The 144,179-nt window shown below is 46.1% G+C and overlaps 3 long non-coding RNA genes across 3 annotated transcripts; 1 reads left to right on the top strand and 2 right to left on the bottom strand.

Annotated features, from left to right (window-relative positions):
* Nucleotides 1–1,202: 1,202 nt before the first annotated feature.
* Nucleotides 1,203–56,452, top strand: LOC143833199 (uncharacterized). Its single transcript, XR_013229555.1, has 2 exons — nt 1,203–1,923; nt 54,878–56,452. It is a non-coding gene; the product is annotated as an uncharacterized LOC143833199 (long non-coding RNA).
* Nucleotides 56,453–57,073: 621 nt separating this feature from the next.
* LOC143833201 (uncharacterized) lies at nt 57,074–61,800 on the bottom strand. The gene is made up of 3 exons (XR_013229556.1): nt 61,649–61,800; nt 60,870–60,952; nt 57,074–57,643 (listed from the first exon to the last, which is right to left on the bottom strand). It is a non-coding gene; the product is annotated as an uncharacterized LOC143833201 (long non-coding RNA).
* Nucleotides 61,801–84,703: 22,903 nt separating this feature from the next.
* Nucleotides 84,704–89,458, bottom strand: LOC143831354 (uncharacterized). Its single transcript, XR_013228846.1, has 3 exons — nt 89,325–89,458; nt 88,507–88,689; nt 84,704–84,886 (listed from the first exon to the last, which is right to left on the bottom strand). It is a non-coding gene; the product is annotated as an uncharacterized LOC143831354 (long non-coding RNA).
* Between the last annotated feature and the right edge of the window lie 54,721 nt (nt 89,459–144,179).

A 144,179-nucleotide genomic window follows, 5' to 3' on the forward strand; every position in this document is an offset into this window, starting at 1 on the left:
CCCAGCCTCACGGGCAAAGCTTTCAGACGGCTGCCTTACCACTCTGCACCACAAGAGGCTCATTAGAGGAGTGGATATAACCCTTGATATTTGAAAAATCGACATGAATAAGCGTGCATCTGTCTGCTTTCCCCTAAATAACTTGTTGCTGCCTCATGGCTCCAACACTATAACAAGGCAATCTATCCCTGATTGTCTGGGTGCCAGTTCAAAGAATTCCTCGTTCCTAGTTGCAAGATTTTTTTTTTTAAGATTTAAGGTGACTGTGCTCCAGAATCCAGACTTTTTGCAGCAGAGATTTGCCTCATTCTGTGAGAGGCTGCTGCTGTCTCTGCTCGTCTTGGCTCCCCAGCCCCGCAACACACAACCTCTGGTCGCTCACCTGCCCGCCCACTTGCAGATTCAGCCCCAGTGAGGTCCAAGAGGCTGAGAGATCAGCATGGGAGGCAGGTCTCTTAATTCAGGAGGATGAAATCAGGGGTCCTGCTCCCCGCCCCCAGCCTCCTGCAGAGGGGTTTCTGTTTCAAGGCGGGGGGGGGGGCACAAAGACCCGGGTTCAAAACGATCTGAATTCAGCAGGATTGAAAGGGGGGGGGGAGCTCCTTGCAGATTCAGCCTTGTGCAAAACAGTAACATTTGTTTCTAAAGTAGTAGAAGAAGAGTTGGTTCTTATATGCCGCTTTTCTCTACCTGAAGGAGTCTCAAAGCGGCTTACATTCACCTTCCCTTTCCTCGCCCCACAACAGACACCCTGTGAGGTGGGTGAGGCTGAGAGAGCCCTGATATTACTGCTCAGTCAGAACAGTTTTTATGGTGAGCCCAAGGTCACCCAGCTGGCTCCATGTGGGGGAATGCAAAATCAAACCAGGCTCATCACATTAGAAGTCCACACTCCTAGCCACTACACCAAACTGGCTCTCTGTGCACTGAAAGTGCATTATCCAACGTTTGTGGAATGTGAACCTTGCTTTTTGAAGGGGGACCCTTTTATCGAAATGACAGCAATGGGCACCCTTAGGCACTAGAGGGCCCTCTCGCTCCTTGATTGCCGAGGGAAGGAAAAATAAGCCTGCTCCGAATGCTCAAATGGCAGCGGGGGGGGGGGGGGGATGCTGGAACCAAGACGGCGAAGTCCAGATTTTTGGCGGCGGGGCGGTGTGTGTGTGTGTGGGGGGGGGGGCAGGGCAGCACCAGGCCGTCGATCCCGTGGATTCCTCCTCGATCCGGCAATTTCCTCCGGCGCGGGGCGGGGGAGGCGTCTCCCGCGTGCGGATGGCGGCTCTGCCCTGCTCCCTGCTCTGCCAAGCGAAATTGCACCATCGGACTTGGGTGGGTGGGGACCTGGGTGCTTCCTTAAACAGGCAGGAGACGCAGCGAGCCAGCGAGCGGAGGGAAGCGAGGCAGCGCCGCGATCCTTTTGGAGCGGCTTGCTTGCTTCCTGGCTTGGGCGGCCGCCGCCTCGCCCTCCCGCAGCCCAGCGGCCGCCTTCGCTCCGGGAAGTGTCATCTCGCACGTGGGGCGCCTCGCTTTGCGCGGCGAAAACTTTCGAGGGATACTTCGCTTCCAACTTGGACACTCGGCTCGCTGACATCGGCACGGGAGGGGGAGAAGCTCCGCTCCCCGCACGGATCCCGCCGCCGCCTCCTTGCGTGGAGGGGAGGGGGCGTCTCCCCGCTGCCCTTTCTGGACGCTACTGGAATCCGCCGCCGCCCCCCCCCCCCCCGAAACTGGACCGCATCCTCACCTCCAACCTTTCCTCCCAGCGTACAGTACGTCTCCGAACGAATCGGGCTCTGTTTTTTTGAATTTTTGCTGGGGAGGCTCCATTAGATCTCCCCCCCCCCTCCGCCGCATTTTCCCTCCGGTGAGGGACCAGGAAGGCCCTGCAATTTCCCCTGGCCCAGCCGTTTCCCCTGGCGCAAGGTAAGCGGGGTGGGGGGGTGGGGGGTGGAGATCCACTACGCACGCGTGTGTCGGGGTCCTCCAACTTTCCTGGCTAAGCGGGCCCGGGCTGTGGTCAATTTCACCCTCCCGCGTGTCTATTTCACGCCGCTGAGCTGCGTCTCCCGGCCGCCCCCTGGAGACGGTCCCGGCCAGGCTAGCGATCCCGCGGGGACCCCTTCGCGGGGCCAGTCCGTGCGGGGCTACGGAGGGCCGTCGGTGTCGTGCCGGGCAAGGCAGGGCTCTCCTTGGCATGGCTGCCCCTGGCAATTTCACTTGCACCCGAGTGGCGCGGCCGTAAATCCATTCAGGACCCCCCCCCCGCCCCAAGAAAGCCCACCCGTCCTGGAAGGGTCCCACCTTCCCCGAGGTAGCGCGCCCCGTTGCGTTTTGACTGCATTTGGCAGACAGGTTTCCCAAAGCGGTGGGGTGGGGTTGAGGGACCCTGCGCTGGGCTGCCGAGCCAAGATTGGCTCTCTGGTCAATTTGATCGCTTGGCGGTGCCACAATCCCCCGCAGCCCCAGAGGGCAAACCTGGCCCGGCGCTGGTTCCCTCCGGCGACAGGGATCCCTCTTGTGCAACAAGAAAACGAACTGCTTCCAAGTCCCGGGAAGCGCCTTCTGGCCGATCGGGTGCAGGATCCGACGGGGAGTTTGGAGCTGGGTCTTTGCGGGCGAGATGAGAACTTTCTGCCTTCAACTGGCCTACAAAGTCCCAGTCCCCGGCTCCTCACTTGGCGATGCCGCGGGGCAACACCCTGGTGGAAAGCTAGGAGGAGGAGGACTCGGTTCGCTGCTGAGGCACACTTGAAAGCCTGGGGTGGGTGAGGGGTCGAACAGAGCTGCCAGCGACCAGGGGCAGAAGGAACGCATGAGCCTCAAAACCTGGGCTCCCGGTGGGTGGGGGAATGGGTGGCTTCTTCTGCAGCTGCAGTGGTGTCTTCACAGACCAGGGGCAGGGCCCGGTTGGGAGCCCTGCGGTCAAAGTGTAGCCTTTTCCTTTCAGTGGGAGGCTGCAGCACATGCTCAGCCCCTGAAAAATAACTTTGATCGCAGCTCTTCACCTGGGTGGGATCTCACCTTAATTTAAGACCTTGCCACCCTCACAGGCCCTTGTGCCATCAGAACCCTCCAGCTTGGCTGAGGTTGTACGTCTCTGTTTTTGATCCTGTAACTTTTCACTGAAATCTTAAAACGGAGGTTAGCTATCCATCCCTTGCCCTGTAAATGTCATCCAAGGCCTTCTTTCAGGCATTTAGCTCAATACTGAAGCGCTGTCGGACCGAAGGGTTCTTCTGCCGTACAACAGAGCTCTCCCTCTTTTCCTCCTGCCTGTTGGAAAAGCATTTCTCCCTTCCAAATCTGCAAGTCATGCTACCAGAAGGGAAATCTGCTGGTTCCAGGCCTTAATCAAATGTTTATGATTCCTGTGCCCTGCCTGCCTCTTTTTTAAAAAACAACCTCCTTGATCGGGGAAGAAAAATCAGGGAATTTTATTTTATCCTGACATATCATTCCTTTTACAAGATCATCGTGGAGCTGGGGATTTGTATCCCACTGCTAACAAAACTGGGCCTTCATTTAACCTATAAGCCTGTCTCCCGGGAGTAGAACAGAGCAGGAGTCCACAGAAACAATACAGGGCAATCCTAAACAGAGCAACTACCTCCTAAATCCATTGAACTCAATGGATGCAGGAGGGCGTTAACTCCGTCTAGCCTTTTACAGCATTTATTCGGGCGTCAGTTTATGTGAGCCGGAGCACACTTCATCAGATACGTGCAGCGTACGTCATTAGGCCAATGTGCTTGTGTGTTAACAGCAGAGAGGCGGAAGGTGGGGTTGACATAAATGCCCTGGTCTTTTAAATGTACAATTCGTGCCTCTGATGAAGAGCGCTTTGTCTCTTGATGCTGTCATAGATTTTGTTAGTCTTTAAGGTGTCTCTGGGCTCTTGTTTTATTGTGTTTTTACCGATGAGGGTGGCTACTGCGCTGGATTTTCCACATGGGCCTGTTCACAGGCCTGTACATTGCAGGGTGAATACAGTAGACAATTTTCTCCGTGTAATGACGCCGCGCATTTTTACAATGTTGCCGTTTTTAATATTTAGTGCTATGAAGGCAGCTTTTTGGAAAACGCCCGATTCATTATGCCTGTCATTCTTCGAGTTATATGAATTTCTGTATGTGGTCTGGAAAACCTTTTACTTGAAAGTGAAACGTAGAAATAGGAATGAGGTGGGTGGGAATGCATTGTACTCACCTAGTGCAATCCAATCCATGCTCAGAAATACGCCTGCTGGTTCAGGGAGACGGACTTCCAGGTAGTATAGCCTTGAAAAAAAAAACGTTTCTCTCTTAGAACGGTAACTTCTAAGGAAAGAGCCATTAATCAACGACATTAATTATGTCTGCTCTAACTTAAGGACTTGTACAGTGTGTTTGTTTGAGATCTCCCAACACTCAAGCACATGATGGTTTATACATTTGTTCGGATTGTTTCCAAAACAAAACCCTGTGCTTTTTGTCAAAAGTATTATTTTGTGGAAGGTTTTTTTTTTTAAAGTAGCAATCCTAAAAACATCTAAAAGTCCCACCCCCCACTCCTGGGCTTTGCTTGCAAGATATTATTCTCAGGATAGCAGTCTAGAAAACCCACCAAATTGTCATTTTCTTTCCAAGGAACCAGACCCGTAAATCCCTGATCTGTGCAGCAGTTTCTTTGAACTTTGCTTTCAGGTTACTAAGTTGGATCACAGTTGGATCCTTCTATAAGTTAGACGCAAGTGGGTACCTTCCACGTACCCCCTGCACTCTGCCCTTGATTAAGAAACCATTATTCCTCTGCTTTGAAAATGCCTGCATCATTTAACATTAATGCGTGAAAACTCTGATTTGCTACAAATATCGTGGGATAAATATCCTCGTCGTAATTAGTCCCATAAAGATCCAAGGGGATGAATTTCGATGGGGAGGTGAAAGTTTGTTTATGTGTTTACTATTTGGCAAAGGCTTTTCGTGCCAGCAAAGTATGGATGTATTTAACCTTTTAATGCTCTCTCTGCATTTTTGTCTATGGCAGAGCTTAGGCCAAGTAGGCATGCTGTCCTAATTGACATGTCGTAATTGAATTAAACAGTCTAAGTGCGTGTTTGTAGGAGAGTGAGGCATGGCAACTGGAGGGCTTTATTTCAAGCGATTCGTAAGCTTAGGATCAGGGTGTTAGTTTTGGATCCAGTGACTGGAGCGCAACATTCTTGCACCAGGTTTACACTAAGTGATTCACAAGCCAAGTCGATCGGATATATGCTGTTCTTGAAGAGTTTCATTTCCCCAGTCGTGTTCTTCAAAGAATCTTTGCTAAGAAACAGAATTGTAACTAGTGATACCCTTGTACACGCTGTGGAAATCTCAAGCTTTCCTTGGGTTGGTGGAGAACGGGTCTGTGCATAATGCTAAAATGCTGCCGGCCTGTTACTTTGTTCTATGCATTTTTACTTTGAAATCCCCATTTTGTTCTATGGGACAGGCCCCCTACTAAGAGGCATTAAATTGCAGGCAAGAAGGGCACAGAATATGTGCTCTTATGTCTGGAGTTTTAATGGGAGTTTTTATTGGGGATTTTATTCAGAGTATTGTAACCCGCCACGAGCCACTTGGGAGTGGCGGGTAATACATTGAAATAACAACAACAACAACAACAACAACAACAACAACAACACAACCCAATGATAGGTGAAGAGGGCACACTTAACTCAGTGGGAACTCTGAATAAGCGAGCATAGTCTTGGGCTGCTAATTTTATTTTACATTTATAAATTGCATTGCCGGCTTAGCTACATTATTACCTGGTTGCTTGAGGAGACAACGGCCCAGAAAACTCTTCCAAACTTCTTCCTGCCAGAAGTGAATTTTATATCCTATCCCCGATTCCTAAATATAATTAATTGCAACAGAAGCCAGATTCTGAGCTATACGTTCTTTGGCGTTTGCAACGTAATTAATCAAACTGGCTCTAAACGAAGCCCTCTAATGCAGTCGCAGCAGGACACGTTCCTACATATGCGAACTACACTTTCCGTTGACAGTCCGTTCGTCTTCTCCTTGCACAGACGCATTTCGAAGAATTGCCATTTGTGGGCTCATTTCAAAAACAAACAAACAAACCTGGGTTGCCTCTTGGGATTTCTAAAAACTTTTAAACATTTGTTTCTCTTGCGCTCTCTCTTTCTGATTAGTTGTGTTACTTCGCACATACGTGAAACAGATGTGCAAAGCAGGAAGCCAGTGAAGGGGGGGGGGAAGAGTAATTGGTGGCTCTTCTATCCAAATGTCTAAATCCCCATTTAAATCTATAAGCAGCCCTCCCTTATACTATTAGAACTCTCTTGCGTCCGTATCATAGTTATGGGTGGGGAAATGTGTCTTTGTAAGGGTGCCACCGAGTTCTTGCAGCGGGACAATCTCCAGTAGTGGTTGTGCTAGGAATTTACTCACCGGCTCTGGGCAAGCCGTTCAACTGCGAGCTCCCCTTGCCTCGTGCGGTGTTGTGGAGGTGATAGGACTCACCTACCTTGCAGGCTGGAAATGAGACAATATTTGCCAAGTGGCTTGCCTGCTCAAAAATGTGGATGAAGTATTTGTTACTGGCGCTCAGGAAGACAAGCGCTTCCCCCAGCGCCCAGTTCCTTGTGTGCATCAATCTACTGAAATCCAGTGTGCGGGTCTGTTCGGGGGCAGGCCAGCCTGTCAGTGCAGCGCGTGTGGCTCTGAGTCCCGAGACACGCATGCCTGTGCTAAATCCGGTGGAAGGAGGTGATCTGCCCACAAATGAATGCGTGTTGGGCTGGCCTTCCCTCGTTGGAGAGAAGCCACAATAAGCGTCGGGACGCCATGGTCTCTTTTCCCCTTCAACGGGACATCTAATGGAATTGCGATGTTATGAATCCCCAAATAATCAGAGGCCGGAGAGACTCTCTAAGGGCCAAGCAACGTGGATGTGTAAAAGGCACACTGAAGGTGCTCTTCTGCCCGGCACCTCCCCTTTCAAAGGGCTGTTCTGCGACTTGAAAGTTTCTCTTTCGTTTCTCTAAATCACAGCTTCTCAGACTACAAGGGGGCATGTCTCTTCTTTCGTTATGCCCATAATGCAGCATGCAGACAAGAGAACGCTTTCTGCTCCGAGCAGCCTGTTACTCTCACAGACACCATGTCTGGGCCATCCTTGTCTTTATTCGGATTCACGAAATGCACCTCCTGAACTCCTGGGGCTGTTTTTGACTCGGACCCAAAACGGTTGGACTTTGTAAAACTGCGGGAGAGCCGCACGATATCTGCTTCATTGTGAATTCCTGTGCCATTGCTTTTCCTGCCCTCTCTTGGGGAATGCTCTGGCCTTCACTCTTCTTGCTGTTTTGGGCTTCTCCATGCAACGTCTCTTTGTTCCTTGGGTTCCTTGGGAGAATGAAACATTCTTCGGTAGACTTAGCCTGCTTGCAGCCCTTAAGGAGTTCCGTGTGCAGAATGCTTTAGAAAGACGGCCGATATTATTCCAGGCTGCGGGTGTGATGGATAAATATATACCTCTATGGCCAGCAAATGTTTGGACAAACAAAAATGCTCTGTGTAGTCAGGAAAATATATGTGGGGTGAGACTGCTATGGGAATTCAGTACACACACAGCAAAGGGCGTTGTCTGTGGCCCAACCAGTGTTAAACCAGTGTCTTCTGTAGCCAACTGTGCAGTGGAGGCGTGGGAGGGGGGGAGCAGCATGACTCCAAAACGGGCACTCTCCAAAGGAGCCATGTGCGGTAGGGGAACTGATCTTTGTAACACAGAGAACAATTTTAATTCAGGGACTTCTCCAGCCTGGAGATTGTCAACCCTTGTGACCCCAGTGTTTGGAAGCAAGCATCTTCAGGTATTATTTTACAGCAATTCTTTTTTTTAATCGCATGTGATAAACATGGCAGTAAAGCAGCACCACGCTTAAGCGGTAAACAGGAATGGCATTGTGGTGCCTCTGTTTCTATGCACGGGTATTGCTGGGGTATGTTGGTCACAGCGTTTCCATATTTGTCACAAGATGCAGCCATGTGGCACCGGGACAGAAGCTTTTCTTTTAAAACAGGGAGGCCCCTAGAGACAGTGGCTTTACTGAGATCAATTCGTTTTGAGGCACGGGATGCAAGCTTTTGAATCACACAGGATTCTTCCGTGGCTGAGCACTGCTGTTTTATTTTTGTTTTTACACGTAAGCTTTTGAGACTCTTAAGATGCTTCCATAGGCAAGATATTTTTAAAATGGGGAGGGGATTTCAACAGTAGTTTGATAAAATGTGGCTTACTATGCAAGGGTAACAGTCCCATCAGCTTTGCCTCAGTTCTTCTGCACAGCAAGAGGGAGGAGCTCTCTGGACTGTGGCCGATGGGCTAAGGAGAAGCTGTGTTCTAAATCAAAAGGGTTATCCCTGATGGTCAGTGCCACTGAAAATTCTGGGATTTCCCCCCAGGGCATGACTTGGAAAGAAGCAGTCCTGGAGCTGAAGCATGCAGGAAGTTACAGCCTTTTTTGATCATATGGCATGCATGTAATGCAGCCAGAAGATTGTAGGATTGGCCGGCTGCCAGGCAAGAGGCATTGGGAGATGGTTGGCCAATGTCTGCCCCCACAGCACAACCCTGGTGCTCCTTGGAGGTTGCCCTTCCCAGTGCTAGCCAGGGCCAACCCTGCTTAACTTCTGAGATCTGAAGGGACTGGACTTGCCTAGTAGTAGTAGTAGTAGTAGTAGTAGTAGTAGTAGTAGTAGTAGTAGTAGTAGTAGTAATTTTTTTTTAAACCCTTAAATTGGGGTGAGGTAAAGGAAACTGTTTGAGGTTCAACTGTTTGATCAAAATTTGGTCTATATGGAGTAACAAAAAGTTTCATAGAACGCATAGAACGCAAAAATAGTATTGTAATATATATATTTTTAATTTCAACAGTACAATTTGCCAGGTACCCCCAGATGTCCCTCCAAAAGTGGGACAATCTGGTCACCTTACTCAAGGCAAAAGAGAGAGAGGGTCAGCACCTGCCTCCTTGTGGTGACTCCAGACTTCCTGTGTGGTCTCCCATCCAAGACCTAACCAGGGCCGACCCTGCTTAGCAGCCAAAAACAAAAAAGATAGAACCAGCCATACTGGCAACCACAAGGATGATATTTTGGCCAGCTGGTAACCCTTAGGGCAAATGCTGGCAGGGGCTTCTGGGAACTGTAGTCCACGGACATCTGGAGGGCCGCAGTTTGACTACCCCTGCCTTAGGGCATGGTCATGTCGGAAAGAGTAGGTGGTGGAATTTGCTTCTGAGGAGGGGTTGGACAAGAGGAGGCCCATGGACAGTCATTGTGCTCCACACCCAGCCTCATGTCATCCTTCTTGAGCAAGCCAAGTGGATCCAACCGGCCTCCTCCGCCATTCCCGGCCACCGCCCCGACTCGGCTGGCTCTGTTCCATCTTGTCCATTGCTCCAGACATCAAGCAGATTCCAGAGTTAAGCTGTAGTTGTTGTCCTATCTCCAGCCCGCCCCAATCTCCTGCCTCCATCAGTGGATTCCTTTGGGGGAGATAAGGCTGCATTGTGACTCACCCAGGAGTCCTTGGGATAGATCAGGAACCAGATCTCCAGGGAGAGCTGAGCTCATCGTCCAGCAATGCTCCCCATGGCAGAGGCTTAATGCCGCTCTCCCTTATCAGCCCACAGTAGCGGTCTGCTCCGGCCTTGCCTCGAGGCCCATTCACCAAAACCAGCCGCATCCGGAGGCATTCTTGAGAGTTTCTGAGTTTTATTGCTAAATTGGTCCTTGCACAACAGTAGGATGTGCCAGTCGTTCTGATTCGAACAGGTAACATTTTTTAAATTATTTTTTTAGGATAATTTGCATGCATTTTTTCATAATGCCTAGCACTGTCCCACCCCATTATTTGCCATGTGATCCAGTTTTTAAGTGATTTGTGCAAAAAATGTGTACAACGGTACACAATCAGAAAAAAAATTCAGGAAGTCAATCAATAAAATCTATTTTCCAACACCTATATTTGATAGGAAAAATGGGCAAATGAGAACAAGATGCAATTTAATAAAGATAAGTGTAAAGTTCTGCATCTGGGTCAGAAAAATGAAAAGCATTCCTACTGGATGGGGGATATGCTTCTAGGTAACACTGTGTGTGAACGAGACCTTGGGGTACTTGTGGATTGTAAACTAAACATGAGCAGGCAGTGTGATGCAGCGATAAAAAAGGCAAATGCCATTTTGGGCTGTATCAGCAGGGGCATCACATCAAAATCACAAGATGTCATAGTCCCATTGTATACGGCACTGGTCAGACCACACCTGGAGTACTGTGTGCAGTTCTGGAGGCCTCACTTCAAGAAGGACATAGATAAAATTGAAAGGGTACAGAGGAGAGCAACGAAGATGATCTGGGGCCAAGGGACCAAGCCCTATGAAGATAGGTTGAGGGACTTGGGAATGTTCAGCCTGGAAAAAAGGAGGTTGAGAGGGGACATGATAGCCCTCTTTAAGTATTTGAAAGGTTGTCACTTGGAGGAGGGCAGGATGCTGTTTCCGTTGGCTGCAGAGGAGAGGACACGCAGTAATGGGTTTAAACTGCAAGTACAATGATATAGGCTAGATATCAGGAAAAAAATGTTCACAGTCAGAGTAGTTCAGCAGTGGAATAGGCTGCCTAAGGAGGTGGTGAACTCCCCCTCACTGGCGGTCCTCAAGCAAAGGTGGGATACACACTTTTCTTGGATGCTTTAGGATGCTTTGGGCTGATCCTGCGTTGAGCAGGGGGTTGGACTAGATGACCTGTATGGTCCCTTCCAACTCTATGATTCTGTGATTCTATATATTTGATAGAGGCTCATCCGCTTCCCTTTGATCACGTTAATTTGCTTAGCAAGTGTCCCATATCACATTATCTTCTACCAGTCCTAAATTAAATTGGTTTCTTATAGTACCCTCTTAAGCAGAACAACACCCTTCTAAATCCATTGAAGTCAACGGAATTAGAAAAGTGTAACTTCATTTAGGATGACCCTGCTGGGCATATTTTAGCAGCAGCTATCGTGACCACCTGATGTGGCTGGCCCAGGCTAGTCGGATCTCATCCAATCCTGGAAACTCAGCAGGGTTAGCCGTGGTTAGTACTTAAATGGGAGACCCCCAAGAAAGCCCAGGATTGCTAAACAGAGGGCAAATCCCCTCTGCTTATCTCTTGCCTTGAAAATCCCATGGGGTTACTGACAAGTCAGCTGTGATTGGATGGCACCGTCTGCCACTCAACTGAAACCACGATTAATTCACTAAGGTTTCAGAACATGCACACACAAGAGGGCAAATGCCTGCAAGGTTCTAGCCATGCTAGCCGACTCAAGGCAATGCAGGTCTTTACAGGTGAATGATTGACGGAGAAATGCTCAAGGTGATGGGAGCCTAAGGTGTCAAAATGGTCTGATTTGGGGGAGCAACTTTCATGGCACTGTGGTTTTAGAAGAAGAAAAAGAACAAGAGTTGGTTCTTATATGTCGCTTTTCTCTACCTGAAGGAGTTTCAAAGCGGCTTACAGTCGCCTTCTCTTTCCTCTCCCCACAATAGACACCCTGTGAGGTGGGTGAGGCTGAGAGAGCCCTGATATTACTGCTCAGTCAGAACAGCTTTATCAGTGCCGTGCGGAGCCCAAGGTCACCCAGCTGGCTTTATGTGGGGGAGTGCAGAATCGAACCCAGCTCGCCAGATTAGAAGTCCGCACTCCTAACCACTACACCAAACTGGCTGTGATCCAAGTGTGTGAGTTCACAGCTGCCAGGTGTCACACTGGCATGAGATAGCGGTTAAGAGCAACAGACTACTCTGAAGAACCTGGTTTGATTCCCTACTCCTTCACAGGAAGTCTTCTGGATGACCTTGAGCCAGTTACAGTTTTTCGGTGCTTGAGCTACTGCAATTCTGAACATGTCCTGGTCCTCATTTGGGGCTTGGGGCCCACGCTGGCTTTGCCTTTGGCAGATGGGAAGGGAATGTCTTTCTCTCATCACAGCTCCTACGCCAATGACATGTTGGGAGGGTGGAGGTAATTATTCCCTGGGAGGAAGAAGAGAGGCCTCTCCAAAAGCAGGGCTGCCCACACAGAAAGAAAAGGCTCTGGTGGATTGTATGTAGGGAAGCTAACCTCCAGGTGGGAGCTGGGGATCCCTGGTATTAGAATTCATCTCCAGGAAACAGAGATCAGTTCCCCTGGAGTGTGGGGGGGATACATATCTACTGCTCAGGTCTTCTTGGAGGAAGAATGGGGTACCAAAGGTGAGGGAACGGAACAGGGATCTGTCTGGTTGCAGGATCAGGGCCTGGCCTGTTCATGCCAACAGCAAGTCATGGGATTCCTGTCCTTGTGATGTTTGGGTTGGGAGGGGGGAGCCTTTGCCTGAGGGCTCAGGGCTGCTGTCAGCAGGCCTGCCGAGAGGGTGATAATCTCCAACCTTCTCAAAGGTCTGGTAAATATTTGTCCGCTCTTGCTCACTGGATGCAGAAAAGCCAGTCGTATCTTCTCATCTGTGATAAGACTTGAAACAAAACTATCAGTGCAATAAGAGCTCAGCTGAATAGGAAGGAGGAGGGAAGAGCGATAAGCGAACGTCCATCAGTGCAAGGAGTGAACTCTTCAGAACTCTTCAGTATCGGAACAGACTGTGTCAATTTAGTCGGAATAATTTTGGTCCATTTTTTTTAATGCTTGACTATTTCAGTGTATGGATGAGAATAGGGCTCTGGGGTGGGAAATAGCTGGAGGCTTTGGGGGTGGAGCTGGGAGTGGATGAGATTTGGGGCAGGGAGGGGCCTCAGTGGAGCGTAATGCTATGGAGTCCACCCTCCAAAGCAGCCATTTTCCTCAGGGGAACTGATCTCTGTCAGTTGGAGATGAGCTATCATTCCAGGGGATCCCCAGGTGGAACTTAGGAGGGCAGGGTGGGCGGGGGCCACTTCCAGTGAACTGATCTCTGTGGTTTAGAGCAGGGGTAGCCAACCTGTGGTCCTCCAGATGTCCATGGACTACAATTCCCATGAGCCCCTGCCAGCAAACGCTGGTCCATGGACATCTGGAGGACCACAGGTTGACTACCCCTGCTCTAGAGAGCAGTTGGAATAGCAGGATGTCTCCAGCCACTCCCAGGAGATTGGCAACCCCAGTATGAGAATATGAACTGTATTAGATCTCTGACTCAGGCATCATCATTAGTCCGTTTCTCCACAAGTAACTACAGGAATGTAACTGATTGGAGGCCTGGAATTTGTAAATTCAGTTAAAATCTTGAAGACATTTGCTGGAGGTTTGTTTTGTTTTCAGTGATCAACTGGTGGTAGCTGCGCATAAGGGCGGATCCTTTTTTTGAGAGGGTGACCAAGCCTGCGTGCAGACTCCCCATAGTGGGGGTCCTCCCAAGAGGGGGCTTTATGGATGATGAGCCATAGCAGCATTCCCAGCTGGGGGCTGCCTGGCCAGCTCACATTTCCGGGTGGCCGGGGGAACCAGGAATAGGCCTACACCCATGTGGGTCTCCAAGTGCCTGCCCCCAAGTTCCAGCACACGGGAACTGGAGCAGTACTTTAAGTGAAGAGGGAATAGCCTGATGGCTCCAGGCTGGCCTGCTGGACAGGGGCTTCCTCGTGGCTGCTGGCTGTGAAATGGCAAGATCTACCCCTGCTGTATCAATGCTCCTTGCCGGGGGCATGTGTTTGCCAGTGGAGTGTAGCCAATAATTATTGCCAAAAGATTGGCGTCTGTGTCCTCCTTCAAGGCCTCGAACCATGTCCTCCTGCTATGGAGTTGCAGTTTAGGCTGTCTGGTGACATATATGGGAATGGTGGGTTGTTGTTGATGTGGAAGGGTAAGTGGCAGCTGGGCAGTTGTAGTGCAAGTGAGCATTCCCATCAGTTTAGCTTCTGAATACTCGCTGGGTAGTACTATTACTATTACTATTACTATTACTATTACTATTACTATTACTATTATTCAGTTTATTTCCCGCCATTCCCTTGCAGCTCATGGCGGGTCACAACGTCTTCAAACCCCATTAAAAGACATAAAACATTCCCAACATGGCGGAAAGGTCAATAATAACCCAACTCCCACCCCCCACTACTAGCGGGGTAGATCTCCGGCTGCATTTTAGAAAGGAATGTCTTAGAGATTGAGGGAGCCATCCTAAGCAGGTCTACTCAGGAAGATTCAGTGGGGCTTGTTCCCAGGAAAATGTTCTTAGGATTGTACCATGAACATTCCATGGGTCTGAAGACGAACCAAGCAAGAGAGTCTCCCTGAGCATATTTGGAATGCCAGGCTTCCCCGTGAAGTTTAACATTTGACCTCAGTGCATGATCTGGAAAGTTATAGGAGGATATGCCCCCTGAAGAGCACTTCGCTCAGCAAGCTTCCACTTGTTGGTGGTCTTGACCCCAAAGAAGTGTGATTGGCCTCAGCCAGAGCCAGGACTTTTCCAGCCTTGGACCCAGCCTGGTGGAATGAGCGGCCGGCAGAGATCCGGGCCCTTTTGGAGCTGTCAAAATTCCAAACGGCCTGTAAAATGCCGCTCTTCCACCAGGCGTATGGTTCAGGCCAATGCCAGCACTTGGTGACATCAGGATGCCCCCTCCCCCTCAGGACTATATCGATCCCGGGTCTCTTGGAGGTAGCAGCGGAGCATTCTTCTAATTAGGGATTTAATTGTAATTTTGAATAGGTTTAAATTTTAATGTATGCCCTTTTAAATTTTAGCTGCCCTGAGACTGTTGTCAGCGAGGGGCGGCCCAAAAATTTTTCTAATAATAAATACAAATAAAAAGGGAGATGCCAACCTTCTGTGTAGAGTCCTCTTGTAGACTTCTCTATAGACCATTTTTATTCCACTTTTCTGAAAGAGTGTACAGTAACTAACCTGGCATAATACAAAGGACACAATGAATATATTCCTGGCATAAAACACGATTCTGCACATGCTCCCTGCATCTTGGTTGAATGTTTGTTCTTTAGGGACTCCAAGGCCAGCTTTGTTTGCTTTTGCTTAAGTGCCTCCAAAGATGCTGACTCCTGCCTTGGCAAGTTCATCTCAATGTCTTATGGTTTGTTGGAAATCACAAGGGCAAGGAACCCACATCATGGGTGGGGGAAGCTCTAGCCCGGCCTGAGCCCCAGCACATGCAGCAGCAGCAGCAGCAGCAGAAGGACTTTCGGATGCCAGTTTTTCATGAGGTTGGATAGTGTTACAGCAAACCATGAGCCACAGAACTAGCCAATTAATCCCAATTCACGTTGGTTTGGCCTCACCTTCCTCTGCTTCTCAGTTATTTTATTGAATTGTTTTATTTAGAGTTTGCCTTCCTTGGTGAGACTCCCCTAGCACATGGTCCCTCCTCCCCCAGGCTACTGATCTGATCCCTCCTCCTGGTTTTAAAGAGATTAGTTCCCCTGGAGAAAATGGCTGCTTTGGAGGGTGCTCCATGCTATTATACTCCATTGAGGTTCCCTTCCCACCCCAAGTCCTGCCCACTCCCAGCTCCACCCCCATAGTCTCCAGGCATGCCCCAACTCAGAGCTGACAACTCCACTGGAGAAGGTAGAGTTTGAGGAGAGGAAGGAATTCATTGGAATGTAATGCCCTGGACTCCAACCACTTTCTCCAGTCACTGATCTCTGTCATCTGGAGATCAGATGTAAGAGGAAGAGTTTGGAGCATCTGGGGTTGGGAAGAAGAAGAAGAGTTGTTTTTTATACCCCGTTTTTCACTCTCAAAGGAGTCCCTATTCGGCTTACATTCGCCTTCCCTTCCCTTCCTCTCCCCACAACAGAGGTGAGGATGAGAGAGCTTCTGACAGGAGTACTCAGTCAGAACAGCACTATTAGGGCTATGAGGAGCCCAGGGTCACCCCTGGCTGCATGTGGAGGAACAGGGAATCAAGCCTGGCATGCCAGATTAGAAGCCGCCGCTCTTAACCTCTGCACCATGCTGGCGCTCTTTAGTCATTTTGCCTCTGGATTCCTCATATTTCCTTTCCCTTGCCTACTGGGACCTCTTTTGAGCTTTCAACCTGCTCCAGAATTACAGCTTTTCCTAGGGCCCGGAGCAGGTGTTCTCAGATTTTTTGCCATTGAGAAACCCGTGAAACATTTTTCAGGCTTTGAGAAACCACAGAAGTGACTCAATGGTGCAGAATAAGGTCGGGAAGCATAGCTATGGACATGCCCACCCAAGGCCCTTCCTCATCCCACCCCCTCCAGGCCCATCATTGGCCATTTTGGTAGGGGAATAGAAAAACAGGTTGGCATGACAATATATGGGATTTTTAATGAGAACCTGTGACCCACCACGAGCCATTGTATGGCAGTGGTGTGATATAAATCAAATAAATAATAATAAATAATAATAATAGCCATCTCAGCAAATAAATGTTTAACAAATTTTAAAAAATATATTAAAAATTAACTATCTCCTACCCATTCAGGAAACCCTTCCAGGGCCTTCACAAAACCCTGTCTAAGAAAGCCTGGCCTGGGACCTGTGTTAACAGATACTTCCAAGGGTTACTGACACTGGCCGGGAAAATTCCTGAAGATTTGGGGGCAGTCCCCCAGAAAGGGAAGGGGGGAATTTGGGGAGTTTGCCTTCTGGAACTGTCATTTTCTTCAGTGGGACCAGTCTCTGTAGTCTGGAGATCTGTTGTAATTCCAGGAGAATGCCACACCCCATCTGGAGTTTGGTCATCCTACTTCTTTCCCATGGAGAAGCTAGGCTTTAGAGTCCCGGGACAGTGTTGTCCCCACTGAAGCAGTGCAGGAAGTTTCCGTTCCAGAAGGGTAATACAATATGCTGGAAATGCTGGCCCCTGCCTCAAAAGTTTTGGCCAATCCAGAATATACCATTTGTGGTCTGGGGTGGACTACAGAATCCAAGCATGGATCTTGCAACCCACTTCAGGCTTCCAAACAGACCCTTAGATGCCCTTTCACATCTTTTGTGGAGAGAACTAACATGACCCAGGAAGACCTCCTGACACACCAGTTGTTCACTGATGTCATGACCCCTGTGATGTGCTGAAAGCCTACAGCAGAACGGTTTTGCCAATTGGTTGAGGATGTGGGAAGGGGAGGGTCCCCGGCCATAAAGAACCTTTCTGAACTTCAGTAATTCAGGCTGTTTCTGGCAGTCATTTGTCAGAAATCAACTCCCCAGCAGATATGAAATAAAACATAGGCCTCATTCTATTCTGTGACATCTTTACAGAGCCTCTGCTACTGAGATTTGACGCCAACAGGACAGTTTTCCTCATCCAAAGAATTTGGCTCCCTCCCCCCAGGAAGAACAGATAGGACCCAACAGGGTTTAGATCATATTTCTTGCTGAATTGGCTGCAGTAACTGCATCAAGTGCCCATGGAATTTGTAATCTGTATCAGGAGAAGGATCAATTTTATATCAAGCATAATGAAGAGCCACCCAAAGTAACGTCAGCTGAAGAAGACCGTCCTGTAAATCAAGAAATAAGAAATAAGAAAATCAAGAAATAAGAATTGATTCAAACATGATACAGCCTTCCGTCTTGAAATGCATCTGTGATTGTTCATTTGAAAGTACGCCTGCATCAAAAGATATTTGCACACGGAAAGCTTCTTTACTATATTGATTTCACAGGAAAAGGAGGGTCCATATAAAATGGTGATCCCCAGTGTGTGCTCTGAGCTATACAAATGGCTGGGCTGCATGACTGACCAGTCTTACAAGTTCTTAGGTTTGGCAGGATAACGTCCTCCAAGACATTTCTTCCTCCCCCCCCTTTTATCCCCTTTAGCTCTTTTGCTCTTTATGCAGCATCATGTCAGGCTACAGAAACCTCAAGGGACAAATTTGCTACTAAAAATGAGCGAATAACTCCCTGTATAGCATGCCTTTGAGAAAGTAACGGCCAGATACTTTGTGCTGAAATTTGCAGTCACTTTTCAGAACAGATTACCACTTTTAATGCTCTTGAAATATGGCTGTTCACATTTCTTGCGCTGAGCACCAGGGCTCTGGCACAGTTGTGATTTTCTTATATTTTCACATTTTCTTATATTGTCCTCTTGACACCTCAGAACTTCCAGCTGTATGATCTGATTCTTTCCACCTGGTTCTATTTATCATCCTTCTATTCTATTTATCCTTCTATTCATTTCCTCTGTGCAAACGCTTTCAGAGTTGAAGAAGGAAACAGCTTTCCTTCCAATTTCTTAAGGAACACACATGTCTAGAGCATGTGCACATTTCAGATTTGATGGGTACATGTGCTTTGATACGTATATCCCCTGCATACCCTCCATTTATCCTTGTTTACCAGGGATTTATATCAGTCCCTTAAATATCTTTGTCATTACTTTGTTTTCCGAGGTTCCTTTAAAAACATTTTTTGGTTTCACTACATGCAGAGACGCATGCGCATGCATACACGCAAGCAGACCAGTGGGAAATAAATATTGCTGAACGGGCTTGATTTGCACTGCAGTTTTTCTACAGGAAACGCAGTCCAGCCTTTGGGGATGGTGAATGTTCTATTACAGGGGTAGGCCCTCCAGATGTCCATGGACTACAATTCCCATGAATGAATGCTGGCAGGGGGCTCATGGGAATTGTAGTCCATGGACATCTGGAGCGCTGCAGTTTGACTACCCATGTTCTATTACATTGGGGGGGGGGGGAAATGCAGCAGCCTCACACAGCAGTAAGTTCTGAATTCAGTGGGATTGTCTCCCATAGGCTGCAACTTCCAGAGCACCCAAAAGGAGGGTACAAACTGAAAATCAAATCATATGTTTAAAAAATGTAATAAAAAGGAAACCGTTCCGGTCAGTTTACTACTAGGCCTGGCCGCAGAAGCCAGGACAGGGCTGGCGGTTGCCAAGTAAATGAATACAGAGTGCAGCAGACAGAGACGAGTTTCAGCCGTCGTCGGCAAGGGGGCGGGGCGCTTGGCCAGTTGCCTGTCGTGTGAGAATGGGAGTGTTCTGAAGATACAAGAATGCCTCTCTTTTCTTGTATGAAATGTTTGCGGGCACACAAAAATAAAGAGGGAGTCAGTCTCTAGGAATCCCACAGATAGTCATAACATTGAAAAGATGTGGCTGTCGAGCAACAATCAATGCCCTGTTAGGAAAACTTCAACTGAATCTGTGAACTCTCCTTCTGTGAAGTCTGGTTGACAACTCCCTTGATCAGGACAGTGGCGCTTCCCTTGACATCCTGCCGCGTAATGAAATCACAGCAGAGTTTGAAAAAGTGCCATCAAGACTCAAGAGGACCTAATGGGAAAATTGCACGGGAGGCCAAAATGTGCATGTGCTGCATTTCGACCATTTTAACTCCCTCCCCCACAGAACCCGGGACTTCCTTTGAGTCCAGAATTCAGACTCTGAAAAGGCGAGACCAGAGGCTGGCGTGATGAAATGCAATGTTAAGTATAGGGTTAAATGCAAGTATGTCAGGGCAATAATTAAAGGAATAAATTCCAGAAGCTGCTAAAGGCTCTGCATTGTTACAGAACAGTGATGGGTCTGCCTTGTGCTGGAACATCTGGAATAATATTGTATTTCCATGGAGAGGAATTTTCTTCAAAAAGGACCCTCATGGACTTAGATTCGAGGGATAAAACTCTGATGCATTGCCCTTTGGGAAAGAAGTATATCGATTTCAACAGATTAACCTGGGTATATACTCTAGACCACCTTATATATATTGTTACATTTTAAAAACATTTTAATGATTCTTCGATATGAATACTCAGGGCACTTAAATAGAAGTAAGGGGGGATATTTTACTTCCTACCTTTTCGATGCAGTGGGATTTTAAAGAGAAAAGTAGTTACTGAAGAAAAACTCAATCTAAAAACATGGATATCTCCCCCTGGGCTGGTTTTTCTTTAGCTTCTATGAGATGGTATCCAGTTAAACCCGAATACTTCAGTCCATCTGCGCCAAGCATGGGGCCCTGACTCAGTGGTAGCACATCTGCTTGGCATGCAGAGGGTCCCAGGTTCAATTTCTGGTTTCTCCAGTTAAAGGGATCTGGTGGTAGGGCAATGCAAAAGGCCTCTGAGACCATGTGAAGAGCCACTGCCAGCCTTAGCAGACTCCTGATCTTGGTAAAATAATAGTTTGGGTCAGTATTAAGCCGCTGTTGGAATATACAGCATATACGATCCATAGATGCAAACTGGAAAATCCTGGAAGGGCGAGAAAGGAGACAGTGTTAATTTAGAAAGGTTAGGGACCTCCCCTTATTTCAAATTGTTCCCATCTTGTCTCTGATTGACTTAATGTTCCTGGTTCTTCTGTGAAGAGCAGGTTCTCTTCCTATCCCCCAGCTAGCTTAAACAGATAGATTTCTATATCTGTCTGCTCTTTCCTATAAAGTTTGTTCTATTCTTTAATAAACTCATTTATTGTAAGTGAAGCAACTTGTGCTCAGCTATGCTGCATATTTAGACTCTATGATTCTAGACCAGGGGTAGTCAACCTGTGGTCCTCCAGATGTCCATGGACTACAATTCCCACGAGCCCCTGCCTGCAAACGCTGGCAGGGGCTCATGGGAACTGTAGTCCATGAACATCTGGAGGACCACAGGTTGACTACCCCTGTTTTAGACTAAAGTGACCAGAGTTGGAGGGAAGTAAGGCTGTGGCGGCGGTGGCACTCCCTCCCTTCCCCTCCCTTGCCTCCCTCCCTCCCCGGCTCACCATCGCCTTCCGAGTGAGGCGGTGGCAGCCGCGCCCCTGCCTCCCTCCCTCCCCAGCTCACCTCACCTTCTGAGCATGCCAGTGGCGGTGATGCAGTGGTGCTCCCCTCCCTCCCTCCCTCCCTTCCCTCCCAGGCTCATCTTGCCCCCCGAGCGTGGTGGACACCGTAAGACATTCTGCCAATGGCTTGGGACGTGGGACCTTTGGCGAAAAGTCGGGACTGTCCCGCTGTTTTTGTGTCACATGGTCACTATATTCTAGACTCTGCCAACAGCAGCTTTGTGGAGGTGGCTGGACAACCTTTTTGGGGGTGGCTTTTTTGGTATAAAATCTCCTCATGGAAAAAAAAAATCCAAAATGTATATTTATATGTAGCAGCAAGAAGGTGAAAAGTAATGTGACTATGTATACCTCAGTCCCAAACCTAAATTTAATTGAATTCAGTGGGGTTTGTTTAATATAATTACTGTAATCCAGAACTTCCATAGACTCATAGAATCATAGAGTTGGAAGGGCCCTGCAGGGTCATCTCTCCCAACCCCCTGCAGAATGCTGGAAATTCACAACTTCCTGCCCACTCACAGTAAAGCCAATTCCATGTCCAGATGATGGCCCCCCTCCAACCCCCCCCCCCGAAACCCTGCCCAGTCTGGTCTGGAGGAAATTCACTCTCTGACCCCAAAGTGGCGATCATCATTTCCCTGAGCGTGCAAGAAAGGACCACAAGAGCCAAGCTCAGTCCCAACCCCCTGCCCACCCATTCCCCATCTGCCTCAGTTCACAGAATCATGAAAGGGCTTCAGCAGAAATGGTGCTCCTATGTGAGCAGGAAATGCTCCATTTAATTCAGTGGTGGGAATAGCGATATGCCTGTGCATGTACACATGTCCCTGAGTGGTAAAACTTCAGTTCTCGGAGGAAAGTCTGTATGCACATTAGAAGGGCCATGGTATATGGTTGTGGATGGGTGGAGGGGACTATAGGGCATTAAGCCCAGGCTCCATCCTCAAAGTCCCTAGGAATTTCCCAATCATAGTCTCTCCATGACCCTAGCAGATGACTCATTCTCTGCAGAGAACCTGGATCATGGCAAAGAGTTGTGTGGACAGAAAGGCAGAAGGGACATGGATGGTCAACATCCTGAGCTCCTTGGAAGAAGGGGAGGGTTTTAAAAAATGTAGCACAAGATATCCCCGACTCATTAATGACTCAACAGCTCTGACTCACGTGAGAGGTTTATTTGCATCCATTGGAGCCTTGTGAGCAATGGGAACAAGCTGGCTTGTTTTAGAATCAGGGACTAGCCTTTTATTAGGGCAGGGGCATTTCATAAAAAATCACATGCAAGACACGGATTATTTAGTCATTGCTGGTTCGTTTTTTCTCTCCCCCCCCCCCCCCCCGTTCTCTTTGAGCTATTTTTTGTATCTCATGTGACCTTTGATTTCAAACTGGCTCCTTTTGCTTTCGGTTCTGCATTAGCCGCTTTCTCCAGAAACACATTCCAGGCAAAAAGGCATTCTTTAAGGCCAGTCTATATAAACATGTGATCATGTGGTAAAACTATTTCTGGAATGTATCCCTTGGTTCAGACTGCCAAGTGGGGAATTGAATGTTTAAGTGCTACCTCACTTATATCAATAATAATAATAAAAAATCATCAAGCACGCCGTACACGGCCATGTTAGGGGAAAGCCTCACTTCCTTCCCAATTTGCTAGTTTTAACTGTGTGGGAAGTTCCTGACAAGACGGTGGAGATGTTTCAAGATAAGGAGGAGGGGTTTGTGCTGGAAGTCACCGTAGGGAATTTACTCCTTTGCTTGGTATATTTTTATCTTGCCTCTCCTCTAAGGAACTCACGGCAGTTCGTTCCTCACCATTCCATTTAACCCTCAGTGCAAACCAGGGAGATGTCTAGGAAGTCTTCTGGCTCACCATTCGTTGCCATCTGCTTTGGGTCCTTAATGAAAAGTCCTCAGCAGATGTCCACTGAGACAAGCCTGCATTTCTGAACTCTGATCTAGCTAGTTAATGATTGTACTATCTCATTGAAAACAGTGTTTCATCACCAACATTGGTAGGATTGGGGCCATTGTCCATAATTCCTGAGGTTGCCAATTCCAGGTTAGGAAATTCCGGGAGATTTGGGGAGGAAAATGGCAACCTCCAGGTGGGATTACAACTGATTTCCAGGTGACAGAGATAAATTTGCCTGGAGAAAATAGCCACTTTTTGACCCTGGGGAGATGGGAGAGAAAGGTGCTTGGCAGGGAGAATGCCATAGATTCCACCTTCCAAGGCAGCCATTGTCTCCAGAGGAATTAATTACTGTTTTCTGGAGATCAGCTGTAATTCTAGGAGATCCCCTGGCCTCACCTGGAGATTGCAACAGAAAACAGAACCTATTCCGGGCTATATTAAACAATTTCACAATGAATACAAATAAACATTTCTTATCTCTTCTTTTTTATATATATATGTATATAAGTACAACCAGAACGGCCTCCAGATTGAACCGTTTTCAATTGGGTTTTCCTCAGTGGTTGTCAAGTTTTCCTTTTAAATTATATATATGTGGCCTTTGGCTCCCAGGTTTGGGGAGGTCTAGTCAAAAGGTTGCCAGGTATATAGGACAGGGCCTTTTCAGTCATGGCCCCCAGACAGCAGAATTCCCCTCCCCAAGATGTCCATCAAGTATCTTTCCATTTGGGCTTTCTGGAAATGCTTGGGAAAATGATTTGGCAGGCTTGTGATATTGTATTGCTTGTACAGCCTACGTTGTACACCTGCCTCTTCCCCCCCCCCCCACAGCGAGAAACTCACCAGGCCACGAGAGAAGTGGCCGCCAAATCGTCCGCTTTGCTTGCGGCCCGGCTAGCTTCTTGCTGTTACGGGGGGGGGGGGAGGCAGGCGCGGCTGCTGGCATGCGGGCGGACACAAAGATGCATGCGCGAAGCTGCCACACATGCACGTTAGCGCCCCTGGTGGTGAAAACGTGCATTTGTGGCGCCCGGGCCACTGGCTCTTCCCCACCCCCAGAGGTGGTCCATGACCATCAAAAGGTTGGGGACCGCTACTCTAGACAGACGAGCGCTCTATCTAAATCTACCCCACAAGGCACCCCCCCCTGGATGGCACCCCCCCTGGGGGGGGTGTGGATGGCACCCCCCCCCCCTGGCCAAGCTGTTTACCCTGCCGCGTCCCTTGTGAGAGGGTCGTTTGATGCCCAAAGGGGTTCCGACCCCCAGGTTGGGAACCATTGGATTAGCATTTTAAAAAAAGTATTCTAGCATGCTATAATTCTTTAATTGCATCTTGTGAGCCACCTTTTGAGTGTCGTTTTTGGGGAGGAGGAACACTTCTAAATAAATAAATAAATGCTGGCACATGTCCCAAGGGGCCAGGGATCGCTTGCCTTGTCTTGGCTAAAGGGGATCTCAGCTTAAAAGGTGCCTGTTGCCTGTTGCTTGCAAGGAAACCACCGTCTCAGGCCATTCATCGCACCAAGGTGGTGTCACAAGTGGAGATGTGATATGCTGACGTTGCAGTCCCTAGTCTACACCTCCTTGTTGATGCACGGCTTCTGGGATTAAGGCGTCCATTAATTTTCAGTAGTCTAGAGCTGAGCTCCTCCCACCTGCATTAACGAGCCTCCCTGCTGGGATTTCACTGCAGAGATGATCTTTTCTATTGCCTTTAAGAACTGTTAGGTCTGCTATTTCATAGAATCATAGAGTTGGAAGGGGCCATTCAGGCCACCTGGTCCAACCCCCTGCTCAACGCAGGATCAGCCTAAAGTACCTAGGATAATTATTACTAAATATATGCTTATTAAGATCTCAGCAGTCCAAACATTGCTGACATGACTTTTCAGAATGTTCTTTTTTTGGAGGGGGGTATTTGTCTTAGTATTGGGATGTGGCCTTTTCTTTTCTGCTGAGTATGTATCATTTCAGAAAGTCATCTGAACTTTATGAGGGTGTTCTGCAGCATTGTTCCTGTTTCACATAAAACAGAGGCCAAACTATGCCGCGAAACGGGAGCATCTGTGACTGTACTTGGTCGTGTGGACTTATATTGGCATCACGTCAGTCAAAGATCAGGTGTGGCTGAATGTGAAGAGGGGGCAATTTGAGGAAGCAAAGGGGGAAATGGAGAGTTACTAAACGGTCAGAAAAATCCTTCAAAGATTAGCCCCATGGATTTCAAGGTGTTGTGACTGGAGCCACTTTGCACTGGGCAGCACTGTCAAAATGGCGTGTGAATTCTGAGGGCCAAATTAGATGAGACAGAATCCTTGAGGCTGCCGTAGACCACCAACATGATTTTATGGTGATTTAGGTGGGGCTGTTCAGGACAGGGGCAAGGGCTAGCAGGGTCTCCCTCTCTCCTTCCACCCCACTAGGCCCACAGTCCCAGGCCCTCCGCCCTCTCTCCCAGCTCCCGCTTATCAGGCTGGCACTTCTTCCATATGGAAGAAGTTGGAGTGGGATGCGGCCAGGGTCAGGACATGCTTCCTGATTGGCTGTTCATTGGACAGATGGCCAATCAGGGATGGGACAGCCAGGACAACCTACCTGATTGGTGGTTAGGCGATGAGTCCCAGCTCCTCCCAGCTCTGTCTTGCCGTTTTGTTTATATGTTAAGATTCAGATTTTCAAGAAAGTTCTGTCATTAGAATCAATGTGTGTTAAAGATATCACTGGACTTGGGGCAGGGCTCGAAAGAGCAACATGTAAGAATGCTGACATTGGCAAGCAGATGGAAGCAACACTATTTGTCCTAACATCAGTAACTTGAAGTAAGCTCCTAAAAATACTTTCCAGAGAATAAACCCAATGGAGTGGAGTTGAGTAGTCCTGAGGAGTGCACCGTGAATATTTCAAAGGAATCCCTCCAAGGCAAACTGCAAAACAAGTGTGAAGTCCTGCTAAGTTTGAAATGCAGAGGAAGTCCCAGGTTCAGTGCCTGGCATCCCCAGTTCAAAGGGCCAGGTAACAGCTGATAGGAAAGACCCCAGAGCCTACAAAACTGTTGCCCCTTAGAGCAGACAAATGGGGGAAAGGGGGAGGGCAGGCCGTTGTACCAACCTGTGATGTCACTTCCAGTGAAAACTGGACTTGAAGTCATCTCACTGGGGGCAATGCTGTAGGATACAGAAACTCTGTAGCTTAAGCATAGACTTTTGGAGAATCCTCACAATCCTCAGGAGTCCAGGAGTTGTTGTGGCCCTGGAATTGCAGCTGATCTGCAGGCTTTTCCCAGAAGTGATGTCACAACATCACTGATGGCACTTGTTCAAAAAAATTGTTTTCCCGCCAGCTGCTAGATTTCTTGTGGGGAAGCCCTGCTGGGGATGGGAGTTTTCCAGCCCCTAGAAGGCATTTGGCAATCCTACTCAGCCCTCCTACTGCTCCACCAATAATTCAGGGCATCCACTAACACAGGGGTAGTCAAACTGCGGCCCTCCAGATGTCCATGGACTACAATTCCCAGGAGCCCTTGCCAGCATTCGCCAGCGAATGCTGGCAAGGGCTCGTGGGAATTGTAGTCCATGGACATCTGGAGGGCTGCAGTTTGACTACCCCTGCACTAACATATCTCCCAGCATCATCATGTCTGGCTTGACCCTTTCAGTTGTCTCCCCCGAAGGTGCATATCGTCAAGGTACAATTTCAACCATCTGGGAACGCTGAGGAATAGAACGTGCTGGAGGATCCCATTTCTGTATTATTTGCAAGTAGATGACTTGGTTTGTACATCATTTTCGTGATGTTGATAAGTGACATGCCACAGCTGACTGGCATGTTTGGCCTCCTGTATAATCACACTGATCAAAATGTTACCCTTTTAAAAAAATGGGGGGGAAGCATGAGTCAGGCCTGGTGGAATCATCATAGAATCTGTCAGAACTAAGAAAGAAAGAAAAAAAACAAGACGGCATATGAAAAGACCAACTTTTAGGTCTGTATTATTTTTATTAATAGGAAATTTAAAACTGCAAGGGAGTCGATTCTGAATCCAACATACAAAGTTTCCATTTAAATTACAGATGCAAACCCCACTTTCTGGGTCACTCGTACAAAATATTTTATTTAGGACATGCTGGGAGAACCATGGAGCCATTTTTGATTGAAACAATTCCCCCTCCCCTCAGCTATTATTGGATCTAGAGAGGGGAAAGAGAGGCTTGTGGGTGTCTGCCTTTCCTTCCATGGCTAACAAAAGACCCAAGTAAAGTTGCCAACCTCCAGGAGAGACCTGGAGAACTTCTGGAATTACAACTGCTCTCTATAGGTTATCACTGATCTGAACTGGGAGATTCATCGACCCCCTTTGACTGTAAAGAAATATTCCATTTGCAGATCTCTCTTTGTCCGGTGTAGCTTGGTACAAACTGGTGACTGGGTGAGGAAAACCTCCCTGTGACATAAAATTTGGACTCTTGTAGTTACTCCAAAGGAAGTTGACCTTAAATGTAAGAAGAGTCCCCCTCCCATTAAAATGTTATACCCTAAAATACTTTTATTATTATTTGACATAATTGTAAATTGTATACAAATTTCAGATGATTCTCCCCTTGAGGGGATGGCTCATCCCGGACAAAAAGTCTTGTGAATGAAACTGGACTGAACCACTCAAGTACAGGTAGGGGGAAGGTTGCATGTCTGAATGTCCCTCCATGACAACCCTCCCTCCTTGTGGCTGGAAAACAACACAGGCTTTACGTACATATCTGACTGCGTCAGGCTACACACCCCTGGACACACTATTGATTGTTAACATACCTTTACAATTGGCTTCAAAACACAGCCTTCTGATTGGCTGCTTGAAACATTCTAGTGAATCACAATTGAGGATTGAGGAGCTAGGCCCTGGCACAAGCTCAGATATATGAACTCTATTGCATGAACACATATCCACATACATAACGCCCTGTTGCTCAGTTGGGGCAGGAGTTGCATTTGGCTGGCAGTCACTTGAGATTACCTTTGCACTGGGATTTCCACCCCTGAAATCCAATGATAAAGCAGTTCTACAGTCCTTTTTCTCTATGTTGCTGCAAAAGAAATAGCTGGCTATCTAAATTCCCACGTTGCTTTATGCACTGAATGAGAATCCGAAAATAACATGCTTGCTTCTTAACATGGAGTCAAATTGGAGAAGAAAAGCCATACCGCCGCTTGCTCTTCATTGGAACAGCAAGAAGGAAACAATGCTGAAGTGTTTTATAAGTGACGAAGTAGGCTGCTGTGCTGATAAATGGAATTGCAGACGCACAAAGCATTGCAATACTGGCATGTTTACTCAGAAGTAAATCCCACCAAGTCTAGTAAGTATGTACGTGTTTGCAGTCTTTCTGTGTTACACAGGAACAACACCAGGAATTGGTCAATCCAACCAAAGGTCCACTTAGCAAAAGATGGTGGCCACTCCCAGCCAGATGATTCTGGGAAGCCACCAAGGAAGATACGAAGAAGGAGCCTGCCTCTTATTGTTTTTCCTTCATATCACTCAGCGTGTCTCTGCAGCCATGAAGACTAGAAACTTAGAGCAGGTTAACTCAAAATGCCAAAGCTTTTTGTTTCTGTGCCGTCAGGGGCTATATCTAAAATCAGCTGCATGGGCCGGGGAGGACAGCCAGTCCCCCGTGTCCCAGCCCCCGGGAGCAATGACTGTGCAGTCTCACCCAAGACTTTATGAGAGCTGCAGTAATGTGAACTATGCTGATAACCTAACAGGAGACATGTCGGGTGGACGGTTTTATGGTACCTATCAGCCTTGCGCAAACAACAGACCCAGGAATATGCACAACACGCTGCAGTGAGAACTCAGCCATACGGTTGTTCTGCTTTAAAGAGGCTGTTTATCATATTAGCAGTGTGGAGATGAGGAAATATGTTAGGCTTGAGTGAGCAATGCGCCTTTTTTCTTTTTCTGGCAGCATCATTTCCCCTCTTTTCTCCCTCTCTTTATTTTTCCCCCCATGAATAAATTGTGCCCTTTCATGAATTTATTGGCAACAAACAACATGTGATTTGCAGGGGAGGTTGAGCAGGGGCCTCAATCGATCAATTATTTCCGTTCACAAGGGCCGTTTGTATCAGAGGACGCTTCTCTCCAGGCCAACACAATCTTCTTCTTTAATCCTTATAATCAAATCTCCCTTTGCCGCTGCCACCACCCTCCGCATACCTGGCAGGCCTGGCCATTAAACACTGAGTCATACATGCCAGAAATTAATTGAAATCTCATGGTTTGTTGATGTTACAAGGGCCTTCCCTCCCGCTGCTTCCAGTCCAATTGGCCCAGCCGAAGGGGTCATGTGGATTTCTTGCCCAGGAGACCATCTGTTTACTTTGCAGTATTTACCAAAGCATTCGTTTCATTAGCAAAGCCGTGAGGGGCACTCAGTGGTGCTGAAGGGTGGCTTCAGACTTAAATTTGTGTACCAGCAAGTTCCTTCTGTGATGCCATGGAAAAACCACAGGCCCAGATGGGCTTTGCTCTGGCAGTCTGGTCCATTCTTCCATCATCAAGAAGGCATCTATGTTTGGTCACTTTTTAAAATGCTATGATGGGGAAATATTGCCACCTCTATGGACTGCATGCTAGGTTACTTATATGCCATCTATGGTAGTTCTTCAAGCTCCCCAAAGCCTACTTTGTATCATGTTCTAGGGTTGCCAACTTCAGGGTACTGGCCGGAGATCTAGGATTGCCACTGATATCCAGGTGACAGAGATCAATTCCCCTGGAGAAAATGGAAGGTGGGAGTTACAGCATTTTACTGTACTGAAATCCCTCCCTTGCCCAAACTCTGCCCTCCTTGGTGCCACCTCCAAAATCCAGAACAAAAAAATGCAAGGGATAAAATCAATTTTAGAAAAATATAAACAGTTTATTATAGGAGCTCAAATGTTTAAAAAACATTAAAGAATATCTATTGGGCACAAATAGAACATGTAGGTGCGGACACCAATAATGCCAAATAATGTACTGACCTTGACCTAAGGCAGGGGTAGTCAAACTGCGGCCCTCCAGATGTCCATGGACTACAATTCCCAGGAGCCCCTGCCAGCATTCACTGGCAGGGGCTCCTGGGAATTGTAGTCCATGGACATCTGGAGAGCCGCTGTTTGACTACCCCTGACCTAAGGTGTTTGGATCAAATAGATCTTAGTCAGAGGTCAATTGTATAGATGTACACAGATATAATTAACAGATTTTTACAATGTCTACAGGGGGCTGAAAAAAACCTGTGGGTCAAATGATAATAAGCACTTTTAAACTTACTAATAATTAATTAATTAATTAATTCAATTTTTAGCCCTCTACTCTCCAGGGACTTGTGGTGGGGTACAGTATAAAACTCCTCATAAAATATGATAAAAACCCCATCCCATAACAGAACAATAGAGCATAAGTTAAAAAGAAAAAATTAAAAACCTGATGGTATAGTTCCTCCCCCCATCACTACAACCATCCACCCCCCCAATACCTCTCATTTCTCAAGGGTCCTTCTGAAAGGTAGTTATTACTATTTTGCCCATTTCTTTGTCTATACCATAAACATTTGTTGTTGGATTTTGTAGTAGCAGCAGCAGCAGCAGCAAATGTTTTACTGTTATTATTATGGATCTAAATACTGCTATTTTGGCAAAGCTATTTGTTCATTGGTTTTGATATTTGTATTCTCAGCTCCCTGTTTTTGTATAATTTGTCAGTTAAAGAAATGGGGGGGGGAGTTAAATTCCATATAAATTCCAATTGAAGAAATTATTTTTTTTAAGTCAGTCTATGGCTAACACAGGGATTTTCCTTTCAACGCTTTGTATGCCACCACCACCCCACCCCAATTGCTTGGAGTAAGGGAATAACTCTGAGCTGAGAAAATGGAAAGTTTCAAGAAGTCCCAGCCATAAATTCTCCCAATTGAAATGTGACTTGACAGAAATAAGGACAACTGACACAGGATCTATTTATTACACCCTGTCACGAGCCGGGGTCCCTCGACTAATAAGAATACTTGGCATTTTCTTCTTCGAAACTCAGATTGCTTCATAGACAACAAGGTAACAAAACTCCCTGGTGGAATTTTCCCCTACCACCTTCTAGTAACAGCTGTTGGAATAAGGAGGGAAGTTTTGTGTGGAATTTCCAAAACAGACAGGGAAAGCAAGAATAAAAGGAAGTGGGCCGTAAGCTGGACCTCATTCCCAAAATTGATTTGCTAAGAACAAGGCCCAACTTGGAGCGGGAAAGATAAACCAGTGCATTTTAACAGAGTAGAAGGAGGCTGAAAGCCTGTGACCATAACAAAAGATAGATGTTTCTTACATGAGTCATGAGACAGTATGAATGTGAGGCAATTCTGTGTATGAGTGCAGACCCACATTATAAATTTTTACTAGGCCTACAGAAGTAAAGTTTAGCCCCTGTCCCAGATCCAAAGATGTCCAATGGCATCTGCAAGATTTACAGTGGGTAAAAATGTGAGTGCAGATTAGGTCCTAGTCTTTGCCTTGATTCTTGTCTTTGGGAATGAAGTTGTCTCAGGTATTTAGGACTTGGGAAAACAATACTGCCAGCTCTTGCAGTGACAAGATGTATACAGCGTGAAAGCCGTCTTGAACACAGTTATCTACAATGGAAATCTGGTTCCTGCATTTTGCAATGTATTCACCTTTTCCATAATATCAAGTCGGATATTTTAATCTTGAGGCTTGTATTGCGCAGCTTGATGAATGGAGCTTCTTTCTGTTCAGAAGGCTGAATCATTTGCCCTTTATAGCAGGCCGACTTTTTGACAACTCATGGGAGGTGTTCTTTGCATTAATGATTGTGTATTGACTTGCATTAGCTAGCACTCCGAACGTATTAGTTTGTATTTGTTTATTCCACTTACGACCCAGACGGCCCCATTGCTAAATTTAAATAAACTGTCTAGACTTTCGGTGAATTAATCAAGCAGTAAAGTCAAGTGCCTGGCCACTTATGACAACTACCCCAAAGTTGCAAAATGTCAGAGACTTGCAGAAGCATCACTGGAAGGCTAGTTTCCCAGGGCTGCAATACCCACCGGGGAAGGCAATCATGGAACAAACCTCAGTCTCTCCAGCAGAGGCAAGGTCATGACAGTGGTAAAGTGGGGCAGATGTTGCTCTTTTCTCTATAAAAGATAGCTGGAAGATCAATGTAATAAACAGCCTGGTCTGTTGTTCCGTTGCTTTTTCCACCCACTTGGTCTGCAGAAGTTAGGAAGCCAGCCTCCAGGTGGGACCCACTGGAGATCATCTCCAGACTACAGAGACCAGTACTCCTAAGGAAAATGGATGCTTCAGGGGGTGGGTTCTGTTGCATTGTACCCAGCTGAAGTCCCTGTTGTCCCCAGGCTTCATCCCCAAATCTCCTGGAGCTTCCCAATCTTAATCTAGCAACTCTGCCTCACTTCCTCCATCAGCGGCCAGGGGGAACCTGACAACCCTATAAGCCTCTCACAACAGTTACCGCTCTTTAAACTGTTCTCCCAGATGCCTGACATTAATATGATTCCTCAAGAAACATGTATGAACCAAACAGATGGACAACGTTAAAGAGAACTTCAGTGCCAGGAGGCAACATCAAAGGAAGGCCTCAGCTTCTAAGCCCTCTTGTTGGCCCTCTCCATTAGTTGGTCAGCCACTGTGTAGGACAGGATGCTCAACTCTTGAGTTCATGGGGATCTTCTCCATGGAATTTGCACCCTATTAAAGGTAAAGGTATCCCCTGTGCAAGCACCGAGTCATGTCTGACCCTTGGGGTGACGCCCTCTAGCGTTTTCATGGTAGACTCAATACGGGGTGGTTTGCCAGTGCCTTCCCCAGTCATGACCGTTTACCCCCCAGCAGCAAGCTGGGTACTCATTTTACTGACCTCGGAAGGATGGAAGGCTGAGTCAATCTTGAGCCGGCTGCTGGGATCGAACTCCCAGCCTCATGGGCAAAGCTTTCAGGCGGCTGCCTTACCACTCTGCGCCACAAGAGGCTCTTTGCACCCTATTATCCAGCGGAAATACAGATTCTGTGGGAAAGACTCACAAACGTTGCCTACCACTATTTGTTTCTTGAAATGCATAGGGAATAAGAATATCCCACACCGCTTGGAGAACATCTAACATGATTTTTGATGTGCAAGATTCTAGGTGTCATGTTGGCCCACAGAAAAATTTCACCCAAACCTCCAAAACAAAATAGCAGTACAATATCTTTTTGTTAGAATCAGCCAGATATCAAGAACAGTGACTGAGATTTTGATTTCTCTAGTTGTAAGAACTTTTGGGGGGCCATCTTGGTTATCAATTTAGGGGTATTTTAGGGGGGGCTATTGCCTTTTTACTCACTTTGGTAAACCACGGAGAGACATTTGAGAGCAGCGGTATATAAATATAGGAATATAAATAAATAAATCTCCTGCTATTCCAACTGATCTCCAGATGACAGAGATCCCTTCCCCTGGAGAAGATGGCTGCCCTGGATGGTGTCTATGGCACAGTACCCTACTGAGATCCCTTTCTTCTCCAAACTCCAGGGTCTGCTCCAATAGTCACAGGTATTTCCCCATCCAGATCTGGCAACCTTAGACTTCTTGCAAACAGAAGCATAGTTACCTTTGCCAGCTGGGCAGTAACCAACAGCACAGTAACAAACTTTAGTTGCAGTTAAGTTGCACCAGCCAAGGTTTTTCACACTTTTCCTCTGTTCCCATGTATAATAAAAGTAACTGGGAGTGCTATGCAATGGGAGTCAGACTTCCTGTCCTTCCCTTCTTCCCTACTTCAAGCTCCCAATCTACAATTAACATCTACCACCAATGACATGAATGCCCCTCAATCCCCGGAAAAGAAAGAAGCAGCCTGTCCGAAACTTTGAGACTTGCTTTTAATGCTAATCATTTTAGGAAGGATGGTTTTATTGATTTCATGTGATTTTATGTCATTTGTAACTGTTGCGAGCCGCTCCGAGCCCTCTGGGGAAAGATGGCATGCAAGTGGATAAACAGATATTCCTATCTCCCTTCCCTGCATCTCAACACCAGAGTGATATGCACAAACTGCTTTGACACTGGGACAACTCCTGGGTAATCGGGGGAAATGTACAGGCTCCGTTTTGCAATATTTGAGTTTGGGCAAGATGAAGAATTTGAGATGTCGTGGGGAGGCATTTGTTTTCTCTTTTGCCCCCACCCCTCTCTGAAAAGCCTATACCATCCAGGATCTCTGCTGAACATTATGAAGAAAAAGACTGCGTGATGTTATGCAATACAAGGGATCTAGGATGGAAATGTGACATATCCAAATCTAAAACAGCTGCTCGCCACTTAATACTGCTCCCCTACAATGCCTATACACAGGGGTGGCCAAACTGTGGCTCTCCATATATTCATGGACTACAATTCGCATGAGCCCCTGCCAGCATGCACTGTTTGTTCCATTCTGGAGTTCATTCATGCTTAGCATTGCCATAAGTCAGAATCAGCCTGATGGCATATAATACATATGGAAGACCTGGAAAGAAGAATTTAATATAGAAGTGGCCATTGCTATTGCAAAATAAAAGAGCGAGAGAGAGTAGAAACAGAATGTGGCTGCTACGGTTGCCGAATTCCTGTCTCCAGCTTGGGAATGATTGTGCTTTTCATCTTCATAATCAGCCTTTTTCATATTGCTGCCCCCTCCCACACAGCAGACCACCCCTCTGTCACACTGACACAGAAACGCTGACAACCAACAATCTGGCCGGCCTGCGACCCAGCAATTCCCCCTTTCCCACTTGAGCTGCAGCGCTCAAAGCACCACCACTCAGTTGACAAGGGCTGGGAAATGAGAAACTTTGCCCTGCCAATTCGAAGGTGGAATTCATCTCTGCTCGGAGGGGGAAAGCTCAAGTCTTGCTTCAAATGAGCATAAGATCATACAGTGGGGAGCTCAGCTGCACAACAAAATCCCCATGTGGAAATGGCTTTAGTCAGGCTCCCTCAAACCAGGATGTGAAGCCATGGCTTGAAGATGGTTTATTAACCACAACTCGTCTTAGCTATGGTTTTCCCCAGCATACAAATGTGGACCTTCTGGCTTGTTCCCTGGTGCCACCCTCACCACAGTGCAGGCTGGGATATTAGCCAGGTGTCTGTAGAAGAGGAGGGGTGAAGCCACTGATGCCTACCAGGATTTGAATAATTGTCTGCGAGCAAATCCAGGCTTTAGAGACTAATCATTGTTGAACTAAAACATAGTTCTGTGTGACATCTAAACCAAGCCAATAAGTGACGTGTCTAGCAAGGAAAAATTGTTTCCCCTCCTGCAGTCGAGCGAGTATTCCTGTAAAATCACATGGTCTCCAAAAGCCAAAGCCTGCCATTTTGCTGAAATATGCAAGAGGGAGGATTGCAAAGAAGCAAAAGTTCTAGGTAGATCAAAGAAGCCACAAAAAGAGTAGCAGAGAGAATCAGGCTTGGGGAATTATGCCAAGACTAGTAATTAAGCCCGCTGTATGCCGAATACAGCGGGCGCTAGAAACTGACCTTGGGGACCGCCGTCAGTCTGCTGGGGACCGGCTCGGGCTGCGCCTGGGCCGCGGCCGCGGGCCGTGCCCGCGAGCCGCGCCCGCGAGCCGCGCCCGGGCCGCGCCCGCGAGCCGCGCCCGCGCGCCGCGCCCGGGCCGCGCCCGCGAGCCGCGCCCCGCGCCCGGGCCGCACCCGCGCCCCGCGCCCGGGCCGCGCCCGCGCGCCGCGCCCGGGCCGCGCCCGCGAGCCGCGCCCGCACATCGGGCCGCTTGCTGGCAGGGCCGCTGGTGGACTGTTTCTTCCTGGAACCTTGTTGGCCGGGAGCGGCTGCGAGGACGGCGGAGACCATTGTAAGTTGGGGGCGAGGGGGTGGTGCGCGGGGGCTGCGGCCTGCGTGGGTTCCCTCGGGCGTCAGGCCAGGAGCAACTGCGAGCCGCGCTGCGCGCGGCTCGCAGTTGCTGGGGCTGGGAATCAGAGGGAGCAATCGGCAGGCGCTTCGCGCCTGCCGATTGTTCCCTCCGATTGTCTGTCATGAGGAAGGGTCCAATCCGGACCCTTCCTCATCCCGGACACATCCCGCCCCAGAACGCCTTACTCTTTTATTTAGTCCGTGGCGCCCGTGGCGCCACGGGCGGTGTTCAGATAACTGAAGCACGCTCAGAACAGGCTAGGCAGCAACTTCAAACAATGATTGACACTGGAGACAGGGAAATAGGATTATTCGAGGACAAGGCAAGGCAAACTGGGGAGTCCTTCAGGAATTTCCTGCTCTTGAACACACATGAAGACAAGGAGAAGAGACAAATCAGAAACTTATTCAGTTGTGATCCCAGAGGTTCTGGGGTCCTAGGAAGAAGTCAAGAAGAACAGCTGGGTTTTTTTTGTACCCTGCTTTTTACTACCTAAAGGAAGAAGAAGAAGAAGAAGAAGAGTTGGTTCTTATATGCCGCTTTTCCCTACCCGAAGGAGGCTCAAAGCGGCTTACAGTCTCCTTCCCATTCCTCTCAAAGTGGCTTACCATCACGTACCCTCCCTCTCCCCCTCCCTCTCCCCACAACAGATACCCTGTGAGACAGGTGAAGCTGAGAGAGCTCTGAGAGAACTGAGACTGGCTCAAGGTCACCCAGCTGGCTAAGTGTGGAGGACAAGTGGGGAATCGAACCCAGTTCCACAGATCAGAGGCCACCACTCTCAATTACTACTCCATGCTGGCTCTCAAAGTTGGGATCCCTATCATTTCTTTAATCCCATTTCCCTCTGAAAAGAATAAAGTGCCTATTCCACAATGCATATCCCTTATAAAGGCATCACGGTTGCCTTTTTAACTTTATCTCCCACCATTATTTTATATCACCCCTGCACTTCTGGGCCCCTCCAGCACAAGCCCCTGAATCTACTACTATGGCACCTTCTAAAGTACTGAAAGAATGCCAATGCCATGCATAGTCAGAGGGAATCCAGGCCTTTCCTAACTTTTTTACCATTGAGAAACCCCTGAAACATTCTTCAGCCTTCAAGAAACCCCAGAAGTGGTGCAATCGTGCAGAATATGGTTGGGAAGCATAGCTGTGTACATGCCCACCTGGGGTCCTTTCCCTTCTCACCCCTTCCAGGCCCATCACTGGCCATTTTGGGAGGCGTGAGTGGGTTGACATGACCACATATGATCATATCACCCAATAAATGTTCAACAACAAGAATTAACTCCCACCCATTCAGGAAACCCTTCCACAGCCATTACAACGCCCCAGAGTTTCACGAAACCCTGGTTGAGAAAGCCTGGGCAGCAGCCTTGCAGAGGATCTGGGCAAAGTCAGCCGACGTCCACAACCCTTAAGTTGCAGGGACTTGTATCAGCCAGAGTCCAAATCAGAGAAGCCTCTCAGACTAAGCACCCTTGCCCAGTCAGCATGGTCACCTGCTTTTTGATCAAGACCTACTGATTGTCACTGATCAGTTCTTCTGATCCCCAGAAGTGGAGATTGTGAAACCCACATCTGCTGGACCAGCCGTCTCCCTATCCAGACAGAATATTCTCTACATTTAAGAATTCCAGACGGACTGAAAAGGGACAACAGCTCACCTGTTCAAGGAGAAGAATGTGTGTCGATTGCAAACTCTGCAGGAAAATAAGACCAGTCTGCTCCAAAAGCAAACAGAGGCAGAAAGATTCATGACAAGCATAGACAAAATGATAAGAGCCCAAACAGCTGAAGGAAAAATAAAACCCGAAAGCGGAAATGTACACATCATCATACAGAGCTGAACTGTGTGTTTCAATGGACTGTGCTGCAGCAGCTGTAATATTCAAGCCACACGTTTGCAACCAGTCTCCAGAATTCTCTTCTCCAACACAGGACGGTTTGGACTTCAGAGATGCTGATGGCAGCATGAAGTTAAAAACGAAGCTTCGGTGCACATGGAAAACACAGTGCCGAGGAGTCCACGATAAGACGAGGAGATCCAACCTTAGGGAAACAAAGGCAGGAAGGGAAATTCTTGAGCTGCCTTGATCATTTTGATTGAAACAGCTGCCTATAAATACTTGAGAACTACATAAACAAAACTGTGTATCCACTTTCAGTGCATGCCCAGTGGGAGTAACAGAAATTTCAAGGATTCGCGGCACAGAGCATTTAATCTCATTTTAAGTTCATTGGGGTACTGTCTGCTAAGCAAGAAGAAAAAGCAGAGGAAGAGGAAGGGAGCAGCGAGAGCAAGACAACAGGCAACAGAAAACGAATGGCTTTTGGCTGCAATGGACCTGTGCCCAACAAGATGTAGGGATGCTGATTTCATAAGGTTAGTTCAGGGATTCCCAGCCGAGAGTCCATGAACCCTCAGGGGTCTGTGGGAGCTGCGGAGGGGGTCAGCAGCATTTCCCCTCCGGTCTTAATGAGCCGCAAGCTAGGGAACAGGTTGCTTCCATTGATCCCCTCCCTCGTCCAAGCCTGAATGAGCTCCCTCGTGGTTTCTGTGTCTGGGAGGGGGTAAGCCTGCAGGCCTACTTGTAGGGGAAAGGGTTTAAGAGACAGAAGGGGTAAAAGGACGAATGTCGAGTATAATACAATATGTTGATATTATGTTGGTATTACTATCATGCTGATACTATAGTTAATTTAGTTGTATTAGAAGACATATGTTATGGAAGAAGTTATATGAATTTAACTGGTAGGAAAATAATACTGTATCTAAAATGTAATAATCCTTAACACGCCCGCGGCGCCACGGGCGCCGCGGACTAAATAATTCGTTAAGCCCTTGGGGGGAGGGCTTTGTCCGTGATGAGGAAGAGGCCTGATTGGCCCCTTCCTCCAGACAGACCATCAGCCGGGCTAATCGCGCCTGCCGATTGGCCCAGCCGATTCCCAGCCTGCTGACAAGGAAGCAACTGCGAGCTGCACAGAGCGCGGCTCGCAGTTGTTTCCTTGAAGGCGGACTGATGCGTCGGGAGGCGCAAAGCGCCTCCGACGCGTCAGGCCGCCGTCAAGGGAGCCCCCGGCAGCCGCGCTCCGCACAACTGCCAGGGGCTCCCTGGTCTAGCGCCCGCTGTATTTAGATACAGCGGGCTTGATTACTAGTAATAATATAAAAAGATAAAAAAATAAACAAACCGCCTCATGGCTCTTCTCCCCTCAGTCCTCCTCAAGCCTGCCTGTTAACGTGGAAAGGGATGTCACTTCTTGGGACATGTCACATTCAGGTTGCATGGCAGGGAGGTGTGGCCACCTGACACTACTTCTGGGGCTCCTTGAAGCCTGAAAAATTATTTCAGGGGCTCCCCCGTGGTCAAAAGGTTGAAAAAAGCCTGGGTTAGTCAGTGCAGTGTAGTAGTCGGAGTAGCAAGCAAGAATCTGGAAGAATGGGTCCAGGTTCCCCCTGTTCTGAATCTTATTAGGAAACCTCAAGCCTATCATAATTTTTCAGTCTAGCCTACCTCACAGGATTGGCTATTTATACCCCGCATTCCTCCCCAATGGGGATCCAAAGCAGCTTACAACATTCTCCTCTCCTCCATTTTATCCTCACCACAGCCCTGTGAGACAGAAGTAGGATGTATTATAAAGTTAAGTAGATTATAATTGTCGTAGGTACAAAAATTACTGAGCTTGCATCAAAGCTAGCTGGAATGACGAAACCCAATGTAACAACTGAATGTAAATTTTACAGAAGAAGAATTTATGTAAATATGGAGGGATTCCATCTTTCATAGAGATGTGTGCTAGAAGGTTTGTCAGTTTAAGAGAAGAACAAAACAACCGCATTGATCCACAGACAAATACCTGGTGGAATGAGCTCCCAGAGGAGATCAGGGCCCTGATGGAGCTTAAACAGTTCCGCAGGGCCTGCAAAAAGGAGCTCTTCCACCAGGCATTTGGCCGAGGCCAGACGTAATCAACAGCGACCAAAGGGCCCCTGCTCCCCCCCCACCCCCTCAGAATTCCAACAACAAGCCCTGGACCTGTTAGTACTACTATATTGTTATACTATTGTGCTGCTATTGGTTACAATTATTAGTTATCAATTATACATGTTCTACAGACTGTTTTATGTATTGTTCTTTGTTATGATGTAAACTGCCCTGAGCCTCCGGGGAGGGCGGTGTATAAGTATGATAAATAAATAAATAAATAAATAAATAAATTCCTAAATCATGTGATACTAGGGTTACCAGATTTTGAGACGCAACAAAGGAGACGTATTTCCCAACTGATTACTTCACACAAGTGATTCGTATGATAAAACTCATTTAAATACCTCTACTATTTAAGCTGTGACAATTGCTACTAGGAATATTCCAAACCTTCCAAGAAGAGGACATTGTTTTTTTTTAAAGGGTCTAAAAGAGGACAGACAGCAAAAAAAGAGGCCATCTGGTAGCCCTATGTAATACCTTATATCACAAAATCATACGCATCACAAAATTTCAGTGTGCATGCTCATGAATTCTCAAAAGCTTTGTATCTGGTTGAATGTTCAATAAAAACAGAATCATAAAAGGGAAGTGTGAGGAAAGACAAAATAAGTTGTTTCACTGTACGGTGGCAAAGCCCAAAGTCTGCACTACAGCAGAAACCAGAATGTACTACAGTCCAAAGCTTTTTTCAAACTTTCTGGTGCTCTAGCCATGTGTAATGCTTGCAGCTACCAGTGGGTTGAATGAATGTAGCAGCATGTGTATTTCTGGGCATTTACAGCTTCACAAATAGAACCCCAAATTTTTGAGGGAATAAACTGAAGCTGTATGTGCATGAAAAATACATTCATGTTCCATGATTAGAAAAGGGCTAACATGCATATCAGGAGGAGCAAAGCTCCTGTTACACAGAGTTGGAGCACCAAAAGTAAACATTTGGAAGGCTCTGAGATAGCCTTCCTCAACATTTTTACCATTCAGAAACCCCTGAAACATTCTTTAGGTTTCAAGAACCCCCTGAAGTGATGTGATTGTGCAGAATATGATTGGGAAGCAGAATATGATTTGGAAGCATATCTATGCACATGCCCACCTAGGGCCCTTCCCCTTCTTACCATCTCCAGACCAGTCATTGGCCATTTTGGGAAGGGGGGCACATTGACATCCTTACCTTGAGCTGCTTCTTCCTTCCTACTCCCAGGCAGCACATGCTTCACAGGAGGAGGGGAAGGGAGAAATACTCTCAAGGCCTGCCTTCTTTCTAGTCTTTTTTTTTTTTTTTAAGCGAAGGGGTGGTTTTACACTGGGATTTCTGTTTTTCAAAAACTATTATACGGAGGTATTTCATTTTTTAAAAAATGTTAAACCAGCATTGGCTGGCTGCACCCTGATTGGCCCCATTCCAACTTGGACAGCCGGACATGTTCCACCCCCCAGGATGATTCACAAATATAATCATGGATAAGGATATGGATTAAAGATGTTTCTTCTTTACACTGCCACATAGCCCATCTGTCAGCTTCCTTCAACCTCTGGATGGAATCTCCCAAGATTCCAACTCCTCTCCAGATTATAAAGGTTAGTTTTCCTGAAGAAAAAGATTGCTTTAGACTGAGGGTGAATTCTGTGGCATTATTGAAATATATATATAAATTATACCATGCAGGGGTCCCTCCTCTCCCCTGGCTCCATTCCCAAAATGTCTGGGGACTTCTAAACTCAGCTTTGGCACCCTTAATCACACACAAGAAGTGCAGTCAGGAAGAGAAAGTAGCCAGAAGTTGCAAACTTGGATATATGACTGTGTGTTTTGTTTAATAATTCTGGGTGACACCCCTCCCTATCTGAAGTCCCAAGAGGGCAGACTGGATGAGATGCTCTGAGAACCAGGCATGGATCGGCCCAGCATTTTATAAGTAAATTGCAGCCATGGAGAGCCTTCATTCGAATCAGTGTGCTGGTATGTGGAACAACATACTGTAACCCTCCACCTAAGCACTCATGGATTAAATGTCTCCTCCCAGGTAGTTACAAGCCTTGGAACAAAAAAAATATATAGCCCTTCCTTCCTCTGTGCCTGTGGCCCTTATCTAAATGGCACTCCCTTCTTCTGCACAAGCAGTAAGAACGATGAGACATATCTCATTCCAGTCAGCTCTCCCAATGTCTTCTGGATGCCTTTAGATAAGGAGCTATCTGGACAGTCTTTGACCGTTTATGCACTGGGAACTTCAATGCCCCAGCTCCTGTGCAGGAGCACAAATCGGGGGAAGATGACGTGCACCAGGCCAAATGCTCCCCAATGTGGGTGCAAGAAGAGGTGGGGCAACCTGCCACAACTAAAACTCCTGTGTTAAGCCTGTGTAAAAAAAATTTCTATGCTTAGGGAGAGGAATGGGAAGGCGACTATAAGCCGCTTTGAGCCTCCTTCGGGTAGGGAAAAGCGGCATATAAGAACCAACTCTTCTTCTTCTTCTTCTTCTTCTCCAGACCGCTCAGGTTCCAAGAGGCACTCTCAAGGATAAAAAAGATTCTAAAATGTTTTCCCCAAAAAAACAACTGGGCTTCCTAACTTTGCCACTTCCGGGCATGGGCAAATATCTTCTGCCGAGCAATTCCAATTTAAGGTTTCAATTTGTTTCAAATGATTTTGAAGGTAGCTATATTTTATTCAAAAACCCTTTGGCAAGGAAATGCAAATTCCCTTTAACATCGCCACGACATTTAAAATGCTTCTAGTTACCAGAAATTGATTCGCAGAAATTCTTTGTTAATGGTGATATTTTTTGCCATCTACATTCATTTAAAATGATGACTTAGCCCACAATCAAAATTTACAAGAGGAATTCTTTTTGAAAAGAACACTGCTAAAACATTCTGTTGATAAAACCCCCAAACCCAGCAAAAGCAAACCACAAAACAGCAGGGTTTTATTTTAAAAATTCTGAACACCTTCCCATTACACACATACTTTTTAAAGAATTCAAAGTGCTCAGTGTCTCAATTGAGAATGTTCAGCAGCATCAACAACTGTGGCATCCAAGTGGTTCACCAAGGGGGCCCGCTGTAAAATTAGATGAAACCTTTAAGCGGCCTGCTTCTTTGCCAGTCCCTCTTGCTTTTGGGATTTATATTTTTAAAGCATTTCTCGACCTCATAAAGGCCAAATCGGAGTTTTGTAAAGCCAAGCATCCCCCCTTCCTAGAGATCTTATGAACACAAAAATGGAGATAAAACCCATGACACTGCAATAATTTAACAATGATTGGATCATGGGGTCCATGTCCAGGGGTTCCGAAAGAGGGTGCCCCCATCTCTCCATTCTGTCCAATGGAGAGTCCAATGGACAGTCCGTGGTCCAATCGTGAAATTTGGAGGGGGGGGGGTCAGGGAAGAGCCTTTCAGAGCTATCTTGAAGGTTTGGAGGCTATAACTGGAACCCCCACCCTCCCAGGCCCCGGGAAAGGCGGGAACGCCAGAGTTCCCATTAAAGTCAATGGCACCATTGACTTTAATGGGCACCAAAGCCAAATCAGTCTGGATCGGGCCCCTAGTGCACACTACTTGCCTACCCACAGTGACCCCAGTTTCATGGGGTCCATCTGTGGTTCTGGACCCAATAATTACACCAGGTCTGGGCAACTTGTCAAAACCAGACATGACTCCCCAGAATTTGACTTGGCCTGTTGGGTACTTAGTAACTATCCTATTGCTGCATCTAGGGGTGTCTGGCTTGCCACACTGTTTTTAAAGAGAGCTGATAGAAAGCCGGCCGGGAGGATTAACGGCTCCAGATCCTGGTTGGAGCCTGGGGGAGTGATGGTGGTGGTGGTGGAGACAGGCAGGCGGAGTGAGAAGCTGGCAACAAGCTGGTGGGATGGGAGGGCTCCAGTCCCCAAAGCCCACTTCCTGAGGCAACCATCTCGGCTGGCCTCACGGTAGAACAGAGCTCAACCACCCGGCATTCTCATTTGGATGCCTGGATTACCATGGAAGTGTGGTTTCCAATGAAAAGTGATGCTTCGGATACTCTTAACGTTCTTGCCATCAGGCCAGACTTTGGCACTGCAACATTCTGGCAACTGGAGCTGAGGTCAAAAATCCACCGTGTCTTCCCCCTCTGTTCTACTAATCTTGCTTTACCCCCATGTGACTATGAGCTACCCTTTTTGCTGCAATGTGAAGCAAAACAATGCACTTTTGTTTTGTTTGACCAATGCTCCTGGGATGTGTCCTCCGCAGATAGGATTTGGCAGAAGCCTTCTGGGCACTGGGTTCCGATCCCCTCGCTACCTGTCTGGCCCAACTGCATTTCTCTCCAGGGGCTCCCCAAGGTGGGACTGACGGAAGCTCCAGGCAGGCCGTGAAGCTGTGCTCTGATTTAGATGGTGCTGATTTAACGTTTCCTTCGAGATGTACAATATAATTTTCAGATGATGATCAGCCCGGCCGTCTTCTTTTTTTCCAGGAACAAATCTGAAACAAGGCTCTATTCATAAAAGATAGTATGTTCTTCCAGAGGATAAATACCATAACTAATGGATTTTGGAACGCTTGCTTTTCCAGTGCCTCTTGGAATAGATGCATGAATTCTGAGCAGATCTTGCATGAAGTCTCTGTCATGCACCAAGAAAGACATGCACCGTTTTCTTTCCGCTCCAATTTACTGTGAAGTCACTCTGTGGCTGATTTGCTCTTTGGTTACTCTATATTGCATTAAAGAAGCCAGATGTTGTTGTTTGCTTGATATTTTGTAGTGTAAGTACAACCCCCCTCCCGCCAAAAAAACACCCCTAACAAGGAATCTTATAGCATCATAAAGGATTGTAGCATTTATCCTGATGGGACCCTGAAAAACCAAGACGGGTAATCTTACTTGATCCTCCTCTTTAGCACAGCTCTGTTCTGAGAAGTTTTTCTGGTTTGTAGGTTTCACCAATGCCAGCATAGCCTTCAGGGAGCTCAAAAGACACCCTTTGCATGAGCAAAAAAAGCCCGCAGGATCCAACCCTAATTATTCCATTGAAAGAAATGGGCTCTAGTTCAGGAAAGCTTAGACTGGAATACAAATATGTTTGTCTGTCAAGGACTACGAGACCTCCGTTTGTCTTTGCGGCCATAAAATCACAAGGGGCTCTACTCCTCTGGGATAAAGTACAACAAACTCCTATCGATACACCTTCGGTCAAGCCTGAATGGAAATCCTCCACATGGTTACACACTTTACGCTGCTATTTTAAAAGAACTGTTTTGGTGTATTTTGCAGAAAGTATTCTGACTTAAATGCATGCTCATGTAGCTCAGAATGGATCCAGGGGCAGTTCGCTGGCAGGGGCTCATGGGAATTGTAGTCCATGGACATCTGGAGGGCCGCAGTTTGACTACCCCTGCTTCACACCATTCTTAGGTATTAAAAAGGTCGAGTTAGAATCCAGCTTCTGCTCTGTGGCCGGGGAGTGGTTCTGTATCATGGGACCTGCCATGTGTGTGCTGGAGATACAGTGGGTTGCAGTTGGATCCGAGAAGTCTGGCCTCAGCCAGTAAAGCTCAGTGGGTGGTCCAGGGGGAGAGTCTCCCTGCGTGAGGCCAGAATCCGAACAATCTGTTTCCCAGGGCTGTTCTGAACACTGATGCTCCAGAACAGCCTACAAGCCTCAATGCAACTGCAAGGAGATGCACGGTGGTGGGGTGGGGGCCCAAAATCCTATCACAGACCTGCCGGTAGGAACTCGATTGGCCATGGCGGCCACCGGATAAGAGGAGTTAGCTGAAAACACCCACTCGAGTATAGATGCAAGTGGGGAGCTGTGTTGGTCTGAAGCGGCAGAACCAATTTAGGGTTCGGTGGCACCTTTAAGACCAACCAAGTATTATTCAAGGGCTGAGCTTCAGTGTGCACTAAATGTGCTCAAGTATGAATGTTTTTTTACAAAGGCAATTGACAATTGGAAATTATTAGAAAAGAGGGTGGAAATCAGTCAGCAGGCATTATAATTCTGTTATGTAAATAAGCGTCATGGCCACATTTAGAAGGTGAGCTAGTTTTTATACGTTGCTTTTCTCTACTACAGCGGTTCTCGACCCAGGGGTCGCGAGCCCATTTGGGGTCGCCTGGCCCCTTCGTCGAGGTCCCCTAGTTGGTTGCAGCAGCTGCAAGCGGTGGCAACGGACAACGGCGGGGCACCAGTGGCGGGCGGTGGCGGGCAGTGGGCAGCAAAGCAAAGCAATTACCATGGCTGCCTCCACGCTGCCCGACCATTATGCGCATGTGTGAGTGCATGCCTGTGCACGCATGTTTGCATGCGCACGCTGTGCATGCGCACGCCGCCGTGACCCCACTGCCGCCACGACTTCACCGCTGCCACAGTTGGGGTCCTGGAATGGAAGCAGTTGAGAACTGCCGCTCTACCAGAAAGAGTCTCAAAGCGGCTTCCAGTCACCTTCCCTTTCCTCTCCCCACAACAGACACCCTGTGGGGTGGGTGAGGCTGAGAGAGCCCTGATATTGTTCAGTCAGAACAGCTTTATCAGTGTTGTGGTGAGCCCAAGATCACCCAGCTGGCTGCATGTGGAGGAGCCGGGAATCAGACCCGGTTCCCCAGATTAGAAGCTGCCACTCTTAACCACCACACCACGCTGGCTCCCAGTGGCAAGCTGGTGTTGCATTGCAGTTCATTGGGGGAAAAGTATCTTAGAAGATACCATTTCCCACTAGTTAGTGATTTCATTTATGCCCCACTTTGGGGGACCCAAAGTGACTCACATTGATTTTCTTTCCTCCCTTTTAGCCTCACAACTGCCCTGTGAAGTGGGCTAATCTGACAGTGTGTGGTGGTCCCCCAACAGATTTCCTTGGCAGAGTGGGGATCTGAACCTGGGTCTCTCAGACTCCAGTTTGACTCTCTTAACCCCTGCTCCACACTTGCTCTCCTACGATCACTAACTGTTCACATTTCATAGTGAACACACATGCATCCTACCCATGCATGTGTGCTTCTGTTTGTAGGAGTCAACACGTGTTTACTTTACAAATGAAATATGGACTTGTGCCTGGCTAAATATGAGGTTTGTGTAACACATTCTGCCATATATGTGTTGACTGTAACCTGAGAATTATTTGGTGTACATATAAAGAACAAACAAGTGTACACTGTATGTGCCTTCATTGAAACTTGTGAATAAGGCTATAGGCTATAGATCAGGGGTAGTCAAACTGCGACCTCCAGATGTTCATGGACTACAATTCTCATGAGCTCCTGCCAGCGTTCTCTGGCAGAGTCTCATGGGAATTGTAGTCCATGGACATCTGGAGGGCCGCAGTTTGACTACCTCTGCTATAGACTGATTGTGTGGTGTCTGTTCTTGATAAATTGCTACACGTATTTTATTTATTGAATACCTTTTAATCCCCTACTTCCTCTAAATAGCCCCATTTTATCTTCACGACTGCACTGTGAGAGATGATAGGCTAAGAGATGTCTGTTGCACATATGTTGGATAATGCGCATTCAATGCACTTCAGAAGTAGATTTCGCCGTTTCTCACAGGAAAATCCAGGCCTATTCTGCACACAATTTAGAAGTAGATTTTCCTGTTCTGCACAGGAAAATCCAGCTGCCAAAGCACATTGAAAGTGCATTATCCTATGTGTGCAGAACAGCGAAGAGAGTAAATGGTCCAGGTTCACCAAGCTAACTTTGAACCTGGGTCTTCCAGATCCTAATATAATCTGACAGTTTGCTAAGCAGAATTTGTTGTTTGCCTTTGATTGATGCGTAGTTAAAGCTTTGTTAGCCACAGGTGCTAGTGCTGTCATTCTGCAGGTTTCTCTTCCGTTCCACAGAATCTCTAGTAGTTAAGTGGCTGAATATGGAATGGGTATGCTGTCTTAAGAACAAATGCGTGTGCATAACCACTAAAGTACCATATAGTGCCTGCTATTTAACATATTTCAGCTGCTGAGGTGTATTTTGAATTTTTGGTAAGCTTTTGTTAGAGAATTATGTTTTTCTGGAGTGGCTCTAAGTATAAGGTGACCAGATTGTCCCACTTTTGGAGGGACATCTGGGGGGTACCTGGAAAATTGTACTTATGTTGAAATTTAAAAATATATATTACAATACTATTTTTGCGTTCTGTGCGTTCTATGAACATTTTTGATGCTCTATATAGACCAAATTTTTAATCAAGAACCCCCCCCCCCTGTCAATGGTGTCGTGCTTTACCAATGTTAAAATCTGGTCACTTTACCTAAAAAGAATGAACACCTTTCTAAGTTGGTGGAAAATAGTCAATTATGTGTTAAATTGGGAGATATTGATGGAAAGAGCAGGTAGATTAGTGTGGACTATCGAGGATCAGTGATCACACAGGGATCAGAGAGGGATTTATCCTAATTTTACATCAGGACAAGCTCCTAAACAGCATCACCTTTAAACCACGAGTACATTTAAATGTGCATGCTTATAAAATGAATAAGCATACAAATAAGGAATTGGGTGGTTCTCTTCTTGCAGAGGGAAGCACAGAGTGGGAAGAGACCTCAAGGGATGTCTAATCCAATTGCCTGCATAGTGCAAGAAATTCACAGTTCCCCCCACGCCCATCCTCCCGGTGGGCCCTGCTCAATGCCCAGAGGAAGGCAAAAAAAAAAAAAACTCCTGGATCCCTGGTCCTATTTGGCCCAGAGGAAAATTCCTTTCCCACTGCAAAGTGGCCATTGACTGGTAATTTGGCCAACTCCATCTTCCCCAACATGGATGATCCATCAAACTGGATTGAAAATGTGCTCGTGCCCCCTTGTGAACATGCACAACGCAATCAGGTGTGCATCTGAAAACCGCCCCTTTACTTTGAGCACTGCAGCTCCCGGTGCCAGCATACTTTTTATCTGGGGTGGAGGGGGAAGGAGACGATGGGAAAACATTTTGTGCAAGGCACTGCAGTAGTAAGAAGAGAAGCTCTGGAAATTCACGCCCCAGGTACGCCTGCCATTGGGTCACCCTCCCCCATTGCAAAAGGCCTGGGCACAAACAGTAGCTAGCTTCTGTAAAGCCAGCAGTACTTAACAGGAAGCATTCCTGCCCTGCTCATAAAAAAACTCACCCCATTATTTAAACGTCTGAAAATAAACTCGGCCCATCATGTCATTCTGTCCTAAAAATCCACTTCACACTCATTAGATAGGAATTGATTCTCTCTCTCTCCCTCTCTCCCTCTCTCCCTCTCTGTCTCTCTGTCTCTGTCTCTCTCTCTCTCTCTCTCTCTCTCTCTCTCTCTCCCTCTCTCTCTTGATGAACAGAGCAGCTGTCAGGGCTGACCGCAGAAGGGATCTCCTGCTGCTCTGACTCAAACGTTGCCTTTCAAAAGGCTGGTCTCTTCAGAGCGACTTCATCCATTCGTTTTATTCTGCTCTGGGAACAGCAGAAGTCTGGCTCCAGCGCTTATTTTGCCAGGAAGGCAAGGCTCGAAATGCCAGAAAATTCCCGTTCTCTAAACACCTTCTTAAAATCATAAATCGCGTGATGGTGAATGCATCCTTCTTTTCCATCCTCTTCTAAGGAGCTCAGGGCTGCAAACCCATCTCTTCTCTGGGCTGTCTTTGCGGGGAGGCCGCCCCTAAAGCAGATCCTGCCTCCAGAGCAAGCAACAGGAGCTGCAACATTGCAGCCCAAAACGAGTGTGGGGAACATGGCTGTTGATGGTACGGGTTTTATTGGGGGGTGGGGTGAGCTTTTAGGCTTTCTCAACCAGGGTTCCGTGTAACCCTGGGGTTTCTTGAGAGCCCTGGAACGGTTTCCCGAATGGGTGGGAGTTAATTATTAGATGACCCTGCATAATGATATGACCATACGATATCATGTCGACTCCCCCTTCCTCAAATGGCCAATGATGGGCCTGGAGGGGGTGGGGAGGGGAGGAGCCCCCAAGTGGGCATGTCCACAGCTAAGTTTCCCAACCATATTCTGCACGGTTGCTCCACTTCTGGGGTTTCTCGAAGCCTGAAAAATATTCCAGGCAATTCTCAATGGTTAAAAAGTTAAGAGAGGCTGGTTTAAAATCAGATGTGCTCATGGACCATCCTATGATACTTTTTTTTTTAGCATGGCATAGAAGAAGAAGAGTTGGTTCTTATATGCCGCTTTTCTTTACCTGAAGGAGTCTCAAAGCGGCTTACATTTGCCTTCCCTTTCCTCTCCCCACAACAGACACCCTGTGGGGTGGGTAAGGCTGAGAGAGCCCTGATATCACTGCTCGGTCAGAACAGCTTTATCAGTGCTGTGACTAGCCCAAGGTCACCCATCTGGCTGCATGTGGGGGAGCGAGGAATCAAATCCAGCTCGCCTGATTAGAAGTCAGCACTCCAAACCACTACACCAAGCTGGCTCTCATAGTGGCAAGGGTGGCCAAACTGGTAGCTCTCCAGATATCCATGGGCTACAGTTACCCCTGCACATGCCAGCCAGGGGCTCCTGATAGTTATAGTCCATGGACTTCACATCTAAGCCACTCCCTGGTATATTGATTAGTGACAGCCTCAAGCCAGTGAGTTCTAAGTCCCACTGCTGCCCAAGGAGCAGTGACGTTTGCTGCTGGTGTGGGGTACCCCTTTGAATGCTGGACTAGAATATGGGAGGCCCAAGTCTGAATCCTCACTCTGCCCAGGAATCACGCTGGGGGACTTTGGGCCTGTTGTACACTCTCAGCCCAGCCTACTTCATAGGAATGTTGTGAGGATGAAATGGAGGAGAAGAGAGTGATTGCAAGTCACTTTGGGTCCCCACTGAGACTTAAGATTTGGAGGGGGGCGGAAATGAAAGAAATAAATAAGTGGCTGACTTTGGCCAGTTGGTCTTTCTCAACCTAGCCCGCTTTGCAAGGGTGATGTAAAGAAAGAATCGGGTATGGTTCTCAAAGCTTCTTGGAGAAAGGTTAGGAAAAGGGGGGGCGTCATCAATAGATGCCCCATCAGGAATGTATGCATGCTGTAAACTAACCAGATTTTCCCCCTACCCCCAAATCTCATGATGTTTAAATGTGCATTTATTCGTAGATTTAAAACATCCCTATGACCGTTTATGCACTGGGAACGTCACTGCCCCAGCTCCCGTGCATGAGCACAAATCGCGGGCGGATGAGGTGCACTGGGCCAAATGCTCCCCCGTGTGGGTGCAGGAAAAGGTGGGGCAACCTGCCACAACTAAAACTCCAGCCTGCAGCCCGGCATGAAACCTCCAGTGCATAAACGGTCTATCTGATGCCATTAATAAAACATACACCGATTGTATTAGTTGGTATGAATATAACTGCATTGAAATGAGATCTCTAAAATGTGCTGTAAGGACGAGACATTGGCTAAGCCAATAGAGCTTTTTTTGTTAAGCGAGATGGGGTTCGAGCAAGACTAGAAGGTAATCATGCGCCTGCTGTTAGGATTTGTTATGTTGCAGAGGGGGAACAAAACAGCTCCCTGGTTTGAAGTCCGTGAGTCAGCGGCATTCACTAGGCTACACGTTAGCAATTACACAGAGGAGTGGGGGGCAATTCAGACCGGTTATTAGCAAACATCTTCAACTGGCTTGCTCTTGGCCAAGAGATGCACAACCAAACCGCCTTTGAATGAAATCACAGCTCCAAACCCTTCCCAAACTGTCCTAATTCATCCCGTCAATCGCAACAGCTACGGCCATTTTTGTGCCGGCTCACCTGGAGCACTTGGGCTCTTGTCTAAGCTCTTGTTGTAAGGCAAAACTTCCCTAGCGGCATTTCTCTCCTTTCGCTCGCTCAGAGGGACACGTGGCGATGGCACATGCACCGAATGGGGTCTAGAAGGGAGGCTAAACAAAAGACAACTTGACCTCCCATTGCTGAATCCCGAAGACAGTCTGCTAAGGGGGCTGCTAACACAAAATGTACATTCTCGTCTCTTATCCTGGTAAACCTGTCCAAGGCTTTTAGCTTCTTAGGGCTACGTTGGAGAGCACCAAGAGGCAGCAAGAAAAATGAGGGACTTTCAGGGGCAGCTGTGTTTTACTAACCCAGTCATAATGCCCCTAAAAATCCTTATTGTTCTTGCAATGTTCAGCTGTGATTGCCGGCAGATGGAAGCTTTCAAAAGTGAGTATTCATTTTATGGAAAACCAAAGATTGCGCCAGGTGGCTCCCAAGAAGTCAAAGGGGCTACCATTAAAGAGGAACTGCAATCCATCCCAGGCTGCATTTTTTTTTAATTATCATTGTTGTTGGGCTTTTGTGCAAATCCATTTATTTCAGTTGTTCCTATAACATGTAAGAACTAAAGAGAGGTAACATGTAAAAACTATGGAGCATTTGGGAAATGTTCGCCATTTAGCCAATATGTTTTCTTCTCTGGTATCCAAATTTGGGGCAAAAAAAAAAATCCCAGCTTGCAAATTTACTGCACTAGTACTGATTGGCTAGCACTCGTGTCATCACCCAGACTCTACCTCCATCCAAATCCTCAGAGTGGTTTGCAAGTTGTTTTTAAATGTTCTAAATATTTTATTTCATGACAAAGAGGCAACAAATAAAGTACATGGGTGCTTTAAAACAAACAAACAAACAAAAAACCTGATCAGCCTTCCTATGCTTGGCAAAGCAATTCTAAGGGGCTTTCCGCACCCCTTCAAAATCGCACAATGGTTGCCAATTGAAAACGCTACTGATTTGCCATTATGCACAACGTCGTTGACAATCTGCCACACACCTGAAACTGATCCGCAAAAAGCACTTCGTTGTAGCGCTTTCAGGGAAATCCCCAAAAGTGGATTCACCCTCCGGAAAGCGATACACTCCTGCAACCAATCTGCAACACTAGCGGGAAAGTTCTGTGCGTTACCATTGTTGTGGTTTCTACAAAGTCCCGCCCCCTGGCTCTCTCCTCTGATCTTCCGGCGAAGCGATCGCCATTTTTTTTTCTCCGAGCGAGCGGGGATCAACGCACCGGCGAGCCTCTGTTTAGAGGCTTCCCCGGCTTCAGTCCCTCCCCAGAGCTGTTTAGTCACTAAGCACAAACAACAGAGAAGCCCATTTGCTGATGTATTTTCCCTTTATTTTCACACTGTTTTCGGCCGAAAATCGCGCCCGTGAGGGGGGGGGGGATTTTTTTTTTTCACTCGGGAGGAGCGTGGCAACGATGAAACGGCAGCTCAAACACACCTGCAAGCTGGATGGGTCTCTCCGTTGCAACGAATCAACACAGATTCGTTGCAACGGGTGTGTTTTTTTTTTTTAACTTTCTTAAAGGGAAAGGAGCTGTTTGGGAGCTTGTTAACGGCCACCCATTGGCTGCTTGACACCCAGAGGCGGGACGAGCTTGGCAATAGCGCTTCCTTTCTAGCGATTTTTGCCGAGACCGGAAGCCTGTGGGAAACGATACAAAACGCAACTGGATTCCACTACAAAGGCAGGTATGCATAATGACGAATTCCACTATTTTAAATGGCGATTTTTCGTTCAGCAAACGATTTGCTACAAGGATCCCGGTGCGGAAAGCCCCCAACAATTGACTTGGTGTTTGATTGAATAACATTTATGCCTGTCATGTTAATTGTGAAATCAACAGGGAGCTAGACTCACACTATGGGCAAAGAAACCAGAGTAATGCCTTTAAATATTGGATCTGTCTTATCCTTTGACTTCTTTTTCCAGCCACAGGTCATCGATAAGTGCTGGAATGTTCCCTCAAAGTTTGGGGAGCAAGCATCATTCGTCTAGGTACTTGTACCTCATGGGTATTTTTTTTAAGAGACCATTCATGAGTATAGTTCTGCAGATCCCACAGCATTGTTCTGCTTTGTCAATACTGGATTTTAATAGGGGTTTTCACAGATGCTTTAAGAGTATAATGTGGGTGGCCTAATGTCAGGGGTAGTCAAACTGAGGCTCTCCAGATGTCCATGGTCTACAACAGTGGTCCCCAACCTTTTTTTGGCTGGGGACCGGCAGATGACGGCCATGCCCGCGCAGCGTGCCTGTGTGAAAGTGCCGTGCATGTGTGATTTCGGCTGCACAGCGCGCATGTGCTATGCGCGGCCGGGCAGCACATGCGCTATGCGCGTCCGGGCAGCGCATGCGCTATGCGCGGCACGGCCCTGATTCCCTCTCCCCCCCCTCCCGCTTTAAGAAGCTTCCCGGGCCGCAACCTTGTGGCCCGGGAAGTTTTTTACTGTGGGGGGGTGGGGAGAGGGAACCGCGGCCCGGCGCCCTGGCCTTCGCGGCCTGGCACCGGGCCGCGGACCGCAGGTTGGGGACCACTGGTCTACAATTCCCATGAGCCCCTGCCAGCATTCGCTGGCAGGGGCTCATGGGAATTGTAGTCCATGGACATCTGGAGGGCCGCAGTTTGATTACCCCTGCCTTACGTCCTCACTTTCCCAAGTACAATGTTAAGCAACTAATATCGCTGCACATATGGGCTCTGACGCACACATGAAGCTTCGCAGGAGAGGCAGCTGCCCCATCCATACTGGAGAATGTTCCACAGGGTAGCTTTGACCAGCTTCCATGAAGCCCTGGTTGCGTTTCAGAGGCCCTTGTGTGTCACAAAGCTATTGTTGATGGGTTTGCACCTAGCTTTTATGCTCCCTAAGGGGAGGATTTGAGACTTTATAACAGGATGTTCTCCTCTGAGCGAAGTTGTGTATACTTTGCCTGAAAAGGGGGGGGGGGAGTAAGAATTCTCTGGCGAGGATATTCTGTTACTGTGCCAAAAAAGCTGCATTTATCACTTGTGCTTCTTATACAAAAGGGAAACCAATTTGCACATACACATTGATTTTGTGTAATTTTATTTGGCTAGTACTAGCCAGGGGGAAACCTAAAGAGCTATTCAGAGTCCCCATGCCCCTCTTTTGCCTGCTGGAATTCGTATCCAGCTCATCCATCCCATTTCAGTTGTTCAGATATTTTCAGCATCTCTGCAATCTTAAGGGCTACAAACTTGAGGTCATGCTGAATTTTACATCCAGTGCCATCCTCACTCATACAGTGCTGGTGATGGCACTGCGTCCAACCTTGGTTGTCAGGTCATCACATCTCCTTTCCAGATCCAGTTCTGCAAATGTGCCGGGGGGGGGGGTGTCCTTAAAAGCATGCTGCCCCTTATTGTGGGATCTAATCCCTTTTATCTTTTTGTTGGTCTGCAGGGCTCTGTTCCCGTGAGGGACTTCTTGATCAACGACCTGGGAGCTGATGCAGACTGCCCCATCTCACCTCCACCCAATGGACACTTTATTGCACAGGGTGGTCTTTTTATGTGCTGCTTCCCACTTGTTAGACTTTCGCCTCCCCACCATGGAAGAACGCCATGTTGAAGTCTTGTGCTTAGTTCCAATGAACATGTGGATCAACCGAGCACTTCCGGGTGCCTGATTTAACATACTAGCTGTGGCTGTGAGATGGATATTGCTGGGCAGAGCCTGCCTGTAGCTCAAGGAATGCAGTCCAATAAGGATGTGATTCCAGCTTTGGGGAAGAGCCGGCAATAGAGGCAGGTGGCTTCAGGGGGCCGCCAGCCTTCACTTTAATGGGAGCTACTGCTGAATAATGAGGAATATTCCAAACTACCTTCCCCCACCCGGGCACATTACCAAGTTTTCTTGCATGCTCTAGAAAGAGGACTCTGAAGACCAGGGCTCCACTGAGGCGGCATAGAAGTATTCTGAGTAAATAAATAGCCAAACAGAACGTGGACTAAGAAAAGGAATGAAGTTGTCCACTAAGCAGTGCAGAGAAAAATCCTATGAAGTCAAGGGGTTTGGGTGGGGGGAAGGCTACACCATAGGTTTCTGCAGTCTTTGCCCAGGCCTTCTGGGGTGGTGGCTCCCAACGTTTTTGCTGTGCTAACCCACGTCCAATTGTAATTAGCATGGCAGTCCCCTTCCAAAAACTGAGCGTGTGCAGGTCAATAAAACCACAGAAACCCAGACCCCATTATCCCAGATTCAGTGGCACACTCTTTGGTTAAGACCCACAGATTGGGCAACAACCAGGCTCCTTGGTGGAGAGCCTGCTTCAGAAGACCTGAAGTTCAGCTACAAAAAGGCTCTTGCCGCTGGCCTGGTCCCATGACCCATGCACAAATAGACCATCCAGAGAAGCTGCAAGGCGGTTTGATGGAGTGTGGGAATGCAAGAAGGGCTAAATGCAGCCCCTCCTCCTCTCATTGCTCAGCCAATCAGCTCTTGCTGGCTTTTTGAAAGGGCAGTACACAAGTAGCCCCTATTGCCACTGCCTCTGACTGGGCCCCGTACCAAGGATGCTTTCCCGTCTGTTTCCATCCTTCTAAGAGGACTTCCAGCTACAAGAATAATAGCAGTAAAACCACATTCACATCCTCCTTGGGAATTATAACAAAAGAGCAACATGGCAGCAAAGCTCAACCCCACAGGCCCGAGTGAATAAGAATACTTTCATTTGCTTCTGAACTGACATTAGACATGGTGCCAGGAGAGTGTCTCTGGAAAGGGCATCCCAAAGACAGAGTGCCGTTACGGAATCCCTGTCCTGAATCAGCACGACCTGCTGAACCTCTAAAGGTGAGGCATCCAGAACAGGGACTCTGAAGCTAGCTTTCAAGGAAGGAGAAGGTTTATAGGACCCCCCTAAGTGTGACAAGGAACTATCTTTGGCATTTGCCATGGGCCAAATGGTTGGCAAGGATAGTGAGTCTAAAATAACTGTATTTTCATTTTCAATAAATGTTACTGATTTATTTGGTCGCTGGATTGTCCTTTGCATTTTTATCCTGCTGTGCCCAGGCGAGCCAGACCTTGTCAGATCTCAGAAGCTAAGCAGGGTCAGCCCTAGTTGGTATTTGGATGGGAGACCACCAAGAAGGTCCGTGGTCTTGCTGCACTGGCAGGCAGTGGCCAGCCACCCCTCAATGTCTCTTGCCTTGAAAACCCCTCAGGGTTGCCAGGTCAGCTGTAACTTACCTCCACAAACAACATAGGTGTTCCCAGTTTATCCTCAGAACAACCTTGGGAGGAAGTGTAGGCTGAGAGATGGTACCTGCCCATGGTCGGCCATGTGAGCTTCACAACAGAGCACGGTTTCACATCCAGATTTCCCAGCAAGCCCAAAAGACAGAAACTACTTTGCAACTTCCAGTATCATGTAGTGATCAGGTTGCTCAACGGGAATCTGGGGAGGCCCAGGGTCAAATCACTGCTCTGCAGTGGAAGCTTGCTGGATGACCCTGGGCCACTCACCTTTTCTAAGCTTAGCCTATCTCATAGGGGCTTTGTTGTGAGAATAACATGGAGGAGGGGGAAACAATTTTATTGGCCACTTTATGTCATTGCATCATTGGAGACAAAAGTAAGGAACAAATATCAGAATTTAGAAACGGTTTGAAAGTGAGGGGAAGCTAGTATCATATTGCAATCATAGTAGGTTTCCCAAGTTTCCACTGGAGCAGGGGATCCCCCACCCCTAGTGGGCCCTTCTTGATGCTGCTGTGTGGGGCAGCAAGACAAAAATAACAGAAAGAGGGGGGTGACCAGCATATTGTCATGCTGATGTCACTTCCTGTGCAATTGGAAGTGAGGTCAGTGCATCACCAAGTATGTTCCAGCATTTAGGCAAAATTCAGTGGTTAAACCTCAAAACTTTATGGCTAAACTCTATGATCAAATCTCAAAAAGGATATTGCACACCTTGGAAAAGTTGGAGGAACAGAAGATGAAAACCAATCAAGAGGCTGGAACACTTTTCCTCAACGTTGAAACATCTTTCCTCAAGGAAAGGTTGTGGCTTGGACCCCATGACCATATTCCTTATGTGTGTTTTTTTCTGGTGGAAGTGCAGCTGTCTTCTTCTGCCACCAATATGTTCATTTCTGCAAGATCAATGGTCTTCAAAGAGCCTTGTGCAAACAGAAGTCTTCGTGCAAAGGAAGTGAGCCCATTCTGCAGTCAGAGAAAAGCACATGTGGAATGTGGTCACTGGATCCAAGCCTAAATTATTAATTTTTTAAAAGGAGGATTTATGAGAGGGAACTGGATAAGAGGTTTGTAAATTTATGAGGGCCTTGGGAAAAGGGGATAGCAGAGACTTCTCCTTTCCACAATATTAGAATTTGGGGTCATCCAGTGAAAATGATTGGCAGGAGATTCAGACCAGCCATCAGAAAACATTCTAGACAACAGAAGGTATTTCTGAACACAGTGCATAACTAGTGTTCACCATTGCCACAAAATGCAAGAGCCCCTGGTTTACATGCTTTAAAAGAAGACGGACAAATTCACAGGGGATAAATCTGTCTTTGGCTGCTATTGAGCAATTTTATTTGCTGCAATGGCAATTCCTAACAACTATTAACTGATTGCAGACTCCACATCAAGAGTCAGTATGTCTGGATGCCAGTTGCTGTTGGGAAAACAGAAGGGGAAGGCTGTTACTTTCTTACCTGGCTTGTGGACTTCTCAGTGTCCTTTGGGGTATTGGTACAGGACATATACTTGCATGCAGAAAGCATCTTCACATCAAAGTCTATGTAGTACATGAGAACCCAGAAAACTACTGCCAGTAGACAAGGCTGGCCTTGATAGACCAGTGACCTGGTGCAGTGTGAGGTGTGCTTGTGAAAGCCTTGCCACATCTTAGAGACCCAAACAAGAAGACCAACCAGCTGAGAATCCAGGCAAATGGATGCAATAGGAAACTGGCTGATATCTACATTGGAGGGGATCGTGGTCTCAGGGCGAAGGAGTAGGCTGAGACCACAATCCCCTCCAATGTAGATTATAAATTGAAGACCTGTCAGGCAAGGTGATAATATTAAATGACACAGAAACGGTAGCAGTAAAGGTTCTAAGTTATTGAACATTTATTAGCCACTGATGAAGACATACGTATCCGAAAATAAGATATACCGGATCTCTTTCTCGCATTGCGTGAAATGGAGTAAACTTTGGCCATAGCAGCCATCTTGACATCTTAGAAACCAGGTGCTGGAGTGGATGGACCACTGGTTGGGCCCAGCAGGGCTTGATTTAATTATCTGTGTTCAGAAATTCTGGTTCAGGAATGCTACATCAAGGAACTGACAGCCTAAAGTCCTATTCTGGGCAAATCAACAAGTGAATGGGAGAGAGACAGAGAGATGCAATGCTGAAAAAGGTGTAGAAGACCTCATACCTTTTAAGACTGTGGGATACAATAATGATATACATTGCACCTTCCTTTCTGCCATTTGGGATCTCTTCTGCCTTGCAAACTCTTGCTATGAGCCTGCCTTTCATCCACAGTCTTTTAGGAACGTGCCCCGGGAACTCCAAGCCTCAGGATTTGGTTCGGCCTATTTCCCAAACGTTCTCACCCAACCCTTTTCCCACCTATGGGCTGGAAACGTCTTCTCTTGGTACAGAGGTGAGAAGGAAAGGGCTGCCTGTTTGTGTTGGCACTGCGTGTGGATGTGATTAGCGTTATCTCTGTTTGGATTGTTGTATTTAACGCAGAGGAGAGAACATTACCTCACTCGTCGAGCAGGCTGAAGACCGAAAAGCTATTACACTGGAATATTTTTAGTGCTCAAAACAGGAAAGGCCTGCTGTGGCTAAAAACATTTTGTGATTTTTTCCTCTTTCTCTTCACGATGCCATTTTTATCCCCTTGTTCTAAAGCATCGTGATGCTGTCGAAGACTGTTTGTTTCAGAAGGAAAGGGCTGTTTTGTGTGTGTTTTTTTCCCTCAAACTTGGGAATGATTCTCTTCGGCTTCCTTTCGACAATAAATCATGGTTGTTAAGACTAGAAGGAATTCTTGTTATATCTTTTCTAAATCCGCTGCTTTAAACTTTGGAGTCTAGAGTTTCTCTCACAGCCTGTAACTCAGACTTTGGTATTTATTCCTCAACTGGAGATTGCCTACACTGAATGGTAAGTCTGTCACGTATCTCTCTCCTCCTCCCCCCCTGCCCCGCCCCGCCCCCATTTTGCATCTGGAAACAGAGTTTGTGGCTTGTGGCTTCGTATATGTGTTAGTCTTTTAAGGTATTGTGAGACTTTTGTCATTTTGATGGCAGCTGACTAAGTTGGCTACCCTTCTGGAGGATGACTGCAGTATGTTCTGTGTATTTTTGAGCTGCGCATTTTAATGTACATAAGCTCACGTACCACATGCCTTGTGATTCGTTTGTTCCTCCACTTTGATCACTTTGTTCCAGCTCATATGCACATACACAACCCGCCTCTGCACGTGCCTTCATCTGCACATTCATTTCCACAGAAGGTCATGAGCTCCACATGCATTCCTTTGCTCACGGAACCCGAACGGTTGCTTCATGTAAATGAACACAGTGGCTTTTTCAGGAGATGCAGCAGAGGGTATTATCAAGGCTCCTTCTCCAGTCATGGGCTCCTCAGTCACGGCGCACATCTGTATAGTCTTCTTTATTTGTCCAGATCATCAAAGGCGTAAGTGCTAGGTCATTCCAGTGGGGAGGTGTAGAGCAGGGGTAGTCAAACTGCGGCCCTCCAGATGTCCATGGACTACAATTCCCAGGAGCCCCTGCCAGCATTCGCTGGCAGGGGCTCCTGGGAATTATAGTCCATGGACATCTGGAGGGCCGCAGTTTGACTACCCCTGCTCTAGAGCAACTGTTTCCCCTGGGCTTCTGCCTTCCCATTGTGCTGAAGCATAACAAGCAGTGAGAGATTATAACAATAATGACTGCACCTACAGGGTATGCTTCTCCAATGGTATACGTAGTATGGAGCTGTCAACTGATAAGCGGAAATAAAGCTGTAGTATTGTCTGTGAAACTTTAGGCAGTTGGCATACTATATTTTGGATTGCACTGTTTCTAACTTTGCAATTCAGGTTCATTGCACTATTTGCTGTTTGTGTTATATTCTCTTTGTTTTTAATTGTGCAATGTGTTAGATCCATGGGTTCGGAGACTGGGAGTTCATTTCAGCTCTTTATTGGGACCCCAGCATGATGGTACAAGAAGCAACTGAACTAAAACTGAACTAGGGAAACCCCACACAAACCCAAACTTATATACAGTACAGTACAATAGATCTTCCTGCCAGTGCACACTATTGATCAATTTCACTTTAAACTGACTGGATCCGGCAGTTGGGATCTAGCTGCACACTGGCTGATTACAGTGCAGGATTGCGATCCTACCTCGAAACTCAAGCTCGGTCCTTGGCAGAACTGCAGACACAACACAATCCACCTTCAATTTCAGCAAAAAACAAAGGTTGAGACTAAAAAGGAAGTAAATAAATAAATCAGTCAGTCAGTCAGCATAAAGTATATATAAAACATATAGAAATAGGACAAAATTAAAATGAAATAATAAAATAGGCCACGGAGTTACATAACCGAACAGATCTTAAAATGATTAGATAGACTATAAACTATAAGAAAATAAATAAATAGTTCATCACCTGCCTTTTCATCAATCAATCAATCAATCTGTCAATTGCACTTCACACCTGATTTCCAGTATTAGGGCATTTCTGAACTATTGCAAAAATAGCACAACACATAAATCATTTGGATATCGTGCTTTCATAATCATTCATTTCTTGGATCTTCTTTATTGGATAAGAAAATCTAGGAGAATAAGAAGATCCAAAAATGTGTGCAGCCAGTTTAAATCTACATGTTCTACCAAATCTCCATGCAAAGAATAACTGCTACTGAAAGAATAATAAGGTGTTTTGTGATTTAAATGAGTTGTATTAAAGCATTTGTAGACTAGCATCCACTTCTTCAGATATAGAAGTGGACATGAGTTCATGAAATCTTATGCTGAAACGAAATATTGCTAGTCTTTAAATTGCCACGACACTCCTCTCTAGTTTTGCTGCATTCAACCAACAAGGCTATCTACCTGGATTTAAAAAAATCAATGGGGCTACCTGACAGGGCTGCAAACCACTTCTGGTTCTACCTACCCCAACATTTGCCTGCTGGCATTTTCAAGATCTCAACTTCCTTTTCACATCAATAGGTCTATCAGCACCATCCTAAAAACACTCTCTTGGGAGTAAGCCCCACTGAATTGACTTGAATAGGATTCTAAGTAGATATGCTCAGAATTGTAATGCGTGACAGGGTACTCGACAATGCAATCCTAAACAGTTGATTATGATGTCATCGTGTCCGACCTTCGGCAATTCTATAGGAAAGTTTCCGCCATGTGTCTCTGTCAATGACCGCTTCTTTTAGTTGGTTCATGGTCATCCCTGTGTTGGCTTTGATCGTGTCGAGCCAGCGAATCCTTTGGCAACCATGTTTCCTTTTGCTGCTGACCGTGCTGAGCATTAATGGTTTTTCTAAATAGTTAAAGTAAAGGTAAAGGTATCCCCTGTGCAAGGACTGGGTCATGTCTGACCCTTAGGGTGACGCCCTCTAGCAGACTCAATATGCCCTTCATGGCAGACTCAATACGGGGTGGTTTGCCAGTGCCTTGTCCAGTCATTACCGTTTACCCCCCAGCAAGCTGGGTACCCATTTTACCGACCTCGGAAGGATGGAAGGCTGAGTCAACCTTGAGCCGGCTGCTGGGATTGAACTCCCAGCCTCATAGGCAGAGCTTTCAGACTGCATGTCTGCTGCCTTACCACTCTGTGCCACAAGAGGCTCTTCTAAACAGTTATACTCTTCTAAAACCATTTGTTTCAATGGATTGAGGAAGGTGTTTAGCTTCTGCTTAGTGCTGCACAGCAAAAGGATTCGGCGGCAACGTCTAAGTTCCATACGGAATTCATTTATGTGCTCCTTGTAAGGGACATAAAGGTTCTAAGTTTAAAAACAAAAATGCCCATGGTCCTTATCCAAGTTATGTTTTGGACAATAACAATTCAGAGATGCTAAAATGGGCAGAGAAGTCTGGGAGGATTGCAGAAGTTTCTGTGGTTATGTGGAAATTATTGATTCCAGTTTGTTTGTTTGTTCTCTCTCTCTCTCTCTCTCTCTCTCTCTCTCTCTCTCTCTTTCTTCTTCTTCTTCTTCTTCTTCTTCTTCTTCTTCTTCTTCTTCTTCTTCTTCTTCTTCTTTCAATTAATTACCCGTCACTCTTGGCCAAGGTTGGTTTGCAGCTAGTTACAATTTAAAACCATAAAATATCATACAATACAGTACTACAGAACTGTAAAACCCCCTAATTTACAACAGAATACAATACAGCAGCAGAGATTTAACCATTAACAGTTCTCCTCCCCAACAGCCAACCCTGACTCAGCAAACCTCCCCATCACCTGATCCCTTGATTCGAAGCAGGTGGATGGACGATGTAGCAATGTCTGAGATGTCCTGGATGTCTAAGGAAGGGGGGAACCCAAGGATCTTCCTGTCCTAGCCTGGACCAAATGGCCTGAAGCCCTGGGCACAAAGATGGCAGCCCTGCTGAACAAGTAGGGCCATGCCCAATACGAAGGGCTGGATTCGGTCCTGAATCTGGGTGTACGTTATAACTTTTGCCCCTATTATAAAAATCACTAGACTGGAACATAAAGCATAACCAATTAATGTATCTATTATTATTATTATTATTATTATTATTATTAAAGCAGCAGTAGCAGTATCTTGGCACAATGAGTAGAATCATAGAATCATATTGGAAGGGGCCATACAGGCCATCTAGTCCAACCCCCTGCTCAACTCAGGATTAGCCCTAAGCATCCTAAAGCATCCAAGAAAAGTGTGCATCCAACCTTTGCTTGAAGACTCCGACTGAGGGGGAGCTCACCACCTCCTTAGTAAGATCACAATGAATTATGAAATAAATATGCAAGGTAAGAAACCCACAAAACGCTTAATTAAAAGCAGCTCCCTCAGAACTGAACATGTTTAAAATGTGCATGCAAAAAAGCAAACACATTTCAGCAGGTTCTTACTGGTCATATTTCAACCATTATCTTGCACAGGCCCAGTCAAAACACATTGGCGTGGCTCTTTGAGAATATTACCCTGTAATAAGCAATAATTTACAACATTGGGTTTTTCAGGTTTAAGGAGCACTTTGTATAAGCATGTCCATGGGTTACACACTCCTTTGCTCTCCAAAGTGCAAAATTAAAGATGTGGGCCTTGGCCCCAGGGCTTGGAACGTACTGTGAAATATGGATATGTATGTTTTTGTTAAGATAAGTACTGATTTAATCATTTTTGTTTAAGCAAGCATTCCCTGCTAGCCGAAGGTAAAGGTGAGTTACTTTAGGAAGGTGCCATGGCTCTGTGCTAGAGCACCTGCTTTGCGAACAGAAGGTCCCAGGTTCAATCCCAGGTACAACCTCCAGTTAAAGGAGCAAGTAACAGGAGATGTGAAATACCTCCGTCTGAGACTCTGGAAAGCCCATCTGAGTATACAATATTGACGGTCTGAGCAGACAATACAGAAGAAGAAGAGCTGGTTTTTGATTCCCTGCTTTTCACTACCCGAAGGAGTCCCAAAGCAACTCGAACAGAACTGCTCTGCAAGAACAGCTCTAAGAGAATTATGACTAGCCCAAGGTTATTCAGCTGGCTGCATGTGGAGGAGGAGCGGGGAATCAAAGCAGGCTCTATAGATTACAGGCTGCCACACTAAACATTCATGCCACACTGGCCTTTTATTATTATTATTATTATTATTATTATTATTATTATTATTATTATTATTATTATTATTATTATTATTACTTATTTCCCAGCCTATCTCCTGAGACTCAGAGTGTATTTCATCTAAGATCCAATACAAATACAAAATTACTAAATAAATACAGTTAAAATTTAAATGCCAAAATCCAATTCACAACTACCTGGCACAACTGCTCCTGGAGAAGGAGGAGAGCAGAGGTGGGTGGGTCATCCAAGATGTGACCTTGACGGGTCAATAGACTGATTCAATATTAGTCAGCTTCAGTCATTTACACATTTTAATAATTTATTACTTGGATGTTCATCATCTGAGACCATCTTACAGTGCCTCCCAAGAACAGGGGCATCTTCTAGTAAATGGTGAGGCATGAGAAGCCAGAGACCTACTCAAGCATCTCATAGAATCATAAGAGTTGGAAGGTGCCATTCAGGCCATCAAGTCCAATCCCCATGCAGGATCAGCCTTCCTCTCAAAGATGAAGGAACTTCTTATTCAGAAATGCAAGCACCTATGTGGCAAAGCACATGGGTGAATAAAAAAGGTCCCAACCAAATAATTAAATATTTTTAACAAATTCATTAATTAAAAATGAGAAAAGAAAAAGAATTTAATCCCTGCCTTTAGATGATACACACAGACTCCTAACTTTAAGAGCAGGAAGAATTAATTTCACTCCAGTTAGCATAACTCCTTTATTTATTTATTTGGGTATTTATTTATTTAATGTTTTAATTTCTGTCCCACCACTCTCAACCATAGCCATCTCGTGGCAGTTTACAAGATATCAAATCAATAAAATCACAATACAAACCCATAAAACCCCATAACAAACAATTACAATTAGATGGCAGCATAAACTTCTCTGATTCTCCCAAACCCAGCTCTGCTATTCCAGCCTTAGGACCTAGGTAAATGGTCCTAGATGATATAAACCCCAGGGATCTGATTGTAAAGTATATAGTAGGGCAGGACCTATAGTTAGGAACTCTGGTCATTTATTGTTACCAACCAATAGAAAGAAAAGGTGAAAATTGTTTGTGCAGATAGGAAATTTGGCTAAAAATGTGTGCTATAAAGCAGTGGTCTCCAACCCCCGGTCCGGAGACCGGTACCGGTTCGTAGATCAATCGGTACCGGGCCATGGCTTCTCCTCATCCTCCTACCCAGCTGCTGCCTCGGGGCTGACCGGTCACTCTGCTACCGGCTCACCTTTGGTGCTCTCCAGTGGCCACCCTGGCTGGGGCTCCTCCTCAGCATGGCACTGCGCAGCTGCTGCTGGCAGCGCCCCCCCAGTGGGCGGTGGGAAGTCAGGTGCGACGGCGGGAAAGCAAGTGGAGCAGGGGCTCAGGCAGCACTGGCGATGTCCCTCGGCAAAAGACTACCCCCTCCCCAGGCCTCAGTAAAATTGTCAAACGTTGACCAATCCCCAGTGATAAAATGATTGGGAACCACTGCTATAAAGCAAGCCCTTTGCGTGGAATATAAAGCCCAACTAACAAAGCGATGAGTTAGTGATTTGTTGTTGGCTGTTTGGTACAGGTAGGATCTCTGGGTCAGAAGGACTCCAGCACAATGGCCCACTGTCTCTGTCTGGTCTAAAAAGAAAAACTGATACTATATTGAGAGTGTAAGAATGTTAAAATTAAGTTAATAAATAAATAAACAGACAGGCTGCTGGGCAGGAAATAAAGCCTCAAAGAGCAGAACAAACTCTTTTAGGGTCCTAGTTCATCAACATCATTCATTATACAGTCCAAGACGTTCTGTCCTGAATCATGTTTCGTAAAGGAACTTAATGGCAGCTACTTGCGCAGGAATCCATGTAGCACCTATAAAAAAAGTAAAGGTATCCCCTGTGCAAGCACCGAGTCATGCCTGTCCCTTGGGGTGACGCCCTCCAGCGTTTTCATGGCAGACTCAATACAGGGTGGTTTGCCAGTGCCTTCCCCAGTCATTACCATTTACCCCCCAGCAAGCTGGGTACTCATTTTACCAACCTCGGAAGGACGGAAGGCTGAGTCAACCTTGAGCCAGCTGCTGGGATCGAACTCCCAACCTCATGGATAGACAGCTTCAGACAGCATTTCTGTCGTTTACCAGTCTGCACCAGAAGAGGCTCGTAGCGCCCATAAGGATGTACAAATCCCCAGTCTGGGGTTCCACTCTTCTAAGAGGTGTAGGCGTCTCACCCCAAAGGAAGCTGCAAAGTGTTTTCTTCTGCTACAAATGAACTCATCAGGAAGCAGTCCTGGATCCTGGAGGCCTATACAGCCCATGCATCTTCAACTTGCCTTGGTTCAATGTTTTCCTAATTACGTTTCTTTTCTTTTTTTAATGTGCAAAATCGAATCTTCAACTTGCAAAATGTGAAGGAAGACTCAGCACCTCCCAAAACCTGTTGTCCTTTAGTTAGCTTACTGGAAAGGAGTGGGTGCTGAAAAATAGTAATGTTTCCAATTACTAGTGAATCACTTAAACAAAGTAGGTGGCCGAAAGCACTTAACCAAAAAAACAAAAAACAAAAGTCTTTGGAATAGTCTATCCCCTGCTGGATTCTTTGAGCGCATAAATCCTGATGATGGTGAAACTGAAAAGCAGCTATGAAAACTCCTTTTGCGATTTGTTCAACCGGCCATCACAGCTATATCATCTCTTTTGATGATAGTTTGGCCTTATTTATTCATCAGGATGGGGGGGAAATGTTTACAATGCCGCATGATTTTAATTTATCCAATGACAGGAAGTATCCAAATTTTACAGCGGAGACTGCTGATCCTTTCAATGGGACTCTTTATACGGGTTACAGCAAGAAGTTGCATGACAGAGGAAACGGGGCTATTTAGGAGAACTTAATTTTATTAGCAATTTAAACACATTTCTTTTTACCCCCTTGGGAGATGGATGAAATCCCAGCTGGTTAACCCTCCCTTCCTCCCACTCCCTTTACTGATGCAGAGTTTCATTGCTTCATTTTAAAATCGCTTTTAAAATCAAAACAGATCTGGCTCCTCCAGAGCTCAAGTGAACTGAACTGAACAGGAACAGTCAGAACAGGAAGATGCAATCAGGCCTGAAAAGGGGAGCGGAAAGAATGAGGTGTCTCCACAAGCATATTAAGGATTTGCATTTGTTTTCTAAGGAGACTCCACACTTGATAGAATTAGGAATATGCACCACATGCTTTTCTTTCTTTCAGGGCACACCGTACGTTCTGAGGGTGTACAAGATGGCAACTGATTGGGATCTCCAGTGATCTCCAGTGCCACTCACTTCCTCTAAAGCCGCACTATTGACATGCTAGGACTGCTTTGGCATGAACAGTGGGAGCCATGCAGCCACAAGATACAGTAAATTTTGGAATTATGACCATAGTACTTTTGGACCTCTTATAAGGATGGCTCAAGCTAAATTGAGGAAGAAGTCCTAAAGCAAGGAAAATGTCATCCAGCTAGGTTGCATCCACCAAATGTCTAAATGGTTTAAGATTCCACCATAGCTTTCTATGGTTAAAGGGAGTTTCCCTGCTCTTCTGGCAAGCTGAAGTATTATCAAGATGGTAAGAAAAAAGGTAAAAATCAGCAAAAATGGGGGTTGCCAGGTCCCCCCTGGCCACCAGTGGGTGATGAGGGGTAGAGCTGCTAGATCCAGGTTGCAAAACACTTGGAGATTTGAGAATGGAGCCTGGGGAGGACAGGGACCTCAGTGGAGCACAAGACCACAGAGTCGACCCTCTAGAGCAGCAGCCCCCAACCTTTTTAAGGCTGCTAGCAGGGGTGGAAGGAAGAGGGCGGCCTGGCAGGGCAGTGCACGCACGGTAGCTCTGTACAAACGCGCATGCACAGCAATTCTGCACAAACGTGCATGCGCAAAGCAGCCGCACATGTGCATGTGCGCCTGCTGGTGGATGCAAACGCGCCTGTGTGGAGCTCTGCGCATGCGCATTTGCGCCCATCGGCATTCCAGGGGTGCAAATGCGCCTACTTGGAGCTCCACACACACACGTTTGCGCCCTCCGGCATGCCAGTGGCCGCGCCTCCCTCCACGCAGTGCAATGCTCGCTGGGCCTTGAGCGAAGGCCTGGTGAGTGCCATGCTGCGGGGCGGGGGGAGGGAGGCGGCTCCCTGTCCCCCACCACAGCCCAGTGGCGAGGACTGGGCATTGACGGTCACTGCTCTAGAGCATCCATTTTCTCAAGGAGAACTGATCTCTGTAGCCTGGAGATGAGGTATAATTCCAGGGGATTCCAGGTCCCACCTGGAGGCTGGCTTCTCTGGCATGAATTTACTTCATCTAGAGTAGGGGTGAGTCACTTTCAACCAATAATAGCAAAGTAGAATAAGCATCAGAAGTAATACACAATCTCATTTCATCCTGCTTTAGATTTGATTGTTAATTCAGCAAAGTCACTTTTCCATACTGGATTGCTCAAAAAAAAACAGTAGCTGCTGGATTTTTGCTCCACACAGTTCAGGGCACAAGAACCATACCAGGTGGGGGTGGGGGTTTAAAAAGTGAGGAAATTTGTGTTACGTTGTGGAAAGGCATCTCAGGACAACAGCAGAAAGTAGCAAATCCAGCCCAGCAAGGCATTAAAAAATGAAATTCAATCAGAAGGTGTCCTGATGTGTCTGGTTCAAACATAAACCTGTACATTACTTGGTAACACCTGAAGCTCCCTTATTATCTTATCAGGTAATTAGAATCATTGAATCATAGAATCATAGAGTTGGAAGGGGCCACACAGGCCATCTAGTCCAACCCCCTGCTCAACGCAGGTTCAGCCCAAAGCATCCTAAAGCATCCAAGAAAAGTGTGTATCCAACCTTTGCTTGAAGACTGCCAGTGAAGGGGATCTCACCACCTCCTTAAGCAGCCCATTCCACTGCTGAACTACTCTGACTGTGAAATTTTTTTTCCTGATATCTAGCCTATATCGTTGTACTTGAAGTTTAAACCCATTACTGCGTGTCCTTTCCTCTGCAGCCAATTGGTCTATCAATGTCATATTGTTGATTCATGCCAGCAGCAGCTCTCCGGGTCTCTGGCAGAGGTCTTTCACACAGCCTCCTGGCTAATCCTGTCACCTGGAAATGCCACGGATTGAACCCGGAAACTTCAAGTGGTACCGAATGCGGCTGTGAGGGTCCTCACAGGACATCTTGGAGGGCCCATATTCAGCCTGTGCTGAGACATCTGCACTGGCTACCAGTTTGCTTCTGGATTAAGTTCAAGGTTTTGTTTTTGACCTTTAAGGCCATACGCGACTGGGGTCATACCTATCTGGGGGACCACTTATATGTTTATGCCCCTGCAGGGCTCTTCGCTCTGTGGGTATGAATCTGCTGGTTGTCCCAGACCCCTGGGACATTTGCCTGGCCTCGTCCTGGCGGAATGAGCTCCTGGAAGAGCTAAGGGCCCTGACAGAGCTGTCAAGGTTCCACAGGGCCAGTAAGACGGAGCTCTTCCACCAGGCATTTGGTTGAGGCTGGGGAGGGTGTCCCGGGATTTATGAACTGGTGGTCCCACCTATTGCTAAGCATTATTGCTGGTGAGGTAGATCTTAGCTTGAGTGATATTGGCGGGTGGATGCCGTTGGAAGTGTGAAATACCTGGCTGGAATGGGGAAGGATGTTTGATTTCACCATCTCTGGCAGGGGTAGTCAAACTGCGGCCCTCCAGATGTCCATGGACTACAATTCCCAGAAGCCCCTGCCAGCGAATGCTGGCAGGGACTTCTGGGAATTGTAGTCCATGGACATCTGGAGGGCCGCAGTTTGACTACCCTTGATCTGTGGGATTGTTAATATGGCTGTGTCTATAGGGGTTTCAACTTGGAAAGGATTTTAGTGCAATTGCATTGTTACATTTTATTCTGTTTTATCTTGCTGTAAGCCGCCTCAAGTTGAGAGGCGGGATAGAAATTAAATTATAAATAAAATACATAAATAAACCTGGGAGCTTCTGCCACTGAGCCCTGATGACTCCATGCCCTTCGGCTGAATGTCCGAATTGGATTCAAGCAATTGAGGTGATAGCAGAGCAATAAGAAAATGTCAGTCTCCGGTTTTGATCTGTGATGACTCATCTACCCCTGTAAACTGCCACAGGTTTTGTTTATTAATAGCTTGGCTGATAACTGACAGGTCGCTGGGAGCAGATAATAGAGGTAGAGCTAATCCAGTGCATATAACAGCAAAGAAGAAGAAGAAGAAGAAGAAGAAGAAGAAGAAGAAGAAGAAGAAGAAGAAGAAGAAGAAGAAAGAAAAAAGAAAAAAGAAAAATGAAAAAAGAATAATGTTGTTCCCCAATTTTACATGGTGATTCCTCATTCTCATGACTTCCAACATTTCCAAAACAGAAACGGGGACATTCTTTGCAAGATTCCTTATTCTTCTGACACATGCTGTCCCCGCAAATTCATTGCAGATGACTCTTCTCAGGCTCCTCTACAGCAGTGGTCCCCAACCTGTGGGCCGTGGCCCGGTGCCGCGAAGGCCATGGCACCGGGCTGCAGCTCCCTCTCCCCGCCCCCCCCCCGCAGTAAAAAACTTCCCAGGCCGCAAGCTTGCGGCCCGGGAAGCTTCTTACTGCAGGAGGGCGGGGAGAGGGAATCAGGGCCGGGCCGCACCCGTGCGGGCCACGCCCACGCATTGCGCATGCACAATGCATGGGCGCGGCCCGATGCGTGGGTGTGGCCCGCGCGGGTGCGGGACGATGCCCTGCCGGTCCCCAGCCTCAGAAAGGTTGGGGTCCACTGCTCTACAGCACACGATATATATTTACTTTGCAATAGGCTGTCCTGCACAGGCATCAAAGTGATTTTCCCTTTGTAAAAAATCCAAGAATGTTTAGCCTTGCAAAAGATCCGGTGGTACTCAGTACAAAATAGCATCAGCTCCAATGGAAATGGAGGATAGGGGAAGGAAGCTGTGAGCAGGCATCTGTAGTTCACACACACACACACATTTACATGGCAACACTACAGAGCCGAGATGCAGCAGGTCAAGATGCAGACTTCACTTCTAAAGCTCCTGCAGCAGAGGCTCAAGGATGCCAACTCTCACAAGGCACAGTGGGTTAAATCCAGTGACTCACTTCCACTAAGATGGATTCTGTGACTCTCTTCCCCTAAGCCTTCCTTTGACAGAGACTTTGTCCAAAAGAGAATGATTTTTTTCCGTGAAGGTTTAGCTTTGCTGAAGTCTTTCTTAACTGGAACATGACTTGGCAGAAGGGAGTCAGGGGATCCAATTTAGCAGACAGGAATTATGGGATCCAGCCCAGTAACTTTTTAAAACATCACACACACATACCCCAAAACCAAATGGACAACACAAGGGCAATCAGAATCATACAATTGCAATGATTTTTTTTGACCATGTAGTCAGGGCAAGAGATCCAAAGCTAGACATCCAATCTCTGCTTGAAAACCTCCAATGAGGGAGAACTCCACTCATTCTCCTAGATCAGTCTTTCTTAAGGTTTTGACCAATGAGAACCCTCTGAAATAGCCTTCAGATTTTAAGAAAGCCTAGAAGTGGTTTCATTGTGCAGAATATGGTTGGAAAGCATAGCTGTATACACGTCCATCTGGGTCCCTTTCCCTTCCCACCCGCTCCAGGCCTATCATTGGCCATTTTGGAAGGAGGTGGTGGGTCAACATGACCATATGTGGTCATATCACCCGATAATTGTTTAACAAATTTTTAAAAATATATTACAAATTAATTAACTTAGGAAACCCTTTCATGAAACCCTGGTTAAGAAAGCCTCCGCTAGGTATTTGGCTCCATTGTTGAATTCCTCTCTTATTATTAGAAACTGTCTCCTAAAGTCCACCTGAAATAGACCCTCTTATTACTTAAGCTCATGAGATCTAATTGTGCCTTGATCTGTCCCCCACAGGAGTCAGAAAATTAAGGTTGTCCTTGGTAAGCAGAGTAAAAACAAAAACACAGGCTGTAAGGTTCTAAGACACTGATGGCATTCATTCATGTTGTAAATGATGGACACTCTCAACAATCACTGGGGCAGTAACTGGAGTAACCAAGAGTGTATGAACTGTATGAGTTATGGAGATTGTGGCCTCCAAGTATAGAAAACAGCCTCAGATGATGGGAGCAGTGGAAACAAGGCCAAAGGTCAGCTGTGGTGATCCTAGACTTGAATTAAGGACTGTTTCCACATGAAAAAATCTGCTTCTGGACAGCCTCTGGTTGCTGGTGGGTATTAGAACCCCCTTCATGTGATGTCTCCTGCATCCTGAGGTTGTTCAGGGACTGGACAGCCCCGTTTGTGTTTTCTGGAGATGGGAAATGAGCTGGGAAAGAGGGGTGGGTGGGTGGGTGATCAAGCAGCCTTTTCCTGATCGTACAAGGGTCTGAGCACTTTGTTTTTAAGCCAACCATTAAAAAAATACTTTTGTGGCTCCAGATACCATGTTCAGCATCTCAGAAATCTACCCAGACATAAATAAAGTCCAAAAGAACATGAATCCCCCCAAAAGAGGGGGAATGCTATATCGTTCTGGCATTTTTTTCTGGAAGTGTTGATTTTTATTAAAACTGCATCTGTGTTGTGGCATTACCACATAGCAACGTGGAAGTGCCTTTTTCTTTTTTAAATTAATTTTGGGGCTCAGAAGGGGGAAGAAAGTTTAAGTCCATGAGAGAATTGCTCGGCTGTGATTAGTGATTTGCTGTGATTGACAAGCCAAGGAGTTGGGGGGGGGGGGAGAAGCTTGGCTTGTTTTCCCTTGTAGCCTCATCGGGAGGCAAAAACCTGGAGCAGAGGGAAAACACGGGAGGGGTCTCCCATGAGGAGGGCTGAAAACATGAGGTTTACCATCCCACGTTGCAAGCAGGAGGCTTTGCACGTTTTACCTCTCAATGCGGAAATGGTCAAAGTCTTGCTACTTTGGCTGCTTCAGATTGTTTGTTCCTGGAATGTGACATGCAAAGTTACAAGGGGAGGATATTGTTTCCTGCTTGCTAATAATCCCTAAATATTCTTGGAGGTGCTGACAATTGATCACTGCATGGTACGTGCTCATCTGTCACCAAGCTTAACTCCTTTGTCCTGCAAATATGACATTACCAGGTCCCCCGTGCACATGTGACACAGAGACTGAAAACAGAGATTAACAGTTAAGTATACATTCATATCTACAGAAGGGCAATGGCCCAAACCTGCCCTTTCAGTTGTAATCCTGGAGACTTGTCATTACGGCTGTGATATATTATTTGGCTTTCTCCTTTTTATTGCCCAAATACCCCGTGCATGTTTTGAAACGCATTAGGTTACAATGGGGTGGGTAAAGGAACAATTTGCCATTGTTCTGTCCAACAGATGCACAGCGGTTTGCAAAAATCAAATATGAGGTTAAAAGTAGTTCTTGCTTCACGAGGGAGAATAATGACCAAATGGTACCAACATTGATGATAATGTTTATTCCAATTTCAAATGTGTTGTATTTTTTCTTCTTCTGCAATTTCAATGAGCAAGCTATTATATAAGGGTGCATCTGCAGTGTGGACTTTATCCAGTGGATCTTCACTTCCTGGCACCTGGAGACCATAATTCAAAGGGAAGAGGATATCTCCTGGTCACTAAGGGATGCTCACCAAACTACAGTTCCCAGGATTCTTTGAACAAAGCATAACATAAGTTTGAAAATCAAGGTGCTTTTATAGTCTGACTCATACACCCATGAACGATCAGAGAGGTAATCTGTTCTAAAAGACAAGGGCTTTTTGAAGAAAGGCCAATATGCAAATAAGAAATTATTATACTTGATGCATTATTATTATACTTGAGAGCCAGCTTGGTGTAGTGGTTAGGAGTGCAGACTTCTAATCTGGCATGCCGGATTTGAATCTGCACTCCCCCACATGCAGCCAGCTGGGTGACCTTGGGCTTGCCACGGCACTGATAAAACTGTTCTGACCGAGCAGTGATATCAGGGCTCTCTCAGCCTCACCCACCCCACAGGGTGTCTGTTGTGGGGAGAGGAAAGGGAAGGCGACTGTAAGCCGCTTTGAGACTCCTTCGGGTAGAGAAAAGCGGCATATAAGAACCAACTCTTCTTCTGCATATATTATACCCTGCCTCTCTTGCAATTTGGAACACTCAAGACACTATACATCTGATTGCCCAGGCCCTGACTTGAGCTAGCCCTAGTTCTCATCAGTCAAAAGTCTGTTACATGCCCTCCTACTAGGATGGAGAAATGAAATCTTTTGTTTTTACCTCGTCAGGTCTAGTCAGTGGAGCTAGACTGAGCATTTGTTTGCTAACAGACTGGAACTCCTACATATTCTGGAGCATTCACAGTGCAATCCTAACAGACATATTCCGTTCTACATCCATTGATTTCAACGATATTTAGGAGGGCCTGTTTGGGATTGTATTGTAAAAGTGCATAAGCCTTGAAAGTACAATGCTTTAAAAAGTCCTGGCCAGGAAGGCTCAGGCTAGGCCAACCTCAACATCTCTTGTAAGCTAAGGAGGGTCAGTCCTGGGCCCATTCTGCACATGTTGGATAATGAACTTCCAGTGTGCTTTTGCAGCTAGATTTTCCTGTGCAGAATTCGATAATCTACTTCTGAAGTCCAATGAAAATGCATTATCCAATGCGTGCATAATAGACCCTGGTTAGTTCAAGGGACTGCTGGGTTGCTAGGCAGATGCAGGCAATGGCAATCCACCTCTGTTCACCTCTTGCCTTGAAGGCCCTATTGGGGGTGACAAGTTCACCAAAGTCAGTCAGTCATTTCAGCTTGATTGGCCTTCAAAAGATACTACAAACCGTAAGATCTCGACAACCCAACAAAAGGCTTTCATATAATCACCAGATAAAACCAAATTTAAAGCAAGAGAATTAATGCAACATGAAGGTAGAATTCATTTATATATTATTTGGCTTTAACTGATCCAGCTTTCACCAAAAATGTTGCAACCTCAGTAGCAGTTTCAGGGCTGTAGTCATTCAGTAAATGCCATAACCTCTAGCCCGAAAACTGTGCTAGAAGTGATGCCAGCTGGCCACACCTCCCTGCCAAGCCTGAGAAGGACTTGGGGGTGAGTTCACTTGGTTCACTAAGCTGTTTCCCGAAACTTTCATCCTGCAATAGGGTGGAGAAAAGCCTCCTTCAAGAATTTTGTAATTAATAAGTCTAGAGCTGCAGAACACAACTTCTTTATTGCAACCCAACTCCAACTAACATAGGAAAATGAAAGTTAAGGAAAAAGAACAAATTCAGGAGGTAGATCTTCCTTCCACATCTAATCAGGCTTCAGTTAACTCTATACTATCCAGTTTACTACAGGGAAACTTGATGAAAAGGGCAGTCTACGACTATACGTTGAATAGACTCAGGCCTACACATTCTGCAGGACCAAAGCCTTTCATGGGAGGGGATATGATGGAATCTTCCACACTCAAGTCAATGTGCTTTCAAGAGTGTAAGAGATTTCCAACCAGGGCTCCATGAGAGCTTTCCAGGGGCTTCCCAGCCTTTCCCCTATATTGTGCCTTAATGGACTTGGTCACAAGCTATTTCCAGTACTGGTTGCTTCCATTGACCTGACGGTTGCATTCTCGTACGGAAAGGGGCAGAGCCTGGATGCCTACTCCTGCCTCAAACCACCTCCTCTCTCTCCCACCCACCCCCAAGTCCTTCTCAGGCATGGCAGGGAGGCGTGGCCAGCTGGCATCACTTCTAGCCCAGTTTTCAGGCTCCTTGAAGCCTGAAAAATATTTCAGGGGCTCCTCCATGGTCAAAAGGTTGATGCAACTCTACTTAGGATTGTACTGTAAAACTACACTATGCTTAATGGCAGAATCCTGGGGGCAAATGTTTACAATGACAGTTTAGACCAGCTTTTTTCAACCATGGAGGAGCCCCTGAAATACATTTTCAGGATTCAAGGACCGCCCAGAAGTGGTCAGTTGGTCGCCCTTCCCTGCCATGCCCGCAGAAGTGACATAAGCATCCCCACCTTTTACCCTCCTTTTACTCCCACCCCTCACCTTTACTACTACTACTACTACTACTACAACTGATCCCCCCCTTTGATTGTTATATCCACGGCCTACTCACCAAGCCCTCCAGGCAGAGGTGGCCAGTTCCCCAGTTTGTGGCCAAGTCCATTAAGGTAGGAGAGGAAAGGCTGTGGACCCCCTCTGGAGCTCCCACAGACCCCCAGTGGTCCACAGACCCCTAAGTTGGGAACCTCTGGTTTAGACTCACCAGGAGCAGAAAAGCTTAAGGTGATGCACACTTTACATGTGAAGAAGACTTCACCATCTAAAGATGCTGCTAGGAACCATCAAGATTTTAGTGGTTCTCAGCCGTAGGCCAAGAGACTGATGATGGGCAATCTGAGGTTTCTATTTCATGCAGCCCTGAGCATTTTTGCACATCTTTTAAAACAGATGAAGCACCTTTCTTGTGAAATGAAATGACCAACCAGCAGTTAAATGCATAAATATTTATGCTGTGCTTCTTTTGAGAATAGTAATTAAAATTAGTAGTAATGGGTTGGTCAGATGCATTATGGAGGCAGGGAAAAAACTAGGAACTGGAAGAAGAAGAAGAAGCCTGCATCAGTTCCTGTTGAAGATCCCATCTGTAGGCACCCAACGATGAACTTACTTTCCCCATTCTCAGATCCCTTGTCGAGAATTTCACCCCCTCTTCCAGATGTTTTTCCAGTGGAACACAACTGTTTTGATTACAAGTACTGAGGCATCTCTGGGCTAATCAGACTATTTTGACATTTGGGAGAGCTTAGCCATCTTTCAGAACAACACAGTCTGCAGATAGTGTTTCAGTGCTGAGCCTGCAAATGCTGCATTTTCTGTGCACTGTGCTGTTGTGGCTGTCATGGATTTTTTTTTTTTTAGACATCTCCTAGCAGAGCAAATAGGAATGTGTGAGAGAAGGAAAGAGTGTCTGGGGCCCTTCTAGCTGAAGCTGTGTGCAAATACTGTTTTGGCAGGAGAATTTGCAGCAAGTTCCATTTCTCAGTCAATCACCAGAAACTGAAAATGGTTTTATTGGCCATGCAATCTTTTGTTAAAAGCTGCAAAAGCTAGCAAACAGCTGATGCCCTGCTTTAGCAAGGGGGTCGAAGCATTCCTAACATTGTTGTAGGGTCCCTTCTTTATCCGACAGGCTCTCAATAGCCCACTCCTTTGCATTTGAGTTGCTACTTATGTCAACCAGCTATTTCCTCAGCCTATTTTCAAGTCTGGATTAGCCAGTGCTTTTTTTATGGGTTGGCAAAACGTGCTGCAGCGAAAGGGAAATGCCAGTGGAACAGCTTTTCAGCATCAGCCAATCCCAGCCGATTGGCTGGATGTGTTAAAGTTTCCTTTGAGACCAATGACCATGTAAGTAATGCAGCACAGAACTACTGTGACTCAGCAAGGCAAGGGGAGGATGTGAGAATTACTCACTGGGACTGGAGGATTCGTTGCGTTTAGCTATTTAAAGGCAAAGGCAGGAAGAAAGCCAATAGCATCGTGTGCCTTTCATCCACGATTGGCCAGATTCGTGAATACCACCCCAGACGTTGGGAAAGGACTTTGGGGCAGTAGAAGACAAGTAGCAGGTCCCAGGTTGGGCCCCAAGGTACAATTCCGGGTGTCGCTGCCTAGAGATGGGCACGAACTGTGTGATGAGCCAAAACTTGTGCCGAATTCTGACTGGTTCGGAACTGGGGAGGCGATATTCGGGGCATGGGCTCAAAGACATTTCCAAGCTTTTGGGCACGGCTTGGGGCAGCTCAGAAAACGAAATCCCCACAGAAAGAACTCTGTGGTGAAAATTCTAGACCAGGGGTAGTCAACCTGTGGTCCTCCAGATGTCCATGGACTACAATTCCCATGAGCCCCTGCCAGCATTTGTGGCTCATGGGGATTGTAGTCCATGGACATCTGGAGGACCACAGGTTGACTACCCCTGTTCTAGACAACAGTGGAGGTGGTGTTTTCCACCCTTGGAAATGCAAACAGGGGTCCTCCATAGCTTCTGCCTGTCAGTAATGGAGATTTCATTCGTCATCCTGGGACTCAGATCTATATGAGTGTAGGGCGCTAGCAGCTTCACTTGGTGAAGGTGGAAAAATGCCAGTTCAGCTGCCTTTGAAACCTGTGCCTCCATTGTAAGGGAGGCATCAAGTATCACACCCAGATTCCTGGCTGATTGTACAGCTGTCAGCCGCCCCCTGTCCAGACAGGGCAATCGTGCTTCCTCACCTAACCCTTTTCCATCCATCCAGAGCAGTGGTCGCCAACCTGCGGCCCGTGGCCCGGTGCAGGGCCGCAAAGGCCATGGCGCCGGGCCGCGGCTCCCTCTCCCCGCCCCCGCCCCAGGCCGGGAAGCTTCTTACTGCGGGAGGGCGGGGAGAGGGAATCAGGGCCGGGCCACGCCCGTGCGGGCCGCGCCCGCGGGTGCAGCCCGATGCACGGGCGCGGCCCGATGCACGGGCGCGGCCCAATGCACGGGCGCGGCCCGCGAGTGCGGCCCGATGCACGGGCGCGGCCCACGGGTGCGGCCCGCGGGTGCGGCCCGAAGCGCAGGCACGGCCCGCGGGCGCGGCCCGACGCGTGGGCGCAGCCCTCGGGCGCGGCCCGGTGTGTGGGCGTGGCCCGCAGGGGTGCGGTCCGCGCGGGTGCGGCCCGATGCCTTGCCGGTCCCCAGCCACAGAAAGGTTGGGGACCACTGATCTAGAGGACCTCAATCTTGGAGGGGTTGCGTTTCAGGCCACCAGTGTTCTCTGGAAGCACCTGCAAAGGGCACACCACAGTTAGTCACAGCTGGAGGAAGGGGAATTGGTCACCAGTGGGAGGTAGAAGAGGCACACTCCCAGTCATCAGGGAGAGGAGGGGAGCAGGCCAGTCAAAGAGATGCTCTGGGCTCTGTAGTTGGAACTCCAAAGCAAGGCATTTGCCTAGAGGTCATGCTCACGGGGATGCGTTTTTCCTGCCTTATGCACCATATCACTGCCTGGTACACCTTCCCTCCAGGAGGATGGTGAGCCTGCCATGTGCCACTTCATGGTGGAGCTGGTCAAGGCTGAGTTGACCAACCTATGGGATTAAAATAAAATCAGAGTCCAGTAGCACCTTTAAGACCAACAAAGATTTATTCAAGGCGTGAGCTTTCGAGTGCATAACAGTAGGAATATATAAGCAAAAGTTAATTTTGTTACATTAGTAAACTGTAAAGGTAAAGGTAAAGGTATCCCCTGTGCAAGCACCGAGTCATGTCTGACCCTTGGGGTGACGCCCTCCAGCGTTTTCATGGCAGACTCAATACGGGGTGGTTTGCCAGTGCCTTCCCCAGTCATTACCGTTTACCCCCCAGCAAGCTGGGTACTCATTTTACCGACCTCGGAAGGATGGAAGGCTGAGTCAACCTTGAGCCGGCTGCTGGGATTGAACTCCCAGCCTCATGGGCAAAGCTTTCAGACGGCTGCCTTACCACTCTGCACCACAAGAGGCTCTTTAGTAAACTGTGTAAACAAGATTAACTTTTGTTATATATTCCTACTGTTATGATGGTCAGTTCTTAGTCTGACAAAGAGTGCTTGCACTCAAAAGCTCACACCTTGAATAAATCTTTGTTGATCTTAAAGGTGCTGCTGGACTCTGATTTCATTATAATCCTATAGGTTGGTCAGTTGGGGATTCAGTTCATGAGGAGGGGTTTCTGGGGGCCCAGTAGATATTGTTGGTTTGGTCAACCTCAACCAAATGATTGGCAGAAGACCTCTATTTTGCAGTAGAGAGGGAGGCATCGAGGATCATGCCCAGGTTTCTGGCAGAGTGAGCCACTGATAGCTCTAAACCAGGGGTAGTCAAACTGCGGCCCTCCAGATGTCCATGGACTACAATTCCCAGGAGCCCCTGCCAGCTCTAAACCATTCAGGTTGGGCAATTGTGCTTCCTCGCTTGGGCCCTTCTTGCCCAGCCATAGGACCTCCATCTCTGAAGGGTTGAGCTCCAGACAACTCTGCTTGAGCCACGTCGTCACTGCTTCCAGACATCTCAGGGGTGTCTTAGATGTGAAGCAGAACGCAATGGTTATGAAGAGCAAGTTCGGATGGACTCTACTGCTGCAGGGGTTAAGGTTTTTGTTTTTTGTTTAATATGCTTCCCAACATTAATAATTCCTATAAGAAGGGAGCTAAGCTACAGTTTTTCTTCCTAGTGAACTTAATTTTTTTTTAAGCATTTTTACACGGGAGGGATGCCGGCCTCCAGGTAAGAACCTGGGAACTTCTGGAACTACAGCCCATCTCCAGACTACACAGGTCAGTTCCCCTGGAAAAAAAATGGAGGCAGAGGGTGGAATCTATGACATTAAACACTGCTGAGGTTCTTGTTCTCCCTAGGCACCCCCTCCCAATCTCCATGAGTTTCCCAACTTGGAGCTGGCAACTCTCCGGCCAAGGGGAGTTAGGGATACCAACCTCCAGGTGGGACCTGGAATTACAGCTCATTGCCAGACTAGGGAGATCGGTTCCCTTGGAGAAAATGGATAGAAAACACTTAAAATGTGACCATCCTCCCCTGCAGTCTGAAGTGGAACAGCCCGTTTCCCCACCTTACAAGCCTACCACCTCATTCTGCTGCTGTGTAGACCTTGCCTCCATTCAGAAATGCCGGGGAGTGACATTCTCTGCTTGAGGCGTAGAAGAACTGCTGCCAAGGTAGATAATATATAGACCATGGTGTGAGACAGCTTCCTATGTATGTTCACCAGGAATTCTCTAGTTCCACAAATCTGGGGAGGAGAGGGGGAGATGGAAAAGGGATTATGAGAACAAATAAGGTTAGGAAGATGAAGACCACCAGGATGTCTCCTGCATTGTTGACCCCAGACTACAAGCGCAGTATTAAGCAGAGGACACCTTTGTGTTTAATAATCACTCATTTGCTAAAGTTCTATCCTGACTATCAAAGCAGCTTACAGTTGTTAAACAAAAATTAAAGGATATAATAGCTGTGTAAGAGACAAGGGAGTTCCACTGGATTCTGCTTTCCCACCCTTCCCCCCACATGACAAGCTGAGCCTTTTGAAATACCCTCTTCTACACAATAATTAAAAGTAAAGGGAACCTTCCCCTCCCTTTGCCTCAGGTCACCCTTCTGTTGGCACAAGACAGAAGTCAAATAGCAACCATACTTTTAGTTGTAGCAGTATTTGACAGTAATCAGTACAAGAATGAGGTTTTCAAACCATCTGTCATAGCAAGTTTTTCTAGATCAAGGGGGGAAAATGTCTTCTTCCTCAGCATTAAGAAGGGCTGAACTACATGTGACAATGGAGGCAAGGTGACCACCAAAAGCATATTTCCAGTGTCAAACCTCTCCCTCCCCTATTTCCGCAGTAGCATAGGATCGTCAGCTCTGTATAGGGAAATTCCAGGAGATTTTGGGGTGGACCCTGAGGAGGGTGGGGTTTCAGGAGGTAAGGACGACTTCAGTGGGAAATGATGCCAATGAGATCGTCTTCCAAGGCAGCCATTTTCTCCAGGGGAACTGATCCTTGTTAGCTAGAGCAGGGGTAGTCAAGCTGTGGTCCTCCAGATGTCAATGTACTACAATTCCCATGAGCCCCTGCCAGAGTTTGTGGCTCATGGAAATTGTAGTCTATGGACATCTGGAGGACCACAGGTTGACTACCTCCGACTCCTACCTGGAGACTAGTATCTCCATGTAACATACACTTTTACTTACATGTGACGCTATATCATGTGTACAATCCCATGTCTCCTCAGCATGAACCATGTTGTGTATCAATGGGGAGGCATCAAATCTTAAAGAAGTGAAACAATATAATACACAGGAATGGCATGGGGCGGGGGGGGGGGAGAGAACATAACTGGTGAGACAGCTCTCAAATTCTCCAGAGCTCATCAGGATGGATATTTAAAAATGGAACAGGGGGAGAAATAACGATAAAATTAGTTATGATGATTCAGGCCTCTTGTTTGCATTCTGTGTATTATGCCAGTGATGAGTGAGTAGATGAAGTGGGGTGAGGTGGACCTGTTAGCAAAACCTTTAGCCTTCTGAAAAGAGCTTTAGCTTTTTGAGGAAGAGAAAATGACAGCTTCCAAATTCATTGGGTCAAGGTCATGTTGACTCCTCCTGGCTGCCTAAGATTACCCAAAGAAACAAGATCATGGAAAACAAGGTGTCACTCCTTCGCCCCTCAGTACGATTGGGGCCTGTCCAGACAACCAACTCACTGACCAGTTAAGAAAAAAAAACAACGAAGATGGTGGATTGTATGTGTGAACATATATTGTGTGTGTGTGTGTGTGTGAGAGAGAGAGAGAGAGAGAGAGAGAGAGGAGGAATACTTGTTCTGATTGTTTCTGAATAATCACATGAACATACTCTCCAAGTGGAAACTAGATATATCTGATTTCAAGCCAAGTGCATAGTTGAATGCTATGCTATTATTATGCTATAGCAATTATTCTCCACAAGATTTGCTTGTTCACATGAGGAAATCCAGTTGTGAATGATTACAGTGCCATAGGTGGCAGGTGAATACCAGAAGTGAAAACCCGTCTTCCAATGCAGCCGTTTTGGCAAGATTAAGAAATGATTGGGGGGTGGTAAATGGAGGGTAACAGAGGCCTCATGTTAGAAGCCACTTTCAGTTTTGCTTTTTAATTGAAAAAGTTAGTGACGCGACTCCCTCAAAGACTCCATTTTGCAAGGCTCATCTGTCAAAGCGCAGCTGGCACTGTTCATGGCCTGTGTCACTTGGAGATGATGCTGCCCTCAAATTTTATAATAGGAGAGCTCTGAATGGATATCTTGTTCACTTGCCAGTAACTGTGCCGTTACTTTATCTTAGTCTGTAGTGGACAAAATGGCTGACACCCAACCCATTGAAGAAGCTGGCAGTGTCCGCGTCATGCTTGACATATCCTCCGTATTACAAGGACGGTGATATAATTAAGAGTCCAGTTGCCAGAATTAATTCCTTCATCAAGAAATTCTTTCTCTGCTCATATGAATGGTGTACACATTTGTGAGTGTTCCAGAACTGAACTGTACTCTCAGGGGGAAAAAAAGAAAGAAAATAGTTTCTTTGACAAACTTACTGTTTTTTTTTAAAGAACCAACTCTGGAATCTGTGGAATTTTCAAAACATTTGCAGATCTTTAAAGCACCAACAACAAAGTCTTTTGGAGCTCAGTATGTCACAGAAACTGGACCAAATTGCTATGTTGCCTCTGAAAACATTTCTCAGCATATGAGTCAGTGTATGTGTTGATATAAATCCCTAGTGGTCTCAATGGAGATTTTTCCTCCTTCTCGATTTCCTCCTAATTTTCAGTTAATAAGACAAGTACTACCATTCAAAGCCAAAGCAGTTACATACTATGGGAGTCATAGCTGTGATCATGTATAGGAGTTTGAGTGTGTAACCAAAGGGAGAGCAATTGGATTGGATATACATATTTATTTATTTATTTAGTTGGTTGGTTGGTTAGTTGGTTGGTTGGTTGGTTGGTTGGTTGGTTGGTTGGTTGGTTGGTTGGTTGGTTGGTTGGTTGGTTGGTTGGTTAGTTAGTTAGTTAGTTAGTTAGTTAGTTAGTTAGTTAGTTAGTTATAGCCTGCTGCTCTCAGAACCGGCTCGTGGTGGGTTACACAAAATAATCCGCACAATAAAACACAATAAAACCCCATTTTCTACAGTGCAACAATACAAGTTCAACAGGTGGCAAAACCATAACCCCCTTAAGACAAACCCTTATGAAGGCAGCATTTGGGATATACATGTGGGATAAGTACTCAGAAGGTAATGGAGAACACATAGAGTACCAACACTGGGTTATTCCTGAAGTTTGTGGGAGGGGAAGGAGCTTAGTGGGAACATAATGCCGTAGAGCCACCTTCTAAAGCAGCCATTTCTTAATGTAGACCTGCCGAGGACCAAGCTTAGGTCTGAGGCAGGATCAAAATCTGGGACAGTTCATTGGCCAGCATGCAGTTGGACTCACTGCAACATACAGTCGGTTTAAAGTGAAACTGACCAGTAGCACACACTGGTGGGAAAGTTCTATTGTGTCGTGTGTGTATATCTGTTAGGCATTTGGTGGGTTTTTCAGTTCAGTTCTTGCTCTCTTTCTGTGCCATGCTGGGATCCAAATAAAGAGCTTAATAATTTCCAGTGTACACGTTCTTCCAAACCCAAGGATTTGACACGTCTTCATCGAGTTCCCAATAAGCAAATCCGTTGTAAACAAGAAATCTCTTTATTGAAGAAAATTTTGAAACAAGAGCAAGGATTTCCCTTGCCAGAACTGAATAGCAAAATGACAAGCACACTTTTGAGTTTCCATCACAACCCATCCGTCCAATTCTTGCTCAATAACTTGCTGGGCTCTCCCTCTTCTCAGGACAAGTTTCCCCTGGCTGAAGCACACCCAAGCTTCGAGTCACTACACACGTAGATGTCCAGCAATGTCACAGTGATAACACACCTGGAAGTAGAGGAGCTGTGAAACATCCCTGTAAATTAAAACATGGGTTAAAAAGGTCAAGGGGAACATTACCTAATCAAAGCCTAGAAGCATATAACAAGTCAAAAATCATGAAATGGTATGAGAAAGTATTACATATAAACAGGTAAACAAAAATCACATGCAAGGTCATGAAAACAGGCACACAGGATTTTGACACCTACAGGGAAACAGATCTCTGTCGTCTAGAGATCAGTTATAATTCCAGGAAAGCTTCAGCCCGACCTTGAGGTTTGTGGGCTTAAGAACACGTGAAGCCCACATGCTCAAGTGGGAGATTAATGAAGACAGGAGGGAGGGTGAAGGGCTCCATCAGCCTTGCAGGGATCTCTTCCTTCTTTCATGGAGAGTGGCTTGCGCGAGAGGAGGAACCAGGCCCATGCCTTTTCATTTTCAACACTGCATTTGATCCCAACATTTTCTCTGGTAATAAAATCACACTTGTTGATCCGTCATGTCATGAGAGGGTACCCGGGGAGCTTTGGAGATGGAGAAAGTGTTTATTGGCGGCAGCCGTCTTGTGCGCCACATCGAACTGCGCCAGGATTTGGCTGCTTTCCCACAGCATGTCAGGAAGCGGAAGGCGAAAAGAAGACCTCCTGACCAAAGTGAGCGAAGAAAAGGGTTAAGTTTGGGGGGAGGGAGAGGGAAAGCAAGCTGCATTTCCTCTCCACTTCTTTCCCAAATTGCTTGAAAATATTGCAGTGCTTGGGTGTGCAAGGGAAACGTGCCCTCCGGCCGGCTGGCCTGCCTGCCTGGCTTGCATGAACAGCCCTTTGCAGACCACCTCCTGACCTCTTGTCACCCACTCAGGAGTCACACTTTCCCAAATGAGAAATCTCAGTGTGAGTGACAAGTCTGCTGCTGCAGGAAGCACAGAGCAGCCTTGTCTCCCAGGTGTCTGTGGCTTTGCTTTTAGGCCTGTTTGTTTATTTTGTTGCTTAAGGTGTATTTCCAGACTTGCAAAAAAAAAAATAGGGGGGGGGGAAAGATACACACAACAACATCACACACCACCTGTTAAAGAGCCAGTGTTCAGTCTACGGCAGGGGTAGTCAAACTGCGGCCCTCCAGATGTCCATGGACTACAATTCCCAGGAGCCCCCTGCCAGCGAATGCTGGCAGGGGGCTCCTGGGAATTGTAGTCCATGGACATCTGGTGGGCCACAGTTTGACTACCCCTGGTCTACGGGCTGAGTGTCAATGATTTTAAAGGGACAGGCATAAGTTGCAGTTGCCTCTTCCTCCCCTACGACTGTCGCCTTCTTGCAGAAATTATGGCTTTGTTTTCTTCACAGGTTGCAGAAACCTGCCGAGGGCTAGCATCAGCAGTGTGCAACATACCCAGTACACACATTCCCATGTTGCAATTGGGCAATGCATGGATTTTTTTTGATGAGTGAGTGTCTTGTTTTCTCCTGAACCAGAACCCTAATTGTCCAACTGAACCTGCATGGAAACTCCACGTCACCCAAATAAACGTGGTAAAATCACATCACGTGATGAGGGATGGGAGATTCAGCTGAGAGCCTCATCCCTTTTTTTGAGAAAGTTACTACCTTGCTGGATCAGGAGATTGCTGTGGATATAGTTTATCTCGATTTCAGTAAAGCTTTTGATGTACAACATGATATTCTTGTTGACAAGTTGGTAAAATGTGGTATGGATCCTATTCCTGTTAGGTGGATTGAGAACTGGTTGACAGATCGCACTTAAAGGGTGCTTGTTGATGGTTTGTCATCTTCTTGGAGAGGAGGGACAAGTGGAATGCCTCAGAGATCTTTCCTGGTCCCTGTGTTTTTTTAACATACATGATTTGGATGAAGGAATAGAGGAGGTGCTTGTTACATTTGCAGATGACACTAAACTGGGAGAGGTAGCAAACACTGCAAACACAGCAGAAGACAGAATCAGGATACAAGATGATCTTGATAGGCTGGAAAACTGGGCTAAAATGAATAGATGGATTTCAATAGTGATAAATGTAAAGTTCTGCCTTTAGGTACGAAAAATCAAATATATCATTATAGGATGGGGGAGACCTGTCTTGGCAGTAGTATGTGAAAAAAGGATCTCTGGATCTTATAGATAATATACTAAACATGAGTCAGCAGTGTGACTTGGCTAAAAAGGCAAATAGGATTTTGGCCTGTATCAACAGAATTATAGTGTCCAGATCACATGAGTTGAAATTACCTAGTTGGGACACACTTAAACTAACGAACAGCACACAGTAATAATATGGCCTATACTCCTATCCCTCCACCAAGGCATCTTTATGAACCTCCCACTAAATCGCTATTAAAGCGGCAGGGTATTTTTTTAAAAGGTAAAGGTATCCCCTGTGCAAGCAGCGAGTCATGTCTGACCCTTGGGGTGACGCCCTCTAGCGTTTTCATGGCAGACTCAATACGGGGTGGTTTGCCAGTGCCTTCCCCAGTCATTACCGTTTACCCCCCAGCAAGCTCGGAAGGATGGAAGGCTGAGTCAACCTTGAGCCGGCTGCTGGGATTGAACTCCCAGCCTCATGGGCAGAGCTTTCAGCATGTTTGCTGCCTTACCACCCTGCGCCACGAGAGGCTCTTAGGGTATTTTTACTCCAGGCTTAATAGCAACCTACAAACCAACACAAAACTTAGTCATCTGTCATGTACTTACACATATTAGCAACACTATAAAACTCTGTTTTACTTCTCAAGCTGTTTTGCCAACAGCCTCAAATGCTGGCTTTTACACAATATACATAAAAATCCGCCATGAATCCTACCTCCTTGCTTCCTTAATGTTTTTCTGTTTGTGTTTTTCACTTGGTAGTCTAACCTATCAATCCTTCCGCAAACATGAGTGGTAATTTAGGGCAGAGAGAAAGAAAGAGAGCCCGCGAGCAAGCAGGGTCATTCATTCATATTTTGCTTCCTGCTTCCCCAGAAACAGACACGGGCCGCTGACACAGAGCTAGCAATTCCACTGTTAATTTACACACAAAAGAGCAAATGTAGTTATTGTCACAATCTAATGGAGAGCAGTCCATTAGTGAAAATTGCTCGTCTACAATAGACAATGCCTATTGCAAGTCTCTCTCTGCATTTTAATCATCTGTATCCCCCCCTCTCCCCCCGCCCCGCTTCTCCTTGCTGCCCATCAGAAACAACAGGCCCGGTTTTCTCCTTCTTATTCTAATGAACGAGATTCTTGTTGCAGTAGAAAAGGAGTCCAGTAGCTTCTTAAAGACGAACACAATTTGTGGCAGGGCCTGAGCTTTCGTGAGTCACTGCTCACTTCTTTGGACAGTGATTCTTCAGTTAGTTATCTGAAGTTATCTGAAGATAATGAAATCAGAGTCCAGTGGCACCTTTAAGACCAACTAAGATTTGTTCAGGACGTGAGCTTTCGAGTACAAGTACTCTTCGTCAGACCATGATCTTCATACATGACAGGGAATATACAGCAAAAATCAATTCTGTTACATCAGTTGACTGTGTCACAACCAAATACAGCCAATGATAATCCTTTGTCAAAACAGCCAATCAATCCCCTAGAATTCAGTGTACTTTACAAAAACACAGGGAGAAACCAAACTGACTTTTTTGAGTGATCAAAGGTTCTCACCTCCCCATATGTTGCTTGCTCCATCCGTCTCCATCCATCTGAAGATGTGAGCAGTGACTCTTGAAAGCTCCGACCCCTTCCAACACAGATGTTGTCGGCCTTTACAATTCTGCTGGACTCTTTTCTCCCGCTACAGACCACCACAGCTCCCCTTCTTGATCTATCTCCACAGAATTCTTCTTGCTGTTGACAGAGAGCCAAATCAAATCCCCTCTGAACACCAAGTGGGGTAAAAAGATAAAGGTAAAGGTATCCCCTGTGCAAGCACCGGGTCATGTCTGACCCTTGGGGTGACGCCCTCTAGCGTTTTCATGGCAGACTCAATACAGGGTGGTTTGCTAGTGCCTTCCCCAGTCATTACTGCTTACCCCCCAGCAAGCTGGGTACTCATTTTACCAACCTCGGAAGGATGAAAGGCTGCGTCAACCTTGGGCCGGCTGCTGGGATTGAACTCCCAGCCTCATGGGCAGAGCTTCAGAGAGCATGTCTGCTGCCTTACCACTCTGCGCCACAAGAGGCTCTACCAAGTGGGACAAAACCAGCTAAATGTGAGATACGGAGGAAAAACTGGGATTGCTGGCTTCCAAAGGGGTCCTGGGGATCTCCTGGGATTACAGCTGATCTCCAGTCAACAGAGATCCGTTCCCCTAGAAAAGGGCTGCTTTGGAGGAAGGACTGTATGGCGTTGTATCCTTCTTAGGTCCCTCCCCAGGCTTCACCACAAATCTCCAGGAATTTCCCATCTTCCCTAGAGTTGGCAACCACAGAAGGGGAACCCCATAGCAACACGTGAGAACGAAGCATAATTTTTTAAATACCTCTTTCATCTGTCTCACGGCAGGAGGAGCTTCTGTCTATTAATGACACCCATTAAACCACATTGTAAAAATCAATTCTCAATGGAAGCTCTCAGAGGCAGGGGAGCTGGTTGGCTGGAGATGAAAGTTGTTCACCTGCAAGACACAGATATCAGTACAAAGGTACTGCAGCCTTCTATGGCACACCGGCGACTTTTACCCTATTTTCCTCAGTGGACTGACTGCGCTCCTTTCCCCGTGGTGAATGCAACACTAAGTGCTGAATTTGCGGGCACTTCCGCAAAGACATTTTACTCCTTCTCCTGAGAGTAATTGCTGTGCAGTTGTCTGAAGCAATCTGTGCGGCAGAGCAAATATCAGCCCACTGGGATCACACTGCTTGGGTTTGATTGAATTTTAGTCATCTCGAAATCATCAGCGCAAGATGCCGTCTAAATAAACACCCCTTTGTTTTATATTTAGGAGTTACATTAAGTTCCTCTAACCCTGATTTTTTAAAAACTGATTTTTTCTTACTTGCTATCATCATTGTTCCCGAAAGGACAAGTCATGAGTCAGGGGTTGCACTCAGGCAAGGAGGGGATGCAAAAGCTAGAAATGTAGATAGATGACACAGAATTTTGTAGTCTGGGACAAGTTTCAGTTCCCACAAATATTCCGTTACTTATGAACATTTCTTTATAGAGCTAAAAGCACCACGAGAAAAAGAAACAGGACATGGAAAGGGGGCAGGAAAAAGAAGCGCACTGCAGAATTGGAACCGAATGCCTTGTCCCTATTTATACAGCGCCAACCTAAGGCCAGCCTTTCTTAACTTTTTTTACCCTTGAGAAACCCCTGAAACTTTCTTAAGGGTTTGAGAAACCCCAGCAGTGGAGCAATAGTGCAGAATATGGTTGGGAAGCATAGAATCATAGAATCATAGAATCACAGAATCACAGAATCATTGAGTTGGAAGGGGCCATACAGGCCATCTAGTCCAACCCCTGCTCAACGCAGGATCAGCCCTAAGTATCCTAAAGCTCTGTACATGTTCACCTGGGGCCCCTCCCCTTCCCACCCCCTCCAGGCCTGTCATTGGCCATTTTGGGTGGGGTGGGTGGGTTAACATGAGTATATATGGTCATATCACCTGATAAATGTTTAGCAAATTTAAAATATATATTTAAAATTCATTAACTCCCACCCATCCAGGAAAACCAGGGCCACCAAGAAACCCCAGGATTTCACAAAACCCTGGTTAAGAAAGTCCGATCTATGTGTCTACAAAGGTTTCACATTGGCCGGGGAGCAGCAAAAGAACTTTGCCTCACATGAGAGATGAGAGTTTTATGGCTCCCAGATGCACACGGCATCTTTCCTCTGTGTAGCCAGAGCCTGCGGGGAAAGGCGGATTTCACCGCCCCCTGTCGCCACACTGTTACGGCGTACACAAATGGATGCATGGAGCTGCTATTGTTAGCAGCATCATTTTTACAGCAGAGCCAATAGGGGCTTTGTGGAGGAGTTTGCATCCATGAAAACAGTCTGGGGCACAAAGCCCTCATTGAACAGGAGACACAAAGTCCTTGTGTTGTTCTTCAACAAACACAAAGACCTTGTAATGTCTAAGATGGAGCCTTACAAGTTCACTGAAATCAATAGGCTTAGAAGGATATGACTCTGCTTAGGATGATACCTTTAATATAATCAGTCAACGTTTTCATTAGAAGAAGAAGAGTTGGTTCTTATGTGCCGCCTTTTTTCTACCAGCAGGAGTCTCAAAGCGGCTTACAATCGTCTCCCTTTCCTCTGGAGAGCCAGTTTGGTGTAGTGGTTAGGAGTGTGGACTTCTAATCTGGCATGCCAGGTTCGATTCCGCACTCCCCCACATGCAACCAGCTGGGTGACCTTGGGCTCACCACAGCACTGATAAAAACTGTTCTGACTGAGCAGTGATATCAGGGCTCTCTCAGCCTCACCCACCCCACAGGGTGTCTGTTGTGGGGAGAGGAATGGGAAGGTGACTGTAAGCCGCTTTGAGCCTCCTTCGGGTAGGGAAAAGCGGCATATAAGAACCAACTCTTCTTCTTCTTCTTCTCTCTCCACAATATCAATTGCTGTTACTTTATCATTATTTTTAGATATGTCGTTACCTACCTTGAGCCTTTGAGGAGGGGTGGGATAGAAATAAATTGATGTGGTGGTAAAATAAAGAGATAAAAATGAACAAATCTTTATTTTTCTCACCCACCCTTCCAATATAGCTCAGAGTGGGTGACAGCAACATTAAAAACAATAATTTATGGCAAAGCATAACATCATCTAATTTTCCCCAACTAAAACATTGCAGATTAGGGGTGGGGGTTTCTAGGGTTTACGGAGCAGATCTTCTTGGTGGTTATTTTGGCCTGGTGGGACAGCTCTGTCTTGCAGGTCCTGAAGAACTTATTAAGACCTCGCAGGGCCGTGATCTCTTTAGGTGGAGCATTCCACCAAGCTGGGAGCAGGGCTGGAAAAGCCCTGAGCCTGGTCAAGATCAGTGTCACTTCCTTTGGGTCATGGATCCTGAGCAGATGCTGGCAGGGGCTCCTGCGAATTGTAGTCCATTGACATCTGGAGGACCACAGGTTGACTACCCCTGCTCTAGATATATTGGTCCCAGATTATTTAGGGTTTTAAAAGTTAACGCCAAAACCTTGTTGTCTTTAAAATAGAAGAAGAAGAAGAAGAAGAAGAAGAAGAAGAAGAAGAAGAAGAAGAAGAAGAAGAAGAAGAAGAAGAAGAAGAAGAACTGGAACCAGTAATTTCCACATAATAGAAACGTCTGCAATCCTCCCACACTTCTCTGCCCATTTTAGCATCTCTGGCTCTCTTTTACCCAAATACCCAAAGGAATGCTAAGATGGATATATGTTTGTGTGACACGTGCTCACCATCTGAAAACAAGTATGCTTTTCCCTTCAGCAGTACGGAGATGTAATCAATCAGTTATCTGATTAAAGCTTATATTGTTCAGTTGACTCAAATTGCTTTACTTTGGTGACAGCCCTAATTTTCTTTATTCATCTGATTTCTGTGGCTGTATATGAGTCTGAAAAAATAAGAACTCCAATTGACTTGCGGACAATATGAGTCACCACTACAATCAATCAAAAAGGAAGGACAATGTGTCAGCGTTAGGACACACACTTTGCCTGCCAAAGCTTCCCCCCCCCCCTCTTTCAAGCCCTGGCTCCAGGGACCTTGGGCAGCCAGTGGCAGAAAAGATTTCTGTCTGCCTGAGACCTGATCAGGAAACTGTCAGAAGCCAGCAGAGGTGAGACTCAGCATAAATCAGATTCGGTATCAAGGCAGCTTCAAATATCCATTAGAAAAGCCCAGACTGATTTCCAAGAAGGTGCATCAAGATTTTCAGTCTGAGGGTAACTGTACTGGAATGCAATACTGTAGGACATTTATAGATCAGTCGTTTTGGAAAGTCAAACTGTGAACATGGAAACATTTTATCAACTCATATGTATTGCTTACACAGTCCTTCCGTGAACAGAAAGCAGGATATTGCTCACAAACCTGTCCTTTGGAAAGTTATGTGGATCTTATATCCTGATGCGGCTTTTCCAGATGGGCTGTGGAATCCTTGCCTTGAATGCAAAGGGAATTTGAAATGAGTTGGGATTGACCCTGACAGATCCAGATCCTATGCAAGCTTTTATTTTCCAGAAGTAAATCACACCAAATTCAATAATGCTTATGTCCAAATAAATGTGCACAGGCATGCATCCTAACCATGCAATCCAATGCTTGCTTACTCACAAAAGGTCTAACTATCCATAATCAGAGGTCCCTAAACTTTTTGAGTATGACCATTTTTGACATTAAAAAACATTGCAAATCCCTTTATAGTAATTATACTATTATTATCTGTTGATTGCAAAAATGCATGACAAAAAGATCAAAATGATGGTGCAGGTGAATTAGTGGACTGTCTGTAGCCTCCTAGGGGGTCCCTGATCCCCAGTTTGGGAGCTACCTCATTACATTATCTATGCGCATTTGATTTCTATCTTAGCGTCTTTTGAGCAGATGTGCCCTGCTAGTTCTGTACTCTGAACCCAATTCCCAGGCAGGGGCGTGATTCAGATCAGGACCATGTAAGGCTTGCCATCCTCCAGATGAGGCCTGGAAATTTATCATAATCACAGTTGATCATCATACATGAGAGATCTGTTCTTCTGGAGAACATGGCTCCTTTGGAGGGTGGACTCTCTAGAATTTATCCCACTGAGATCCCTCCTTAGACTCCTCCCATGATTCTCCAAGAACCTCCCAATTTGGACTGGACAGCCCTAGGAACAAGACTGGGCATGAAATTCTACCCCCCCCCCCAAAAAAAACCCAACCTGGTAGTGTCCCAACTTGCAGCAACCCCAAGGAGCTGCTAGTTGTCCCATTTGAAAAATTTACATGGCCTGATTTTTCTACTTAGAGTTCTCCAGTAGGGCTGTTTCAGATCAGGAAAAAAGCACTAGGTCAGGACAGAGGCTTAAGGATCCACGCTGCCTGCATACCTGGAAACTGAGTTTCAAGCACAGAAAAAGTAGCCTTGAACCAGATCTATGGAATTCAGTGATTCCTATTCCCTAATGCAGCCATTCTCAACTTTTTACCATTGAGAACCCCCAGAAACATTCTTTGGACTTTGAGAAATGCCAGAAGTGGTTTGTTCATGCAAAATATGGTTGAGAAGCATTGCTGTGTACCCACCCATCTGGGGCCCTTCTCCTTCCTACCCGCTCCAGGCCCATCATTGGCCATTTGGGGGGGGGGCACCATTTAACAAATTTTTAAAATATATCAAAAATTATGAACTCTCATCCAATTGGGAAACGCCCTCAAGAAACGCCAAGGTTTCACAAAACCCTGATCGACCGTTTATGCACTGGGAACTTCACTGCCCCACTTGGGGGGGGGGATGAGGTGCACCAGGCCAAATGTCAATCTCCTCTCTCCTTCCTGCTTGATTGTGTGGGGGGGATTGACCATGTGCACTTTTGTCTACCTTCCTGGCCATCTCTGAAGCTAGAGTGCGCATAGGGAGGAGATCAAGCTGGCATTGAAGGAGCATGAAGCTGGAGAGAGCTTTATTTCTAGCCTTTTGTCCCCCAACACAGCCAGAGCATGCAGGGGGAGGTTGGAGGGGGAAGTCTCCTACAGTCTTTAAATTGATGTCCTGGCCAATCAGCAACAGACTACCATGCTAAATCAACAGTAGAGACACAGAGAAGAGGGTGGAAGATAAATAAAAAATGCAGACATCTAACTTTCAATACTAGGCTTTCAGAGTGCGTTTCTAAGATTTAGCAAATAGTATGCACTCCCAGATAGCCCAGGGAAAAGGTTGTGTCACCACAGAGTCAATAACGGACATTGCAGGTGGCAAATTTAAAGTGATCAAATAAAAATGGAAATTGGAAAAGGTGCAGATTGCTTTTTAAAATATGGGCTGATAGAGGATAAAAATCGCAGTGCAGATAAGTCCCTACTCACTTCCTGTGATTTCTGTGCAAGTTACTTCTTTGGGGCATGCTCCCTGACTGAAAGGCAACTGCTGTGACTCAAACAGAGATGCAATGGGCACCCACATCTAATATCTACCTTACAGCAGCTAGCTGTAACCCAGAAGAACAAAAACAGGAATCACAAAGGCAACATTGTGCAGTAATTTCCTTTCTGTATGTTTAATATTAGATCAAAATAAAGAGTCAACCAGAAAGGGATCCTAGGTTAAGTAACCCGCTTTTTGCCAATGTGATATGCATTATTATTAATTTTATAAGATAACGATATGTTGAAGGTATGTTTCACTGTAGCTTTGAAATATCTTAGAATTATAAAATCATAGAGTTGGAAGGGACCTCCTGGGTAATCTAATCCAACCCCCTGCACCATGCAGGACATCCACAGCCCTATCACTGACAGTGTAACCCACTCGAATCCTTACAAAATCAGCCTCTCCGTCAGATAGCTATCCAGCCTCTGTTTAAAAATTTCCAAATATGGAGATCCTACCACCTCCCCAGGAAGCATATTCCATTGAGAAACCACTCTAACTGTCAGGAACTTCTTCCGGATGTTTAGATGGAATTTCTTTTGAATTAATTTCATCCCATTGGATCTGGCCCATCCCTCCGGGGCAAGAGAGAACAACTCTGTTCCATCCTCGATATGGCAGCCTTTTAAATACTTGAAGATGGCTATCAGATCCCCTCTCAATCTTCTCCTCTCCAAGCTAAACAGACCAAGCTCCCCCAACCTTTCCTCATACATCTTGGTCTCCAAACCCCTCGTCATCTTTGTTGCACTCCTCTAGACATGCTCCAATTTGTCTACATCCCTGTTCAACTGGGATGTCCAAAACTGAACACAGTACTCCAAGTGAGGCTGAACCAGAGCAGAGTAATATGGTACTATCACTTCTCGTGATCTGGACATGATACTCCATTTGATACAGCCCAAAATCCCATTTGCCTTTTTAGCCACTGAGTCACACTGCTGACTCATGTTCAACGTGTGGTCTACTGAGACTCCTAGATCCTTTTCACACATACTACTGCCAAGACAAGTCTTCCATCCTATATTGGTGTATTTAGTTTTTCCAACCTAAATGCAGAACTGTACATTTGTCCCTATTGAATTTCATTTTATTTAATTTAGACCAGTTCTCAAGCCTATCAAGATCATCCTGTAATATACATCAAGATCATCTTGATATATTGCTCTTTGAAAATTTATGTTTGAGTATTATTTATGTATTTATTTACATTGTAGAGCAACCACTGACGAAAACAGGCAGAAAGAGGGTTATTTAACCTAGGATCCCATTCTGGTTGACTCTTTATTTTGATCTAATATTAAACATACAGTGAGGAAATTACGGCACAACATTGCCTTTGTGATTCCTGGTTTTGTTCTGAGTTTGTATTGAGGAATCTACGGTTCTGGTATCTGTTAGCTGTAACCCAGCAGACGCCTTACAACCATCCAAAGTGACTTTCTGTGCTGAACATGTCAGCCATCCCACCTGTTCTCAGTGCTGATCCAGGTGATTAAAGCTACAAAGCTGGTAAGGTGATACGTTTCATTGGCCCAACTTCTGCAGGATCTTGGAAAATGATGAAAGCACTCCAGAGACATTTTCTCAACAGCAACAATTAACAACCTAAGAATAATTCCAACCGCAAGGTTTCTCTACATGCTGGCCATAAGAACTATATCATACAAAATCCCAGTGGTGTTCGCAAGCCAAAATTAAATAATCATAAACTGTTTATAACGAGGCAGCTATTATGATCTTGCTGGAGATACAAATAGAAATAAATATATATATTGCCTCTACTGCTTTGTTTCTAGTTTTGTAATCCTGTGTGTGTGCGTGTGCACTATCTACCATTCTGCACGCATTGAATAATGGGCTTTTGCAGCTAGATTTTCCTAGGAAAATCTACTTCTAAAGTGCATTGAAAATGCATTATTCAATGTGTGAGGAATGATAGACAATACAAAATATATCCTGTCTGAATCTTTTTTGCATTGTTTCTCTTTGCTTGTGATCCCAATCCTTTTGTGTGGTTTGTTGTGTTGTTTGTTGCATGTCCCATGCACCATGGGAAGATGTCCCAAAAGAATGAGCCAGGATGTCTGCATTCAGCCGTCATGTGAAACCATCCCTAAAAAGAACTGTGGTTAATCAAACCAATTTCAAACACTGGTTTCAAATCCTGCTTCTGTAGACCCTAAATAACCATGATTTATAGAGCAGACTCCATTCTGACCATCACACTTAATTAAACCATGGTATTGCATGATGCCTGTATTCAACCTCTGACTTCCTCACAATGTCTAATAGAAATAGTATTGTGTTATCTCCATGACCATCCCCATCATTGGCTGACAAGATCAAAGAGAGCCACAGGACAATGACATCACATTTCCTTTGTGGTGGACATCATATAACAGGCAACACCATCAGTTTTGTGTCTAATGTCCGCTTTGACCCTAAGAAAAGTAGTTTTGGTTTCCAGTTATTTTAGATGAAAGAGGGGAGTGGGGTTAAGGATATCAGCAGGCTGTCCCTTGTGAACCACCACCTACTTCCCCCACAGGGCTTTACTTTCTGTGACTTCTGTGATCTTAGAACTTCTCTGCCTCAAGTGGTCCTTCATTCATTTCAATGGAAGAATGTCACCATGTGCATTGGCATTCCTTGGCATGTGCAGATTGACTCCCTCTGATGAAATGAAGCTGGAAACCCATATACTTGGAAGCCCTGTGCGCTAAAAGTAGATCATTTCTTCATTTGAAATGACTATATGTCAATCTCTCAGCTTATATGTATAGTTATTTAGAACATATGGCTATAGATATGGTATTCCCCCACCCATCAAGGCTAGTTTATCCTTGTGGTACATGTAGCATATGCTACATCACCTACGATTCCCTGCACAGTGCCTTCCATCCCATGGATCAGGGCCATAGCCTCTCTTCTTCCTCCTTTTCTCTCTCTCAGGACACTCAGAGTGACACCCCTTTCCATTGTGGGGGGCCCTCTGTGCCCAGCCTGGCTACTCCTGCCGCAACCGTACTCTTCTAGGCCCCACGAATTCTTAAACTGGCGCTATGGGCCCTACAGATCCATAAACCATCCCCCCCCCAATGAATTCTGATATCCAGAGCTTTCCTGTTCAGCTATGCTGCATAACACTTCTCATGCTGCAGGCAGAGGGAATTTTTTCTTTTGTTTCTTGTTTTTAATAATATGGCATCCAACGTGGAAACAGCCAAGAAACAGGGACAGGCTGCATGAGCCACACCCCCCACCTTTCAGCTGTAAGGATTATTACGCAGCTGAAGTTTGGCTCAGGCATCAGTGCCGCCTTCACTTCGTCCCAGAAACGAGGGAGACAAGGCGTTCAAAACAACCCAGACGCCTCCTGTTCAGGCACACCTCTATCTAGCCGGAGCCATCAGACTTGGCGATGGTTCCTGTTTTTCTCACAGGGATTGTTCCTGCCTCTGCTTGCAGCTTAGAGCCTGTGGGGCTGCTGATACGGCAGCCTGCGTGGAGGGTGGGTAAGCCCTGAATGGGACGAGCAAGCAAAGGCAGTGGAGTTTAAAGGCTTCTGCATGGGAAGCATCAGGACAGAGAATGGATGTTACGGAGGCCGGAAGAGGACTGCACACGTCCATGCCCACAAATCTGGGAGAATGTGAGACCTTTCCTCCCCTGCACACAAAAACTGCAGCTCTATCTCCCCCCCACCAGCCTTCCCAAACTGTGAAGTGAAATACTGAGCACTGTGTTTCTCCCTCCCCTGTTCCAGATCTTCGTGATTCCTTCTTTGCCAAGCTCAGGCAAGGCAGAGAGTTCAGGAGTTTGGTGGAGAGCCAAGCTGGTTCCTTCCCAGCTTGGCTCAAAACCAAATTTTCCCTGAAGTCGTTCCAAGGTAGGAGGACCCGGAGAAAGATTAGGGGGCAGTCATGAAGCTCTTTTTCTTGGGCTCCCATCTCCCCTGATCTTGGAGATTTCAAATGGGAGGAGGGGGGGGGGGGCTGATAGATCAGGTTTGTTTTCTCTCAACAAAGAACATGGCATGGATCCATTTGGAAGAGCATCTGGACTGGAGGGGATATTGCACCGTTCTCTTTCTGTAGCCAGTTGGGTTGCCAGGGGGTGGAGCCTGGGGAGGACAGGGACCTCTGTGGGGTGTAATGCTATAGATTGCCCCCTCCAAAGCTTCTGTTTTCTCCAGGGCAGCTGCCAGAGTGGAACACTGTGGAAGCTCTCATATGCCCTGTGCTCAGGCAGCTGTATTGGCTCTCAGTGGAGTCCCAGATTAGGTTCAAGGTACTGGTTTTGACCTTTAAGGCCATTCACAGTCTGGGCCTAGTATACCTGAGGGACCACCTCCCCCAAGGAGCATTACATTCTGCCACTTCCAATAGGCTGGTGGTTCCTGGCCTAAGAGAGGTTCCCTTGGGCCTTGACCAGAGCCAGGGCCTTTTTGGTCCTGGCCCCTACTCTGTGGAATGAGCTCCCAAGTAGATACGGGCCCTGCTGGAACTCACCCAGTTCCACAGGGCCTGCAAAAGGGAGCTCTTCCAGCAGGCATTCGGCTGAGATCTAGCCACCAGAACATCAAGAAACCTCTCCCTCTGTCCCATGAAACACTCTCCATTGTAATATCTGGACTAACTTAAAAGCAATGTGGTGGAAGAAGTGAAGAGTCCCAGAAGCAAAGGTCACTGATCTTGTTTTGATGGGTGAATTGATTTTGGTTTTAATTCTGTTGTTTTTACGCTATTGTACTCTGCCCAGAGACAGCTGGACCGAGAGGGGCGGTCCTATCAATCTAATTATAAATAAATTAAATAGATCTCTGTAGTCTGGCAAGGAGCTGTAATTCCAGAGGCTCCCCAAGCCCTGCCTGTAGGCTGGCACCCCTAACAGCAGGTAAGACACCTCCCCTGCCTTTTTCCATTACACAATGACAAGAGATCAGTGGTCATGCCAATGCAGTGCCACAGCAACTACAAGGACTTCTATAGGTTCCCTAGAGAGCTTTGAGAAGAAAACAGCAACACCAGGGGGTGGGGGTGGTGGGGTGGGGGTGAGGGTGGTAGAATGCTGTGTTTGCTAGGCTTTGAGCAAATGTAACCCAAAAGGAATGAGAAAATGGGGGGAAATAGACCCATTTGCTAGAGCCAAATGCAGTTATAAGTTTGAAGTCAAGGAAGTAAATTATAACTGTGCTTGCATTGCGGTAAAATGAAGCTGGGCTTCTGTATTCTCTTTACTTGTTCGTCCTTTCTTTCCTCCAAGCAGCTCAGGGTCATCGTCTCCTCCAGTTTGGTCCTACGACAGCCTTGAGAGGTAGGCTAAGTTGAGAAACAGGGTCCAACCCAAGGTTACCTAGTGAGCACCTTGAGCAATGGGACTGATCGGGGCTCTGAATTCGTATCTCCCAAGCCCAGTCTGAAGCAGCTCTTTCCAGCCACACCTCTCCTCAGTTACAGTGGCAGGCAAGTATTAGGAAGCCAAGCCCAACACAGAGCAAAACACCTTCCCTTTTCATTGGTAGCCCTTCCCGTCTCTTAGCCCACGGAAGCCCTGCCTTCTGCCGAACTGTTTTGATTTCCCATAAGGAGGCAGTGGCCTTTTTGGGTTAAGCAAAACTTAAGTGGGATACGAAGCCTCTAGTTCAGGGACGGGAGGAAAGTGTTTGGTTATGAACTTCTCCAGCCCAGTTTGTTTAGCTTGGCTCTCAGGAGGAAGTTGTTGTTATTAGAGCCAGCAGTAAAAATACATGAAATGCTAGAAATTGCCTTAGAATAACAGAGAGGGCAGCAGCAACCAATTTTTTCTCCCGAAATGCCAAAGAGTGTGCTATTACAGCCGCCACCACTGAACCTTCTCCATAGTCCAGTGGAACAGCACAGACCCAGAAAACTACGGTCATGAGAGGCGCTGAAACCTCTGCCTGAAATGAGTACATCATACCGGCCTGTGCTTTGCATGCTCAAATGTTAGCTTTTTTTTTTTTTTTTGGCACTGCCATCCTGGGCAGAGTTACACTCTTCTAAGTCGGTTGACACTGGCGAGCTTAGCCAGGTGTGACTCTTGGTGCCATCAGCCTCCCGAGCATCACTTTCCATGGAGGAAGCATCAGGTAAGGAGACTCCGGATGCTCTTGCTCTATGGCAAAGGTGAGCTGCTGGCAGACCCAGGGTCGAATCCAGCCCAGCTTTTCAAGCGTTCTCGGACAACAGAAGGGGGTGAATGAGTAGCACCTGTCAATGGGGTGACTCCAGGCTTATAGAGGGGATAGGACTGTACTAATGACTGTGAAGTTTTGGGCAGTTTATGGCTTGGTTTATGATACATAATTTGTACAATCTGGAATGTGTTGGTCTTAAGCTTGCTGTATGGCTTCATTGCACAGTTTGTTGTTTGTGTAATGTTGCCCTGAATTGCATTGCTTGTTGTCTGCATAATACTGCCTTTATTGCATTGTGTTGAATTGGTGAATCCACCTTGGACAGACTATGAATGAACGAACGAACGAATGAACGAACAAATGAACAGCCCTGGTCCAGCAGTTCCCGTTATCTTGTCAAAGCAGTTCACTGACAAATCTATTTGCTGACTATGATGTTGTTTCCTGTATTAAATGCAGCACCAACCCTACCCACAGGCTCCAAAATTTTTAGAATCGCCTTGCTGGTTCCACCAAAATTTCATTCAGATGCCTTTGGTGTCAGTGGCCAGATGCTGGGGGGTGTACAGTGACTTCATACCTTCTTTGCTTACTCCCCAGAGGAAGAGGGTTAGTAGAACCATGACACTGCATGGCACTGCTTGTAATAACCTTATTCATTTTGCATCTAACCCTAACCATCCAAATGACCCCAAGCAGTTCACATCTATGATATAATGCAACAAATGTCTTTCATTCATGGTCTTCAGCATCTGATAGTCTACGGTATGCTGCCTCTGAACATGGAGGTTCCATTTTTACTACTGTGTTAGCAGATATCCATTAACAGCACCATGGAGTCCAGCATTAAAGCCAGCCTTAGAGTCAATGCTCAAGTATTTGGACTGGGCAGAGCGTCTTTGAAAGGAAATAACAAAGAAAGCCTGAAGGCAGCCATAGCATTTTTAGAGCAGTAGAACTGGTGTAAAAGCACCCTCGCTATCACCTTCATTACAAAGGGATGTTTTTTTCTCCTGGGCTCACGTGTAGGATAATGCACTTTCAGTGTGCTTTTGCAGCAGTATTTTCCTGTACCGAACAGGAAAATTTTCTTCTAAAGTGCATTGAAAGTGCATTAACCAATGTGTGCAGAATGGGCTCTGTTCGAGGTTTGGAAAAACCAGATATGCACTCTTGCAGCAGCATCAAACGGAATGGCTGAAAGCTCTGCTACAGAACTACAGAAAATAAAGGACAGAAATGACAGAAAGTTGCTACCTTCTCCTCCCAAGTAGTCAGAGTCATTTTGTAGTAGTCTTCTAAAATGGCATGATTGCAGAGGGGGGGGGGGAAGGCAACATATGAAATAAATGCTCACATGTTTTAGTTTAGTTTAGTTTAGGTTTTTTTTTTTTAAACCAGACATCCTACATGGTAGGCCGGAGAAGCAACAACCGACTTGCGGCTCCGTTTGTCTATCGATGCAAGCTGCATTACATCAAAGCTGGGTTTGCACAACAGGCAAAGGACCTGCCTTGACTGGCCTTAAATCTTCTGCGTGTCTTCACCCAAAGCGCCCGTTTCTGTGTATAACATTTCCCCCTCCACACAAGGAGGCATGTTGAAAAATCCACTTGGAAAGTATTAAAATCTATGTCAGAATGAGGGGGGGAAAGTATTTCATTTGTGGATTTTTTTTCCCAGGGAAGATCCAGGAATGGGAGTTGGCACAAATTCAGTCTTCAAGACCTTTTTTTTTTTTTTTTGAAAAATGCATGTGGATTTTACATTCCAGCATAACCTTTTCCACATGCATTCTTCAATGGGGGCAAAATACAGTATCAAACTGGGCTCAGTTCTCCAGAATATCCTGAGTTATTTCCAGGAATACTTGGTGATACAGCCAGGGGTAGAATCCTGAACAGCAGTCCTGGGAGATGGAAGTAAGTAGGGTATCAAGGTCAGAGTGCTAAATAATGTCATCATATCCCTTGGATTTTGCATCTACTCACTTTGTTTCTCTCCCCCCCCCTTTAAGAATGCAAACACAGAGTTATTGGCAAAGACCACACACAGAGGTGTGTATTTATGAATTCATGACCTCCAACAAGCACAGCTTTTGTTTACCATTCTGCAAGAGAGCCAGAAAGAGCTATAATGTGATAATAATAGTGAAAGTCTCCTAACATATATATTTCTGGCGTGTCAGCAAAAAGTCAGCAGGAGTTCTGCAGCTGGCACTAGCATCCAAGTGAGCAGCAAAGGAAGGCTACGCACTACAGGATCTGCAGTTGTGTAGAGGCTCCAGAGAGTTGAGGGTGGGGGGAGGCTGTGGGGAATGTGACTCGAAATGAAGGAAAAAAGGGGAATGCAGAGAGGAAGTCAGTTTGAGGCATACCCACGATTAGCCAGGAATGGACTCTGAGCAATCCCAGAATGGTCTATTCAGAATCCTGCCCTGTTAGTTACTTAGACAGTTCTCTTGCAGGATCCTGGCGATGTCATAAATATTTGAAATCCGGACCAATTCCAGTTGTCTGTCTCCTGTTTTAATGCTGGGCCCATTCTATCTCCTTTGCCCACAAGTCGATAATGCAGCAACAAGCTCTTGCCTATAAGAACCTGGAATGTGTGGATGGAAATGGAGTGGTGCAAATAGCTCAAAATGATCAGTGCTGGAACAGGGCCTCTTGCAATAAAGCTGTAGAGGACAAAAAGACAATAAAGCCAATTCCATGTCAACACCATATGAATATTTCCACTAGGGATGTGCCTTCACACTCAGCCAAGCTGAATATGTATCCAAAAAATACCTTACTGGTATTTTTGTAGATAGATTCAGATCTCCAAATGGTATCTTGGGCTTTCTGGGATAGCAGTAAACGAGTCCTAGAAATCCTGGAAGTATTTAGGATTAACTGGGAATTAAAGACTCCCAAGACTCTCTATCTCTCCCCTCCCCACTTTTTGAAGTATCCGTGTCTTTCTGGGCTTGGTATTGGCTTGCCAAATTGATGTCTCTGATATTATGCCCTGTAATATTGCTTTTGTTTACTTTGCAAAGTGATGTATTTTGAGTAAGTTGCTTTGTGTCAGGTTTACTTTTTGTAGTGGGTTCTTGGCCTTGACGTTGCTGTAGATTCCCAGGTTGTACATTGGCTTGATTTTCTGGTTTTATATTTGCTAGGCTTGCAATAGCATTCCTATTAGGCTTGGCTTGGGCGGTTCTCAGGTTGTGCTGGGCATGAATACTTCAATTTGACATTGTGGTAGAGTCTTGGGTTTTACATTGACCAGATTCTCTGCTTTTAAATTTGCTTGGCTTGCAATGGCGTTCCTATTGGTTTGGCTTGTGCAGATTGTACACTGGTATGTATTCTCAGGTTTTACATCCTTTTTTACAGTCCCCCCCCCCCAAAAAAAATAGGAATCCATGGAAGATGGCTGAGGGCGCCCTGTTCAAGGGTCCACAGAACTGGACTTCTTGATCCAGTGCACTTGAATGGGCATGGTCCAGCAGCTCCACTGAAGCTTTGATGCCTGTAGCCCTAAAGCCAGCAGTAGGTCTCCATCCCCCACAAAATAAGATTCCCCACAGGGAACAATGGAGCCAAAAATACCAGATACCTTAAGGAGGGAGAAAAACCAATCCACATACCAAACTAGTATTTGCAACCTGGAAAACCAGGAATACCAATATTGTTGGCTCCCTGTTATCCAGATCTGAAGAATACAAGCTCCATTTTATTGTTTTATGTTATATTTATAAACTGTTGTGAGCCACCCGGGGCCCCCTGAGGAAGGGCGGCATGCAAGTGGAAAAATAAAGATAAGAAACACCAGTTTGCAGCTTACGTTGATAGTACCCATTTCACCACCATTGGCCCTTTCCAGCTTAATCTTTGGCAGCCATTTTAATTGCCCCTCCACATCTACAGCTGACTTCTGCAGGACTATGTACACAGCAACTGTTCTGAGTAACTATATCAATACAACTTCCTGATCCTGGGGCAACCCTCAAGGGTGGCCAAACTGTGGCTCTCTCCATGTCCATGGGCTAGAATTCCCATGAGCCCCTGCCAGCACAGGGGTTCATGGGAGTTGTAGTCCATGGACATCTGGAGAGCCGCAGCTTGGCCACCCCATTGCATAAGTGCCACAGTAGCGTCCACCAGCCTCAGTGGATAGCCCATAAATCACTGCCTTAACATCAGCCATAGATGGTGTGATGCTGTGGTTAAAATGCTGGACTAAGACCTGGGAGATCCAGGGTTGAATCCTTAAGCCAGTCCCACACTTTCACCCAGATCCAACCTCACAGGGTTGCTGTGAGGATAGAAAGGGAGGCAAGAAGAATGAAGTAAGCCACTTTAGGTCCTCACTGGGAAGACATGTGGGGTATAAAGTGAGTAAATCAATAAAAATAGTGACCGGATTAACAGGGCTCAAGGAAACAAAAACTCTGTGCAGTTACATGGTGATGTTTAAATGATTTTCCAGTAAAATTTAAAGAAAGACATAACCTCCGTTTGTATCATTCCTGCTTGCTTATCTCCAAAGTTTTCTCAAGAAATACATTGGTGACAATCAGCAGATTGTTTACAGGCTCACATCTCACTCCTCATAGAAGGACCATCCACGTCCAGCCCCCCATGAGAGTTCAGATCCGATGCCAAGTCAGCCGGGCTCATAAACATCCACATGTTTTCACCATGACCAGCCTGGACATGAGTGAGAACTGTCGCCTATGATTGATAGGGATCTAAAAATACTTGCTGGTCACAACCTGGATCACAAGTATCTCTGTTTACCAGAAACCGTGCCAGTGTCTGTCACTTGGCTGCTTCCCGTCAGTTCTATGGGTAACAACCTGCTTTAAACAACATTAACAACAACATTATTATGCTAACAGAGGTCAGCAGAGACTTGGGATATAGTTAGTCTTCTCTTTGGAAACAGTTACATGCTGCTTGGGTTGACTTTCCCCTCTCTTGCCCCTTTGCTTGGAACCTAGGAGCTATCCAACACATTCAGTGCCTACAGAAACCTGCCATTTTGCATACCCAGCCTTGGCATGGTCTACTGTTTTGCAGGTGACACAGTCACTGCAAGGAGGAAGAGAAGGAAAAGCAGGCTGCCATGTGCACCAGCCCCGAGCCATGTGATTTCGTTGTCACGCTCTAAGTGGTTTTGAAACAGTGGCTGAGATCCAAAGGACCACTGAGGTTCACGTAAGGCCAGGGGAGTCGACTTGAGCTTTCCCTCCCAAGCAGCTGACCCTCATGACAGAGCGTGCAGGAGGGAAAGTCCTCTTACTGAACAGGCAGCCCAAAGCTGGGATTGGTTCCATTGCAATGGGTGCGAAAACGCAGTAGAAATACACCCAAAGCAAACGAGCCAATAGGCAAAACGTTGTGTCTTCTTGAGATTTATTAAATGCAATCCTAAATAATTTTGCAACCAGAACGGGGTCCCAGGTATTCAATCCCGCTTTCTATTACTTCTTCAGTGTCCCCTTTACTGAAGAGCTATTGCCAATGTGATATCCTGTACCTGTAATACTGATGATGTTATACAATGTTATACTAAGACTATATTTGCAACCACTGAAAAAGTAATATAAAGTGGGATTGAATACCTGGGACCCCGTTCTGGTTGCAAAGTTATTTAGGATTGCATGTAATAAATCTCAAGGAGACACAACGTTTTGCCTATTGGTTTCATTTGCTATGGGTGTGAAAACCACAAGTAAGCTGGTTACTTTGACAAAAGTGTCTGTGGCAGCACAGAGCGTGTTCTCAGGGAAACTGGCAGTCCTGCAAAGTGGGCAATCAGAAGGCTCCAGTCAACAGTCATATGAAAGAAGAAGAGTTGGATTTTATACCCTACTTTCCCCTGCCTGAAGAAGTCTCAAAGCAACTTACAATCACCTTCCCTTCCTCTCCCCACAACAGACACCCTGTGAGGTAGGTGGGGCTGAGAGAGCTTTGACAGAACTGTTGTATGAGAACAGCACTATCAGGACAGTGACAAGCCCAAGGTCACCCAGCTGGCTGCATGTGGGGGAGTGGGGAATCAAAATTGGCTCTACAGATTAGAAGCCACTGCTCTTAACCACTACAATGCACTGGCTATACGGGAAGAGCTCCTTACCACAGATTTCTACTGCATCCCCCTGTCTGGTGAAGATGCTATTTGCCCTGCAGAGATTGAGGATACAAAGAGTCAGAGAGGGTCTGTTTATGTTGCCCAGCAGAGATGGGGGTGGGGGGAGTGTGAGGGAAAGGATACAGTTCCTTTCTCTGTATCATAGCTTCAATCCAGACGTGGCCCCCTAAAAAAACCTTGCAGGAGATAGGTTCAAAGATCTCCCAAAACATCACTTCTATGCTGTCCCCTTTTTGCATCTCTAAAGTGCTCTGAAATAATGTTGGTGACCCAACAGAAGCAATAAGCACAGAATTGCAAAAAACGGTTCATATATTTTGCTTGTTTTGATAAAAAATAAATGTATAACTACTTAAACATTGTATATTTTGATTTTAGTATGATAAGCTAAAGTTTTCAAAAATACATAGCCTGTAACTATCTTTCTCTTTCTCCAGAAGCAACCGTGCTTTTGAACGGTTCGCTGGCAGGTTTCTGGCTATATCCACCTGTCAAACAAACACTTCCCCATCTTTCTGAACTTTGCCTGGACTTCTGGAGCATCATTTTTATTTTGGTACACGTACTCGTATTTTCCCTATCTGTTCTCACATTGCACATTTATCCCTCTGAAGAAGTTCAGAATGAAAATGCATGCCCTCCACATCTGTCTATTTCATTTCACTGGCAGTCTTCAAGCAAAGGCTGGATACACACTTTTCTTGGACGCTTTAGGATGCTTAGGGCTGATCCTGCGTTGAGCAGGGGGTTGGACTAGGTGGCCTGTATGGCCCCTTCCAACTCTATGATTCATACTAGATCATCAGATCCTATATATGATAACCAGGAGTTGGTCCTTGTACACACCAGTCGATCTGCATTACAGGGCCAGCCAATTTTGGGTAACCCCACCATAACCAAAGATTTGGGTGGCAGCAACATTCACCATTAGGAGGGGGAACTGATGGAGGAGGGAGAGATGAGTTGTAGCATCAGACCGGTAAGAAACAAGGGTGTGTGTGTATAGAAACAGAGCCATTGGCAGGGAGGGGGACTTTAGCTTGGGGCATGAGTGGGAAGGGAAAAAATGGAATTTTTCCTCCCACCATCAGTCCTTGCAGGCCCTTCCCTTTGAACAACCTAACCTGGACAGAGTACCAACAGGGCCTGTAAGAGGGAGCTCTTCCCCCAGGTACTTGATTGGGGCCAAGGAATATCTGGACAGCTTGGTTAACATCATCTGGGTTCCCTCTATACAGATACCCCCTCTGAAAGCCAAGTTGTTCTGAGGTTTGCCTACGCAGTTGGCATGTTTTTATGGTGATTTTTAATTGCATGTCTTTTAGTTTTCTGTTTTATGTAACAATTAGTCTCAAAGCCCGTTCCTTAGAATGGGCCTTGAAAGGGCCCCCTCCCCTTGCCCCTAGCCAGGCAGCTTAAGGTGGCTTTGGGCCGCATCTCACATCCGGATCAAGTGGGGCGGGTGAGGGATGGCCAGCTCATTAGCAGGGCCTAGACAGAGCTTCTTAGCTTGCAGTCATCAGGCTGGGAGGCCCTCACTAGGAGGCCAGCCTAGCAGACTGGGAGGCCCACGTTAGCAAGCCCTCAATCACGACCCTTTAACCAGGGCACTTTCCCCTTACCTGCTGCTGACTCCAGGCACTGAGAGAAAAGAGGCTATAGTCAAGGGATGGAGGGCGGGAGATGCAGGGGCAGGGCCAATCAGGGTGCAACAAAAGCTTTGCTGGCTGCACCCTGATTGGCCCAATTCCAACTTGGACAGCCAGACACGTCCCACCCCCCAGGCTGTTTCACAAATATATGGAGGAACCATGGATAAGGATGTTGGAAGCTGCCTCAAGCCGGCATTGCCAGGAGAAGTGGGGTATAAATAGAAAAATGAATTTTTAAAAATATATATAAATAAATAACCTAACCATACCAGAGTACCAGGTCATAAAGGGAGTGACAAATGAAGGGGAAATCTTGTCTCTGAGGAAGGGAAGTGGGCAAGGTTGTTGTCATTGTTGGAAGGATTGTTGAAACACGTGCACACCAAACACTGAACATACACACAAGTTGTATGGATGGGCTATGATGATTAACCACAATAGTAACCCCCACACATACAGACACACGCAAAACCCCGACGGTAATACCTGCAATGAATAGGTTGTAAGTAAAATTTGGTTCTCTCCATTGTTCTACAGTTCTAAGATATTGTCTACTGTTACCATTGTATTATTATTGTCACAATTATTGAGTTATCTGTATTGTTCCTGTTTTATGTAAACCGCCCTGAGCCTTTGGGGAGAGCAGTATATACATATAAATATATAAATATAATGGTTGTATATAACTATAATGGTTGGATGAATCATAATCAGATCATAGAATCATAATCAGAGTTGGAAGGGACCTCCAGGGTCATCCAGTCCAACCCTCTGCTCAACGCAGGAGGGAGGGATCAATAGATAGATAAATGAACTAATTTATTACATCAATGGTCTTTTTTTTTAGCTGTACATAGCCTGCTCAATGATCCAAGGAAAGAAGAAATTGCAATCCCAGGTGAGGGCTGGCCATCTCCTGGAATTACAGCTAATCTCATAGAATCATAGAGTTGGAAGGGGCCATACAGGCCATCTAGTCCAACCCCCTGCTCAACGCAGGATCAGCCCAAGGCATCCTAAAGCATCTCCAGATGACAGGTCTCAGTTCCCTTTGACAAAAGGGTTCCTTTGGAGGGCGGGTCCTATGGCCTTATACCTCACTGACGTTCCTCCCCTCCCCTCCCCTTGTGCTCCTCCCGCTCCACTCCCAAATCCCCAGGAATTCCTCAACCCTGACCAGGCAGCCCTGAGTAACAATCTGTTTCTATTTGGACTCCTAGAATGCCTGTTCAGAAGTAGGGTTCTTAGCCCACATGTGCAGCCCGCCTCCCCCCCCCCCCCCATGCTGAAGTGGCACAATCCTAGGAGGGCTGTCCTATGTGATATTTATATCTGATCAAGTCCTTTGGCTCGTAGCTCAGTTAGCTGTGCTTGGAATCATGTTCCATGCTTTCCCTTCCCACCCAGCCTCGTTGCCAGAGGCCATCCTAACTGCCGGAGCGCTGCAATGTAATTTATCTAGGCCTGGTGCCCTATCAATTTTAATAGGTTTAATTATCCAACTGTCTGCTTTGATTAAACATAAAAACCTTGTAATAGAAGTCTCACCCCTCCCTCCCTCTTGACACACACATGCAAAATGAAAATATTATGCTTCACAGTTACCCCTACAGTGAAACGGCATTCCCTTTCTACTCGGTAACAATTAAGAAAATTGATTCAGCTGGAGCCCAAGCAAGAATTTGGCAACGGTGAAGTGTAGCCATCTCATTCGTTCAATTGTTTCAGAAATAAATTAACAAATTAACATCAAACTGCAAAAAGGCACACAGGCATGTTAGATCACGCCCCGAACTTCCATTGCGAAGAACAGAAGCCTTATCTCAGAAGCAGAGATGAAGCTGCCTTCTGTCAAGTGGCTCGCCCAGCTCAGTCTAGGAGACTGGCCACAGCTGTCTCCAAAAGAGAAAGGCCTTTTCAACCTGGGACCTCTTTAACTATAGAGATGCCAGGTACTGAACTGGGGGGACGGGGGACTTCTGCATGTGCTTCATTGCCTGATGAAGCAGTCTGTGCCAGCAGTTTTTGCCAGCTGTGGTTTACACTACCAGCGCCGTGCCTCTTGGCCGCTGCACCCAATTGCATGTTGCTGCAAGACTGGCTATGTAAACGTATTAAAGTCAGCACACGGCACCCAATATTTTAGGAGTTCATTGGCGTCACTGTTGCTCAACTGCAAAAGCAGCCATTATTTTTAGATAGAAGGCTGACAGATTTCACAGTCCCACAAGGCATTTGTGCAGCAGACCTACGCAGGGCCAGGTTGTACAGCTTAGGGGCAGCACAATCATGGTCATCAAACCCATCTTTGAAGTTGTTCTGTTACCGTCAAAGGCCCTGTGCCAGCTCCTAGCCATATCAATGTCCAAAGCCTCCCCATTTGACACATGATGCACTGGACAATACGGCAACCTTCTCAGGGAAATGAGTCTTCATCGCAGAAGGATGCTGGGAGAGTTGCCACCAATAAGCAGATGGCACTCAGCTCTATCCAACAGATCTCAGAGAGGCTGGAAAGTGTGAACAGGTGCCCTGGAAGTAGCACAGGAATGAATGAGGGCAAACTGACCGAAACCTAAATCCACCAGGCAGGCAAGATGGGGGGACAGAGAGATTTCTGAAGAAGAAGCAGGAAACAGGAAGTTGCCCCTAAGAGACTCAGTCCAGCCTTAAAACATCAGTGATATCAGAAAGGTGAGTAGTCAGTGTTCTGAACTATCTCACGGACTCTACAGTAAGGAATGTTCTCCTCCTGGCTGAGGCAAGTGACATTGCAGGGTTCAACTTCCTACAAAACTGGAATATCTCGTGTTCTGGATGAGATTATACTTCCCCAAAGGAACAGGTTCGTAGCCCAGAGGTGCTGCTGGATCCAGGTCTCCTGTTGGATAAAAAGTGGTGGCCAAGGATGCTGTCCACTGGTTTGGCTAATGATCTTGTCACTGCAATGCTTGCCTTGGTAACATTTAAATTAGATTACTTCAGTACATCATCTGTGGGGCTGCCTTTGAAGTCTGTGCAAAAGCTACATTTAGTACAGAATGCTGCAGCCAGAATATACACTGGGGTTTGTTGTAGGGACATATATTTCAAGTATTGTTCCATTTACACTGGCTCCCAATTTATTTCTGGGCTTAATTCAAGATGCTCATATTTACCTTGAAAGCCCTGTGCAGCTTGTAGAATCAGAGGATCATAGAATTGGAAGGGACCTCCAGGGTCATCTAGTCCAGTGGTCCCCAACCTTTTTATCACCAGGGACTGGTCAATGCCTGACAATTTTACTGAGGCCCGGGGGGGGGGGACGTCACTGCCGCCACCTGAGCCCCTGCTCCACTTGCTTTCCCACTGGCACCCCTGACTTCCTGCCGCCCACTGGGGGGTGCTGCCATCAGCAGCTGCGCAGTGCCACATCAAGGGGGAGCTCCAGCTATAGAGGCTGCTGGAGAGCACCAAAGGTGAGCCGGCAGCAGAGTGGCAAGGCAGCCCCCGAGACAGCAGCTGGGGAGGAGGATGAGGAGGAGCCGCGGCCCGGTACCAACTGATCTACGGACCAGTACCGGTCCTTGGACCGGGGGTTGGGGACCACTGATCTAGTCCACCTCCAAAGAATGTAGGAAATTCATAATTACCTGCCCACCCACAGTGACCCCAATTCCATGTCCAAATGATCCCCCCCCCCAAAAAAAAAACACCAGAATCCCTGCTCAGTCTGATCTGGAGGAAATTCACCTTCTGACCCCAAAATGGCAATCAACATTTCCCTGGGCATGCAAGAAAGGGCCACAAGAGCCAAGCTCAGACACAGTCCCTTCTGCCCATCTACTTGCAATCTGCCAAAGTTCACAGAATCAGTATTTCTGTCAGATGGCTATTTAGCCTCTGCTTAAAAACGTCCAAAGATATATTATTATATTATATTATACTAGGGGCAAAGCCCGTTGTCTCCAAGAACACAACGGGCGCTAGAGCTTGGCAGTGGGAAGAGGAAGGGGAGGAGGTGTCCAGTCTGTAAGGGCATGGGGTTGTCATGTGTGTTGTGTGGGAGGTTGTGGTGGCATGGTGGCAAATGAGGCTGTGGTGTGGAATGTTCGTTGAGTGTGGGAGAGGACTGACCTTTGGGAATTGTGGCATAGTGGTTACAGATGAGCTTTCCAGAGCCATGTCCTCAGATATGTGAAGGGAAAATCAGACTGGAGACTCTTCTTAGGGGAAGATTACATGGCAACCAATTCCCCCCAGTTCTGCGTCATTTTCCTTCTTGTGTGAATTAGGCCACATTCACCGAAATGCCCCTCTGCCCTAATACACATAGGGTAGTCACAGTACACAGGTGTCCACCCTGTTCCTTCTGTCTCCCATATTTTCACTGTTGGTAAAATGTTATGTGCCCACATGCTTCTTTCAGGGTTGCTCCTTAGAAGAACGGATTTTTGTACCCTATTGCTTACTACCCAAAGGAGTCTCAAAGCGGTTTACAAACATCTTTTCCATTTGTCTCTCCACAAGAGTCAAGCTGTGAGGTATGTAGGGTTGTAAGAGATCTGAGAGAACTGGGAATGGGCCGCAGTGACCCAGCAGGCCTCAGGTGTCTCAAAGCATTTTCCAATCGTCTTCCCCTTCTCTCCCCATAGCAGACTCCGCATGAGGGAGGTGGGGTAGCGAGCCTCACAGGGAAGCTGGCAACCCTAAGAGGAAGACTGTGTACAGCAGTCTTGACCTTAGTAGGGTTTTTAATACTGTTTTTTTATTTGCCAGGCCAAGGTTATTTGCCAGTTACTATTTCAGTTACGATGTGTCTCCAGACATTTACTTGTTCTCTATTTAGCTGTAAATATTTATTTAGATCTTCCTGCACTTTCCAGACTCACAGGACTGATGCTGGTCTGCCTGTCTGCGCCCCAGAATACAAACAGTTACTGATAAGGGCTGGCCATAGCCCATAGGCCAGGAGGGACACTCCTGCACCACTCCCTACCAACTGCAGGCAAAAATGGCTCATTTGAAGGCTGGACTCTGAGGCATTGTACGATTTTGAAGTCCCACCTCCAAACTTCCAGGAATATTTCCAACCCCAGGGGTAGCCAACCTACAGGTGTGGCCTGGAGAGCTCCTGGAATTACAGCTCACCTGCAGAGTATAAAGATCAGCTCCGCAGGCAGAAAGGGCTACTTTGGACAGGGTTGTGGTAGAGAAGAAATATTCCCACACAGGTTGTTGTTGAATTGAAAGACTTGAGGCCTACTGCACAGGGTTGTTGTGCCGATGAAACAGGAGACAAAAGAGCCAGCTTCCTCTGCAGAATAACGCTGTGCAGTGGCCTCAAATCTGCAGAGAGTTGCAAAGAAGAAAGACACATGGCTTGGCTGTGTCTAACCCCTGGCCAGAGCAGTATTTTAAGTGAGAAGGGGCTTTTCTGTGGCCTCCCTGTCAGCCAACTGTTTGGTAGAAGGGGAAAGTCCCCCCCCTCAAAAGGAAGGCCCTCAGACTCCCCTGCGTTGCTCTTGGAAACGCCTCCCTCCCCTCAGTCAGGGCCTGTCAGAGGCTCCTTCGCAGCAGGCCTGAAGGGTGGGAGGGGGAGCACTCTGCAGCCTCCTGCCAGCTCTGTCAGGATTCTGAGGCAATTTGCAGTTGGACATGGCAGTTAGGACAGCCTTGGGGCGAAAAGGGCTGGCGCAGCCTGTCCAAGCCTCTGTTCTCATCCCCCTTGGCAGCCCTACTGACCTCCTCTCCCTTTGGTGGTCAGGAGCAGACTGGCAGCCAGACTGGGCTGGGTGAATGGAATTTTGGTCTGTCCTGGTGAGGGGCCAATAGGAAAGCACTTTGCACGCCTCCCCATTGGCTGCTTGGCCCTGGATGGACACTCAGAGGGCCCAATCAGGAGCCGCTTCGCGGCTCCTGATTGGGCCCTCTGAGTTTTTATCCTGGACAGGGCCCGCCCTAACTCCTCCCCAGGTGGCCTTACTCTTTTATTTAATAGGACCATGTCCTATTTAAAGATAGTCAGGATAAAAGAAGATCCTGACTATGCGGAACCTGCATGCTTACCGTTGCCAATCTTTTGGCTGTCAATATGAACTTCTTTATGTGCCCAAGCATCTCATATGTCTGAGCACTAAATAAAAGTTTACCGTCAAAAGGAAAAAAAAACCAGGTTTAGACCTGATGCTGGGAACCACAGGGAATGATTAGCCAAGAATGATGTTGCATTACAATATAGGCTGGCATTACTTTATTGTGGCTTTTTGCCCCCTTTCCTGAAAACTAATATGTTCCAAAATGTTTTATGTCAACCGCCCACCAGCCACAAGTTTGCCAGTGGCAAATAGGAGCTGGGGGTCAGAGATATCCTGCCCCCAGCGGTCAAATGGCAAATCTATCCCTAACCTTTCTGAGCCAGCAGGCACTTTTATCATTCTGGCACAGCTATCAAATGGCTATCACAGAAGGCAAAGCCAACCAGAAAATGTCAGGCAGTGAGGTCATGCACAATCGTAACAGTACCTCTTCAACGCTTCAGGCCGAAGATCCGTTAAACAGAATGACTTTTAAAATGAACAAATTGTTTAAAAATATTTTCTTGCAAAATAACAGCTATCTACAGGCATGCAATGTAGATCCTTGGACTGTGATGGCAGCTGCTTGCTGAAGTAACTTTAAAAAATGTGTATTACCAGTCAAATCTCAGATTGCCAATCAAAAGCTCTCTGGGAAAAAGCCCCACTTGGCTCTGGCCACTTTCTAAAAACATTTTATGGGCATCAGGAAAGGATACTGTGACATCCATGGAGGCCATGTTGGGGACCCCTGCACTAATATGATACCCAATATTGCTGGACTTAAATAGGAGCCTGTGGGTTTGGGAGAGAACCACCTGAACAAGAAATTCAAGGAGGGAATTGGACGCCAATGGAACCTAGGGTAAAGATGCCATACTCCTGATGGACTGTCTGATTCCCTTTTAAAGTCATCTATGCCCGTGACCATCATTATACAAGGGGATAAATCAGATTCATGGAGGATAGGGCCAGAGGAAAAGCAGCATGGGAAAGAGGCTGAAGCCCCTTCTCCTCATAAGCCATGAGTTCAGGTTAAGCTCATACAAGCCTGGGAATTGAGTTCCCATCACAGAATTCTAGGACACATCTGGCCCAAAGTGGTGGCCATGTGTCTACCAGGAAGAGTTGGTATCATATGCATCAGCCCTCCCTGTCTAGCCTCAGGTGAACCTTGCTAAGTTCTCTCCTGAATTGCCAAGGCCATTCCGCACAACGGGCAATGTTGCTAAATGTTTGCAGTATGCAGAAACACTATATTTAATAATGGAATTTTGCCATTCCGCACACCTTCAATTCTAGTGGAATATTGAAGTCCCAGTAGCAGTCTATTCATTCCCCACAGGTTTCCAGTCTTGCCAGAATCTCGACAAAGGGGCGCTTCTTCCCGCCCCTGGCTGTCAATCAAACAGAACAGCCAATGAACTGTTAAGTTTGGGCTCCTGAAAAGCCCCTTTCCTTTTAAAAACTGTTTTTTAAAAATCCGAAAACACCAGTAGCAATGAATATTTGTTCATCCAATGTCTCAAAAAGACCTTTTTCGCTGGCGTAGGAGCTAGCGCTTAATCGTTTACACGCTCTTCAAGTAAAAAAAAATCCCCCCCCCCCGATGGGTGCGATTTCTGGCTGAAATTACAGGCAGTGTTGAACAGGGGGCTGTATTGTGCTCCGAAACTTTAAAGACAATTGCAGAAGGGAGCTTTGTTTTACTGTTAAGCACTTCTTAACAGGGACTTCAGCTGAAGAAGCCTCGCTTATTTGCTGCTTTCGCCAGTTTAAGGGGGGGGAAATTGCGATCGCGTCTCCGGAAGCTCGGGGGCGAGAGCTAGGGAGGGACATTCTTTCTACCGCTATTTTGAAAATGCACATGTCTTTCGCTGATGTGTTGCGGCTTGTGCTCAAAGTGTAGCGTTTTTTTCGGGGGGAATCCACTTTTCTGGATTTCCCCCTAGACGCTATAAAATTCCGATTGCTGCTGGAGTTTGGTGGGTGTTTTGCGGTTTGTTTACGATGTTATGAGGAACGTTAAAGTAATAGCATTTACAAAAGGTAAGACTTCAGCTACATTTAAGTTGTGCGGAATGGCCCCCATTCTGTCCCTCAACTTCATGATCCCACAGGCCTGTTGTGAAACTGAATGCAAACTTCTAAGTTTTGGTGATTAAGGGAACAGCCTCAGTTTTCAAGTGTGCTTATTTGGAACTGTCAAAGAATTTTTCTTCTGAAGAAAGTGAGATGATTCACGTGGCCAAATCAAAGCATCCAGTGGAAATTAAGGACATTGAAAAACCGGTTAAAATTGGCTATGTAGGACAGCAGTCATATGATCACCCTGGTAGAATTCCAGAGGACTGTTTTTTAATGCAGCATCACTGACAAACAGCACTCTGCAAACTAGCATGCAATAACCCAGCCTTTGCCATCTTTAGACTGAAGGGAGATGGAAAGATAGCAAGCAACATGAGTGTGCACAAAAGCAGTTCAGCTGGTAAATTTTCCCACTCCATACATGATGCATTGAAGAACCATCAGGACACCCCATAATGCAGATCTTGGCTCAATTCACTCTGTGTGACCAGATATGGAGTGCCTCAGGGATTTGCCCTGCATCATTAAACATATTCATAAATGATTTGGATGAAGGAATAGAGGGGGTGCTTATTAAATTTGCAGATGATACTAAACTGGGAGGAGTAGCAAACATACCAGAAGACAAAATAAGGATGCAGGATGATCTTGACAGGCTGGAAAACTGGGCTAAAATGAATAAAATGAATTTTATAGGTGAAAAATGTAATGTTCTGCATTTAGGTAGGAAAAATCAAATGTATCACTATAGGATGGGTGAGACTTGTCTTAGCAGTAGTATGCGTGAAAAGAATCTGGGGGTCAGTAGACCATACACTGAACATGAGTCAGCAGTGTGACTCACTAGCTAAAAAGGCAAATGGGATTTGGGGCTGTATTAAAAGAAGTACAGTGTCCAGATTACACAAGGTGATGTTACCACTTTACTCCGCTCTGCTTAGACCTCATTTGAGTACCGTGTTCAGTTTTGGGTACCACAACTGAAGAAAGATATAGAGAAACTAGAGCATGTCCAGAGGAGGGCTACGAAGATGGTTTGGAGGCCAAGTCGTATGAGGAAAGATTGCGGGAGCTTGGTCTGTTTAGCTTGGAGAGAAGACGACTAAGTGGTGACATGATAATTGAAGGCCGTCATATAGAAGATGGAGCAGAGTTGTTTTCTGTTACCCCCAAAGTGTCAGACCAGAACCAATGCGTTGAAATGAATTCAAAAGAATTTTCAGCTAAACATCTGGAAAAAGTCCCTTACAGTTAGAGTGGTTCCTCAGTGGAACAGGCTTCCTCGGGAGGTGGTGGGTTCTCCTTCTTTGGAAATTTTTAAGCAGAGGGCTAGATAGTCATCTGACAGAAATACTGATTTTATGAACAGTCAGATTGTGAGTGGGTGGGCAGGAATGGATGTGCCAGCGTTTCTCTCTTGTGGCCCTTCCTTCCGTACCCAGGAAATTGCTAATTGCTGCTATGGGATCATAGGTGAATTTCCTCCAGGCCAGGCTGGATTCTAGAGATTTTTTTGTGGGGGGATCATTAGGGCATGAAATTGGGGTCACTGTGGTTAGGCAGGTAGTTGAGAGTTCCTGCATTGTACAAGGGGCAGATTAGATGACCCTGGAGGTTCCTTCAAACTCTATGATTCTATATATCATGCAAGGTGGACACTGAAGTGGGCCTGAGCAAGCTGATTTGTGTGTCCAGTGGTGTTGCTGGTAGTGCAGGGGCTGCTCAATGCTGACTCTACCAATGGCAAAATGTCATTTGTTGAGTTGGTCAGAGCTGAGTCATGCCAAGCAGCCTCCCACCCAACCCAGTCCTATCAGCATCCCTAGGACACTGCTCAGTTTGCTCTTGGCTGGCAATAGGCCTCCAGAACAGCAAGCCACTGGAAACTTGCCCAGTGGGTTAAAGGTCCATTCTGCCCTGTACACTGGCTTTGAAAGGTCTAAAGGGGACAGACCATGTCTATCTGAGATTCGTGAAAGGAAATATTACAAGTAAACTTTTGCCAAGATCTTTTAAAATTGTTCTGCTGTTATACAAGGCATCATCTCCACAGATATGTCTGCTCCGATGTCAATAGCTCTATATTCCCTTTGAAAGGAGGGTCATAACCCCTTATTTTTAACTTCTCTGCAATTATATAAATAGCATTCTGAGTTCTCTGAGCACACAGGATGCTCAAAAGAAGGGAAGCAGCTCAATTTGAACAGCCCCCGCAGCCCCCATGCCCCCATCAGCCTGCCTAGCTGACAGATATCTTCTAAAGATGGAGAGTGTGGCCATTAAGTCCTCATGCCAAGGACTGGCCACCAACTCATCTCAGAGGGAGGACTCGGTGTTTTTCAGATTCAGGCTAAGAACATAGCATGAATTACTGGCAGATGACAACATAGAATTAGCAGGTCCTTTAGGAGCACTCAGACTCTGGTCTAAAATATCCTCGGTTCCTTATTCTACAAAGGCACTTCTCTACGTACACGTATGTTCCTTTGACAAATGAAGTGCTTTCAGGTTAATGGTATTAAAACTACCCTCCAGTTCTAAAGTGCCAAAGAAAACCAGGGGTGAATGGCTTAGCTGTGAGTAGCTTAAATAAGATGGACCCCTTCCAGCATTTTTACCCCTGAGGAAAAGCAGAATATATATCTGAGGGGATTGGGAAGGAGGACATTTCTGCTCTACTGCTTCTGTCAGTGTGAAAAAGGGGGGAAGAAGGAATATTTTTTTCTTCTACAAGAACATTCAGAGGAGAATCATTGTCAGAAATTCTCTCTCAGCCTAGCTTACCTGCCAAGAGTTGTGGGAGAGATAAAATTGGGGGGAGGAGACCCAGAGATCTCTCTGAGCTTCTTGGAGGAAGGGAAGGGTATTAATAAACTAATACATTTTAAATTACCCCTACAAACTGTTTTATTTATATTAAAAACCCGTCCAGATGAATACCCCCATCAGGATCAACTGTGAAATCTCGTGGGTTCTCAAAGCAGTGTTGCTCACAACATGTGAAACTATCAGTGGCAACATGCCTAGAATATTGGACACCTGAGGCAGGCAGGCGGGCAGAACTTGGTGATGTGAGGGCAGGCAGGGGGCTTGATGATGCAGGGGTAGGGGGCATGTCCAGGTGGGCTCTGCAACTGATGGACTGTGGGCCCAGTTGCCTCATCCCTTGTCAGGTCCAAGCAAGCTTAAGTGCAATATGACAGGGTGAGGGAAATATAATGGCAAAAATGTTCTGTGAAGAAACCCTTTATTTTAGGAGCTGGTGAATGTTGAGCTAATGAAACTAGGACAGGATACCAGTCACAAGGAAAATTATTTTTCAAGTATTGAATGTAACAGTCAAACGAAGAAGAAGAAGAAGAAGAAGAAGAAGAAGAAGAAGAAGAAGAAGAAGAAGAAGAAGAAGAAGAAGAAGAGTTCTTATATGCCGCTTTTCTCTACCCGAAGGATTCTCAAAGTGGCTTACCACAACAGACACCCTGTGAGGTAGGTGAGGCTCGGCCAGAACAGTTCTGTCAGTGCTGTGATAAGCCAAAGGTCAATGCCTGCCTTCCTAGGGCTTTGAACTCTGGGTTGAGAAATTTCTGGAAATTTGGGGGCAGAGCTTGGGAAGAGCAGAATTTGGAAGGGGGAAGCTCGGTCTGGACGTAATGCCATACTTACTCTGCACTCATTTTCTCCAGGGGAACTGATCTCTTTCTGGAGAGTAGTTATTATAGCTGGAGAACGCCAAGCCCCATGTGGAGTCTGGCAACACTACAAGCCCCCAAGCCTGCACTTCTGCAAATCTCCAGGTTTTTCCCAACCTAGAGTTGGAAACAATAGCTAGGGTTGTCAGTCAGGCAGGCAGGAAACATAGGGAATCAAGGACATGGTGGGAGGGGGGCACCATCGGTCACAGTATGATGTCACTTTCAGGAAAAACAAGGAAAAGGTATCATGCCTATCTAGGAATTGCCAGAAACTCTATGGTAAAACCCATAAGAACCAGCAATTCCAATCAGGACTTTCCCCTGGAATTGATGTTCCACTGTCTCCCAACAGTGATTTTAAGATTATTTTTCTCCTGCTGCTGAAGTGAAGGCAGGAAACAGGAGTCAGGGGAGGGGAATCCCTTCCCCCAGTAAGGGCTTGACAGGTCTAGTCACAGCTGCCTCAACATTTCAGGGGAGAAACTGATGAGATAGCCACCGATATGGATATGGATATGGATTTGATGTCTTCTTCAATCATGCTGCCAAAACAATTGGACTGTTTCTGCATATACACTCCTAGTGTCACCAGCTGTCTTCCCAGCCTCATTTGTGGTCTCCTTTTAAACAGAGATATGCCTGAGCCCAAGAATCCAAAAGTGCCTGGCTTGTTTGCTTCATGAATTAGTGACATGCTGTCTGCAAATGAGCAGCCTAAAAAGTCATGCTGAGCACCGTTTCAAGTACTGGGAGCTGAGTGCCTCACTCAGCAGCATGTGTGCCTTTAATTCATAAAGACCTAACAATGAAATTTTGTGCTGCAATGTACGCCAATGGGTATTCATGCATTTCTTTCTTTGGTACTGGGAGGCTTTTAAATCAAAAGGATAGGTAGATTCCCCTTCCCGCAAATAAATAGATAAATAACAAAGCAAAGAGTTTAGCAAATCAGTTTCAGGTGGACAAAGCCTAAAGATTAGTGATGCCAGCCCCCAGGAGGGACCTGGAGATTCCCTGGGATTATAGGTCATCTCCAAATTACAAAGATCAGTTCCCCTGGAGAAAATGGATGATTTGAAGATTCTATGGTAGCCTTTTTCAACCTTTTGACCATGGAGGAGCCCCTGAAATAATTTTTCAGGTTTCAAGGAGCCCAAGATGTGGTGTCAGCTGGCCTCTCCTCCTTGCCACACCCCCAGAAGTGACATCACCACAGTGTTAACAGGCAGGCTCAAGCAGGACTGCCCTACACTTAATTTATTGGGGGTAAGGAGGGATTTGATCGCTGAAACCTTCTCTTGATGAAGACCAGGTGGTAGCTGATGTTAAAGATCACAGCCTGAGACCCTGGAGAGTTACTGCCACTCTGAATAGACAACCCTGACCTTGGTGGATAGGGATGGGCATGAGCCAGGAAAGTGCAGTTAGGTTTGCGGTTCGTGGTGAGCCTGGTTTGAAAATTCACATCTGGTTTGTGGTGTGTAGCTTGCAAATTCACATCTCAGTTGTTGGATTGTTGGACATTAATTGGTCACAATAAAGAAAAAAATATCACAACCTGCAACCATGTTGACTGGGAACGATGGCTCCAAATGAGAAGTTTTCATCCTTCATGTGAACCCATGCATACCATTTGGCCTGGGTCAAGAAACCAGGTTCAGTCCCATGAATTAATCGTGGTCAGGAGAGGTTTAAGGATTTGCAGGCCTCTTAGCATAACACACTATTGGGCCCCCGGACGTACAGGGCCCGTAGCACATATTGCATGTACTAAATGGATAAATTGGCCCTGATCATGGTACATGGATTTGTTGACGTGGTTACCAATTGATACAGAATTAAGTGTGGTCTAGGGGGCTAGAAGTCTGGACTCGAATCTGAAAGGCCCAAGTTCAATTCCCATGGAAGCTCAACTGGTGAACTTTGGGCAATCACTTTCTTTCAGGCTTAACATACGTCATGGATAGAGGATAAATCAGTGGAAGAAGGAACAAGGTTGTAAGCTGCTTTGACATCCCCGTTGAGGAAAAACCTGGTATATATATTTTAGAAATAAAAAGGTTATAATCTGGTCATAAACACCATGGCAATTATTTGTAACTTTGCAGTATTACGGGGGGGGGGGGTGTCATTTGTAGGTATGTATAAATTTCAAATATTAGCATGAACAGGAATGGGGGAAAAAATCTGGCAGAAGTACCCAAGACACTCTGGGGATGAAATACCCAATCCTTTCATACAAGTCAATGTCTGTCAAGGTCCATCAATTCAACGAATAACAATTGAACTGAAGTGTTGCATAGATTTATGCTTAGGCCCAAAGATTTATTGTAATTAAAAGAGCTCATTTCCTCCTTCAGAGCTCCTTACTTTGGATCAGTCCCTCTTCCGTTTCCCTGGAGGTAGACCAAAATACATGAAAATTCCGTTTGGTAGGGGAAAATATCAGCTCTTCCTGTTGGACTACACAAACAAGAGGTCGGTGTGCCTATAGCAGCACATTCTGATCTCTGGATCAGGACACCTAATGGCCAAGACAGGACACGGGGGCAATGTGGCAACGGTATATGTGAATTTATACTCAAAGAAGTTTTTCAAAATAAGTACCATACATACATATGCAAACAATCTATGTTTCAATTTAATTTACATCCATTCTCAAATTATATAAGGCCTGGCCCAAATCCTGCAAAGCCCAAAGGGAGCATTTTTCACTACTTTCGGTAAATTCCAGACAGGGCCCTTACTTGAGCAAGCCAAAAACAGGAAATGCAAAGGTCAAATTGCTCTTGAAATTCATTCCGAGGGCTTGGATTCTATCAGACTTTCAGAAAAGAAATATGGCACATGAACAGAAACATTGCAACGATATGCCAATCTTCCTCATTTGGGAAGCGTAAGAAAGCACAGGCATGCAAGACTGGGGGATGAAGAAGCTGCAGAGGGTTAAGGACAGATCAGCCACAACTAGGCAAAGCATGGCGACCAATGGGAAAGGGGGGGAACAACAACAATGAGGCACTGGGAAGGTGCAACATGACGATACTTCCAGGGAAAAGAGGAACTGATATCACATCACTCTAGAAATCTCCAGGAAGTCTATGGTAAAACCATACTTTCCGGTAATTTCTATTGGGATGTGATGTCACAGCAAGGTTTTCTCCAGAAGTAATATGGTACTACATGCTTTACCAGGGTTTTTAAACTTTCCCCCATGCACAAATTAGGTGGGAACCACCACTACAGTGTGTTGTGCCCCAGAAGGGGAGCCAGAGCTGCTGCCATTGCAAGGCGATGTCCCCCACCCTGCACAGCATAGGCCAGATGCATGCATACTTTGTCATGAACACTCCTGTTGTTGTTGTTGTTAGGTGCGAAGTCGTGTCTGACCCATCGCGACCCCATGAACAATGATCCTCCAGGCCTTCCTGTCCTCTACCATTCCCCAGAGTCCATTTAAGCTTGCACCTACTGCTTCAGTGACTCCATCCAGCCACCTCATTCTCTGTCATCCCCTTCTTCTTTTGCCCTCGATCGCTCCCAGCATGAACACTCCTACTCTGCCCCAAATTTTGTTAGCCTTTAAAGTGTTTGCTTTTTTCTACTACTACAGCCGGACTAACATGGCTCCCCAATCTTGAGAAATCAGGGAGTTTCCAAATACCACCATCTGAGTTGGATTATGGTCTTACTTTTTAAAAGAAGAGGAAGCTGAAAAATCAGGCAGGAGGCCCAAAGTATCCATGGGGGGACCATGACCCCAGAGGCTCCCTTTCCCAGTGCCTATTATCCTGATGCATACACAAATTCCTAGATGGCATCACAAAGTTCCAGTAATCATCAAAGAATCTCAGCTCTATTTCTAGTAAAGAGCTTGCACAGGTACTGTCTAAAAATCTGTACTTTCCCCAACAAAGACAAACTGTAGTTTTGCTTCCCTAAAAGGCCTGATAAAACAGATCCTAAAGTGATGGATTGATCTGCCCATTAAGATCCACCCCCAGCAAGAAAGAGATGTGATGTACAACATATCAGTGGGAAAGCATATTTTCCTTGGCTGTACCTGGGTGCCCTGAGCTAATTTACACTGGAGGTGAAGGGGATATTAAATCTTCTACAAAGTAGGGTGCAGTCTTCCGACAAGGAAGTCGGTTCTGAATTTGGCAGGCTTCTAAGTCTTCACTCCAACAACTGGACTTGAAATGCAACACTAGCATTTCCGCCTTGCTGCCTAACAAATTTGGGAGAGAAAATGAACACAAATCTTCCTTTTGCCCCTCCCCTGACAATATGATTCATAGGAATTTGCAAATTGAAACTTTGGGTCCTAACACTTCCCACTGAACCAAAGTTTCAGAAACTTCGTTTAAAATGACCACGGAATATTAGAGATGGGCATTGTTCTGTTACAAAGACACTCCAGCTGCAAATTACTCCCACTTTTCAAAGTATTATGACCTGGCAACCATTGCTCTGGTACTCCTCCCTAATACAGGAGTAGTCAACCTGTGGTCCTCCAGATGTTCATGGACTACAATTCCCATGAGCCCCTGCCTGAAAATGCAGCCCTAGAAGGCTTTTATGAATGAGTGGGAGTTAATGAATTTTTTAAAATGTATTAAACATTTATTGGGTAATATGGCCATATATGGATGGAGTCTGAAGCAGTAGATGCAAAACTTAAATGGACTCCTGGGAATGGTAGAAGACAGGAAGGCCTGGAGGATCATTCTCCATGGGGTCGCGATGCGTCGGACACGACTTCGCAACTAACAACAACAACATGACCATATATGGTCATATCAACATACCCACCCCTACCAAAATGGCCAATGATGGGCCTGGAGGGGGTAGGAAGGGGAGGGGCCCCAAGCGGGCATGTACACAGCTATGCTTCCCATTCACATTTGGCATAATCACACTTCTGGGGTTTCTCAAAGCCTGAAGAAGTTTTCAGGTGTTTCTCAATGGTAAAAAAGTCGAGAAAGGCTGCTGTAGGGTTTTCAAGGGAAGAGTCTAACAAAGGTAGTTTGTGATTGCCTGGCTCTGTGTCACAACCCTGGACTGCCTTGGTGGCCTCCCATCCAAATACTTACCAGGGTTGACCCTGCTTAGCAGCCAAAATCTGTTGAGGTCAGGTCAGGGCTGTGGCCCTACTTTCACATACATATACACAGAATTGTTTGTTTTTTTGCCAAATCCTTTTGGCCCTAGGCTTGGCTCAAAAAACAACAGGCACAAAGTGGGACTATGCACTTAACTCTACATGATGTGAAGATCACCACTCAGATGTTCTTTGGGGGAAAAAACAACATGCTCTTGACTAAATCCTGCTGCCAATTGCAATCACCCTTCTCACTCTCCTTGCATTCTCTTACTCTTAACTGGGGGTGTAATCTTTTTCAAGAATGGGCCAGTTAAAATCAGACATGCTGTTAAATGAAAAGCATGGGAAATGGATCTCGAGGAGGCCTGGCTCTGAGTCAGCACATCTCTGTATAGTGTTTTTTCTGCTGAGTCAGCCTAGCTCTGGTTTCCCCCCAGTCCTGCAGGAAGTGAGTCACTTTAGCTACTTGATGCAAAGGGACTGGCTCTGTAGTAGAACTAGTAGCAGATTGTCATTCGATTGCCCAAAGGCAGAGAAAAGCAAACAAGCTGACTTCATAGGCATTAGTAATCCAAAGAGCTTTGAAAAGTGAATGACGCTTCTCACAGTGGTTGGTTGAGAGGTTCCTTGAAGGCTACTTCAGAAATTATGCAACCCCCACACTAGCAGCAGGAAAACTAATGTTGAAGTTACAACAGGAACACAAATATCTAAAAGCCACTTGCCTTAAATTAACTGCCAGTCCACATAGCTTCTGCACAAGGGGTTTCAACTGGCAACCCAAGCAGGCAAACTCTCCCTTGCCCATCACAGAAGTAGGATTAGTTCTTCCCACAGGTTGTCCCTGTGAGATGCCTCAACTGTGAACTCCAGGGATTCCCAACTAGGGTTCCAGGAAACCCCGGGGTTATGGCAGAAATGCAGATGGCTGCTGACATCACTAGACCTCACTGGAGCCCACTTCCCCTGTAATTCTACTTGCCTGGGCTCATTCCGCATGTGTAGGATAACGCACTTTTAGTGTACTTTTGCAGCTGGATTTTCCTGTGCAGAACAGGAAAATCTACTTCTAAAGAGCATTGAAAGTCCATTAACGAATGTGTGCAGAATTGGTCCTAGTCTCTTTCTCCCCAGTGAAAATGGCAAATGATGGATGGATTGATTGGCTGGCTCATACATTTTACCTTGGCACCCACTTCTCTAAAGGAGCATATTACCACTTCCTGGGGTCCTTGAAGGCTGAAAAATATTCCAGATGTTCCTCTATGGTCAAAAGGCTGGAAAAAGCTGGTGCGATCCTACATGGAGTTTAAAGAAACTTTATGTCTAAACCAACCTTCATATGTGAATTTGGAACAAAAGCCTTTTTGATCCTTCAAACAAAACTCTACTCAGGTCCGCCTCGCTCATTAACATGGTGGCCTGCACGTGAGATTTGGACGGTTTCCTCCAGAGGAGATATGTCCAGAGAGAAATGCAGAGCAGTCCTCTGAAGACTATTTTGCTGTCCATTTTCAGGACTATCATTTGCAGCTTGGGGCAAAGCTCATTAAAGAACTGGATTTGTCAAGAGCAAAAGGCTTCTCTAACAATGCAATCAATATGTGCTTGGAAGCTTAGCTATCCCTGAAGAAATTTAACTAACTGATATCTCTCTCTTGCACAGTGTTTGCTGCTACACAGATAAGTCGCAGCAGGAAGGGAAACCATCACACTGGAATTCAAGGCCCATAATTAAGGCTCACAGGAAACACTGGAGAGGTTGAACCTGCCTCCCCCCAGGCCCCCAGGGTCCTGAAAAAAATAATATATCTAAAATAATATATTAAGTCCCTGTACATTAACTTTATATTTTCAAAAATTGCTCAGAAAACAGCATCAACAATTATTAATTTAAAAACAAAGAGTGGTGATCAAGTCTGTAATCAACAGCATTGTGAACCTGGTCTTTGACCTGTTAGTAAATCAAATCGCCCCCCACATTGTCTTACAGAGTCACTTACTGATTTCTTTTGTGGTAATGTGTCTCGCAGGAGAACATCTGGTTATATCTTGGTTTAGAATTCTTCCTGAATTGAACCAAAAATTCACTGACTCCTGCTTCTAAGTGGGGTCTGGAGTTTAGACCCCACTGAGTTCCCTCCTCTTCCTAAACTCCACCCTTACAGCCCCCAAATCTCCAGGAATTTCCCAAGCCAGAGTTGGCAGCCCTACCTGACGAGTGTCTGAATATGCAGGATCTGTAATGTGCATGATTAAATAGAATATGAAGAATATCCTGCAGGGGGCATTGGAGGACATGCGTATTTAGCATAGTTTGCCAAGGAATTTCCTGGAATTTTTCAAATATGTTCCTCCACTGTCCTCACTTGTTCAGCTGCATATTTCATGTTCCTTTGAGCATCCTTCTTTCCTGTTTGCCTCTAGAATGGACAAGATGTTAGTCGGAGACAGACAGTAGGACTCTCCCTTTCTCTTTCTATCCAAATTGTTCCTCTCTTCATAGTTAAACCATTTTTTTTTTAAGCAGATCTAAACTCTGCCCACACCAAGTAGGGTGAAGTTGGGTCTACAAAGGTTCCTATTCATTTCTTTAGAATATGTTTTTGCCGCTTGCCTAAGGGCAGAGCTCAAGAGGCAGATCTTAACTGACAGGCTGGTTACTGTGGAAGGAGATGGTTATCCCAGAACTCATCAACACAAGCACTTTCATAGGGTCATAAGTACCATTTTGCACAGATATGCTGTCATCTGGAAGCGTGAAATAGGCCTATGCAAGAAGTAGCCATGTTCAACTTCCTACCTCATGCAAGCCCCTTTTTGTGTATATTTGTTTGGTCTTGTGATCCAGAAATTGCAGTGCTGTACAAGACACTATGACCATGGAATATGCAGAGATCTGGGGGGGGGGGGGGGTTGTCAGATTTGTATCAATCAGGTCAGATCATGCTGGTCTGGAATCTATTCTAAAATCTGAAGCGGAGGACCCACCAAAACGTATGAGGGAGCATCTCATTTTCCCTTCCCCACTATTTCTTCTTTCTCTTTCCTGAAAGCCCCCATAGTTTTGGCCCCTTCCCTGCATCCTCTTCTCTTTCCCACCCACCAGCTAACCAACTTTTTATCTGGAAGACTTTTGCTGATCAGAGTGACAAAATGTCAGCACAGCCCATAATTTCGAATTATTATGTGACCTAAAAGCCACCCACTATTGCTCAGTGGCTTTTGCTGTGATTTATAGACTGGAGCATTTGCCTCAACTTGGAAAACACTTTTGAAAGTTGAATTAAACTTCAATGGTGAAAAACGTAATCACTGTGCTGTTTTATTATGCATGAGTGGTAAAAGACAATGTTACTTTCAATTTACATAATATGCAACTTTTAAAAACTATTAATTAGCCCAGCATGCTGCAAATTAGAATTATTTATCCTGCTTTTCAAAATGTTTGGCATTTCCTGACAGTTTATCACCAGGGTTGCTTCCCCTAATGAGGATAGATAATTGGGGATTGATTGCACTGGTAAATAAATGTCTGGCTGCATTCAGTTTCTTTTGCAAAATCCACTAAGCACTGCTCTGTTGACTGTAATCGGGCATACGGAGGATACTTACAAATCCCTAATTTTCTTCCTGCCCTGACCTGGGCTGATTCTGCACTTACTTTGTTTATTCCGTTGTGGATCCTGCTGAATTCAGATTGATTTGAACTCAGGTCTTCCTTTATCCCCCACCTGAAACAGAAAATAGTTCTGCACGTGATTAGAGATGCTCAGAAGGGGGGGGGGAGCCAAGCACAGAAGGATCCTCTTTTTTTTCTTGAACGGGGGGGGGGGGGGGGGGTTGGAGACAGCAGAGGAGGGGGAATAAATCCAAGAGGAAAATCTCTACTGAGAGAAGTTAGGGCTTCCCCTTTAACGGAAGCTTTGCAACCTGGGAATGAGGAAGCCTTTGAACTGATGCCCTGGCCAATCAAGGATGTTCTACAGCATTGGAGGCTCAAGACAGCAAGTTAGTTCAGGAAAAGACTTTACTCATGCCAATTTTTCAAATATCGAGGGTTATATCCACTCTAAGATATTGCGCGGAAAAGTTAGGGTCACTCCAGATCAATCATGCTTGTTGCAGATGAAAATTTTAAATCACTCAAAGTCAAAATGGAAATCGCATTCAGTGGAGACGGCAGGAACTGAATTAACCTGGGATTGGAATAGAAGCTCAATGCAGATTCAGCCCTGGACAATCCAGGCGAGCCTGATAGTGGCAAATCTCAGAAGCTAAGCAGTGTCAGCTTTGGTTAGGAATACAAGGGCCATAATGCAGTGCCAGGCAAAGGCAAACCACCTCTTAACATCTCTTGCCTTGAAAACCCTGTGGGTTTGCCATAAGTGAGCGGAGATTTGATGGCGCTTTCACCACCAGCAACTTTTTTCTACCCTGACCTGGATGGCCCCATCTCATTAGCTCTTGGAAGCTAGGGGGGAGGGGGGGTAAATATTTCATGTGTATACCACCCCATCCTTTCAGCTCGGGGCAATTAACAACATTATAAAGCCATACATTGTAAAATCATGACAATAAACAACAATCTTAGGTTTAAAAATGCTTCCTAATATTAATTCCCTGGGGGAGGGTTTGGAGTTTGGAGGGGCCTCTGTCAGTGGGTGTTTCAAGTGGGGAGGCCAGCATCTCTACGGCCTCCACCCTAGGCCTGGCGGAACGGCTCCATTTTGCAGGCCGGCTAGAATTGTGTGAGAACCTGGAGGATCCCGATCCCTTGACAGCACTTCCCGCCATCAATAACTTTCTTCTCCTAGCTTCTATTACAAATATGTCGCACTTGATAATGCCCTAATTGTCCCCAAGAACAGATTCACACTGGGAATTGTGGCTGGTGCTGTCGTCCACAGATATCACAAAAGGAATAAAGATGCAAACAGTAGTGTCAAAAATGTGTCCCTGCAATAGCAAGGATCACCACTGGGGTAGAGCACTTCCTCCACTCATCACAGCCATCCTTGCACATGTATCCCCAGGGATATTCAGTGTGCTTTTTGTGCAGACCTTTCGCAGTACGCAAACCAGTCGCAGGAAGTTCCCCTCACGGACCCTCCTAAAACAAAAAGCACATCATACCTTTGATTAAGACCAATCCGCATGACATGAACCAGGGGGCAAGCTTTTGAATCCAAGAGATATTCGATCATCTGCCGGTGCTGGTATTTTCAGTGGGATGCTTCCACTTTCTTGCTTCTTCCTTCCCAAAGGCTGCGGGTGCAACCTGACACCGGCATGGTTTCCAATCTGCATTCCTGCTCAGCATCTCACACAGGATGCTTGTGAGACGAGGATTTCAGATCAGGGCCTGAAACATCTTTTTTCCTCCTCCACCCCCCCCCCCCACTTAAAGAAGAAGAAAAAAAGACAGCCAGATAAAGAGTTCTAGAGAAGAACATGAAAGGCTGTGCACACACTGCTTCATATCACGTTGATTAGTCAGGATAAAAGGCATTGCGTGGCTTTTGTTTTTGGCAATCTTTGAACCCATGTAGCCACCTGCAGTGTCTTTCTACGAGAGAAGAAAATGGATTCTCTTGATGTTTAAACTACCTGAAGAAATTTGACACATGACTTGAATGACTGAGATCCGTATTCATAGCAGTCTTTTAGTCTCCATACAAGCTACATGAAGTACTGTAGTAGTAGATTCAGATGGACAGCCGTGTTGGTCTGAAGTAGCACAATAAAATGAGAGTGCAGTAGCACCTTTAAGACCAACAAAGATTGATTCAGGGCGTGAGCTTTCGAGTGCAAGCACTCTTCCTTAGACTATGAACTACCATCATGACAGGGAATATATAGCAAAAAATAATTCCGTTACATTAGTAGACTGTGTCACACAACCCAATACAGCCAATGATAATACTTCTACTGTAGTAGTAGTAGTAGTAATAATAGCTCATTTGAGTGGTCTTAGACCAGAACAACAATAAACCACAAATATAGAAACAAATAGAACCAAACATGAGGGAGGAGGGGGGAAATCTTTTATCCACTAAAATAGGACAATCCCAATGTAATAGGTACACATTTCACAGAAAAGTCACCCTACCATGAAGTGACTAATTTTGCAGGCAGCAGTGCAAAACCTTGCACATAAAACACTGTTAACTTTGCAATCTCAATAATACATGCTGTGTTAGCCAGTTCTTGTGAAATCTGACTGACCTGCGGAAATTCTTAATCTCAGGCTACACAGTAACGTCCCACATTGTGGCTGGTTATACCTTTTAAAGAAAGTTATGATAATTTTTTAAATCTAAAAATGATGAGGGCACAGAATATAAAATACAAGGTGTTATTCTACTAAGGCACCATGTGAGAACAAGATGTGAAGCTCCTAAAATCTACAAAGAACATTACTCCAGGGCCAATCTCCAATCTTGCTTCTCCCAGCAGCTGCTTGCCTCACCTGGGATATGCATCTTGGGATCCCTTGTTACTATTCCTGATCTGTACTGTTCAGCCTCCTGCACCGACTCCTCCTAGACTGATTCTGCAGTTATGATTTGCCAGCGTGTTTTCAACACGCTGGATTCTAAATGAAGACCTTGGGTCCTTCTTCTGATATTCTCCGACAATATCTAGTTACATCTCCCTGGGTAGGTAGTTTGGCAGCTGGGGGGAGGTATTTTTAAGGGGGTTGGGAGGTTGTTTTTATGCTTGTTAATACTGTATATTTTCTTTTGTATTGTTTTAAATTGTGGTGAGCTGACACAAGCTGGCTGGGCCAAGAGCAGCGGCATATAAATATAAGGAAATATAAATATAAGGAAATAAATGTAGACTCTGAATTTGCACCTGACATTCTGCATCTGTGGTTTTCTCCTGTCACTGGTCAGTACTTCAATATCCGGTGCATGTCTTTTGCATTTTCATTGGGAAAGTGGGCGGTCCCAATCCCGTCATGCCCCCCCTTTGGGGGGCTGTCTGAGCACATGCAATAACATTGTTGTTGTTATGTGCGAAGTCGTGTCCGACCCATCGCGACCCCATGGACAATGATCCTCCAGGCCTTCCTGTCCTCTACCATTCCCCGGAGTCCATTTAAGTTTGCACCTACTGCTTCAGTGACTCCATCCATCCACCTCATTCTCTGTCGTCCCCTTCTTCTTTTGCCCTCGATCTCTCCCAGCATTAGGCTCTTCTCCAGGGAGTCCTTCCTTCTCATGAGGTGGCCAAAATATTTGAGTTTCATCTTCAGGATCTGGCCTTCTAAAGAGCAGTCAGGGCTGATCTCCTCTAGGACTGACTGGTTTGTTCGCCTTGCAGTCCAAGGGACTCGCAAGAGTCTTCTCCAGCACCAGAGTTCAAAAGCCTCAATTCTTTGACGCTCGGCCTTCCTTATGGTCCAACTTTCGCAGCCATACATTGCAACTGGGAAGACCATAGCCTTGACTAAACGCACTTTTGTTGGCAGGGTGATGTCTCTGCTTTTTAGGATGCTGTCTAGATTTGCCATAGCTTTCCTCCCCAGGAGCAAGCGTCTTTTAATTTCTTTGCTGCAGTCCCCATCTGCAGTGATCTTGGAGCCCAGGAAAATAAAATCTGTCACTATCTCCATTTCTTCCCCTTCTATTTGCCAGGAATTGAGAGGGCCGGATGCCATGATCTTTGTTTTCTTGATGTTGAGTTTCAAGCCAACTTTGGCACTCTCCTCCTTCACCCGCATCAACAGGCTCTTTAGTTCCTCTTCACTTTCTGCCATTAGAGTGGTATCATCTGCATATCTGAGGTTGTTGATATTTCTCCCTGCAATCTTGATCCCAATTTGTGACTCCTCTAATCCCGCATTTCTCATGATGTGCTCTGCATACAAGTTAAATAGGCAAGGCGACAGTATACAGCCTTGCCGAACTCCTTTCTCAATTTTGAACCAGTCAGTGATTCCATGTTCAGTTCTCACTGTTGCTTCTTGACCTGCATATAAATTTCTCAAGAGACAAATAAGATGCTCTGGTATTCCCATCTCTTGAAGAACATGCCACAATTTGTTGTGCTCCACACAATCAAAGGCTTTAGCATAGTCAATGAAGCAGAAGTAGACGTTCTTCTGGTACTCCCTAGCTTTCTCCATGATCCAGCGTATGTTGGCAATTTGATCTCTAGTTCCTCTGCCTCTAGTTCCTCTAGTTTCTCTGCAATAACATTATTATGCTGTAACACAATCAATTTTTGGAAAAAAAATCACACATACCCATCCCCTGATGCCCATGGCATCGAATCACCAAGTGGGTGAGGGTATTGTGTTGATATGCATTCAATCACCATGCATGCTGGTCACTATTACACAACTGTTTTCCTGCACAAAAAGTTATGAAGTGCCCCATTGCACCTTAAATCATGAAAATAAATTGTGTTTAGATGGTGAAGGGGGAGGTGGGGGGGGTTGACTTTTAACTTTCTGGAGTGTCCCCAGAAAGCAGGCGCTGTTGTTACTACAAATTGCATTGTAACCTGATCACATTCAATTAAAAAAAAAACAGACAGGAGGAGAGAGGGCGGGAGGAGATGCAGATGGTAGGTGGAGTTGATAAATCATTGCTTGAGGCAGGAATGGAGGAAAGAGCAGCCTCGAATCCTGAGCTTCCACATTGGATATCTGCAAATTCCTTCACAGGGGAGAGGGAGAAATTGGGTTTTCTGAGGATTCTCAAACCTTGCAGCAAACCGGGATGGCATTTGGATCTGCTCATTCAGAGACCAATTTTTGTGTAAAAGGTTTTTTATTCCATGGGACTTTAGGAATGTCTCTGCACAGGATCGTTTCATTTCCCTATAAAGCCAGCCCCCTGACTGAAATTGCGGAAGGGGGATCCCTTGGGTGAGCAGTTAAAACAATGAGAATTTTATCCCAATTGGAATTTTTCCCACTGAACCCAATGAAAACAACTGTTGGAGCGATTTCCTAATCTATCCAGTTGATATAGAAGAACCTTGACTCCGTTCGCTTTTTTTTTTTAAATGACATATGACCCCATTCCAAATCTGACCCCTACTAATAATGGATGGTACTTCAAGGAAACCACTGAAAATAGAGGGAAGCATTATTGACGGCTCTTCCTCCCATACCCATATGTCAGCATGAAGCAGGTCTCTGGTGGCAACTCAGCAGCTGTGGTGCAATGAATTACTGTGTGAAGGAACCCAAATCCCTATAGGCCCTGAAAGAGGTGATTGCGACAGCTCAGGGATCAGGCTCTTGTGTTTATAATAAGCCTCTCATCAAATCAAAGGTCACACAGCTTAAGTTTAATTCAGAAGAGATCCAGTCAATTAGCATGCTGGATGCTACATTTAAACTGGTTAAGGCAAGTGTTGTTATTATAGGGAGAGATGTGGGGATGAATTTTCCCCAGGTTTTGGAAGAAGGGGAGATCTGAATGCCTCAACTCTCCCTGTGTCACACATTCTTTAAAAGTAATGGTGGATATAACACCGGGAACCTAACACATTTCAGTTTCTTAAAGCCCCTGCTTATTTCATGTGTACCAGAGAGCACATTTTGCTTTCCAAAGGAATTCCATGCTTATTCCATCCCTATGCCCCCCGGAAGGCCTTACACTCTGTGGGTGAAAACTTACTGGTTGTTCCCGGCCACAGGGAAGTGTGCCTAGCCTCAACTAGGGCTAGGGCCTTTTTTGGTCCTGGCCCCAACCTGGTGGAATGAGCTCCCAGATGAGATGCGGGCCCTGCAGGAGCTTTGAGCATTCCACAGGGCCTGCAAAACGGAGCTCTTCTGCCAGGTCTATAGTTGAGGCTGGGGCTGACGAGGTAGATCGATGCCCCCCCCTCGGGTATGAATAGTACATTGACTTTTGACCTCCTTCGTCACCACTCTGGTAGTAGGGGATGGGTGGGGGGTTTCCGCCATGTTGGGATTTCATGTCTTTTAATGGGGGTTTTAATGAGACTTTGTAACCTGCCACGAGCCAGCTTTGGAAATGGTGGGAAATAAATTGAAATATAATGATGATGATGATGATGATGATGATGATGATGATGATGATGATGATGAAGGTGCTTTGCTGTACATTTTGCTCCGCTTCAGTGGTAAGGTTATTCTATTCCTTGCATTTTATCCTACTCGTCCTCAGCATAAATCAGGTCCCCTGCCCCCCCCCCATGATATCTTCACAATGACCCTGTGAAATAGGGGGCAGAGAAAGAGTTAGCATGCCAAAGTCATGCAGTGAGTTTCACATCTTGAGTGGGGGTGAAACTGTGCCACCCCACTGTAAGACAGGTTCTCCAACCACGCCAGCTTTATGGACCAAGACGCAAAACTAGCCTAAGCATGGACCAAGCATGGACCTAAGCATGGACCAAGACGCAAAACTAGCCTAAGCATGGCATGAATTTTGCATTGAGTGTATCAGTAAAACTTCTCCTGTTTGATTGTGCTGATTAGATGTGAGTTGATAACGGTTCAGTTCAGTAGAAAATAACTCAAATGCAAGCGGTACAGCCTTGCACAGATGGCTGCTTTTTTCCAAAATGGTGCATGCATGCGCACACACACGGGAACACACAGACACACACACAATGCTGCTAATGTCAACAAACTGGCCACCATTAATATCACCAAGGACAACTTAGAATAGACGAGCACCTAATTGCGGGAGCGTTTCACAACTCTGTTTATCTAGGATGGATTTATACGGGCTTAACGGTTAAACAGTCGCCTGCTCAGAGAATTCGGCTGGATTGTGAGAACTGGCATGCGCCAAAGGCTGATTTGCATTGCACTGAACTAGAGAGCAACCTCCCGCACACCCGTCAATGAGCTGATGAACAGATGAATGGCTGGTTTAAAAGCCAGTTCCTGGTTTGTGCCTAGTGAACAGGAAGTGAGCCGAATTAATGGGTGTTCGAGCATCTCTAGTGTTCTTAGGGATGTTCATGCCACAGCCAGTGAGCATCTGCCAACTTCTTCCTCTCAAGGTTTGCTTTGACTCCACCCACTACTCTATACAGAATGTATTTATATGCCACTCTTTCGGGAACCGCTGTAAAGTGGCCATCAGACGTTCCCAGGCCCGAAGAGAAGTTTCCAGTTACAGCAATATGTTGCAGCGTGACACTTTGGGGATCTAGTTTCTTGAAAGGGACAACCAGATTCAGTTCTTTCTGGCAAGGAGCTGAAATGTCACTGTGACAAGCTGATCCCTTACCCCACCATAACTTAATACATCCTGTGCATGCTTGGGAGGATGTTTTTGATGAACTAGCAACTTAATTTAGCAAGGAATTCCTAGCATGTGGCCACTCTCCTCATCCATGAGCTATCGGGATTCACCTTGAATTGGAGCGTGGAGGGAGCAGGAGGTGGGCCGGCCGGTCATTCCATCCTGATGACTCAACGTACATCTCCGAATTAGCGGCCGGGTGAAGGAAAAATTCCAGGAAACCAAAAGCCCTCGAACAGACAAGATGGCACCACTAGATTTCAAAATACCTTGCTCCTTTCTAAAGAGGGCTCCAGAACAGATGCAACACACTGCATATATTTCCTTGTGACCGGAATGGAGACAAGAACCTGGAGTGTAATATTAATTTATGACTGAGAGGTAAGGGAAATATGGCACTAGTGACATGCTGAAGCCATGAAAAAGGAAAGAATGAGACAAGGAAGCACAAGCGTTGTGCTGAGTGGAGAGTGGAGAAGGGCTGAAGGACGGGGTGGGCCATGGTTCAGAGGCTGAGCACTTGCTTTTCATGCAGCAGGTCACGGGTTCAATCCTTGACAGCTCCAATTAAAAGGACCAGGTAGTAGGTGGTGTGAGAGACCCTAGAGAGACGCTGCTGACCTGGGTAGACAATAATGACCTTGAGAAATCAGTAGCCATCTGTTTATGAGGAAAGGATGAGGGAGAAGGATGATAAAACACGGAGGGGAGGGGCCATGCAGACTGAGCATGTGGGAGAGTGTCCAGCAGGAGTTCATGGGCTGAGGCACAGGGAATTCAGGATATGCATCTGGGGGGGGGGGGGAATCAGTATTTCTCATATTAGGATTTTGGGAATAGATTCCTTATCCTTAAAAGTATTTTGGAGTATTCTGTCTGTTCCCCCCGCCCCTATACAATTCCAGTATCCTGATTTGTGTGTTGCTGTGCATTGTTTTAGTGTGTGTGTGTGTGGGGGGGGGGTGGAATTCCAAAAGTCTGTTATTCTCCGTGGGGGAATTCTTTCTGGAGGAATGGAGAGACTGTTTCTCAAACCAATGTCACCATCATTACATGAAGCCTAGCCCTGCCTATTCACTCAAGACAGCCCCCTCCCCACTTTTCAAGTGAATTGATTCAAGGAGTCTGAGTCTACAGGCCTATGAACGAGGTGCCCCCAGCCATACAACATGTTCCCATTGTCACCTATGGGAGGGGGAATCCATTTTGTCTTCAGGGAAAAAGCAACGGCTCCCCAAACACACAAGAACAACCACTAGCCAAGTTCCTTTAAATGCAAATAGAACGAATCAGCCCAACACAACCAACATCAAGCCAGAGGCTACAAACTGGAAACCCCCCAAAAGTCAAAGACTTCCAAAACTAAAACACAAAGCAGACAAAAGTCTAAAACAAGCCTAGAGAAATCAGCCCAACAAAACAGCACAAGCCGTTTTAAGCCCTTTTAAAAACAGGACAAAATAAAAACAAGGACATCTATTTTTAATGAACCATAAAGAAAAACTAGCCTGATCTTTGTCAGATCCCGGAAACAAAGCAGGGTTGACCCTGGCAAGTATTTGAGTGGGAGACCTCCAAGGAAGATCAGGGTCATGAGGTGGAGGCAGTGAGTTGGCAGAGGCAAGGTGCTGCAGAGGATTTTCTGGCCTTTCCTGCCATCTCATAAGCCCTCATAAGCATCTTGTAAGATGTTCTTGAAGCTTCATCATGAGTTTTCTGCCAGATTCCCTGCGGGAGCTTCCAGCGGAGCTCTTCCACTAGGTCTATGGTTGAGGCCGGTGCGACAAGAAAGATCTGTATGGCCCCCCTTCCAGGATAGAGCGATGTGAATGGCCCCTGCGGGTTCCATCTACGCCCCTCTTCCCACCCTCCTCTATGAGGTTTTTATTGGGGGAATGATAGTGTTTTGGGTTAGTTTGTTTTCCACCGTATCTCCTTTTTTGTTCTGAGGTTAGTTGGATCTGTGTTATGTCTGGGGATTTTACTGGGAATTTAATCAGACTATAGTAACCGGGCACAAGCCAGTTGGGAGTGGCGGGAAATAAATTAAAATAATAATAATAATAATAATAATAATAATAATAATAATAATAATAATAATAATAACTATCTCAGTTCCCATTTCCATTTGCGCAGCTCCAAGGCGTACCAGGGAGCTGGCTTAGGACGGGAGCAGAGAGGGTGTTGAGGAACAACCTCATTGATGATGACTCCAGCCTGGATGCTTTGCCAGACCAACGTGTTGGTGGGAGGCCTTGTATCCTGTAGAGCAGGGGTAGTCAACCTGTGGTCCTCCAGATGTTCATGGACTACAATTCCCATGAGCCCCTGATAGCATTTGCTGGCAGGGGCTCATGGGAATTGTAGTCCATGGACATCTGGAGGACCACAGGTTGACTACCCCTGCTGTAGAGCATTCTGGAAGCTAAGCAGATTTTTCAGAAAATGTGGGCACTCCCCAGGTTTATAGAAAAATCTGATTAAAAAAAAACAAGGAATTCGATCCCAGCAGTGGCACAACGTAAGAGTTGCATTGTGCCTGGCAGCAGCACTTGTACCATCCAGAAGCACAGAGGGATATGCTGCTGGCAGCTGTGGGCCCAGCTCTGGTGGAAGAGGCCAGTAGTCACTGTGGGCTGGAGGACACTGGAAGCTGCCGTGTGTTAAAGGGCAGGTGGTGACGGGGGATGTGGGATATGGGATCAGCCACAGTGATGGGGGGATATGGGGTCCCCCTCCCGTGAGCCTTGTGGGCCAACCTGTTGTATTATGTATTTTATATTCAAGACTTTTCTACTGTCATGGGTTGTCATTTTGCGTTTTTTTTTACTGAGAGGAAGAAATCTTCATGCCCTTCACCTCTCTAAGAAGATCAAAAGGGGATGTTGCTACACAGTGTGACAGATTTGCTGATTTCTGCAGCAAAACAAAATGTACTATAAAATTACTAGAGTTTATACAAATTAAAAAATCGAAAAATTATGAAAATACCCTGCATTGTGGCCTGTAAAACAGGGACTACAGAGTCTATAATGCAAGTGAGAATGCCATTACAAACATGCACAGTGAAAATACTATACAAGAGCATATACTCATAAACAGCACAGGTAATAAGCCTCTTGTGGCGCAGAGTGGTAAGGCAGCCAACATGCTGTCTGAAGCTCTGATCATGAGGCTGGGAGTTCGATCCCAGCAGCCGGTTCAAGGTTGACTCAGCCTTCCATCCTTCCGAGGTCGGTAAAATGAGGACCCAGCTTGCTGGGGGGTAAAACGGTAATGACTGGGGAAGGGAATGGCAAACCACCCTGTATTGAGTCTGCCAAGAAAATGCTAGAGGACATCACCCCAAGGATCAGACATGACTCGGTTCTTGCACAGGGGATACCTTTAATACCTTTACCTTTAATAATCATTTATGATATTGGCAGCAATCATATATGGAACCATATTCTCATAAACCACCTCTGTGAGAGAGACACCAGCAAGTCACATGGGAGCTATGCCATTCTAGCAGAATCAGCAACAGCACCTGTAGCACCAAGCCACCTACCATCCTCCCAACACCCCTCCATTCTCCTCTTTCTCCAAAATCACAATAGTGCCATTAACACCTTCCCTGTTTTTCAAGGACCAATGATGTGCAATCAAATCCATCAAGTCTGGCAAACTCTATACCAGGCCCAAGTTCAGATTCTGTTCTTGGAGACATGATCTTTGTCCAAATCCAACTAGTTCATTGGAAGCATTTCCATTTGCTTCCCTCCTTAAAAACATACCATGCACAGGCAACCATGTTCAAAGCATTAGATAAACTCCAAGGCACCCAGATGTTACAGTGATTAGCATCAAAAATACCTAAATGTGGAGAGTTTAATGATTTCCTGTGTATTTGTGAATGCTTCAAATGCCCACTGAGGGTGTGGATAGGAATGGCCTATTTATCTCCCAGCATATGACCTTGCATGGCCAATCCTGGCTCCTTCATGGCCTCAGGCAAGTCACTTGCACACTGCCTTTTCCCTGCTTCATCTTCACCCTCTTTGGGGAAGAAAGAGTTCATCTAAGGATGGAATTAACTCATTCACTTCACCTACACAAGAACTCTGCCTGCAACAGCCCTGTGAAATATGACCCAGAAGAGAAGGCTGAAGGTTTTAAATATATATGTATGGCTAGATCAGCTTTCTCAACCAGGCTTTTGATGATTCTGGAAGGGTTTCCCCAATGGCTGGGAGTTAATTTATATATATTATTATACATATATATAATTTGTGGAACATTTATCGGATTATATGACCATATATGGTCAAGTAGACCCAATCTGACCCCCCAATGGCCAATGATGGACCTGGAAGAGGTGGAAAGGGGAGGAGCCCTGGCTGGATATTTGCACCATTCTGCTTCTCCACTATATTCTGCATGATTGCACCACTTCTGGAATTTCTCAAAGCCTGGAGAATGTTTCAAGGGTTTTTCAATGGTAAGAAAGTTGAGAAAGACTGGAATGGATGGATGCATGGACAGACGGATGGACAGATGGATAGATGGATAGACAAACAGATGTACAGACAGACGGACAGGCAGGCAGAGACAGGAGGAGAAAGAAAGATGGCTTGTTACCCTCCTTATATCCTCGCTTTCAGTATTTTTGACTTAAAGCATGGACAACTTTTTCTGCATGTCACAGAAAGGCCAATTTTCAATCATAAAAGTTGGATCCTGACTTTCAAACTGCAGCATCACAGAGACAGATCCTGTCCCCTGCTAAACCAACCGTAAAATGCATGTTCCCTTCACTCACAATCCTGCTCTTTCAAGTTTCTAAGAACTGCAAGAACAACACAGAATGTGGATTGGCAGCATTAGAAGGCATAGAAGGGTTATTATAGAGGCTTTTTTATTAATGCAAGTGTAGCTAGATCATTTCTCTGGAGATACAGAGGCAGATTTATTAAAAGCAGCCTCTGGGCAATGAGCAGAGATTAAGAAAAATGCAACTAACTACCTGTTATGTCAAGTTTCATTTTTTAGATCAAAATCCACAGCATCAGCATGTTTCCTTTGTTGTTCCCTTTAAAAAAAAATACAACCAGAGACACACATAATGAAAACTTTACCTGCACTGGAAACTTCAGAAGACTGACAAGATTTATATTGTCTAATTGTTGCTACTTTCTACAAGAGAAAGAGAGACAGATTTAAGATAATGGCGAGCCAAGATATCTGAAGGCATTATTCAACAGCGGCAGCCCACGTTTGGGAGGGCTCGTGAAAAACTGATGAAAGCAAACAAAACAAATAATGGGGACAATCCAGCCATAGTCAAGCGCTTTCAAGTCCCATTGATCCCCACCAGAGAAACTTAAGCCTCTTATTAACTCTCCCTTTGAAATCGACATGATTTAAAAATATTTTAATTGGGCCAGATCATGCCCTGTAGTAAAAACCAGCTCTGATCAACTTCAAAACGACACGTCAATTTACAATAATCCTTTGGAGCAACGTATTTTGCAAGCAAAAGCTAATTGTATTGTGTGTGTTTATGTGTGCATATGAAACACTGTCCTCTCATGAGGAAAACTTGCCAGTTTGGTGTAGTGGTTAGGAGTGCGGACTTCTAATCTGGCGTGCCGAGTTCGATTCTGCACTCCCCCACATGCAGCCAGCTGGGTGACCTTGGGCTCACCACGGCACTGATCTGTTCTGACCGAGCAGTGATATCAGGCCTCTCTCAGCCTCACCCACCTCACAGGGTGTCTGTTGTGGGGAGAGGAATGGGAAGATGACTATAAGCCGCTTTGAGCCTCCTTTGGGAAGAGAAGAGTGGCGTATAAGAACCAACTCTTCTTCTTCTTCTCACCTCTTAATATCATACATGGTATGACATTAATTGCATGATTCCATATACATTTCTGTCTATGTAAGTAGCCACAAAAGGGTACTTGTGCATGGGACTTATTTGTTCCCATGCTCTTTCTAGTTTGTATGCGCTTGCTGTACTTGAGTTCTGCATGACAGTATATTACAATGTGGTGAAGTACATATTGCTGTGCATAACAGCCTGCATGGCTGGGTCTCACTTGAGTTTCCCCCCCCCCCTTCTTCAAATCAGCCCCTTAGTTAAAAGCCTGGTTAAACAGAAACATTTTAATTGGATTATTCTCCAGTTGTGTGATTTCATTACCATAACATAAAAGATACTACTGCCGAAGTGTATGGAAATCATTTATTGCTCATTCCCAGGATAAATCTTTTTTCATGGCAATCAGGTAATCTTTAATGTCTCTGAAACAGCTATTATATCCCCAAAGGAGTACCACGCATAAAGCAATCCGGTCCTGTCACCATGAAATAAAGATCCTTTGATCACTTTACTGTTTGTCTTCTCACTGAATTTAGCAACTGGAAGTTTCAGCCCAGTATTTCATCACTGCCATTTGGGGGACAGAAGAAATCTATGTAAGGCCTCAATTTGCAGCAGCGGCAGCAGTAGCGTCAACTTCTTCTTCATCTTCTTCTTCTCCTCCTCCTCTCTATTCCCCCCCTTCTCTGAAGAGCTGAGAGAATTTAGAAGCATGCACCCCCATGCACAGCTATTCAGATTCTAGAAATATTTGGAAAATACCAGTTTTCCTAGGCTTGGTTCTGTGTCATATTTTTCTGGGAAGCTCTCCAGGTATCTGAAAACTGCTAAATATAAGGGATTGGGGCAGGGGGGGCGAATGTAGATCTGTAATTCAGGCATGTTCAGGAGAAAGCTTGACTGTGCTTGAACAAATCAATTAAACTACATGTCCCGCTGGAACTGATCCAATTCCAGTGTGCTGAACCAGGCCTCTCGTGTGACTAGATCGCCACGTGGGGGAGATCACCTGTTTGAAAGCAGCTTTATGTTAAAACTTCCACCCAAGCAGCATAAAGCCACCATGCACTGCCTTTCCAAACATAGGACGGTTTTGACACGGGGACACATCTGGCAAGTGATTCCCCATGCACACAGCTGCGTGTCTGAATTGGACCACAGTTGATTTGACATGCCTCATCATTTTATGTCCCAATATCCGATAGCCAAGCACTACCAGCTTTAAGAGTATCTCCTGCCTTCAGT

The sequence above is a fragment of the Paroedura picta genome, chromosome 3 (genome assembly GCF_049243985.1).
Source record: "Paroedura picta isolate Pp20150507F chromosome 3, Ppicta_v3.0, whole genome shotgun sequence".
In the NCBI taxonomy this organism is placed as follows: domain Eukaryota; kingdom Metazoa; phylum Chordata; class Lepidosauria; order Squamata; family Gekkonidae; genus Paroedura; species Paroedura picta.